The 133,028-nt window shown below is 33.1% G+C and overlaps 5 protein-coding genes across 6 annotated transcripts; all 5 read left to right on the top strand.

The window, feature by feature from the left end:
- Positions 1–18,670: 18,670 nt before the first annotated feature.
- LOC131935655 (uncharacterized) lies at positions 18,671–38,997 on the top strand. Its single transcript, XM_059292174.1, has 18 exons — positions 18,671–18,896; positions 19,193–19,338; positions 25,102–25,367; positions 31,660–31,751; positions 32,222–32,356; positions 32,665–32,760; positions 33,088–33,111; positions 33,390–33,551; positions 34,358–34,747; positions 35,047–35,123; positions 35,519–35,601; positions 35,997–36,178; positions 36,976–37,048; positions 37,303–37,316; positions 37,598–37,722; positions 38,066–38,230; positions 38,409–38,549; positions 38,791–38,997. The coding sequence occupies exons 3-18, from the start codon at positions 25,324–25,326 to the stop codon at positions 38,995–38,997; spliced, it is 2,010 nt and encodes a 669-aa protein (XP_059148157.1). The 5' UTR covers positions 18,671–18,896; positions 19,193–19,338; positions 25,102–25,323.
- A 202-nt stretch (positions 38,998–39,199) lies between these two features.
- Positions 39,200–59,795, top strand: LOC131935670 (fibrillin-1). Its single transcript, XM_059292189.1, has 37 exons — positions 39,200–39,294; positions 39,447–39,592; positions 39,845–40,070; positions 40,861–40,985; positions 41,175–41,298; positions 41,614–41,751; positions 41,872–42,066; positions 42,169–42,417; positions 43,186–43,414; positions 43,622–43,788; positions 44,361–44,522; positions 45,126–45,251; positions 46,016–46,144; positions 47,022–47,141; positions 47,328–47,447; positions 47,598–47,846; positions 48,569–48,691; positions 49,050–49,178; positions 49,395–49,517; positions 50,082–50,204; positions 50,522–50,782; positions 51,079–51,189; positions 51,362–51,490; positions 51,920–52,036; positions 52,546–52,665; positions 53,281–53,544; positions 53,896–54,162; positions 54,457–54,588; positions 54,887–55,008; positions 55,248–55,312; positions 55,665–55,831; positions 56,461–56,583; positions 56,743–56,881; positions 57,367–57,590; positions 58,039–58,130; positions 58,277–58,321; positions 59,092–59,795. Exons 1-37 carry the CDS (start codon positions 39,246–39,248, stop codon positions 59,128–59,130), a joined length of 5,469 nt encoding a protein of 1,822 aa, XP_059148172.1. The 5' UTR covers positions 39,200–39,245; the 3' UTR covers positions 59,131–59,795.
- Positions 59,796–63,252: 3,457 nt separating this feature from the next.
- On the top strand, positions 63,253–78,145 carry LOC131935654 (uncharacterized). The gene is made up of 8 exons (XM_059292173.1): positions 63,253–63,333; positions 71,899–72,068; positions 73,493–73,675; positions 74,501–74,959; positions 75,106–75,167; positions 75,696–75,778; positions 77,545–77,729; positions 78,054–78,145. The coding sequence occupies exons 2-8, from the start codon at positions 71,981–71,983 to the stop codon at positions 78,143–78,145; spliced, it is 1,152 nt and encodes a 383-aa protein (XP_059148156.1). The 5' UTR covers positions 63,253–63,333; positions 71,899–71,980.
- Positions 78,146–78,802: 657 nt separating this feature from the next.
- On the top strand, positions 78,803–110,254 carry LOC131935669 (uncharacterized). 2 transcript variants are annotated; one of them, XM_059292188.1, is made up of 41 exons: positions 78,803–78,922; positions 79,466–79,627; positions 79,857–80,018; positions 80,457–80,643; positions 80,942–81,037; positions 81,863–82,008; positions 82,366–82,591; positions 85,254–85,375; positions 86,702–86,825; positions 87,043–87,171; positions 88,407–88,601; positions 88,897–89,148; positions 90,422–90,629; positions 90,836–91,002; positions 93,731–93,901; positions 94,091–94,210; positions 94,532–94,666; positions 94,807–94,923; positions 95,112–95,231; positions 95,661–95,912; positions 96,108–96,230; positions 96,774–96,902; positions 97,401–97,520; positions 97,640–97,762; positions 98,509–98,772; positions 99,034–99,153; positions 99,376–99,504; positions 100,092–100,217; positions 101,249–101,368; positions 101,547–101,804; positions 102,040–102,300; positions 102,441–102,572; positions 104,301–104,419; positions 105,512–105,576; positions 106,114–106,280; positions 106,703–106,813; positions 107,198–107,339; positions 107,430–107,659; positions 108,198–108,271; positions 108,804–108,848; positions 109,093–110,254. In XM_059292188.1, the coding sequence occupies exons 1-41, from the start codon at positions 78,833–78,835 to the stop codon at positions 109,126–109,128; spliced, it is 6,075 nt and encodes a 2,024-aa protein (XP_059148171.1). In that variant the 5' UTR covers positions 78,803–78,832; the 3' UTR covers positions 109,129–110,254. The 2 variants fall into 2 exon arrangements, with proteins under 2 accessions (XP_059148171.1, XP_059148170.1); XM_059292187.1 differs by having other exon boundaries at positions 109,090–110,254.
- Positions 110,255–110,688: 434 nt separating this feature from the next.
- Positions 110,689–129,076, top strand: LOC131935653 (uncharacterized). The gene is made up of 12 exons (XM_059292172.1): positions 110,689–110,744; positions 111,549–112,168; positions 116,816–117,007; positions 117,178–117,279; positions 117,749–117,844; positions 119,399–119,485; positions 121,976–122,386; positions 127,247–127,344; positions 127,641–127,723; positions 127,963–128,147; positions 128,557–128,635; positions 129,019–129,076. The coding sequence occupies exons 1-12, from the start codon at positions 110,689–110,691 to the stop codon at positions 129,074–129,076; spliced, it is 2,067 nt and encodes a 688-aa protein (XP_059148155.1).
- The last annotated feature ends 3,952 nt before the right edge of the window (positions 129,077–133,028 follow it).

Genomic DNA, 133,028 nt, shown 5'->3' with positions numbered 1-133,028 from the left:
TAGGTTTTAAATCCCAAATATATGTAAATTTAGCTGAACCTGAAATGGAGAAAAAAGCTAGAAAGAAAACATTCAAGAGGATCAACATTGATTTTTCTTTCTCTCCTATTGGATATATCACCTAAATTATTGCATCCTTGCAAGAGCCGATACATTAAATATAACACGCTAAGAGAAACGCTTTCTCATGTAATCAGAGTTTCTTCCAGTTCCAGACATCTCTTCGGGTGGGGGGCACCGCCCCCCTCCCTCCCGAAGAAAGTCTACCGCCCACCCCCCCCCCCCCCCGTACGAAATGGAATTTTTATAGGAAATATATACTTTTGACAGTGTCCGCCCCGGAAATTTCAAGTGCGCACCCCTGGAGAAAAAAGTCTGGAAGAAACACTGCATGTAATGATATAGTAATCTTTATTTTAAAAAAAGCAATTATTATCTACTGGAATTGTAAGTAAAGTTTCCCTTTCAAACCTTACGGTCTATGGGGCAAGTGAAGTAGAGTTCACTTGTTTCTGTGACCTCGGCATATGAAGAGATAGTGTGGTCAGCACTATGCCCAGCCGCCTTTAATCTCCCTAACGTGAGTTAGGTACCCATCAGAGTTGGGTGGACTCAGGGACGGTCTACTGACTTGAACCCGGATTCGAACTCGAGACTTACGGGTTAGCAGTCCAGCTCTCTACCGCTTGACCACTCCGTCTAGTACTGGAATTGTGGACCAAGACAATGTAAATTCAGCATGTTATTGTGTGTAATTTTCATTTCCGTAAAAACCAGACGTTTAGTTAGAGATACAATTTCACACAACGAGATAGTTCGTGTTTGAGACGGTCTTAACAACGAAATAGTTAGTTCGAGTGGGACACCAATTTATAAATTAAGACTAATCGCTTTTTTTTTTTTTTTAAATTAGTTAAATAGAGAAATGACGAATATTGATGACATTAGTAGACTGTTATTAATGTTCTTATAACATTGATGTCATTTTTTTACAGAGTTACCTGTGACTGTCCGCTGCTATGTTCAAGTCTAGTTTCACTGATACCAAAATGTAGATTTTGTGATCGAATGGCTGCACCGATAGAGTAGGCTGTAAAGTGGGAGTATTCAGTATAAATATGGAGAACACAAGTGACTTATGAACATTTTAATAACAGCAATCGTTTAAAGATGTGCGTTTAACTCTGCGAGTTGTGTAGTAACCGTCTTTATATAAACTTTGTAATGATGTTTTAGCTATAGTGTAATGATAATTATCCCTAAGATGACAATTAAGGACTTCAATGAACAACACAGTATTCATCCTTCAGGGGAATATGAACTATTATTAATTTAATATTGCATTATGAGCATTTAAAAATATATTGATTATTCAAATGAATATTTGATGAAGATGGAGCAATATTATAAGGTTACACATCGTTGGAAAATAAAATTCGCAATGAATATTAAATGAGGATGTTAGTTTAATTTTTAAAAACTTTCAGAAGGAAGCAAAATTAAAGTGACTTTATTCAAGTGTATGTTTTTTTTTAAAACTCGTGTACGTTTTGATGTTACATGCCATCAACTGAAGACTAAATAATTCAATAAATTATTTGGGAGTAAACACCTAGCACTCTTCACGGACAATTTAAGAAAAGTAATCCAATTCAGTAGTTTTTTTTTTAAAAAAAAAAGGTTATTTATACATTAATAGTGTGCGAAAAGTGATTTACAATTGAAATAATGTAAATGTGAACACGTTTATTTTTGAATGAATATAAAGACTACAAAAATGTTTGGATTTACTCGTGAACAATTACTATAAATCGCTAATGTAGTGCTAACACCACGGTAAACTATTGATCAACATTGATTTAAGGGTGATAATAACTATATTATTTCAATTTGGAGATAAATGTGTAATCTCCCTTGGATATTTCTTCATCCTGCTGGCTCAAGCTATTGGAAATTGGAAATGTTACTTAAGCGACAGTTGGTAATAAGGTTTAAAGAACCCTGAATTACATTCTGAAATGTTCAATGGATCGTTGAAAAACAACATAACAATAACGAGTACATGTGTGTTAGACAAAGAAGTGAGTAATTTACTTTCTAAAATTACATTGATAACATTTTGTTTTGAACTATCATGATTTTCTTTTGTCTTACTATGACATCTAATAATATTGGTTTTATATTTTAACTGATTCAATAATATTAGGTAAGATCTATATATCTAGATCTAGTTTAGATTTATTTTGGTTTTCTAAAAGCACACAGTTGTTTTCTTATGTTTATTATAAATAACAATATTTAATGGAGATATTGTAATTAAAATAGTACTCAGTGAATGGTTTTCTGAGTATTGTTGAAATTTGTCTACTATATTCTATAATCTCAACAAAATAAATTTATAATTATAAATAACAATATTCAATTGATATATTGTACTCTTTAAATTGACTTAAACTAGTATTCAGTTCAAGGTTTTCTTAGTATTGTTTTACATTTTTTTAATGTCAGATCACTATCAATGCATTAGAAGGAAATTCAAATTCAAATTTATTCAAATTTATTCAAACAACGGTTACAATTGTAGGCACAAAGGCCTTTTTTCACATTGGCCGTTCAAACAAATAAAACAATTCGATAACACATAGCAGTAACAACATAGCACTAAAAATGTGGAATAAAGAAACAATGTTACATAGCTATCATACATAATGAGATAAAAAAAGAGAATATAATAGATGAATGAGAAATGTTACAATGAGTCAGTTAGGTCATTAAATAGTTTTAGTTTTAGTTTAGATTTGAATATATTTTCAGATCTAGATAGCTTTATTTTATTAGGAAGATTGTTCCACAAATTAGAACCAGAGTAGGCGAAGCTATGTTTTTGGAAAAAGGTTGAATAAGGGAATGGTAAATTAAGACGGCGATTTAATTTTATGTTAAAAGAAAATAGATTTGACAAGTAAGAGGGGGCTGTTTCGTGGAATATTTTATATAAGAAAATTGATTTAGTATATATTATCTTTTTATTTAATGGAAGTATTTTAGTTGTAAGAAAGGAATCCAGACTACTAGACAAGCCAGTAACCAGTTTTATAGCCCTTTTTTGTAAAGAAAGAAGAGGACGCTGCTTAGTTATAAAGCTGCCGCTCCACACTACAGAAGCATAATCCAACCTGGATTGAATAAAAGCTTCATAAAAAACCAGCCTGCTCCTATAGTTGAGAAAGTTTTTTATCCTTGCTAATTGAAAGGTTGTCTTTAATAAGGACATTCTTAGAAAATGAATATGGTCAGACCAAGTGAGGTTGTGATCTATAAACAATCCTAGGCATTTGTAACTTTCTACCTGTTCAATGTTTGAAGTGTCTATAGTAATGTTTAATGCGGTGGATGGAAGACGAAGGCGTTTTTGATGAGTTGTAATAAACATTGACTTGGTTTTATCGGGGTGAAGTTTCATTTTGTTCAATTTTGTCCAAGTAGCAAGCTGATTGGCACACGTTTGAAGTTTGTAACTGAGTGACTCAGCACTGTCTGCAAAGACATGTAAAGAAGTATCATCAGCGAACATCTCGCACTGACCAGCGTCAATGTGTAATGGAAGATCATTAATGTATAAAGAAAAAAGTAAAGGACCTAAGATTGAGCCCTGTGGAACCCCTATATTAACATATTTCTGTGAAGAGATGTTATTAAGGTGAAACACGCGTTGAGATCGGTTAGATAAAAAGGAGTGAAGTAACCTAACTGTAAAGTCGTGGAATTTGTATGGAATTAGTTTTTTAAGAAGAATGCTGTGATCAATAGAATCAAAGGCTTTTCTGAAATCGACAAACAGCGAGCCACAGAGTAGGTTATTGTTAATATTTTTAAGCCAGTTTTCATTCATCTTAATCAAAGCAGTGTGACAAGAATGAAACTTTCTAAACCCAGACTGATTACTATGGAAAAGTTTATGCTTTTCTAGGTAGTTTGACATGAATTTGTTTATATGTATTTCTAGTGGCTTGGAGAGGGATGAAAGTATAGAAATTGGCCTGTAGTTATTAGCATCTTGGATGTTACCTTTTTTGTGTAGTGGTATAACTTTAGCATGCTTAAAATGTGTCGGGTAATAATGCTTGGCAATACAGAGGTTATAGACATAGGTTAAAACTTCGGAAATTATTGGAGCTGAAATCTTCAATACATTATTAGAAATATCATCAAACGAAGTTGTTGAAGACGGTTTAAGAGATCTTAGGCTAACATATACTTCATGAACAGTGAGAAGCGGAATGATCAGCTCTGTCCTACCACGGTGAGCAGAATTACAAAATTTTTTAAGCTCCTCACTGATTGTGTAATCAGCATCTGTGTTGAGCGCTACAGATGATATAAAATGTTTATTAAAGTCATCAGCAGATATCTGGCAATGTCCAGCTGTATTACATGTGCGTTTTTTTCTAATTATTTGATTTATGGCAGTCCAGATAGATTTGGAATTAGGTTTGCCTGACAGCAGCTTATTAAAATACTCCTTCTTCGACCTACGCACGAGCAGTTTTACATAATTTCGTTGCCTACAAAAGTCTTCAGAAGTTCCATAACGTTTAAGCCAGTCTCTTTTATTAATTGCAGATTCGATATTGTTGTTAAACCAAGAAGGTTTGTATGTAGTCTTAACCCTTTTAGAGATTTTAGGAATATGTTTGTCATATATAGTATAGAAAATACGCAGCCATTCAGAAATGGCAAGATCGGGACAATTATAATTGTATACATTGCAGAAGGGGGCAGCCAATAAATCCGAAAGAAAAAGATTTTCATTAAATTTTCTAAAAGAGCGATAACTTATAGTTATGTGTTGCCGCGAAGGTACACATAATCTTTTTGTCGAAAAAGTACAACCAACAGGGAAGTGGTCACTAACACCACAAGAGGGGACACAGACCTCTATTAGGTTGCAGTCAGGTGATGCGTAGAATGATGATCAATTAGTGTACTTTATTTATCATTGACCCTGGTAGCCGTGTGCACAAATTGTTTTAGATTCAGAGAATCAATAATATCTTGCCAATATCCTTGAGGTTTTAATAAATTTATATTAAAATCTCCCAAAATGATATATTCATTGTTAGTAGATAAAACGGTATCCATCATGGAGCAAAAACGATCATACCAATCCATGTTTTCGCAGGGATTTCTATAAAGGAAGCAAATTAAAATTGCCGGATGGTGTTTGCTTTTTTCGAGTTCAATCCAAATACATTCTATATTGTCCGTTGACAGATCCTTCCTGTACTTGAAACAAATTGAGGAGTGGACATAGACACAAAGGCCAGTTTCTTTGTGTAAGGATGGGTCTCGGCGTATTAGGTTATAATCAGAGACGGAAATCTCAACATCATTTATAAAAGATTGTAATCGAGTTTCAGAGAAACCAAAGATATGGAAAGGATTGTTGGAATTGTTTAAAATTTTTAGAACTTCATGGTGTTTATTAAATATGTGGAAAATATTTAAATGGCCCAACTTTAGCCCTCTTTGTGAGGGCCAGGATGATGAAAATAAACAATGCATAAAGATAATAAAATATCAATGAATAAGAGATGTTATAAACAAAAATCAATATAATGAACTAATTAAACAGAATCAATATAATTGTCTTACAATTACACGCTTTGTCATCCAATAAACAAACACTCGCTGCTCGTCACACTGCCTTATTATCTTTCTTTCTCTCTCTCTCACTCTCTCTCTCTCTCAAAATAAATACCTATATATAAATATATATATAAATATATATAAATATATATAAACAAATATTGCTATATAAATGTACAATAGTATCAGTACGTATTATAATTAAAATAGTACCGTGAGCTCAACTAGTAAATAGTAAGTGAAAAAAAGTTAGGTTCCAGGAAGGCGCTTAAGCGACAACATTAGAGCTTGATGAAGCAACAAAGGGCTAAAGCCCATTAAGTGATGTAAGCCTGGGTTAGAGTTCAATTGATCTGAAGATATTGTTGGAAGCATATCAACAGTCGAAACAAAATCAGCCTTTGTACCTTTTACGTTTGAAAGTTGCACATGGTCTTTATCTGTTAAGCTGACGGCTCTTTGGGGATACTTGATATTTTTAGCGAGAATGCTGCTACCAATTTTTGTCAAATGAATACTGTCATTGTACAAGCGTTGTCTCGGGGCACCTGACTTCGCAGTGAAAAAAGGTGTATTGTTTATAAAACAGTATTTATAACTAATGCAGAAAGACTGTAAAAATCTATTATTTATTTCTATCAAGTGCCTACCCTTGCCACGACATGGGGGTACGATGGATGAGAATCGGATTGTAGCGTTGGGAAATTTGTGAATGATACTTCTAACAATTTCTAGCATACTAGCTAGTGACAGTCTGACGTTTGATAGACTGTCGTTGACACCACAATGTAAGGTTACAGTTGTGGTGCTTGAGTCACGTGAACGGCTACTAATAACGTCCCTAATTTTTTCAAAATTTGCCCCAGGCAGCCATATTACCGATACACGCTCGTAATGATCCGTGGCCATTATATCAGGATGGAGACCTTTAAGTGTAGAGTCACCAAGAATCAAATGGTGTTTCGTTGTTTGGTTGGTGTAGGGGGCGGCGACATGTTGTGTGCTATCTCTATTAGTGGCATAGTGAGTAGAGCGTTGGACAACAGGGACATGAACAGCCTTGACCGTTGGGACGCTGCAATGTGTGGAATCACTTATAGTGCGTTGTCGTTGCAGGGTGCTGGGACTCGAATGTTCCGATGGTTTGATTCGCGCTCTGTCATCACGTTGTGTAATTTTAACAGGGATTGGAAACGGAGCTTCTTGCATGATGCCTGCCGATGTGATTTTTGTTTCATTTATTAGTTGTTGTTGATTATCCTCACATGTTGAGGTGGATATTGTGCTGCAAGAGGGTTTCTTGGTTGTGAGGAGTTTCTTTAGTGACGCAGAAATATTTTCTTGATCAATCAAACGCTTCTTAAGGTTAACGTGTATATCCTTGCAGCTATGCACTTCATTAGATAGTCTCTTGACTTCGTCCCTTAAGACAGCGTTTTCGACTCGGAGTTGTTCTAGTTGACTGTTAAACTGTAATTTCTCCGCTTTAAAAGCTTTTTTAACACAGGTGATCTCGTTAAGAATAAACGATCTTAAGTTATTATCCAGTTGTGTGGTTTGAAGAAATGATATTTTTGGACTAAGCAGATCAGTTGGTTGGGATAGGTTTGATGAAAATGTATAGTTATTTATAGGAGTTACACAATCTAACGGATTGGTATTGATCGTAACCTCGCCACACTGATTGTCACTGTTGGAAGCGGACATAATCATTGGCGGTGAAATGGGTAGCTCCAATACTCTGGGTGGGGACAGTGAAGGTGGTGGTGACAGTGATAGTGGCGGCGACATGGGTAGAGGCATGTCGACAGCTTTGTCTGTTGTAATTAGGTTATTTAGAATACAGCAAAAATCCGAATCCATCCAAACAGACACAACGTTAGATTTTCCCTGTACCATGATTTTGTTTTTCGTGTGGTACAGATGGACTGACAGCCCTGGTAATTTATAATTATCTTCAACATTGGCGCCATCATCATCTCTTCTTTCCTCAACAACATCAGCATATTTTGTTTTAATGATTCTTTTTACCTTTTCATAGCTAATTGAGTTTCGAAAAGCAATGATAACGCATCGTCCTCCATCTTTCTTTTGAAAATGAATATCATCCGCTGCACAAATGTTGGCAATCTTTTTTGATATAGCTTTTTCTTTATTTAAACGATACTTCTTGGCTCTGACGCTTCTGGTGACAACACCAGTCCCTAACATTTTCACTCACCAGTAAAATTAAAATATCATGCTGACATCAGTAGAAATAGATGAAGTAGAAAACGAATCATCAGTAGATCTACAACAACTAAGAATATAGATATCCGGTTTACATTTTAACAATGGATGAGACAATAAAATAAAAGCATAAAATATTACAGTAAGAACCGGTTAGTAAATTAGTACTAAACTACATTCTCAACCCTAATGGATGAGTAGTACTTCCCTTAGATTTTTTGGATCAAATATAGAATAAAAACACTAAAAACTATGAAAGAAAGTTGACATCAATTCCGGAAGTAAACAAGTTGACGCCGTTCATCTTGTCTAGGGCCATTGGTATTTGAATAAATTGTGTAGGTAGTGCTATGTTCCACCTTCATGTATAACTTTAGCTCTATTCAGGTACCAAAAATATCTGGTTTGTCAAAGACTCAGAAACAAACTCAAAACATTTTGATTAGCCACACAGTCATTTTTATTAGACTTTTGTCTGTGTCTGTCATAAACTATTACGACTAATTAAGTTTTTATCTTTTTTTTTTCAAACTCCCTTAACATAACTTTTATTTCCTTGCTATTTGTAGACTCAAAAAAAAAATGGAATGCTTAGAGTTTTACACATCAACCAAGCTCATCTGAACTAGCTGCAACTTGCATCAAGATCATCAGAGAAGAGCTGCAAGAGACGATGGTTAAACCAAAACAGCAGGAGTGGAATCACCAAAACAAAACTCAAACAGAAGTTGTGTACCTAATTGTGAGTTTATTTCTTTAGTAAAGACATTATTTCACAAATGCTCACTTTTTCACTCATTAAACCAGCAAAAAGTAAATGCCAGACAAATGAGGGAGTTCAACAGATTTGAGACTTTTGGATATAGAGAGAATGTGCACAGCTTTTATTCAATAGCACAGGATTTTGTTATAAAATATAAAAATGTTAATATGATTTCAAAGCATATATTGAAAGGGAGCTTCATAAAAACTGGACAATATTCAGCCATAGAGAAATCAAAGAAAATCCTACAACAACTCTTATCAATATAACCTAATTTCTTTGAAAAAGTAGTCTCTACAGATCAGAGGTGTAGCGATGGGGGGGGGGGGGGCAGGGGGGTACATATGACCCCGGGCGCCATCCTTAGGGGGCGCCAACATGGTTTGTAAAAACAAATTAAAATGTCATTTTTGTCATTTTAGCTGCATTTTTGCAATATAAATAGTTAGAGGGGGGGGGGGTGCAAATCAAAAGTTTGAGGGGGGGCGCCAAATTGAAAATTTGTCCCCAGGCACTGGGAAGGGTCGCTACGTCTCTGCTACAGACAGGTGTTTTGCATTAGTGACCATATGAACTTTTTACGTATAGGCCTAGACACCTCTTGGATTGTTAGCCATAGAAAGATATGTGTTTGTCGTAGAAAAAAAATGGCTTTAGAAATGTATGAAATATTATGCATTGTTTTTCATTGACAAGTATGTTCTTTATGAATTTTTTCATCAGAAAGCAATGGGCAATTTTCATTGATTGCCATAAAAATATGGACTGGTTTTTTTTTTCAGCTTTTTAAATATTAAAATGTCTGTCATTAATAGCCATTCAACAATATGTCGGTAATTGTGAACATAGATATATATATACATATATATATATATACTTCTTGCATTATTGATTTATGAAATTTTATATAGACTTCTTGTATTGATGTCGAAATTATATTGATACTTCATTAATGAAGAAAATATAATTACATGTTACATATTTTGCCTTAGAAGTATAATAATATAATGCTTGTCAGTGTTGGGAATATAAATATACTGGTCATATATGGACTTTGTTAAACATAGAACAGTTATTATTGTTCTATTGTTGGCTATGGAAATATAAACATTTACTGCAATAGTTTTCTAAAAAAAAACATGTATGCTACATTAATTGCCATAAAATTATATATTTATTTCTTGAATTGTTAGTGACAAATATATATGGATTTTGTGCATTTTTTACCTCATCTTGCATTATAGGTCAATGAAGATTTATTAAGCCTATAGTTGCAATTCATAAATAATTATCTAAAATTCTTTCACTGACCCTAGAAATCAATGTCTGTCATTTTGGTCATGGAAAAAAAAAATTATCTGTCACTAAGGGCCATTTAAAAAAAATGGAAAAGAAATATAAATGGCCAAAATTAACAGTCATGGTAAAATAGCTTGTAAATAAAATATTTAGACTTTGCAATTTGGTCATAAAATATCATGATCACTATAGTTGGGTATATAAATATACTGACTATTGATGTCCATAATAATATATAATAAATGTCATTAATATTGATTATATAAGTATATGAACTTTTTTTATTGCTTGCTGTATAAATTTATAGCATTCCTTTATTTGATGGTGATAGCAATGTATAAGTATATGTCATTGGCCATGAAGATATACACATCTGTTGTATATTTGACCCTACAAATATACATGTCTGCACATTTGGCCTATAGAGACTTTTGTCATTATTGATCTTATAGGTGGATTAGCTTTTTACATTGATGGTTACAGTGCTTCAGGTTATCACAAAAGTTGGCAAACTTATAACAATCATGTAAATGAACTGTCTTATATGAGAGTTAGATTTAAAACATTGAAAATTGCTTGACATTTTGATGCTAGTATGTGGAAATAATTCTTTAACTTATTTATTCAAACACAATAGATGTATATTATCATCTTTGTCAACGCAGACATGTTTTTAAGTTAAATCCTTGAAACAAATTTAGAATTGTAAAATTAGTTCATTCTCTCAAAACATGCTTTATCAGACTAATCAGTAAAGTATGCTGGCTTAAGTTAAAGGAATAACATTCTTTTAACAATTTCATTTAGCTTTCATGTTTTTAAATTAAAAATTTCTCAGCTTTACATTGTTTTATATTTTTAATTCCTTTTGTGCTTCAATGTGAATTAAGTTTACTTATTTTAAAACTTTCTGATTCTTAAATGATAGGTAGCTCTAAATTATTTTAATTGCTTTTAACAAATGAATTAATGAAAGATAACTTCAGCATAAAGTGAAGACATGTGTGAGAGGATGGGAGTAAAATAGCTAAGTAATAAGTGTGTGTATGGTGGTATTAAGAGTGTATATCCTAATATGTATGGTGGTATTATGAGTGTATATCCTAATACATGTGGATTACAAATTAGAGTGTGTTTCATAATCATTTCATAATCATTGATGATATGAAAAAAAAGACACATATTACATTTTAAAAGTTGTATGAACTGGCTATAGAAAATAGCTAAATACTAAGCTGTATGTTACGGAGACAAAAAAATAAAGGTGTGTTTGTAAATGTGTTTGCATAAGGAGAAATAAACAACTGAACTTTTGATAGATGTGTAGGTGTGTGGGCAGATGTAAAATTAATAAACGAATAAATGAAAGATTGAAAAGATGCATTTTTAAATAAATTAGAAGTTCTGCAAGTAAATCTTGCTGACAACGCTGAATAGAAATAAGGCAGATAAGGAAGCTTTCATGTTACTTCTGTCATGATACATATCTGGCAAGTACAGGGAATAGCTACCTTTGATGTGTGCATGTGTGAGTTTGTTGACTTAATGTAGGTGGTGGAGAGGGGATAGGTAAAGAATTATTTTTGATTGTAAAGTAATTTAGGGAATAAATCTATTACTTGATAGAAGGATTTATTTAATAAAAATTAAATTATATACGTGTAGATTAAGGAAATTGTTTATAATATATTCCTTAGTAAACAAATGCACAAAAACATGATATAGTAATATTTCTAAATGATATAGGAATAGACCAATTATTACTTTATTACTGTTACATTTTTTAAAATATATTCAAACATTATTGACAAATAATAATTCTGTTTATTTTATTTTTAATAATTGTATGCTGCATGGTGTTTATTAACATGTCTATGTATTTACAACACTTGACATATTAATGTTGTTACAATCCAGCTATGTATGTAATATGTTTGTCTATTTTCATCTTAATATCTTACTTTTCATATGTGTAAATAATATATTGTAAAAATTACAAGTTTACCTGGGCACACATTACATTACATATTTCTATTGAATAGGCAGGGCAGGCTTTGATGTCATATTGTTATTAAGAATATCATTGAGTTCTTTAACTGTACACGATATTTTACAGTAATGTGAATTCTATTTTGTTAATTGTTGAAATGCTTTTTGGTACTTGCACTTCATATTTTAATAGCATTAATTGCATTTTTTCAACAAAAACTAAAACAAAAGGAAATATAAAAGTGACAGCAATACCTTCAGAAAAATAATCTACATTTGTTTCTAGCGTACAACTAAAAACATCATAAAAAAAAAATATTAAGCTATGTTTATGTAGGACAAGCATAAATCAACCTCTTTTTATATTATATATTTTTCTTAACAGCAAATATTATTTTTAAAACTTCATCCTATAATCTTTTAAAATTTAAATTATTTTTCTCTATTTTTATAAGCCTAAGAATAAAAGAACAAAAATATAACTAACAATAATATGACAATCAGTGGTGCTCTTCATGTTATAAAATGATCTCAGCATGTATAATTTATCATTTTATTTTCAACAGATGCTATGTTTGTTTTTGTACCTAGCAATTTTAAACAAGGAATGTATATAATTTTTTTTTATCTTTTAGTTGTTGTATTGCATTTATCTTTCACTAATTAGAAAAAAACCCTTTCAGAAAGTATATTCTTGTATTTTCATCAACCATTTTTATCAATAATTTCCTCTATATATATATTTACATATAGCTTAAAATTGTGCAATCAATATTATGATCTTAATCAAGTCTTAGCTGTGTTTATTACAACTTACTAGGTTTTAATAGAATATGAACATCCTTCAAGATCTTATCAATTTAACATCTTTGAAGAAATTATTAGTCATAATAGAAATTATGTATTCAAAGAAATTGTTTAAATGTTTCAATAATGTAAACAAATTCTATACTCATCTAAAATTTCAATTAAATGGGAAAGTGATTTACAACATGACTCTAAGTAAGAGAGCATTTGATTACTTCTTTTTAACATTAAAAGTTTAAAAAATATACATTCACAAATGAATAAAATTCTGAAAGTTATAAAATATCAAATGTAAATACAAACAATGCTAGAGCAGTACTATACTATAGTAGACAATTTAATAAATGGTGTGGCATTTTGCACCTATTCTATCATATTAATAAGATGTGTTTTTGAAATGAATATTACTTTAATGCTTTTAGTTTTTAAATGTCTTAGTGCTACAAAATGTAGCAATGTAAATATTGTAAATACTTAACTTCATGGGGATGTATCTCTGTGATTACACTCAATTAGCAATGAGTGTCATGTTGTATATATGCTAATATGTAAATATATATAAGCTCAATATAATTGTACTCCCTCATTTTCTTTATTTTCTCATTAACATATGACTTTTTCATTATTATTAAAATTTGTAGTTTTTGACAGCTAGTATTCTATTTCAGTTCAGCTGTGGCTGTTTTAGTATTTTATTTGATTATTTGCTGACTGGTAACATGTTGCTTTGACCTAAGAAGTGATGAAACTATTTTCATATGTATTCAAATACAAAATGAAGTATCCCACTAATGATGTCAAATAATTAATTAAGAGCAAAATTAAACCCTATCTCTGTGTGTGGTGTTAAAAATATCAGCACATGATATCAGTTAGTACTATCAGCTATTCCTTGATAAAAAAAATATATAATTTTCTATTGATCAGAAACTTGAATCATTGATGTGTAAACTATGTCTGCACAACATTTCGTGGATTTTAGTTGTTGATGTTGTAGTTTGTCCACACTAGTACAAAAATACACTGGGGCAGACTGTTTAAAAGCCTTGAGTGTACATTGAACACCCTCTATAAAAATTGAGGTAGATTATCATTTGAAGACTGCAGAAGATATACATTCAAATATTCATTGTATTAAATTATCTTTGGAAAATTAATAGAGTATTAACTCTAACTTATTATTGGTTTCTAAAGAGAAGAGTTGAACTGTATAGATATTATCCAACAGCACTTACTAAACATAATACAATAAAATATCTTAAACTTATCTCAATAATCTGTATTATCACTTTCTATGGAGAAAAAAAAATTGGTTTAGATTTTGTTTTTTAGAAAGCTTTATGAATTATTCAGCAAATTTTTTAATTGTTTAAGTTTGAAAGAAAGATATATTGTGTTTTATTTGTTATAAACGTTTTTTCCTAAAATTAGTTCTTTGTAAATATTTAGTTTTGTGTGTTGTAAAAGAATAATTTTGTGTGGGCTCATCTGAAGGCTGTGATTGTACAGACTCTCTTCTACTTTTTAATGTTGTGAGTATGTAAATGACTTGTAAATATTTAAGAGTTTCAATGCTGTTTTGTCAATTTTAAATCAGCACTCCATAAAGTAATTACAATTTTAATGTTAACTTTTTGTCTCAGACAGTTGAAGAGCAGTTTACCAGAAATGGTTAAAGATTTAATATTTTTAATAAACTATTAAATGCAGGTAATGGTGAATAGGCTTTAAGCAATCATTTTTCTTACATGTGTTATAATTCACTGTTTTAACTTTCACACTTTTGTAAGTGCTACAAAGTCACCCACAAGTTTTGTTGAAGTAAATTGTATTTAATTTGTTTTATACAGAACAAATAATACATAGTATCCTAAATTTTTAAAGTGATTTTTCTGACAATGATTAATAATTTAAGTGTTTTTTTTTTTCAAACTGCTTTTCAATTGAGATTTTAAGTAAGCATCTTTTCAACAAGTAAATAGTAGTTCACCCTATTAACACCCTTATGTATTTTCACGTCTTAAATTTTAAAAGAAAATATTACTAATGGTCTAGAGATCAGTCAAGATGTAATGTACACTTAACAAGAAACGTGTATGGTATTTAATTTTTCCAAAACACAAACTAAGTTTGCATGCTTCTTAAAATGGGTTGCTGATTCATAAAATGCAGTTTTGATGGTTGTTTGTGTTGTCATGTATGTACACCATCTTTTCATTTTAGTTAATATAAATAGGAAGTAAATTTCCTTTTTAGATCCGACATAGGGCAGATGAAGTAGAGTTGACTAGCTTTTAAATCTTATTGCAGCAAAAGTGTAGTCATCATTATAACAAGTGTAGATATTGCACTTTTGAGCATCAGAACTGAAAGGGAAAGATTATTTTGACAATGCCCAGCTGATTTCATTGACATAGGGCATGTACCTATCACAGCTGGGTGAAACTAGATATCATCTGTCAGAATTCAGTCCAATGTTATGTTTTCTATCATACAGTCACAGGGTTAAATTTGGCTGTCATTATTTTTATGTGTTTGAGTGCTAATGTTCAATGTTTTGGGAGTTAAGTCAATCTGTGTATATATCAAGTGTGTGGATGTTTTAACTTCAAGATTCCCAACCCATCAAGCATTCACACATACATACACACACAGTGGCGTAGCGAGGTCGGGTGTCACCCGGTGCGGCACTTAATGGTGTCACCCCCAAGAGGCGTAGCGACCCTTCCCGGGGACAAACTTTCAAATTTTCGATTTGCACCCCCCCCCGCTTTGAACTTTTAATTTGCCCCTACCCTCCCCCCCCCCCCCCCCGCCCGTCAAACTTCCGATTTGCACCCTACACTCAAACTTCCGATTTGCACCCCACCCCCTCAAGTTTTACTCTACATATTTTGCTTTTTTTGCCTTGGTGTCACCCCCCCCTAAATGGTGTCACCTGGTGCGGTCCGCACACCCCACCCCCCCCCCCCCCCCCCCCCCCCCCCCCCCCGCTACGCCTCTGCACACACACACACCTCAATAGTGGAATATTTCAAACAAAATTTAACTGAGTTCAGATTGTTTTCTTACATTTTAAAGATATCAACATTTTTAGTGACATTAAATGGCATACAATATAAGCAATACACAATAGATTTAATTTACACATGCTAGTAAAGTTGGCTCTTTTTTAAAATGTTAATTTGATCATTTCGTTTAATCATCTAACTACTGAATTAAATGTAAACACCTTGGAGAATTTTTTAACTCATTGTAGAAATATGATAGTGTATGTCTTTGTAAATTGCATTATTGTGTCATGTGTTGTTTAGCTGGAGGACTAGCCCTGATTGTAGTTGTAAGTAGTCGTAAAAATGTGTTCATGTATTAAATGTATATGACCACCATGTAGCATGCACTTTTTTTTTATCACCAGTATGTTGTAGAATTTTTCATTCTCTTCTCGTTTTTATTGTTAAAAATTTGTATTCATTTGCTTCTTAATTCGATTTTTTTAAATTTAATAATTAATAATTATATTACACTATATAACAAGTAAAAAAAACAATATGGGGCATATATGTAGTTCAACTCTTTAACTAACCATAAAGTTCCTTTCTTAAAAATATATAGAATGACAGCTGAGAGTGAAAGTATCATTTTTAAATCTATTTTTAAGACTTTTCCATTTTTAAATCCATTTCTTTTTAACTTGTTCAAAATGTAATTTATGCTTTTAACTTTTTCTAATGTTAAGTGCTTTCAATAATCATGTACTTTTATTGTTGAAATGGTTACGGGTTAACTTCTGAAATTTTAAATGTCTGTTTTATTTCTAGAACATTAAAACTTGTTGAAAACTGTTTTATTTTTTATTTCTTTGTGTGTTTGAACCATGTCTGTAATTAAATAACTGGCCTGTTTTTCTGTGTATAGTGTCTTGTGTATTCATCTAATACATATTTGGTAACTTACTTTCAATTTAAATATCAATTTTTAACAAAACAAGGAAATAGTTCTAAAAATTTGGTTTCAAAAGATTGTATTCAGTACCATTCCATTTACCAACTTGTTGCAAGGTAGACAATGCAAAGTCCCATGAGACACAATATATTAACAGGGTTACGTCCCCTAAAAACTGCTTTAAAAATGTGAACTATCAACTCTATTTAGTTGCCACAAATATTTTTTAAAGAATGTTTTCTTTATCTGAATTAAAAACTTAAAAACAAAATTTAAACAGCAAAAAAAAAAAAAAATTCTGAAAAAAAAAATTCCTTACAATTAATAGTCGTGGGGGGGAGTATGATTGTTAACTCCATAAGTCTTCGCTTCGGATCCCACGACAGATAAGGATAATGAACAAACAACCAGTCTAGAAAAGAAAACGCCAAAATCAAACAACTACTGCCTTGTAGACTGTTCTTGTATGGAGATGGGAAATAAAAGCAAATCAAGAAAGAAATCGTCTATTTTAAAAAGGAAAAATTACAACTAATAGAATTTTTGTATTCTGTATTGTAACAGAAAGGTTATTTAAATTACAAACAAAAAAAAATTAACAGAAATAAAAATTAAGGGGTTCAATGTCTAACAGTTCGGTAGATCATGGTATGTCACACGTAGGACTATACTTTAAAAAAATATACCTGAGGTTTGAAGAGATAAGTAGACGTCATGGTGTAAGATATAGATGTATGTTCAAAAGCAGTTGCGTAGCCAGGAATTGGTCATGGGAGGGGTTAAAAAATGTTTCAATACGTATATAATCATATATATATATATATATATATATATATATATATATATATATATATATATATATATATATATATATATATATATATATATACATATATATATATATATATAGGGGTCGGGGTCCATGGGAGTGATTATACCCCCTAACCCCCCCCCCCCTTGCCTACGCCACGGTTCGAAAGTGGTATTTAGCATACACCACCCTATCTCTATACACTTCTGACAGTGATATTTGTTTGTTTTTTAATAAATACAAACACACAAATCGAGTTATCTCGTCTGAGAGGATGATAATTTAATATTGAAATAGGGAAGATGTTTTAGATAACATTGTTTAAGAGGGACCGATGTTTTCGCCGGGGATCATGTTGATAAATGTATATGCTGAGATTCTCCGTGGACGTAATCTAAGTGTTATAAAGGTAAACTTGGCTCTTTAGAAGAAAGAGGGGTCGACAGTATATTATTTCTATTGTCGATATAGAGGGAAAGAGAAACATTCGTTTTACATGGTCTTGGATACCTTGCACTTATAGCTTGTGGACGTACGCGTGTATATGAATCAGTAGGCCTACAACCATCTTTGCAGCTAGTATGTATGCCTATAAACATATAATTACACACACACACACACATATATATATACATACATATATATATATATATATATATATATATATATATATATATATATATATATATATATATATATATATATATATATATAATTACTTATATATAGGCCGATATTATTATATATAGGCCTATATAAGATATATATTTAAATATATATATATATATATATATATATATATATATATATATATATATATATATATATATATATATATATATTAGCCGTTTACGTAAGTAAGCAGCTACGTAATTATAGACTACTCAATACAAGAATACATCTGTTTATTAACTACAATAATTACGTGCAATGTATTGAGTATACGTGTTAACGTGCTATTTGTTTGTCAAGCAATACAAAGCACCTTTGAATAATTACATATAGTGGTAGTTGTTAGCGGGTACGATCTTTAACTCGCTGCAATAATGTACACACCTAAATCACTTCCTGGTTACTTATACGTTTTACAACTTATATTCCGTTTGTCTGGAGGGGAGGTAAACCAAGGGGAATAAACCAATGACAAGTGGAGAATGGAATAGATAAAAGACGGCTGACGCTTGACAAAGTGACACTCTAATCTGGAGAATATAAGTAAATAAAAAAAGTGTTTGGCATTTTGTATAGTTTATCTGAGGATATCTTTATGATCTGCGCATAATGTTGCAAACTGTTTTATTCAGCTGATATAAAAGTGTGTTAAATATTTATATAGTGTTACGCTATACATCGATACGTGTTAGATGAAAGCATAAGGAGTAACAGACAGATGGATTATTGAAGGTAAGCAATACAATTATTGTTGTTCTAATTTTTCTAGTACATTTTCTTATTTTCATGATGATAATATCGAAAAATGTCTGTTGAAAACAAACGTGTTTAAAGGTAGGCAAAGTCTATAGAAATCCGTTTATCCGTGTGTGCATATGTGTACATCTTTAATTATACCTAGCTTACCGGTATATTATATATATATATATATATATATATATATATATATATATATATATATATATATATATATATATATATATATATATATATATATTTTAATTTATTTATATATATATGTGACCTAGGCTACTCGCAGCGCCAAATGTGACCCTGCTCGCAGCGCCAATTGTGACCTTCCCCGAGTCTATCCTGCCCGACAACGCCAATTGTAACGAGTTGAACCACTCATGCTACACAACATCGACTACAGTAGAAAGACTCGAAGATGCAGGTTCGCTATTGATCCTTTTATTACATGAATCAAGAAATGCTTCAATATAACACAATGAATCAACAGAAATGTTTCAATATAATAGTCTGAATCAACTGACCCCCTAACAGTCCTCACTAGGCTTCATATAACTGAATCCACATGTCTAATGTCCTTCTTAACACAATATAACCAACTTGATATGTCACACAGACTGACTGATCTAAAGCGAGCGATGAAGAGGGAAGAGAACGAGTTCAGCCGTCCCCTCCTATTTATCCCTTGTATTCGTACTCATCTTCGTACTTGTATTCCTCCGTAATCGATACTTGTACTCGATGTCTCCGACCACTAGTTGCGCAGTTCTAACGTACAGTCCGTGTCATAAACATCTGCATCCTATCAATCAAAGTTGACAGGCCGTCTGAATCCCCTCGTACCGTTTCCCAAAATAGCACGCGTTGGCTTTGAGATTGTTATCAGTCCGATCCAATAAGCCACCTGCTATCGGTTGCGTCAGACTGTAATACTGCGTCTCGGCTTAACGTTCGTTATCAGATTTGTGACTAGTAGCTAGGCCCACCCTAGCTACATCCACCCCTGCCTTTTTTTGTGTGTTTTCAACCACAAACAACGCCTGGCAGGTGCACTCCTCCAAAGTCAATCGCACAATCGTAAAAAAAATTCTATTGTTCCACTCACTGTCCACGACGTTCCATTCGTATACGATTGACAGTTATACCTATTTCACATATCAACTGTGTCTACATCGTCTTCCTGAGACACAAAACAGTTCTAGAATTCACATCCACCCTTCTCGTTTGGTGCCTTCACCAGTTCAGTTTTATAGGTTTTTGCACCGTCTGTTCTCATACCAGCGCGACCATGAAAGACTTGATGGTTGCTGACAAAAAATTTCGTCTTCCTTCTGTTCCTCAAACTTCTCCGCGGACCACTTATCTGATGGTCTACTGTCTCTCTGCTTCTGGAAGGAACGGGATCCTCTTTGTTGCCGTTATCCTCCACTTGTATATCGCGGTTGTTCTGTTGATGGTGATATGGTTCCGGGATGGGTATGTGAATTTCCGTTATAGTTTCCGGTTCCCTAATTGTCTTGGATTTCCTTGTGTGTAACTGCTCTTCTTGCCTATTCCAATATTTCTTTAATTGAGCAATATTCGCCCACCGATCCGGTTTGGCGTGATCGATGGGTCTTATCTTAAAGGGGCCACCTGCTACTTTAGGCATCTCCACGACTTGCCATATCTCCTGTCCCCAGAGATCGTGGATTTTGTTTCTGCCTAACGGGTGGCTACGCAGTAATACCCTGTCATTCAGTTTGAGTGGCGGGTCCTTCGTCTGTACCGGCGGTTCCCTTCGCCGTGCTTCATGTTCTAGTCTTTCCTGTACTACCCTGTACATTTCTCTAATTCTTCTCATATGTTCATTCACATATTCCAGTGCGGTGTATGAGCCAGTCATACTCTCCCTTTTTCCTAGGAACAAATCAAGAGGGAGTCGAGCCTCTCGTCCGAACAGCAACATGTGTGGCGAAAAGCCGGTTGTGGCATGGGGTGTGCAGTTGTATAGATATACCAACTCTGGGAGAAAATCAGGCCAACGTTTTTTCTGTTCAGGTTCTAGCGTACGCAGCAAATCATGCATGCTGCGGTTGAACCGTTCACACTGTCCGTTTCCTTTCGGATTAAATGTGGTTGTTCTAGATTTGTTGATCCCGTAGTGGCTGCACAGTTGGTTAATTACTTCTGACTCGAAAGCCCTTCCTTGGTCAGAGTGTAATTGTCTTGGTATTCCATATTTGATGAACCAATGTTCTATTAAGACCTTTGCCACTGTTTTGGCAGTCTGATCTCGCGTGGGCACCGCCACCGTCCATTTGGTGAATACATCAGTCATTACCAACACATGTTCCGTCCCATCCGATGATTGCTCCAACGACGTAAAGTCCATAGCCACAATCTCTAGTGGTTTTGTCGCTAGTAGGTGTCCTGATGGCTGTCTCATTTTGACAACTGGCATTTTCGCATGCTGACACCTCACACAAGCCTCACAATGGCGTTTGACCTCCATTTCCATATTGGGCCAGTAACACCTCCCTCGTAATATTTTGTGCGTCCTGTCCTGACCCTGGTGTCCTGCCCTGTCATGTGCCAACCTTAGCACTTCTTCTCGTAACTGTCCAGGCACCACCACCTGGTGTATTGTCCCATCAATTTGGTCATGAATTCTCCGCATGAGAACACCATCCTCTATACTGAGACGGTCCCACTGACTCAGTATTTTCTTTGTTTCTCGACCAAATTGTTCTCTTTCCCTTCTTCCTGGGAATTTTTGTTCCTGGACGTATTTCAATAGCGGTTGTAAGCCACTATCCGTTCTCTGGGCATCTCTTATCTTTTTGTGATTAAGGCAATTAAAATCACTACTGTCCATATGTCCGGGCTCTGTGGATATGTGCTCCACCCCGGTCTGCCCGTTTTGCATCACTTGTACCCCATGAGGGATATCTGTTGACGCTCTGACCTCACATATTCCTGTCAGCGTTTCTTCCTCATCACCCGGTTTCTCGTAAGGATTCCTTGATAAGGCGTCCGCATTGCCATTGGACCGCCCCGGGCGATACTTTATCTCTAGGTCAAAGAGTGCCAATTCTGCTGCCCATCGCTGTTCGATGGATCCCAACTTTGCTGTCTTTAGGTGACTCAAGGGGTTATTGTCAGTGTATACCACACATTTAGCCCCTAATAGATAGTCCCTGAATTTTTCAGTCACAGCCCATTTTAATGTCAAAAGTTCTAGTTTCATGGCGCTGTAATTTGTCATGTTCCTCTCTGATCCCTTCAGAGCTCGACTGGCATACGCAATAACCCTGAAACCTTGCTTTTGTTGTTGTGATAGCACAGCTCCCAGACCTTTAGAGCTGGCGTCAATTTCTAACCGAAATGGTTTATCAAAGTCCGCGTATCCCAATATCGGCGCCTCTGTCAAAGCCTTTTTCAAGAGCTTAAACGAGTTCAGGCATTCATCAGTCCATAATTCACCTATCAGTTGTGTTTTACCTTTCTTTTTCTCCTTACTGTGTTTCTTTGTCATTTTGTTTACCAAGTCATGCAATGGTGCGGCAATTTTTGCAAAACCAGGCACAAATTTTCTATAATAGGAAGCAAAGCCCAAGAATGATCTGACCTCTACTGTAGTTGTTGGCTGTTTCCATTCTTTAACAGCTGCAATTTTATCTGGGTCAGTGGCGATGCCATCCGACGAAATCACATAACCCAAAAAATGTACCGATTTCAGACCAAAACAGCATTTGTCTGGATTCAGCTTTACTCCTATCTCCCTGAGACGGAGAAACACTTGTTCTAATCTTTTTAGATGGTCCTCCCAAGTTTTTGAGTAAACTAGAATATCATCCAAATACACCAACATTATTTGAAATAGAAAGTCACTCATAGCACTCTGCATTACTCGCTGGAATGTAGCAGGTGCATTAGTTAGACCAAACGGCATACGGGTCCACTCGTACAGTCCCAGTGGAGAAATAAATGCAGTTTTATGTTGATCGTTGGGGTGCATGGCCACTTGGTGGTAGCCACTAGCCAAATCCAAGGTAGAAAAAAATCTTGCTCCCCCCAACGCATCAAGACATTCATCAATACGAGGCAAGGGGAATGCATCCCTTCTTGTGATATTGTTCAATTTCCGGTAATCACAACACAGTCTTATCTCCCCTGACTTCTTTTTTACCACTACTATCGGTGCCGCATACGGGCTTGTACTGGTTGTAATAATTCCCTTTTTTAGTAGATCATTCAGGTGTGCTTTCACCGCCGAGTAGTGACTCGGTGGTAATCTTCGATAAGGTTGCGCCACCGGCTTGTCTTGTAGTAAGGGTATCTGGTGTTTGATTACTTCCGTGTACCCCAAATCACCCTCATACGAGGCAAATATATCACTGTATTTATTCAGCAATTCATTTAGTTTTGGGTCCTCAGTTTCCGGGAATGTATATGATCGGCCATCCTCTTTCTTCACCTCGGCCGTCACATTGACCGACCTAATTGTTACTTCATTACTGCTGGTATTGCTCAGTTCGATGCACTGTGCCGACCTTAGTACCTCGACGTTCTGTGGTACTCCTACCAGAGTATTAGGCGGTATAAAAATTTCCTCATCCAAAACATTTGCCACTAATCCTTGAACTAGTCCATTTTCCGCTGATGTGTATGTCCGCAGTAACACGACACCTGCCCTCAGTGCGGCGCCACATGGTTCTATCATCACATCACCATTCACACTTCTATCACCAATTTGTAATGTGATTGCCTTGACCGTGTTTGCCGGGACTGCTGTCCTTCCTCTGGTCTTGGCAAACCTGGCCATCTTGGATCCCCGACCTGGTGTGGTCGATCCGACAATATTTGTAAGAAATTCTGGCAACTGGCCAAGAATATTCATGCCCAACAGGCAAGGTATATTTGACACATTTGTCTCTAGGTTGTGTTTCGTAACGAACACCCCAACCTGCTTCAACCTATGTCCTGCCACCACGACATCCGCCAGAAAATAACCACAGTATGGAATGGTTAGTCCATTAGCTGCCGTCAGGCGCATGCATGTGTCAGACCTCAACCTATGGTCTTTTCCTTTCATCCATTTGGTGTAAAAATTTTCCGTGATTGTCGTCACCTGGGAGCCTGTATCCACAATTGCCTTCACCGCGATGTCCCCAATCGTAATCACCATTTCGGGACAGACTCCCATCATTTTGCTTCTTGGGCCATAACCTCGCCCCTCTGTAGCCTGGCCCTGCCTTACAGAGGACGACCGTTTCCCTGGCAGTACCGTGCCATATGTCCGGGTTGTGAACAAGACAAACAAATTGGTCGGCCGTCGGCCGTCCATTGGAGTGATGGCTTGGCGGGACGCGGCCGTCCAACCCGTCCCTGTTTTGTCCCGTTCTTTTCCTGATTCTCAGCTGTTGACCTGCTTTCTAACCTCTCCAAACGTTGGTCAACCTTATCTAGGTGGGCCAACAGTTGAGCCATCATGGTCTCCATCGTGTCGGCCCCTGTGGGTGGGGATTGTCTCTGTTCAGGCACAGAGACTTTGTCCACCGAACAGTTCGATTGGTCCTCATCCTCGGACCTGCGGATCGCTGAGTTCCTGACCTGAAGGAAGGTCAACTGCGGGTCTTTGTGGACCTCCTCTTTCAACTCTCTTCTTAGGATCGGGGTTGCCAGCCCCTCGATGAAATGGTCCCTCAGTAGGCGCACATCAATGTCAGGTGTTTTGACCTTTACCGAATCAAAGGCCCTGTTCATCCGGTGTGAGTACTCCATCACACTCTCCGCCAATCTCTGCCTTAAGCCTACGAACCCTGCTAGCAGTTGCGATCCCGACCGTCTCTCCCCAAAGGTCTCCATAATCAGATCCAGCACCTTATCTGGATCTGATTGGATGGTTTTATCATGGCATTTGACCTCTGCCCTAACCGTCTCTCCTATACTGCCCATCAGCAGTCTTAATCTCTCCTCTGGTGACATGCTTCTCGAGGCCCAGGCCGCTTTGACCTCTTCACTGAACCTGTTGGTTAAAGTTGGATCCCCGTCCCCGTAAAATTTGTTAATGTGGGACTCTCTGGGTAGGACCACTATATGGGTCTGCTTCTCGTCCAGAGTAGACATTTTATTCCGTAAGTAAAACAAAAGAGTTCTTTCTTACCGTGTGTATATGAAAAAAAATTTTCCTCGATTTTCACAGTTCCTGAATGTCAGAATTCACACACACACTAAACACAGTTATGCACAAGGTTGACTATGGGTGCCTAACTCGGCAAGTCTAGTTGAATTCATCCTGTTCGCAGCGCCAATTGTGACCTAGGCTACTCGCAGCGCCAAATGTGACCCTGCTCGCAGCGCCAATTGTGACCTTCCCCGAGTCTATCCTGCCCGACAACGCCAATTGTAACGAGTTGAACCACTCATGCTACACAACATCGACTACAGTAGAAAGACTCGAAGATGCAGGTTCGCTATTGATCCTTTTATTACATGAATCAAGAAATGCTTCAATATAACACAATGAATCAACAGAAATGTTTCAATATAATAGTCTGAATCAACTGACCCCCTAACAGTCCTCACTAGGCTTCATATAACTGAATCCACATGTCTAATGTCCTTCTTAACACAATATAACCAACTTGATATGTCACACAGACTGACTGATCTAAAGCGAGCGATGAAGAGGGAAGAGAACGAGTTCAGCCGTCCCCTCCTATTTATCCCTTGTATTCGTACTCATCTTCGTACTTGTATTCCTCCGTAATCGATACTTGTACTCGATGTCTCCGACCACTAGTTGCGCAGTTCTAACGTACAGTCCGTGTCATAAACATCTGCATCCTATCAATCAAAGTTGACAGGCCGTCTGAATCCCCTCGTACCGTTTCCCAAAATAGCACGCGTTGGCTTTGAGATTGTTATCAGTCCGATCCAATAAGCCACCTGCTATCGGTTGCGTCAGACTGTAATACTGCGTCTCGGCTTAACGTTCGTTATCAGATTTGTGACTAGTAGCTAGGCCCACCCTAGCTACATATATATATATATATATATATATATATATATATATATATATATATATATATATATATATATATATATATATATATATATATATATATATATATATATGTATTTATTTATCAATAGGCTATGCGATTTAGTAAAGGTTTATCGAGTACAACCTATGTGTTTCAATTAAGAATGCATTTCTTAGCTTTAACACCTTGATTTCAGTCTTGAATTAATCTGTCTTACTATTCTTAACAAGCAACACTAAAACTTCTTTGTAGTGCATATATAAAGATTGCTAATATACACGTTTTTATAAAACAAATAGGCCTAGGCCTACTTAGTTGTTGTTTTTTATATAAAATTGAAAACTAATTAAAAGCACTTGCTAACCATATGAACGTATTCTGTTTTTGTATAATATTGCGATAAGATTAGTAATTTATTTAGCACTATTGCTTCACCTTTTTTAAAAAAAAGCATACTTAATTATCTGCTTATGTCATATTTTATCTCACATTGTATTATTATCAAGTCTAGACTGAGGGGTCGTCCATAAATGTCGTCACAATCGCAGGGGGGGAGGGGGGGGGTACCGTAATTTTGTGACGGTGTGTGATGAACGGAAGGGGGGGGGGGTCAGATGGTGTGACGTCACACTTTTGCATTATAAAAAGCAATGTTAGAAACGAATTTTAGTAATTATTTTGTGTTTTAGAAAACTGTTTTAATAAATTGTAAGAAGAATTGATTAAAATACTCTATGTTGACAGAGTTCAGACAAGATTTTGAAACAATTTCGTATTTTAAGAAAAATATTTAACTGCAACTTTGAGGGGGGGGGGGGGTTGTAGGCTGAGGTGTGACGTCATTTTAGGGGGGGGGTGTGACTTTTTGTGACGATGTGTGTAGGAGGGGAGTGGGGGCGGTAAAAATTGTCCAAAAAAAGCGTGACGTCATTTATGGATGACGCCTTAGTTGTTAAATTTGAAAGAAATCGGCTCAGTAAGAGTGACAGAAATTTCGTTCGTAAGTTTGGAGGAAAATGTTTTGCGTGACATAAGAATCACGTTAAATAAAATCTTTTAATAAAAGCTTATTAGCAAACCAACATTGAATTATACATATCTTTTCCCGACCAGTAGTTAAACGAATCGATTGAAAAGAAGCAATTAATGCCCTCCAGCTGCGAGTGTCGAGGTCTCCTATTCCACCAATTTATGCAATACCCTATTTACGTTCACCACGTACCTTTGTTAAGGGCCTTTGTATTTTTATTATCCCATTGAAACCTTGATCTAAAGCGGCACATATAATACACTACGTTGTAGAAAGCGGGAAGTATTCAAGCATGTCTCGATACGTATTCAACACTACTAGACGAACTTCTGATATAGAAAATCCGTAATAGGCCTAGACACGTAAAAGGGAAAAAAGCTCAAGGGAGTTACGAAAATTAAGCATCTACATCTATTCGCAGTTAAAACCAGCCTAGTACAAATATGTTTGTATTGCTCTAGAAGTTTTTATGATTATATTACTCATTCAAGAACACGTGATAATTTTATAGACGTCTGTAGATTATGAATTTATCTGTTTAGAAATGTAGGAACATACATTATCTGAGGCGTAGCGAGGGCGGGACTGGGGAGGGGGGGGGGAGAGGGGCAGGGGTACGGGTGACACCATTTAGAGTGGTTACACCAAGACAAAACATTGCAAAATGTACAGAAGAAAATGCTTTTTCGCCAGTTCCATTAGTAATGAATTCAAATTAAATAGTATTTTAAGTATAAATTAACACTTAATACAAGGAGGTGGAGGTGACACAATGACGTAAACCAGCTAACTTTAGAGAAAACAATGCTGCATCCAACTATGTTATTAACAGACTATAGATGAACATCGTTACTATTATGTTTGCGTATATTTATATATGTGGCATATACTTCAATTGTAGACCTATTTAAGCCGACACACACACACACACATATATATATATATATATATATATATATATATATATATATATATATATATATATATATATATATATATATATATATATATATATATATATATACATACATATATACTTTGCGACGCCACTGTAAACTATATATATATATATATATATATATATATATATATATATATATATATATATATATATATATATATACATTTTATATATATGTATGTATATATATATATATAAATATAAATATATATATATATATATATATATATATATATATATATATATATATATATATATATATATATTTATTTATTTATATTTATATTTGGGAAAGATAATGTATAAAGAAATGACAAGCTAAATACTGGAGTCGATTCAAATGTAAATGTTCTAAGTTGATGCTACAGCGCCTTTTCATTGTGACAAGAATAAACTCCATTAATGATCTAAAGTGCTTTCTTCAAGCCTCAGTGGTTTGGAAGAGGAGCTAAACCCGGAGGTTAAAAATTATCAAGTAAGCCATCTATACACACAAACACACACATCTCTCTCTCACTCTCTCACTCTCTCTCTCTCTCTCTCTCTCTCTCTCTCTCTCTCTCTCTCTATATATATATATATATATATATATATATATATATATATATATATTTATATATATATATATATATATATATATATATATATATATATATATATATATTTATATTTATATATATATATATATATATATATATATATATATATATATATATATATATATATATATATATATATATATATAAATATATTGCTGCTATAATTCGGCCCACTAGGGAAATTTTACCTACGTAATTCCTTTCCGGTCTACTTGTGTTGGCCTGGGTTCACTATGAAATGTGTTATCACAGCGGGTGGGAAAAACTTGCCTAGACATTGGGTTACATATAGGGCAATATAGGCCTAGTAGGTGTAACATTCCAGGACCACAGCTTTAAGGAAGAAAAAAAATCGACAGTCTTTTGAAGAAAAAAATGTTCTCATATCCCCACTAGTTCTACAGCATATTATATGCTATTACATACCTATGTATAGAATATAGCGACCCTTCCCGGGGACAAACTTTCCTTTTGCACCCCCCCCCCCTCAAGTTTTTCTCTATATATTTTACTATTTTTTGCCTTGGTGTCACCCCCCTAAATGGTGTCACCCGGTGCGGTCCGCAACCCCGCCCCCCCCCCCCCTCGCTACGCCTCTGCCAGTGACTGTAGTGCTAACAGGAGTCTTTTTGTCACGCAACATACTTATTTATTCACTGAGTGTTGTTGCTGTTTAGGCACTTCGTTCCCTCATCAAATATTATGGCGCCAAGGTGCTTGAATATGGGAGCAATCGAGAGCTTAACTACTAACCCGAAAGGGTTGAGATCGAATCCAGGTTCAAGTTAGTAGAATGTCCCTGTGTCCCTGGGTACCTAACTCATGTTAGAAAAGCGTAGTGCTGACCAAATTATCCCTTCATATGCCGATGTCTTTGAAACATATGAACTCTTCTTCATCTGCTTGATGTGTCTTGGACACGAAAGGGGAAAATATGATGGGTAAACATCCTTCGATCTTTGCCCATGTATCGATGTATCTGCCTTGTAGAAGTCTGTATTACAGTTTGTGTTTCCAGCGCTTATTTCAATGTCAGAAAACAATCTATCGGGCTCTGTTCATCTTATGTGACAGTTTTTCAACTTTATCTTGTTCTTAGCGAGAACACAGTCCAAGTAGCAATATAAGTTCCATTTTGGAATCTGACGGTCCATGGACAAGTGGTAGTACACTCGTTTCTAACTCGCCAGGTACATTCAACCCGGATTCGAACTCGAGACTTTCGGTTTAGCAGTCCAGCGCTCTACGGACAATACGATTGCAATTTTATTTTTCGCATTGATCTTACTTTTGAAAGACAAATAGGATAATTTCTAATGTCTACCTCCGTCTAGATCTGCAACGGTAGACGCCACCCTTATTAACTCTTTCGTTGGCCGAGCCGGTTTGGGTTAGGTTATGATCGTCATTTTGTGTTCTGTATCGCTTACGATGCGAAAATAAAACCTATCCGCTCAAACAAAAAAAAAATACGTTGTTACTACACCGACTTAGAAGAATGTGCTATAATCCGTCAATTAAAATAAAGATTTAAATATGAATAGAAATAACAGGCTTACAATACACCATTGAAATAACCGTTTTAGAACATTCCGTGTAGAAGAGTTATAGATATACAAGCAATATAAAAACCAGTTTGAGTTATTTTTTCTACACCGTTTACTGCTGCTTGCATGGTTGATACAGTTGTTAGGTTAGACATCCCGAGTAGAGTTACGCTAGCTTTGATGGTTGTAAATATGTTTATATTTAGGTTGTATGGGGGAGGGGTGGAGGTTGTAGTGGTCATTAGATACTTCTCTATGTGGCATGAGTGTATTCCGCTCTATGTGGCATACATGTATAGATAAGGATACCTTCAAGCAACCCGTTCTTGCACTAAACTCATTCTATTAACCTCATAAATAATATATCTTTATGACGCGAGAATCATAAAGCATTTTTTCCCCGGATTGTTTAGTAATTATTTTTTAAAAGTTATACTTTTGCAAAGCGCGCCTTGCTATTCAGATTTTTTTTTTTTTATAAAATACAATATAATCAGTTCAAGGAGGTCGTCCGTGAATGACGTCACGCATTTTAACGGTGTGTACCCTCCATCCCTCTACATCGTAACATCCTCACAAACTGACAGACCCGCCCTCCGCTAACATGACGTAGCACTTCAGCCATAAACTTTTCGCCCAATAGCAACTATTTTTTTTACATTGATTTCTTTCTTCAATAACCATTGAGCTGGGTCTAAATTGGATTATTTTTTTGTGTATTAATTATAAAAAAAAGTACATATACATAATACCTGAAATATTCAGTTTAAAGCATTTTAAATTACACTTCCTGGATATAATTACCGTCGACGGATATCTAATCTGAAGTCGACCTCCCCCCCCCCCTGTAGTATGATACATTCGTAATGGAATAACGCACCCTTAGAAAATACATCAGTGTTATTTCTATAACGTAGCTGACAGGAACCAAAGCAGAATATTTTCTACTTAACCCTACAAAATGCCTGGCGCATAGCTGCTATATCAGATAAGGGATTTTGATTGATCGCTGCTTTTGTGTAAAAAAAAATAGGATGACTCGTGATATCATTCACATACGGTTGAGAGAATGTTTAAAGAAACAATTCAAACTGAGTTTCTTTAACAGATCTTATTTGTATTAGAAAAAGGAGGTAGCTTAGTTATTTGGTAGTTGTGGTTTTTTTAAAAATAGTTTTGACATGTTGGGGACTGTACAGAGGCGTCGAGAGGCGGGGGTGGGGAGCGGACCGCACCGGGTGACACCATTTAGGAGGGGGGGGGGGTAGCACCAAGACAAAATAAAATATATAGAAGAAATTGCTTTATGTGTGTGTGTGTGGTGTGTGTGTCGACCTTAATAGGCCTATAATACCCTGCCTTTTTGCAATAATTGTTAATTTGTATTTAAAAAGAGTATTTAACCGTCACTAATGGATGTGAAAAAAAGTGATTTTTCTTCTGTAATTTTTGCAACTTTTTTTACCTGGTGTCATCCCCTCTAAATGGTGTCACCCGTTGCGGTCCGCACCCCCCGCCCCGCCCTCGCTACGCCTCTGGTCAGAGGCATATCATTTTGCTTTTGTATGTAATTACAGATATCTAAGTCCCAACAAAGAGAGGATGTCTTCATTTAACGTTTACGTAATAATTCTACTGAGTATTGTCAGCTTCTCTATTGGAAACGTAGGTAATATATCAATCAATTTATTTTTCTGGGCATTTTATAGTTCATTTCTGCACTCGTGTCTAAAAGACAACACCAGGAGTCACGCTGGTTTGCGTACAGTGTTTCTTCCAGACTTTTTTCTCCGGGGGGGGGGGGGGGGCAATTGAAATTTTCGGTGGGAAGTAGACTTTCTTCGGGGGGGGGGGGACACTGTTAAAAGTATAAATTTTCTATATAAATTTCATTTCGTTCGGGGGGTCGGCGGTAGACTTTCTTCGGGAGGGTGGGAGGGGGGGGGGGGCTCCGCCCCCCAGAAAAAATGCCTGGAAGAAACTCTTTGCGCACATTATGTTCGTACCTCCAATAGGTTAAGAACAACTTGACTAGAGTTAAGTGCTAGACCCAGAAGAGTTCAACTTTCGTAACATAAATAATAATATTATATGGATTGGAGTTGACGATCTTGACTTTCACGTGTGTCTGTCATTTAGATAACCAAAGTAATGAAATAAACTCGAGAACAAGCCGTGCTGGGCCCTCAGAAAGCGGTAAAGAATTCCACATACAGCCAGGGAATGAAACAAAAAGACAGCCACTATGGGCTGAAGATGATACAAAAGCAGCTGGTGAGGAACATTTTATGGCCCGCTTAGCTCGGTACATAGTACATAGATCTAGAAGATAAACTATAAATAAAAATCTAGATCTAGACAATACTATATATCTATTCTAAATCTACTTTCGGCTCTATAGTGAGTCAATAACTTATTAAGAAACACAATGTTACCTCAAAATGTGTAGTTTTTTTCTCTGTAAATTTTGCAGTTAGTGTCATCCCCCCACCCCTCCCCACATTAAACCTAATTAGTCATATAGACCCACAAAGATTTGTAATAGACTTGTTGCATTGATTTTATTAAAATTATTTTTGAAGAGTTGTTAGAAAAAGTCCAACATTATAGGCCTAGACCACAAAAGAATGAAATAGATAATATAATGGAAGCTGAGGAACTGTATGCAGTGACAACAGGTAATGTATAAACAAGAAAGTGGTTGCAGTTCATATTGTTACTGTTAGTGAAATATTTTAATGCCAATGTAGTATAACTGCTAGATTTGTTTTATCTTAGTTATAGTAATATAGCCTTTTCAATTGTAGAAGTATCTAATACTATAACATAATATCTATACTAAGCTATTGGTTTTTTCTTTGCTTTTTAGTATTAAACACATTATCCATTGTATTTTAAAAAATATAATCAGCTTATCTGTGATATGATCAGATGTGAAATGTTTCTCCCATATTCAGAAAATAAAACATCTCTATTAAATAAGACATTACTTTCTACCCATACAGTCAACATGAAGAAACAAACTGAAAGTAAGAAAATCTCTAGTTATGTTTCTCTTATATTACTAAATCATATTGATGCATTGGCTGGAATTAAAACACATTGGATTATTTATCATTAATGTTTTTGAGATTATTTTATATCAATTTTTGTTTTATTTAGGCCTACATGAAATAGGCTATATGAGTTTTCATTTGCTTAGCTTTTCAATTAGATATTAAAAATGTCTCTTTTTTTTGTTGTTGCTAACTCAGATCTTAAAAATCTATCAGATAAGATAAGAAATATTTTATTTTGCTCATCTTAGAGCCTAAAGCCACAAGTTTAGCTCCAAGTATTTCTATGAACATAAATACACCAGTTACTGAAATTGATGAAATTCCAAAAAAAGATGCTAAAAGACTCTCATGGGCAGAGCAAGAGGAGTATAAATCTGCTGAGGAAATATTTGAGGATCCTAATCCACATAGTAAGTTATTGCAAGTACATTGTATGTTGTAATCGAAACAGCATTACATGATATATTGAAGGCTATGCAATGTGATTTAAGTGGCATCATTTGAAGAAAATTTAGCCAACTAGTTGGTGAGTAAAACTACTAATATAAATAAATATGCCTCATTTATAAGCAAAGTAATGCAGCAGTGCCCAACAATTGCTAGTCAGCAATTAAAAATAAGCAAGTGAGAAACATTAGAACAGTATTATTCCTTCAGTCAATTTTTAAAAAATATTTTTAATAACAGTGGATAAATTTATACATTTAACAATGAGTTTAAGAATTGTAGATACATTTTAGTATCCATGCATTATTACTGCCATGTTTGATCATACAATATTAAGCAATTCAAGTGACAATTTGAGCTATTCTGATATAATATGATAATTGTAAGCCTACTGGATTAAGAGCTTTAATCTTGTTCTTCATTCTTAATTGTAATTTTAGATGGGGTTTCCTCTAATACAATAAGAATTATGTGTCAACCTGTTATGCACCATAACATGCATTATGCATGTTTTAGCCTGCTATTCTTTTCGGATTTGCTTTCTCAATCCCAGAACAAACTTCAAGTCAGCAGTTGTTTGATTCTGAACTAGGGTCTTGAACTTAGGACCTTTTTGTTTATCAACCATCATGTTACCAACCCAACCACGCTGACCCCTCTGAACTTTAATAAGTTTATATTTTCTTTTATATTTCTTCTTCAATTTTTAAAATTGTGTTTAATCAACAGTACTTAAAAGTAAAAAATTATTAATTATATTTTTTTTCAGATACTTCAAGTAACAAGGCTCATACAACTTTAAAGCCAACCAATAATAGTTCTACTGCTCCAATGTTTCATAACTTTACACAGACTACAGCATCCCTGCCCAACTCTTTAATTGAAAGCAATGCCTTACAAGTTACACCAAAAACCAATTTTATGGAAACAATAGAAAATCCATTTGTGGTTCCATTTTGGAACGACAGAAAAAAGTATGTAAGAGATCAGAAAATACAGCATAGGATGAAGAGAAGTGTAGAAAGAGTTGATTTAGATGATGCATCCAAATCCAGTAGTGAGACTGGTGGTATTTCTGAGGAATATTTGCTGTTTGAAGAAGATAGATCGCACCTCATGAAAAGATCACTCAAAGATTATGTATCAGGGGACTTAATAGGTAAAATTTAACCTAATCTTTTAATATTAAACATTTTATTTATTTTTTCAAAGTCAATATTTTTTAAAATAAATAACTTTTATAGCATTTTTCTTAAAGTTTGATAATAAATAGCGGTTTATAATTGTTATTGCAATACTTAATTATTGTATGTATAACTAGAACTGTAGACCTACTGAGTATATAAAAAATGTATTTGCTTCATAATTGTACTTATAAAATCTATCTTAAATTCCATTATGACTGCTTTTGTTTCAAGAATAATGCTTGAAATAATTCTTATACTTTTTTATAACAAGTGCGAGGTGAGATAAAAACTACACCAGTTGTGATGAGCAGTTCCTATAATACCTTAAAAAAAACAATCAATGATGATGTAAGTAAACTAAAATAAACTAATTTATCATTATTAATTAAATAGAAAAAAATCTAATCAGAAGAAATAAATGTTTGAATTATTCTGCTAGCTGCTGCTTTCTGATTGAAAATTCTATGACAAAAAAAAATATATTATAATATATATATATATATATATATATATATATATATATATATATATATATATATATATATATATATATATATATATTATTAATTATATTAATTAAAGCAATGAAATAATTAAAAGCAATTTCAATTATTTATAGAATAAATTGCTCAATATTGAATTAAATATTGATGGTTTGGGCTCAACATTTGCTGTAGTGATTTGAAACCTTGTTTTTACTTTTCATCTTTCAAATAATGTTAACTTATTTAAATTGTCAACAGCTGGTTCTTAAACTGGAAACCTTTCTAAATAAAAATAAAGATGGCACGTTTAGTAAATTCACATTTTTAATTTTGAACATTAGGTAAGCATATGGAGACTTATTTTACAGTAAAAATGGCATCAATTTATAAATTCATACACACAGGTTTATCTTGCTTCAAGGTAGTTCATTAACTGTAAATGTTTAAAGTTTGACTTATAAGTTACAAGAAGTTTGTATTATTTTGGGTTATAAATTCAGACTTACTTGCCTAAAGCTCCATTTATTCTAATAATAAAGGTGCAGTAGCATGTTCTTGTTATAAATTATTAAATGAAGCAACTTAAAAGTGTGTTATATTTTACATTTATATTTTATATTCCATTGCTTGCAAGAAAAGTATGCATGAAATAAATAACTATTCAAGTACAAAATTAAAATTATAGAACAATAACTAAACAGCTTTGCAGTAAAGAATTTGTTTTATTCTTTGTTAGCTCAGACAGTAACTACAATACTGTTCCATTTGAAGTCCACTTGACGGACTCAGATACCTTCTATGGAGCACAAGATGACTCACAAATCCGCAGAGATCTAGCTGAAGTCTTGTTGTCAATTCATCAAGTGGGTACATACTACATCAACATCTCACTAATAGAAGACATGAGCAATAAAATGGGTAAGTACATTTAACTTTGGTATTTTATTATAAACATGTTATGGGATATGAGATGGCATGGTTGTATGGTGGAACATGTGACTACTAACCTCAAGAGGCTTAGGTTTGGGTCCCAGGCCTGAAACTGCAGAATGTCCCTGAGTCCACTCAACTTTGATGTGTACCTAAATTACGTTAAGAGATGCTGTTGTATAGCTGTATATGAGGGGAGGGTTTTATTAACTGTTATATTATATATATATATATATATATATATATATATATATATATATATACACAATACACTGTAAAGTGTACTCTATATAATGGTTAGGGGATCAACCCTTCTGATGAGCTTGGCAGAAGCTCTAGTGGAATGAATAATAATGAACACACATCCAATTAACATGTTACCAACATGTAAATTAAGAGTTTCTTTATTTACACATGTCAACTCCTACACCTAACTCTACAGTACTATACACTACTTCTACTATCTTAACTATACCCTAATCTCCAAGTCCAACTCAACTATCTTAAACTAGAAAAGTGTCAAAGGATATTGTATATGGTCTATGATTGACTGGGAGTTGAAAGAAGCAATGAGGAAGAATGTCTTATACTAACTAAGTCAATGTTGCTAGCATATCAAATCTGTCAAATGTTGACTCTTATAGAATCATTAAGTAGATCATCTCTCATAACACATTGTTAGGGTGATGGATAAAATGTGTAAGGGTCTAAGATTGTTAGTGAAATATTTAACTCTTTTTATGGAAGAAAATTGTAATAAACTGTTTGACATTTGTTTGTTTCAGTACCAAGCATTTGTATATTATGTGAATCATATGAGACCTGCATTAATGTAACTAGCAATAATTGGGAATGCAGGTGAGCAAAGAAAAAATACCTGTTTAGTTATATAAGACCTGCATTGAAATAACTAGCAATTAATGGGAATGTAGATGAGCAAACAAAAAGCTTGTTTAAATAGCAGGCTCTAGGCAATTTCTATAATTCACATACATTAATGGTAGAATAATCTAAATAAAAGCTTTTTGTTCATGTGTGTGTCTGCATGTGCATGCATTTGTGGTGTGTGTCTATGTGAGAAAATACATTTTTTTTTCCTTTTTTTTTCTCAGCTTGGCAGAACAAAGTGAGTGCATTAATCGGTTTGAATAAGAGATCAAGTTTTAGACTGCAAGGAATGTTAGATTTCTAGCACGCACTCAGCGGATATATAATTATACACAATTAAATAGACTTAAAATATAAATAAATTTAATAGACTGTATATGGGCATAATTGTAAAATATGTATTGAAAAAATTGTTAAGAGTGTATTAAATGAAAAAATACAAATACTCTGTTACAGTGCATTTGCATATTAAAAAAATAATATTTTAGCTCTATCAACATAAGACATTCATCTTTTCAGGAACTTACCCCTATGGTATTCTACACATGGATAATCATCTTTCTAGAAATAATGAATTTGCCACTCAAAAACTCTACATTGAGGATTACATTCCTTTTCAACAAACATTACATAATGAAATATGGGTAAGTTAGTGGATTTCAAGTTTATATGATGTAACTGTACATAATCTAATATAACAATAGAATTATATTACTTATTCAATTTTTATTTAAAAACCTGTTTTAAAAATTGTTAATGAAACTGTACAACAATAGGGCTTAGTCTATATTTAATTCTGAACTAATATATTTGTAATCTATATTTTGGTTAAACCTACATATAATATATGAATGTAATATGTCTTAAAACTACATATACAAACATATTTAATGTTTTTGTATCTGTTAAGAATGGAACTTGTACTTACCACTGTTAATTTTTAATATATATTTAGCTTAAATAAGCCATACCATACAACTTTTGCAGATATCAGTGAATGGCATAATCAGCTTTGGTGAAGAGTTTGCAAGCTTCTCACCTCAACGTCTACCAGTAATGGACAGCAGCAATAAAACTTACAGGCACTTGCTGGCTCCATACTGGACTGATTTGGATCTTGTTGAGGGAGATGAAGGGAATGTCTTTTATCATGTAAGTATTTACCTTAGGATATAGTATTTCCTCACTTATTCCAGAGTACATTTTCTTCTGTACTTGAGGAAACAACAAATCTCATTATTTTACATTCTTGCACATTAATTCATTTATTTTAATCAAGTACAAGCTTATTTATACTAAATTAATGTACTTTGTCCATTTTTATTTTCAGATGTATGATTGTAAAAAAAGTGATATTTGTATTAGAGCTAATGATGATGTTCATAAATATGCTAATATTTCATTGTACAATGCCACCACTGTTATTGTTATCACATGGGTCAAAGTTCCTGCCCATGGAAATTCAAATGAGGTTTGATATTTTTCTTTCTTTTGTATTTACAAAACAAATAGTTTTTATATACAACAGCTACTATCCCATAAATAAAAAATATTGCTAAATATAAAGTTGAAGTATAAGCATAATGACAGCATTGTTTATTTAATGTACCTTTAAATATTGATATCTGTATCTATTCTTTTTTAAATGTGTTAAAATGCAATTTTATTTAATAGCACAATGGTTTATTTTATATGTTGTTTCTTTGTTTCAGCGGGTTTCATTTCAGTGTGCAATAATTTCCAATAGCTACACAACATATGCTATATATTTTTATATGCAAGGTGCAATGCAGCTCAAACCTGCATCAGCAAGGAATGTGGAAGCAGGATGGGGAAGTATTAATTTGGACAGCTCCAAATCAGCTTACTATGTTTTTGATACAGTCATGGGCAACACAGGCAAGATTACTATTTTTTAAAATTAAAAAGGTTTTATTTCTTATTATTCACTGTTTACCTGTATTCATTTTTTAAAAACCATTATGCTATCCCACAAAAATTTATATCCGATAAAAATTTATGGTTAATGTAAACCAGTATATTTTATTATTATTTTATACTAAACTTGAAAAAACTAAAAAAAAAAATTGCATAAGGCGTTAAATCTTTTATTTTAGGAAATGTTAGTGTGTGGTTTTTTAAAGTGGGAGAACAAGAGAACTACAATATGAAATGCAAATCTTGGTACTTGTCAACACCCATCAATGAAGTTATTGGTATGTAATAGTTTTTGGAAGACTTCATGAAAGCTACTAATTTAAGTCATCATAACAATTAATTATCATATATAAATAAACAACCAACAAACTAAACATTTCTAGACTGTTTAATTAAACATTACAATTTTTGTAACATTTCTGTTTCACAGCTATTGATAAAAATAATTTAAATCTGCCTGCCTGCCCTTGTAATGAGTTAGCAGCAAGAAATAGCCCAATTTGGATCACATATAGTTCTGCTCAACAAGATGGCCACTGTTATGATTTGTTGCCAAATTATGGGGAATTTGGACGGGTGAGTCACTTATCTTCTCATGTAAATCAATATCATATTTTTTATCAATACTAGATTACTTGTATGTTGTCATTCAGTATTTTAATATGCATTATGTAAATGATAAATAGTAATAATTATAAAATTAACTGTAGTTTAAAAAGAAAAGTGTTATAAACATAGAGTCAAAATAAAATTATATCAGAGTATTATAACCTGTGAAAGAGATGTATACTATTAAACTTAATAACATTATAAGTTTTGAACTTACAGAGATGTTGTTATCGTTTGAGTGGAATTTACATCTTTGAGACAACAAAACCACAGGCAGGAAGTCTTCAGAGATATAATGCTTTTGATTCTTTCATGTTCAAGTCGAAATCTCACCAAATTAATGATCTAGATCCAAAACAATGGTGCTGTAGCCAGTCAAATCTGTGTGAACTCTACTACAAGTTGAGACCTGCTGGTTCATGCATTGCAAGCAACTGGGTTAGAGGTAAAGTGTAAGAATTGAAAACTTGTAGTTTATTAAAGGAAAATGATGTTTAAGTAAAAATGGAGAACTTGAAATTTAATAAGGAAAAATTATGTTTTAAAAAATTAATTGAAAACTAACTTAAATAACAAATTTTACATACATAATCCAAGTTAATTTACATGTCTTTAACACATGCTTTGCTTATACTAAAAGTTATCCTTTTTACCATTACGAGCTGACCCACAGCGTAGCATACGCCACTATTTAGTTGTTTTATTTTCTACTTTTTAGTACTTAATAGTGAATTTGACACTACCCTCCCTTCCATCTCCCCCCCTCCCCCACCACTGTGAAAGTAGCCGTCCTTGATGACAGTTTATGGACAACAATGAAAAAATCAAGCAGATTTCTTACCTCTCCTTAGTTTCACATAGTTTAAAAGCTAAATTATCTGCCCCTAATAGCCGTTACTAATTTGACCAGGCTCTGCGATTGTAAACATTTGGGGTGAACCTTAGCTCACCAGTAGGTGGGGTGGTAACTACATGCCTTGAGAGCACGGGAGTAATGGCGTGCATTTACATTGTGTCTCGCTTGGTCCCCATGAAGAGAATTATATATATAGATTTTTATTACAACCTACAAAATAATCTCTAATATAAGGTTTAATAAACATTGAACCAAAATTTTTTTTTAAATTCTAAATGCTTAAAGTTATGTAATACCTATAGATTTCCAAAATTATTTTTAATAGCTTTTTTTTGCAATGGTGTTGTTCTTTGTAAAACTAGTTTAAGAAATATTTCAGGATTTTTATTTGGAGACCCACACATTGTAACGTTGGACCAGAAACCATACATTTTTAATGGGCTTGGAGAATATAAAATATTGGAGATAAAAAGTAACACAAATGTTGCCAATTTTATAATGCAGGTAAAAATGTTCTTAAATAATTCAATAGTGTTGTATTAAAATGTATTCTCGGGCTTGATGAATGTAAAATGCTATCTTCTGATTATTGATCTTGATTGTTAGAATGAATAGTTTCCATGTATTTTTAAAAATTAATTAAAAAAATATTTTGTATCACTGGTCAAACAAACATATTGTATCCAATATTAGGGTCGCACTTGCAAAGCAATAAACAACAACGGAACAGAAATAAATGCTACTGCCTGGTGTGCCTTTGCTGTCAAGAATGGAAATAATAATATTTTAAGAGTAGAAATCAGTTCATCAGGAAAGAGTATGTTTTTTTCTAACTTCTCATACTTGATCTCCACCGTGTTATAATATCATAACTGCATAGTTCTTGTATAATTCATAAATTTAGTTGAAGGTCTTACTATCTTTTTGAGAATCCATGTTTACTTTAGTTTTGATTATTTTTCATTAGTTTATTGAATTTGTTGCCTTTATTAAAGGCATTTGAATTTAAAGGAATACATAAGATTCTATTTATTTTGTGCAACACATTACATATTCAACAATATTGATTTTGATTTTTATATTTTGTTACAAATGCATGCTGATTTGAAAAACATTATTTTGATTGTTTCAGTCATGATTATATATGCCAGTTATGAGAATAAATCTCGAGACTATTCGGCACAATATCAAGAACCTGATTTTATTGCTATAGAAAATGGAATGGTTTTAAGAAAACAAAATAATTCTTTAGAAGTTGCTTTTCCTGATAGTAAGCAATTGTATCTATAATATTTAATGATTATGTTTTTAAGTAGATATGTAAGGCCTATATATAAAGAGATAAGTATGATTTAAAATGTTTTAATGATTTTAATCTTCTTTGTCGTAGGTATTGGGTTGTCAGTTTCCCTGAATTTAGGAATGCTTGAATTTTCTGTAACCTTGGATAAAAAATATCAAAATTCAACAAGAGGACTCTTAGGCAACTTCAATAACATCCAAACAGATGATTTTATTTGCCAAAATGGCACTAGACTTCCAGATAATTCTACAGAAAGAGTATTGTACCAGTTTGGGCAATCATGTAAGATATATTTTAAAACTATACATTAAAAACAAAATTGTAATTAATTATTTATCTTTATATAATTTTATTAACAATAAATATTTTGCACTATCCTTTCAGGGGCTATAACTCAAAATGAGAGCTTATTTTTATACGGCTATGGACAAAATACTTTCACCTTTTCTGACCCAAGCTTTATTCCTATGTTTTTCGATGAACAAAGTACTGAAGCTAAATCAGCTGCTGAAGCAGCTTGTGGGGCTTATAATATTCCTTGTCTGTTTGACTTTATTGCCACAAGAAATCAGGAGATTGCCAAAAAAAGTTTAAATTCTGCAGATACATTTAAAAATGAGTCCACTAGTACAGGTAAATAAAAGTTTAAAATGAATACCAGTTCACTTGATTGTGATAAAATGTTTAATTTATTTATATATTATAAAAGTATTATGTTAAAATTAATATTTACATACATATATAGGGGATGCAGAAAAAAAACCTATTTGCAACACAATATCTTGTTATGCATCAAACTGTTATCTATACTTTATCTATACTATAATATCAAGTAATGCATTAATTACTGCAGTTTTTTCTATAGTATCTTCATTAATACAAAAATATTTTAATTTTAAGCAATTAAGTATTTCTTTAAAAACAAGATTACCATATTTCATTTCATTGGATTTTAAAAATGAGTAAAAGCCTGTACTATCACTCTTAAAATGCATGGCGTCTGCATTTTAATGGGGTCAGCATGGATGACTCAGTAAAGCTCGTGGTTGATACACCGAAAAGTCTCGAGTGCAAACCCCCGGTTAGATGAGGCTCGATAGCTGAAGACAGAGACTCTTCTAGTAGAGACAACTCCAAAATCAAACAACTGCTGCCTCTTAGTTTGTTCTTGGGTGGACAAAATTGGTGGAAACAAATCCAAACAGAAAAGCAGTCTGAAATTAGAGTCAACTACCTATATGTCACATCAAATTGACACATAATACTTTCTTGTGTTGGAGTAAATCTAGATCAACATTACAATTTTAAGAACAAAGAAGAAGAAGAAGGCATTGTTAACTTTATAACATTTAATTATTTATGTATTTATATACTTATTTGATTATGTGTATCTGTTTACAGCGAATCAAGCTCCGACAGTGACACTTATCACACAACAGATCAGAATAATATACAATCAGTCTTTTAGCATAACTATAAATGGTTCTGATATTGATGGGCAGATAGCAGAGTTTAAAGTTTTTTCTGATGTTAGTTACAAAGAAAAACAAAGATACACTAGGGAAGCAGCATTGAGTACTTTAACAACTTTTGAGTTTTTCGCAAATACTATGGGGCTGATACAAATAGGGTAAGAATATAGGATGGTGAATTAACTGGAGAAAAAATTGATGAATTTAAAAATTAAAATAAAATAAAATAAATTTTAGTTGTTTTTCTTAATTTCTTTTTGAATATAGTTTAAAAAAGCTAGAGTTTAACTGTTGCTTTGTTTACAATACAGTAATGTTAAAATAAGAGCAGTACAATAATGTTATAGAAAATTATTTTTAAACAGATTTTCTGGAGTTGATGATAAAAGCTTATGTTCAGAAGTAGCTCAAGTTAACATCACTTGCTGCACAAATTGCAATTTTAATGGAAAGTGCTTAGAAAATGTTCTAAGAAAAACTAACAATCCATATTTTAGTTATGAAGTTTGCAATTGTGATCTTGGATACACAGGTATATAAATTGAATGATTATTATGATTATTATTATTTTAAAATTACAGTATACTTAGATAGTTCTTAATTAATAATTCATTTTTAATAAGAGCCCTGTTGAAAGATAAATTATCTGCATAGAATTTTTGAAATAGGTCTACTCTTGAAACTTGGGAATTAAACAACAAACCAGCGTTCTTAATGTTCTTGATATGATATATTTTTGTAGGTGATTCAGTTTGGATACTTTCTCTGATACATTTTTAATGCTGATTCTCATAAAAGAGAATATTAAATGATCATTTGCTGTTTAATAACATTTCATTTATTTTAAAATAAAAATATATTTTAATATTTTTATTTGATACTATGTTATGTTTCTGGATCTATGTACATTGATGTCTACTTTTAATGAAAACTGTGACATTTAGCCATTTGAAATTTAGGTTAAGGCATGTTTCTCTATTTTCATTATACAGAAACAATTGCCTATTTCATTAAAAATTCATGTATAAATGATAATTTTTTAAGCACATTCTAAAACTCTTCTCTTAAGAACTAATACATAAAAACTTGTAACACAATCAAAAGGTGTTGACTGTGATCAGGATGTTGATGGCTGTGTGGGTAACCCATGCCCTACAGCTTGCATTGATGCACCAGCTAGTCAGCAACAAGTGACTGGAACGGCATACACTTGCACAAACTGCCCAGCTGGATATCTCCTAAATCAAAATAAAACCAAATGTGAAGGTAAAATATGTTGCTGAAGTGGTTTAACATGCATTAATTGTTATATATTGTGAATGGGGGATAAAAATAAAATTCACAAAAACAAACGCAATTTTATTTCTAAATAATGTCCTTAACATATTCTTGGGTTATGAATGATGTTTTGTAATGGATATTTGTGTTGGAGGTTGATAGTTGTAATGGATTTTTAAAAATTAAAATATCAGTTGATATTTATCCTAAATTTTAAAGCTAGCTTAACAAGCCATCTCAAATCTGGTAAAAACCTTGAATTGTAAAATGTCCCCTGTTTCATTTATAAGTCTGGTAAATTTATGCCACTGACCATACAATGTCAAGCAGTACTGTGACCACAAACACCATTAATCACAACTTCCTGATCCTGTAAGACACCAACCATCACATATCTAATTCATTAGCTTCAAACATGGGATTGATTTAGTGGTGTTTTACCTGAGTCAAAGCATGGACACTTCTAAAATAGGTCATTAAATATTCCATTGATCCTTAAAGCGCCCCAAGCCACTGTTACATAACTTATAACATGTAAGGCCAAGTGGTGCATGCTTTAAGAGTTAAAAAAAATTCAATTTACTTCTACAGATGTTGATGAGTGTAAAAATATATCCAGTTGTGATAGTAACATGTCTGTCTGTGAAAATGTAATCGGAAGCTTCAAATGTAACTGCAAACCAGGTTACAGAAACTTCAATGCAACTAGATGTCTAGGTAAGCAATCATATATTTGTTCTATCAATTTTATTTAGAACTTTATCTCCTTAAAAATATCCTAGTGATATTTATAACTTTCTTATGTAATTTTACTTTTCCAACTCTGACTGAAAACTGGTATTTTTAAATCTTTATTGCTGTTGACATTTTTACTTTATTCATAAACATCAAGAAACATGTTCTTATGTTAAAAAATCTAACATATTTGTTATTAAATTTGACATGTAAATTAGAGGAAAGTATATGAATTATTCAAAATTAAAGTAAAATTAAAATGTTGGAAATTATGCACAAACAGAATGACATCTCTGATCACAAAAGTATCCGCTTTATTAATGAAAAGTATATGTATAAATAGACAAACAGACAAACCGCACTAATATAGAACCACAAACCAAAACAAAAATAATAGAAATAGAGTCTAATGAATTTATTTTAACAGTACAAATGAAATAATCCTATATGCTTAAGGTTAGGGTTAATACTGTTAAAGATAGGGATAGTTTTAGAAGGTTCAGGGTCAGGTCTAGATTCAGGTTTTCAGGTTTATATTCATTTTCAGAAGTTCAGGTTCAGGTTATGATAGGGTTTAGTTTGAGGTTTGTGTTCAGGTTCATGTTCATGTTGATATTCTAATTAAAGTTCATGTTGAAGTTCTGATTCAAGGTGGGGTTCAGGTGAAGGTTTAAATATTTATAGTGTTTTATTATTTTAAAAAATTCATTTTGAAATTTAAATCTATCTTTCTCATGTTTTTTTAGATATCAATGAATGCACAGAAAGGCTACACAACTGTGATCAAATTTGTGTTAATACTTTAGGCAGTTTCAATTGTACATGTCTGCCTGGTTTTAATAGAAAAAGTGGAAAATGTGAAAGAACTGAGACAGGTTAGCTAAATTTATAATATTTCTTATTGTAAAAATAAAACGTTTTAAATTATTTAAAATAATAAAGTGTTTTTTGGTTGTATAGGAAGCAGGATTTGTTTCTAATTTTGGTAGCGTTATAATATATTAACTTTCTTTGTTTGAATTAAAAATATAGTGAGGTATGATATTTTTGTTGTTAGGACATTGTGACATTAATTTTATTAGTGAATGATTTGTATAATAAAAAACACATAAGACCGTACAGACTATTACATCTATGCTAAGTCATGAAAGTTTGCTATTTCAAAGTAAAAGAGGGACTTATAGTATATTTACAATTTGTTACATTATAAACAATTCTTTCTTGCTGTTTTTTTGTTTACTATAGCGTTTTGAATTCCCATGAAATTTCATTAGAGTGTTCACAATACCTCAGACCTAATTATGCTTAAAGATCATTTAAACAAGTGATCAAATACAATGGAATTTTTTCTCAATCACTTGGTTTTGATTTTTAAAAAATACCCAGAACTGATAAAAAGAAATGTATATTTAGCTTTCCATACATTTAACATTGACTCACCTTTTTACATGGCTTGCTGAATAGAGTAGTTCAACATAGTGTTGTCAGTTATGATGTCATTATGTTTTAACAAACTGAATTTCTCATCCATCAGGTTTTTCCCTCATTTTTAAAACTGCATCAAATTTTCTGAAAAGCGCTCATCATGATAAATTACATAAGTCTTTACTAAACGAACCTTAGGTGTTGACATGATGTATTACAAACACTTAGACAAATGACAGCTGTTTATTTATTTGCTAAAAAAATGTAAATCTAAAAACAATCAATTTGTTTTTAATTAGCTCTTCATTTTATCTATATTTCCTTCAGACCCATGTAAACTAATGAACAAGAATTGCAGCTTCAACTGTAGAAATAGCACTAATGGTCCAGAATGTTTTTGTCCTTCTGGATTCCAACTTAAGAAAACTGATAATGTTTCTTGTGAAGGTAAAATAATGTCAAAAAAAACATCCATAACTTTATTAAACTAATCTTCTCTATCATCAATGTTTAGTAAAAAATTGTTTTTAATATTATATTTAAAAATGAAAATAATATTTTGATGAATATTTATTTAAACCTAAATCTAAATTGAAAATCTATTAACATTTTTTTTATTTTTTCAAACTTTAGATATCGATGAGTGTAAAGAAAACTACTGCTCTCAGATATGTCATAACAGTATTGGAACTTTTAATTGTTCCTGTTTTAATGGGTACAGTTTGAATTCAAATGACAACCGTTCTTGTGATGGTATGTATGGATTGTTATTTTTTTATATATAGAGTCATTTTTTTTAGACATTACTATTTTACTTATTTTTTTTTTATATAATTGGAACTTTGTTTTTAGAGGAACCATTCAGGTTTTTGTTGTAATGTTGAAATTTCTAACTTGTACAAGCATGTGTTGGGAACAAATATGGAGAGAACTGCAAGAGCACTTGTCAGTGTAAAGGACGAGCTATAGGATGTGATAATGTGAAAGGATGCATTTGTCAGAACAACTGGAAAGGGACAGAATGTGATGTTGACGTGAATGAATGTTTAAAGCCTAACATGTGCTTACCTGACCACTATTGTACTAATACAATTGGAAGTTATTCTTGTGATTGCCCAGCCGGGTATGAAGATATTAACGGAACTTGTGTCAGTAAGTCAAATATAATTAGATACATGTTTTCAATGTGTCAGTAAGTCAAATATAATTAGATACATTTTTGCCATAGTCTAAATACAATTTTTTAACATGGAATCAATTTGAGAATATATTGTCATATTTTGTTGCTTTGGCAACATATATTAATTGTCTTTGTCTAAGTAGCTAATACTTATAATTGTGTAGCATAATCCTTAATGTTTTTGAAGTAGATTACACACATAAAGGTCCCAAATTCAGGAGTTTGGTTAGCAAAAACTATATGATTACCCTCTGTCAATCCTTTTTTAATGGGTACTTTAAAGGTTCAGGGGATTATAGATTGCTTCGCATTGAGCTGATAATCATCATTCTTTTCCTGTTTATGACCAAGACACAATTGGCAGATTAAGTAGAGTTCATCTGTTTCAATGACATTAGCATACAGGGGGATATTGTGTTAAGGACTATGCCCAGCCACCAATACTTTCCCTAACGTGAGTCTGGTACCCATCAGAGACGTCCTACAGACACTATACCTGGATCCGAACTCAAGAATTTTAACTTAGTAGTCTAGTACTCTGCCACATGGTCCTGGTGCTAACATTAGTCAGAGAAAAGATGAAGTATGATTTCGTTTCTCAATAGAATGTACTTTCAATAACTTAGTCTGTGTTTATTGAATCAGGAAATTGGTCGTGTTTAATTATGTGAAATTTCCCAATACCTATTCACAGATATTAATGAATGTAGCAATCCTTTGCTGAATAACTGTACTCAATTGTGCTTTGATACATTGGGCTCTTTTGTTTGTGAGTGTGACAATGGCTATACAAAGTTATCTAATGGGACTTGTCAAGGTAAAGTTTTTCTTTATAAGCAAAATGAAATTTTTTTTTTATTTCTGCAGTTGTATTACTCCTAAATTGTAACCGAACAATGTATAAAAGGCCTATGAAGGTGTAATATATATTTTCCTAATTGTATACATTTTGAAAAATCCTGTTGTCCATGTTATGGGATAAAAGTAGGGTTTCTAAAATCAAGATTATGTTTGCTATGGAATAGTGTGCATTTGAAGAATAATCCAGATGTAGTTGGTTTTTGTGTGTTGGTTACATTACTTGTATTGGACTATTAAACCTATAACAGCTGGCTGAGAACAACAGAACATGTCACTTTGACAGTAACTATATCTAATTACTAATTCATCAACAGATGTTAATGAATGTGCAAATGATGCATCTGGCTGCCAACAGATCTGTGTTAATGTTGTAGGCAGCAGCTTCTGTGAATGTGCTGTGGGATACAAACTTGAAGACAACAGGAAAACATGTGTCAAAGAAGGTTATTTTAATAAAATACTTCTAAGAGAAGTTATAAAACATAAATTGTTTGTATACAATGAAAGCAAGCTTTTAAAAACAAATTTACTGTACTTGCAATCAATCGTCCTTAATATTATATTATGATATTATATTATATTATTCCTTTCATTATATGTTAATTGTTATGTTCTGCATTATAATTACAATTTAAATTTTTCAAAATAAATTTGTCAAGTTTTGGATCCCTGCATCAACTTTTACCTAAACTGTTCTTTTGGATGTACTATTGTGGATGATGAAGCTCAGTGTTTTTGTGGAAACGGATATGTACTCAGTACTAATAAGTATGATTGTATTGGTAAGTTTATAAATTATGAAAAAATGCTGAAAGGTAATTCAGCAATTTAAAAAATGGTATTAATATAAGTATGATTTTATTGAAAACTGCATGATTGAGAAAAAAATATCATGATAAAAAAGAGGTATCATTCTTATTCATGCTCCAAGCATACAACTTTAAGTTAAATATGCTGGGTTAAAAATAAATTTGATATTTGTTTATAAACTCTAAGGAATTTCAATGCCTATAAAAATTTTCATATTTTAAACTTTTTGTGTACACATTTTTTCCATTTTTGAAATATATTATAAAAATATCTATGAATGTAATATATATATATATATATATATATATATATATATATATATATATATATATATATATATATATATATATATATATATATATTATTATTATTATTAAAGGATTATAGGTCTATAAAGTATGCTAGTTATTGCATGAGTTTTGTATGAAAAATTGTTCTTTCTTAATTTACTAGGTGATTTTGGTGATTTGATGTATTACCTTGTTCTTATGCTGCATTTAAAATGGTTTTATTTTACTTTTTAATGCTTATGTTAGATGTTGATGAATGTAATGCAAATATAAGCCAATGTTCACAATCTTGTGAAAATGCACCTGGGACTTACAAGTGTTCCTGTCAAATTGGATTCAAATTACAGAATGATAAAACAACTTGCTTACGTAAGCATCTTCTTCTTATTAAAATAATAATAAAGTCACATGCTTTATTTTACCTTTTTATTTTTTAAATTATGAAACTAGAATTTATATTGTTTTTGAAATATAAATGATTTTTTGGTAAGGAAATTAGTCTTCTGTTTTTAATGAATCATTTGATTATCAGATATTTTAAATGTTTCTTTTTTCCTAATCAGTTTATATAATAAAGAATAAATTTATTAACTGGCAATAGCAACAAGTTTTTTAAATTTTCTGATTAGGGAAGAAAATCTAAATTATACAATAGCAATAATATGAATTATTTTACATGATATAAGAATGTGATGGCTACCACTGGGGAGAGAACTGTGCCACAACTTGTAACTGTAGCACCATGGGCACAGAGAGATGTGATAGTATTGAAGGATGTAAATGTAAAAATGGCTGGTCAGGAAAATGGTGTGAGAAGGATCAAGATGAATGCTCGTATTTAAATTTTCCCTGCCCTTCAAATTCTAAGTGTACCAACACGCCTGGTTCATATGACTGTCAGTGCTTTGATGGATTTGTTCAAAATAAAACTAACAACTCGTGCACAGGTATCAAATAGCCTACATAAGAAAGTATCAATTTTAATTAATTAATCAAAAGTGTTAAAAAAACAATAAATTATCCAATGATCTAGTTTTATGAATAGAATGTTGCAAAACCTATTAAAACTATGCAGCATGATGGGTTGTGCAAGTCTAGTATATGGAAAAATCAATTTTAAGACATAGTGTAGTGAAAAAAATGATGCATACAATTTATATACGTGCTACATTCACAAATTTAACCACAGTCTTGTATAATGCTTAAGATGTAAAAAATATAATTATCAACTTTTATTTTCCAGACATAAATGAGTGTGATGGTTTTCCTTGTGATCATATTTGCACAAATACAATTGGTAGCTTTTTATGTTCTTGTGATAAAGGTTTCAAACCAAAAGGAACCAAATGTTATGGTACGTTTAAAAAAGTATAAAACCATATGTTCTGTGTAGACACATTTTTTTGTGTTAAATTTGTATAAACCAATTATGTAATAGATTAAACTTTTAAAATTTTTGAAAATCAAAATATTTTAAAAACAAAATGTTTTTTTGAAAGTTAATTTAATTTATACTATAATTTCAGACATTAACGAATGTGAAGTAAAAGACTTGAATAATTGTGACCAGAAATGTAGAAACACTGAAGGAAGTTTTGCTTGTGAATGTTATGATGGTTATGAACTAAACGATACAACACGAAATACATGTTATTGTAAGAAAAAAAAATTATTTATTTAATTGATATTTTATTTTAGATTTAAGAATTATTATAGTGTTGAAAATAATTTTATGAGTATATTTGCATCAAATTTCTCTGTTAGAATGCTTTGTTTGGCTAATACAACACACACTCTTCTACTCTCTTGCTGAGTGGTTTGATTTATACATTATATAGTCTTCAGTTGAAATACATCTTTTGAGCAGTTTGTTTAATTAGCTTAAATGTGTATATTTATTTATATATGTAAGTATATGTGTAGATCTAAATATAAATATACCTACATAAATATATATATATATATATATATATATATATATATATATATATATATATATATATATATATATATATATATATATATATATATAATTCTATATTTTTTTGTTTAAAACTTTTAAAATTAATAATTGTGTTTGACAGCTTTACCCACCAGTGTAAACTGTACAAATGTGTGTAATCAGCTATGCATAGTTGAAGATAACAAAGCAGTGTGCTCTTGCTTCCAGGGATATTACCTAAATGATACGGATTGTATAGGTGTGTATAGTTTATGTGCTGTTCTTATGTGTTCATTAATTGATAAAAGATTAATATAGATCAATTAATAAATTTAAAACAGAAATAAAGAAAATGGATAATTAATTATAGAATTACAATTAAAACATACTTTCAGTACCATAACAAATCAAATTTCCATTTATTGGTAGACAGTATCACAAATCTACTCTGTTACTATTTCTTGCTGCCTGAAGTATATAGGTGTAGTTTCATAATTTTACTCTGGGATAATAAGGTGTACTATTTTAATTAGTTCTCTTGAAAATTTCCCCTTGAAACTCAAGAATATTTTACTGTTAGTTCCTTAGATGTGTTTTAACACATTTGCTGTACACAAACATACATCTTTCTAATGTAATAAGTGGGGAAATGTAAATATTAAATTTGAACTTAAGTTTAGTAGGTATAAACTTTTCAAATCAGAAAGGAGAGAACTTGCAGTTTGTAATAGAAAGACAGTTTTTAATTGGCCTTCTTTTTTTTTTTAGATATAGATGAATGTGAGAGTAACCCATGTGTTAATGGAAACTGTACCAATAAAAATGGCACATTCTCATGTTCATGCAGAAAAGGGACAAAACTTCTGGAAGACAAACTAACCTGTGAAGGTAAAATACTAATAGTGCACACATTTATTCAGTAGATAAAATTGCTGTTTGCATATAGTTACTGTACTGGGCAAATCACAAAATGACAAAACCTTAAAAGATGTTACACATTTCTTGTAAATTATAATTATATTCCCCACGCTCTCTCCCCGCACACAGTAACCATGCATGAGCATTAACAATCCACATGACCCATACTACCAAGTTGCCATAATAGTAATAAAAAGTAACTTCTTTTAAATCACCTGTCTTTTTAAATACAAAATATATGCTAAATCTTCATCCCTTAATTAGTTCATTGTTTCAAATCTTTTCACATATGTGATGTAACGTATAGATGCTCACAAATTGTTCTTTATAATGATCAGCATATATTTTGTATAACTGACTGGCTACATAAAGATCAGCTTTTTTTCTTTTTTTATTGATTTGGAAACCAGTGACTTTTCTAATATTGTGTGTAGGAAAAATGAAAAATGTAAATGTTATAAAGCTTAAAACAAAGTACCGATGTTAAAAATGGTAATGGTAACTGCAAAATTCTTTAAGATTGGAGTGTATCATTTATTTGTGTTATTACTTAATTGAATAATGTCTAAAAACTAAACATTTCAGAATGTATAAGTGGGAAATATGGCTATGACTGTGCTGCTAACTGTTCCTGTAACACTACCAACACCAAGCCTCAAATCTGTTTTGCTGAGAATGGAACCTGTGATTGTTTAACTGGTTGGACTGGTAGTGACTGCAGTACTGATGTTGATGAATGTAACCAATCAACAAACAGTTGCCCTGCTAACTCCAAATGTGTTAACTCCCCTGGTTCATTCCGATGTGTTTGTGAAGTTGGTTACTTTAAATCAGCTAACTTTTGTTTGTGTAAGTTTTTTCTCTCTTGTATTATGAAATCATTTTTAGTTTATTTTTATGTGTATAATTTAAATTGTTTGTCATTTTATTGTGTATATTGATAATCATCCTTCACGAGCTGCTGATAGTGTTTTAAAACAAAATAATTTCAGTTGAAGCATTGGTAGTGTCGAATTCATAAATTATGAATTACTGAAAATTCGAAAAAAAAAAACTAAATAGCGGTGTATGCAACGTCGCAGGTCGGCTTGTATACTTTATTTTACAATAAATGTATTGATTTTTATTACATAGTAATTTTTTAAATAACACTATTCAATATTAGCAAACACATTTAATGATTTCTTTTTCTCCACAAAGCATGTGAAAACAACCATTATGGTCAAGACTGTAATCAAAAATGCAAGTGTCTACAGTTTGGCATAAACACTGACAGCTGTGATAATGTGAATGGTCAGTGTAGATGTAAACCAGGATGGACTGGCTCTAGCTGTGAAACAGATATAGACGAGTGTTTGAACACCAGCTACTGCCCAGATATACATGAGAGCTGTTTTAATTTAAATGGATCTGTAGAGTGTAGATGTATTGTAGGATACCATAGAATAAACGGCTCTTTGTGTAAAGGTAAGTTCAAAAAAATGTTTTCCTTTTTATAACACAGTATTGTTAGTAATCTTACTGTTGCACTTAGTAAAATATTACAATAATAGCTTGTTATAAGACTAAATAATTTTTTGAAACAAAACTGAATAATGTAATGTGGATTGTACATTACAATTATAAAAAAGCTGAGAGCAGTAATTTGTTTTTCTGGCTTTGTTTGATAAATAATAAGAGGAAATATCATAATTGGCTATAAAAAACAAATCTGATATGTATTTTTACATTTTGATAACTGTATGCATCATGTCTTGTCAGATATTGATGAGTGCCTTGATCCATTAAATCGATGCAACTTTTCCACAACAATATGTAACAATACTGATGGGTCCTACGTGTGTGACTGTAGACCTGGACATATTGACATCAATGATACAGCCACCTGCAAGGGTAACTAGGCTGGCGCAGTTACAAATATTTATCAAATAAGTAGATTCAATCTTAATGAAAGAGCTTTATGTATTAAAGGGACATTCTTACGAAAAATTGTTTTTAATTTCTTTGTTCAACATATACAACACATTTATTTTGATAGTGCAAAATAACATGATAAAGAGGAGAGGAATGTGATGTTAGATAACACCTATTTAAATATAGACCATCAGGTCTTTATATGTTCTTCACATTTTCTTTACCTATTAAATCTACTTAGTTTTTGATGTTATTTATATTGGTATTTTCATTGCAGTGAATTACAAGAAATTTCCTTTGGAGATTGAATTTGATTTTTCACAACAAAATCTTAGTTCATTAATTTTTATAATAACTACAACTGAATCTAAAGACTTACAAAGAAAAATTGCAAGAAGTGTGAGTAGCTGTTCAGCCTTTTTATTATTTTAAAAAAAATAACCTTAAACATACACACAAAAATACAGTTCTAATAGAATTATATTCAATCATTAGCAGTTGTTTTATTTATTTTATTATTTATTTTAATAATGCTAGATTCTTGTTAATAACTATCAGTTTGGTTAATAATTATAAATAATCTATACATGTTATGCTATTTACATTTTAGTGTTGTTATTTTAAAAAATATGTTTCAGCTAACAAAATTTAGTAAAGAAAAGTATGGAGATGCTGTGTTGTCTTTTGAAATATATAATTTAACGTAAGTTTTTAAGTGAATATTAAATTACATATGTGGCAAGGGTGATTGTGCTGGTGATTTATTGTGCTAATATAAGTACATTTAGAAAACATTTTTAAAATATTAATCTTAACCAATTTATCTTATCTATCAATATAGATTAACTTATTTATGAAAAAGAATTTACTATACAAAATAGATTTCAATTTTCTTCACAAACTATAGGCTGGTAGCAATTTCAACTTAAAAACATTAATTTTACCTCTTCTTCTGGAGCAAAATTTAACAAGTAGTAAAAGCTCATCAATTAATTTAGAATTGTTTTCATAAATTAATAATCTTTCATTATATTATTTTAACAAAATTTTAACAGTAATGGTTCAGTCATAGCCCACACAAATCTTCAAATAGATCTGCTGAATACCAATATATCAGATTATGTTGCATCTTCATTTGCTTTTGAGCTATCTAAAGCAAAAAATTTTACTATTGGTGATGATATAGTTACAATCATGGATGTTAAAGTTCAGAATGTTTCAAGTAAGTTTCCTTGTGTTTATTGACAGATGCATTTTAATTTAAATAGTAAACAATTGTATGTAGATGTTCATTACTTTAAGTGTCTTTAATAAATAACATCACACTTCATGAGAGGAAGGGACAATTTATTTATTTTTTCATTTAAATATAAGCAGTTATTTTTTAAAATTAATTTTTGCTGAGATTAGACATTGTATCAAAGACTTTTTGCAAATTGTAATAATAATTGTGCAATTTAACTAATTTTAAGATTCTTTTGATAAAATTAACATCTTGTAAATAGTAATTATTTTTTATATCCAAAAATAAAAATGTAATTGGCGGAGGATAATAAAATGTAATATTTCCCCCATGGAGTGGTCTAGCTTTTTGAGACAATTTTTTTAAATTTGTTACCCCTTAAGTCAAACAAAATTTACTAATTACCCATTTTAGCACACGGCTCATATCCAATATGTGCATGATATTACATGCACTAAGTATAACTAGGCATAACTAAGTATTGACCAAACCTAGGAATAAATAAACGTTTGTTTCTAGCATTAAAATAAAGAAGAAACCTAAAAATAGGCTGTTTTTTTTTTTATTTTACACTCTATCCTGAAACTTTTTAACTCTTTAAAAACCAGCAAGGTCAATCAAAGATCAATGTGAATTGTACCAAAAACTCTCAACATGTCAACCTGGTCAAGTTTGCCAAACCAGTTCAGTGCCTGAATGCACTGTTGTTACTTCAAAGCCTCAAGCAAATGGTAAATTTTAGTAGGCTCATAAGCTATCAACTTAAAAATGACAAAAATGATGCACTTTATTTTCAATTTAATTTTAATCTAATGTTCACTAATAAAAATTGAATCAAGAATGCTGAAGAGAAAACAATGGTGTGTTATTAAAATCTCTTTATGTTTCAGAAAATGATTTAATAATTGGCCTTTCTGTTGGTTTTGGACTCTTTGTGATTCTAGTGATAGCCATAGCAATAATCATAGTACTACACATCAAGAGAAAACGCATGCAAAGAGATCAGTCTAGTGTGCCATCTAATGATCGGTAAGAATTAATAAAATAAAATGTTCTAATGATATGCAAATGAATTTAACTGAATGGGATGGTGTGATTGTATGTTAGAGCACATGATTATTAACCTTAAAGTCTTGAGTTCAAACCTTAGACTAGAATATGTGAATAAAGCTGACCACATTATCCCTTTTAGGCATACATGCTGAGGTTAATAAAATAGATGAACTCTACTTCATCTGTTATATTGACCAGGAGGTCAAAGTGAGTAAAGCAAAGTTCCCTTTTTGAACCTGATGGACAATGGGGGCAAGGGAAGAAGAGTTCAACTGTATCTGTGACTTCATATGAATGGATAGTGTGGTCAGCATTATGCCCAGATCAGATTAAATAGAGAAACTAATATGCCATCTTATTATCCATAAGAATCGATAAGTCAAAATATTAATACAATAAGCAAATTCAGCTTTATATTCTATGCGAGTATGGTTTGATTACTGTTATTTTATTCATTAAAGTGAAAGTATAAGTGAAATACTCTCTAAGAGTATTGCAACAAGGAAACCACTTGGATACCAATCCTTGTACTCCCCCGAGGCTTATCTACAGCCTGGTGGCTACAATCAACAGAGAGAGGGTCAGTATAATTATGCTGGAGTTTTAGATCAATCTGGTTTTTCAAGTGATGAGCCAGGGCCCACAGGCCACTCACACAGAAGAAGGAGCAGAGGAAGTGATTTGGGTGAGTGTTAATTAGCAGTAAACAGTAATGTGCTCTTCTTAATTGGTTTTCTATACTTCATTAATCTTTTACAATTATATCTTCCTCAAACATTTGCTTTTTTTTAGTAAAAGTAATCATAATATTATTGGGAAGAAATGAAATCTTAAAAAGTATTTTTAAAAAACAAAAATAAAAAAATTTAGATATATTGAAATTCTTTTCTTTTATGTGCCTTCCTTAAAATATTTCCCAGTTTTTAAACATTATATTATTTTTAAAATTAAAAAAAAAAACAAATCTCAACTAAAATAGGTTGCTATAAATATATTTTGGTACCAGTGTAAAAATAAGTACTTAAAAGTCAAAATGATCTTTGTAGAAATATTTAAAATGTATTTATTATAAATAAATGTTTTCAAAGGCTCATCCAAATATTTCTTTTATTATTATCGTTATTCCCACATAGGTTTATCAGAAGAAACAGAGCAAGTTCCTGATAGAAGCACATCAAGATTTTCATGGTCTCATATGATCAATCTTTTAGACCAGCATAAAGGGGTAAGTTGTTATACATTTGCTAATGCCATTTTTTTAAAGACAATTTAATGTATACCATTCAATTGAAATTGTGTTTTGAAATTAGTGCTTTTTAATTAGTATATTCAGCCAGCCTATTTTGTAATGTTCTGAATTTTTTCTTTTAGTTTACAATTAAAAGACCAACAATTGACAGCATTCCAGAATTGAGGGTAAGAATACACAATACCATTTCTCTTGCATAAGTATATTTAACCTAGTTTAATGCTACCTTTGAAAATGTGCAAATTATAATAATAATCAAACACAAATTGGATAGTAGGCCTACTTCCGAAGAGCCTGGTACGTCGGACTCCCAAGTCCCCTACATAATAGCATGGGGGAGGAGAGGTGCAAGACTGCCGGGAACCAAGAAGGGTTTGCTCTTGACCCTAACCAGATATCTTGACTTTAAGCTGCGGCCTTCACGAGGCTTTGGAAGAGTGCCACTAGTCGGACCAAGCTCATGACCCCCCCCCCCCCAATGGGTGCGGAATGGCTAGTGGTAGCCAACAGCAGCTAGAGGTTTTTTATCTGGCCGAGTAGAACTGCTGTATGCGCTAGGTTCAAAGAATGGCCGAACGCCCCCCACGATCAAGCTGGGTACCAGGCGGTAGGACGACGTCCCACGTCTGGTGGGTGGGGAAGGAAAGCCCGGTGAGAGCCGACTGATGTAGCGCGCGATGTGTGGGAAACTCTAGTGGTCGGAGTTCGCTACACTGAGGCCTGCCTGGCTAATGGAAGTCAACCTTCTGAGCTGGTTTCCGTATAAGGAAGGAAGGAAGTAGGCCTACTTTGAGGAAAAAATCAAGTATATGAATTTGATGTAAAATATAATCCCTTTTGAGGTTAAATATTTTTTACTGTTTATATACAGAACTGATTTCATATGTGATAAGTGTTTTAATTGTGACTTACTAATCTCGTAAAAAAATATTTTCAGGCTGATTCTCCAAAAGCAGAAAGAAATAAACCCAGCTGAGTTTAAAATGAAATGTGTGTTACTAAATGCAATAAATTAAATAAATGTCAGTAACTGATTGCAGTGTTAAACTAATAAGCTCCATACATGATGCGTAAATTATTAAAATGATGAATACATTGTAAATACAATGAAAATGTGAGTTTGTATACTATTTATGTAAGAAAAAGCTATTATTTATTATACCCATGTTAAGTTATTATCAATCTTTATGTATTAAATATTATTCATATTTTTGTATGTGTTCAGATTAAAAATTACTTTGTACTAATTATATTTTTGATTTAATGTGATTCACATAAATACCATATAATTGATTGTTGTGGTACGTCTGACATTAAAAAGCTCCCTGCTAATGCAAATTTTGCATAAATTTTGCATGTTATGTAGAGTTATAATCTCCTGTAAAAAGTAACCTTTAAGGCCAGATGGTTCATGTTTCAGATGAAGTAGATTTCATATATTTTTACAACAGGTAATCAGAAGGTTGTTCATAATAAAACTGCCTCTTTTATAGTTATTGTTCAACTTTCTTGTTTTTAAATAACCAATGTCTTCTTTTACCAAATTCATTCCAAATATATTTTAATCTAATCATTATTATTTCTTTCATTTTTTTTCTTTTATGTGATACATACATTCTTTTTGCAATATTTTTTATACTTAAAATTGTTTATCACTGTGATTAAATTCATCCATTTAACTAACTTGAATGTAATAAACATATCTTTTCTGCACATTTTTGTACCCCACAATAAACTAAAATTAAGTTATATTTTGAATTTTTGTATCCTAAAATGTTTTCCCCAAGTATCCCCAATATCTTTATGAGATAATTGATTTACGACTGGAGTATACAATGGTAGATGAATGAAGTCTAAAGTTTACAATTAAGGGGCCAAACAAAAACACAATGTAAAGAGTAACAGAATTAGAGAAGAAAAAATGAATTTTCAATTTACATTTTTTTATTGGACTACCTGTATTTTTTTGAGAATGTCGTTATTATGATTAATGCCTCTTTAGTGTTTATCTGGTTTTTGCAGCTTTGCAATATCACGTAATAAACTACACGCACCTTGGATAAACAATACACACAGTTGACCAACAACCCACACAGTTGACCAACAATACACAGTTGACCAACAACACACACAGTTGACCAACAACACACAGTTGACCAACAACACACACAGTTGACCAACAACACACAGTTGACCAACAACACACAGTTGGCCAACAACACAGAGTTGGCCAACAACACACACCGTTGGCCAACAACACACAGTTGACCAACAACACACACAGTTGACCAACAACACACAGTTGACCAACAACACACACAGTTGACAAACAACACACAGTTGACCAACACACAATTGACCAACAACACACACAGTTGACCAACAACACACACAGTTGACCAACACATAATTGACAACCAACACACACAGTTGACAAACAACACACACACATGTGACCAACAACACACACAGTTCACCAACAACACACACAGTTGACCAACAACACACACAGTTCACCAACAACACACACAGTTCACCAACAACACACACATGTGACCAACAACACACACAGTTCACCAACAACACACACAGTTGACCAACAACATACAGTTGACCAACAACACACACAGTTCACCAACAACACACACAGTTGACCAACAAAACACACAGTTGACCAACAACACACACAGTTGACCAACAACACACAGGTGACCAACAACACACAGTTGACCAACAATACACACAGTTAACCATCAACACACTGTTGAGTAACAACACACACATGTGACCAACAACACACACAGTTCACCAACAACACACACAGTTGACCAACAACATACACAGATGACCAACAACACACACAGAATTGACCAACAACACATACACAGTTGACCAACAACACACACAGTTGACCAACAACACACACAGTTGACCAACAACACACACAATTGACCAACAACACACAGTTGACCAACAACACACACAGTTACCCAACAACACACAGTTGGCCAACAACACACACCGTTGGCCAACAACACACAGTTGACCAACAACACACAGTTGACCAACAACACACACAGTTGACCAACAACACACAGTTGACCAACACACAATTGACCAACAACACACACAGTTGACCAACAACACACACAGTTGACCAACAACACACACAGTTGACCAACACACAATTGACCAACAACACACACAGTTGACAAACAACACACACACATGTGACCAACAACACACACAGTTCACCAACAACACACACAGTTCACCAACAACACACAGTTGACCAACAACACACACAGTTGACCAACAACACACAGTTGACCAACAACACACAGTTGACCAACAACACACACAGTTGACCAACAACACACAGTTGACCAACAACACACAGTTGACCAACAACACACACAGTTGACCAACAACACACACAGTTGACCAACAACACACAGGTGACCAACAACACACAATTGACCAACAATACACACAGTTGGCCAACAACACACACAGTTGACCAACAACACACAGTTGACCAACAACACACACAGGTGACCAACAACATACACAGATGACCAACAACACACACAGAATTGACCAACAACACACACACAGTTGACCAACAACACACAGTTCACCAACAACACACAGTTCACCAACAACACACAGTTGACCAACAATACACAGTTGACCTACAACACACACAGTTGACCAACAACACACAGTTGACCAACAACACACATAGTTGACCAACAACACACATAGTTGACCAACAACACACACAGTTGATTAACCGCTCCATTTTTAAGATGTGTTGGAATTCATCGGAACTACGATAGACATAACATAGAAATAACTTACACAACATAACCAAATAATATTTTAACGGAACACAACAAGACACCAAAGACATACATCCTAGCACTTAAACAAGCAAAACGTGACTACCATAATTTCCCATTCTACATCAGCGACACCACTACTGCCTTTACTGCTTAAAAGCCCTTCACAAATACGTCGTACCCCCTTTCACGTCAATCTCACACTTGATCGGTCCTTCCGAGATCAGCAAACATGCAGGCAGTTTCTTTCACGTTTACCCCCCCCCCCCCCCTTCCCCACCAACTCCCGGGACGAAGTATATAAAATATATAACTTGTATATAAAATATTTGTTTAACTTAACCACTGGCCCACCATCGTCATTCAAGGAAATTTTAAGTGTCACTTTTGAAAAAAGCAGAAGAAATATCTGAAAGAAACCTGCACAATTGATTCATATATATATATATATATATATATATATATATATATATATATATATATATATATATATATATATATATATTTATATTTATTTATTTATTTATTTATTTATTATTATGTATTTATTTATTTATTTATTTATTTATTTATTCATAAGAGCAGGACAATACCGCCCAGTCAATTAATCCACTGACATTACCCCCCAGCAATTACCCCTCCCCCGCCCAGTTACGGTTAGAGCAAGTGTTAGAGTCAAGGCTAGTGTTAGATGTAGGTTTAAAATCGGTGTTAGTATTGATGCTGTGGTTAGGGTCATGCTTCTTCAGGACTGGGTGGGGGGTTTTGACAGGGGGGGGGGGTAATGTCCGGTGTGCAATTGACGGGCGTAATGTCCTAGACCCATATAATATATATATATATATATATATATATATATATATATATATATATATACATTAATATATATATATATATGAATCAATTGTGCAGGTTTCTTTCAGATATTTCTTCTGCTTTTTTCAAAAGTGACACTTAAAATCACGTACCCCTTCAGTAAACCTATTGAGAAACGTTCGGCGACTCGAATTAACTACCCCCTGCAGAAGTAATGCCCCATGTTTTACTAGTACTAGTATACAACGTGTAAAAATAGCTTCCTGGTGTTTTCCCTAACCGTAAAATATCGGTGGGAAAAAAAAGATTACGTTAAAACACGTCGGGTGAATGGCAGGAAAGGTATAGAATAATAATCTTTGAGCGTATTGACTAGAGCGAGGAACACGCGCTATATAAGCAAAGAAATATACTCCCTAAATGTATTACAAGTAGGTTGCTTTCAAGACGTGGGGTATCGTCTAGCGTGTTGGGGATTATTAAGTTCATAGTTGGAGTTATCTACACCCTGTAGTAAGGTATAGTGTTGTGTAGCGTTGACTTGTATAAAGTATGCTTGGTGTAAATTGGTGTATTGATCGTTGAATATTTTTGCGGTTTAATTAATAAAGATAAACACATATTATTTTTTAAAATTAAATAGCTATTCCATTTCTTGAAAAACAAATATTGTGTCGTCTTTAAAAAAAAAAAATCTCGGTGTATATTAAATTATTTTCATCAATATCAGTAGAATTAAATAACTAGTAGTCACGAAGATAACTGTGGTCTATGTTTTTGTTGTATCGCAACTTCTTAATTTAAAATCATCATGTTTGATCATTTCGATTTTTTTTTCAAAGTTAGTTTAATCAAAATAGTTTAGTCCTTAACTCATTTTAATTGTATCCAGTAAATATGAAATACACAAAAATATAAAAACATGTTTACTACACATTAGTTTGAAGAGCTGCTATAAATTTGTGTGGAAATACTTGCGTTTCAGAGTTATTACAACAATTTGATGCTAATTGTAAGCACTTGTAGTACGTTGTTTTGAGCAATTCGTCGGTTGTGGTCGTCGGATAAAACAGGAGATTTTGTGTAAATATACCGAGGTTAAGGCTTTCTGAACGGCATAGTGAAAATTGAATACACAATTTGTGTAGGGCTTTAACGCGTACAAAATACGGATACTCTGGGACTAGGCTGAATTTTTATACATTAACTGTTTACACATGAACAAGAGCGATTTGAATCTGGCTCGTCCGTCTACCGGATTTAAAAAAAAAAAAAAAACGTGTATTTACGTTATAAAAATAAGTAAAACAACGTTAAACTCATATACATCAATTTAAAAAAATGGTTAGCAGTATTCTTATAAGCCCAAAGATTATTACATAAACATTGAAAATGGATTTACAAAAATATTTACATGTCACAAAACAAAACAAAAAAATGTTTAAACCATTCTTTAACAACATTTATTTACAATGTGTAGGCTATACAGGGAGGTAATAAATAGTAAGTGCGTGCTACTGAAAAACTTCAAAGTCGAGCGAGAGTAGGTATTATGGGACCAAAACATTGAAATGAGGAGGGGGGGTTGTGATGGTTCGGGTTGATAGATTTGTGTCTTTACAATTTTTATAGGTTGTGTGATAGTTGAGTATGGGGTAGGAGTGGGTAGACGTGAAGCATATCTGGGTGAGTTCCCACGAACATTGTTTTATATGTACTATTAGTGTTGATTTTTAAAAAGTGTTGATGTTTTACAATTCCTTCATTCCAAGGCGTAAAATTCAGGTTTTGATGGAGAAAAAAAAAGCACAATGAATAATTTCATTCTGGGGTTGCTGGCCCCTTTTAAAATGTCACGAGCCTCTTGGGTGCAACAAGTCAACCCATGCTTAGTGCCACGACTTTTTTTACGTTCCTGCTTTTAACTACATTACGACATGCAGCTCAGGGTGATTGCCCCTTATCTTGCGTATATAACCTGCCCCTGAGACAGTTCACTTCACACCTGAGTTATTGCTTCATATCAAATAAGGGGGATCACTACGTAGCTAGACGTAGGGGGGATCACTCCGTAGCTAGACGTAGGGGGGATCACCCCGTGGCTTGACACAAAAATTGATACAATTGAATAAATTACGCGATTCAACGAGAATGGCTTTAACGATCACTGGCCCCTTCCTTGCCTTTACCCGCCCCCTCTCACACTCAGACTACCTGCGGGTCTGGGTAACGTACGTCTTTGAATTAATAATACTGGATTTTTTTCTTTTGACTTTAGATTTTTTATTTCGATTAAAATTGAAGCAAAACTAAATATAAAACATGTCCTAACCTAGATATCTGGTTATAAAGTAGCTACAAAGACCTAAACGGTCAGTTCCTTACAAACGGTCTAAACGAAAAAAAAAGTGATCATATAGTTTATATTATATTTGGCTCAAAAATTATTACAGCAGTTAAGGCTCACGCGTTTCACCCCCCCCCCCCCTCATCCTCACCACGTCACCAAAGTCAGATCCCAGGTAAATGCAAATGTGTGACATACTTACTGAGCTCCCCCCCCCCCCCTCCTTTTACAGATTATCACAACATTCCGACACCCCCCTGCTCTCCCTAATAATATGACAGGGGGCTGCACTCGAAACACTTCTGATATTCGTACCTAAAATTTCCGGGGGGGGGGGGGGGGGATTGATACTAAGGGTGGAATGTTTGTTGCTTTTCGTTATGATTGTGTTTAATTTAGAGATGGTTATCTGTTTTTTCTCTTAACAAATTAGTTATGATTATAAGTAAATTATGTGTGCAAGTCCGCTAAAATCATTTTTAAACTAAACCAAAAGCCTATGAGTAGGAATGGCTAAGCCTTTACGTGGCCCCCACGTAGAGAATTATATATATAGATGATTACAAGTCCAATAATAATAATAAAATAATAATATTCTACTTCTTTTTAAAAATTGTAAGTTGAACATCGCCAGCCCACACCCACCATTAAATCTTTATACGAGGATTATAAGCACACAGACACCCATATTTATATGCCCCCCCCCCTCCCCCCAGTCGTGCCCCCGAAACAAGACAGCACAAGTGCAACAGATATTTGTCTACTCGTTATTGTCTATTCATGCGTGAAAAGTCTCAGGTTTTTTTTAAATCTACCCCACGTTCGTATGGAGCTCGTATTCGCGATACAAACTTCGACCTAGATATAACCTTTCATACCGTATTATATGTTAGTCGTTTTCTTAACTACAGTCGGCCTTAACTTAAAAAAATTATTTTATATACAAAACTATCTGAAGCTTAGAATGCATTTTGTTTTATCTAACTGGTATAACCTTAAGGAACATAATATATATAAAATAAAAATAAGCCCTATAAGTAAAAGCAATGAGATTTTCAATTTAAAAAAAAAATTAATATTTTTTGTTTTGATTGCGTGCTGGCCTCATAAGACGTGTTTTTATCTTGCAATACAAAGCGACCTGCTATATTGGAACGTGGCTGTGAGAACCCAATAGAAGAGTTTTAGGGCAAAGCTTGCCAATCTTTCCTCATTCCTCTGGCTACGGTTGCTCCTATGTAAAGATCTACATTGAAATATATTTTATTTTCAACTTTGAAACTAAATCAAAACAATTAGTAAATCTAGGCCGTAGATTTTTTTTCACGCCTTTTATCGCAAGTCGACATAGGGCCTATTGGGGTCATCCATAAATGACGTCACGCTTTTCTTGACGATTTTTACCTCCCCCCTGCCCATGTCACACGTCGTCACAAAAAGCCAGACCACCCCCCTAAAATGACGTCACACCTCAGCCTACTACCCCCCTCAAAATTGCTGTTGAATTTCCAAAATGTTGTCAGAACTCTGTCAACATAGAGTATTTTGATCAATTCGTTTTCTAAAACGCGAAATAACGGCTAAAACTCGTTTCTAACATTGCTTTTTTATAATGCAAAAAAGGTTACGTCACACCATTTGAACCCACCCCTCCCCTTCATCACACACCGTCACAAAATTACGGACCCCCTCCCCCCTACGACTGTGACGTCATTTAAGGACGACCCCATTTCTTTTTAGCCCGTTCCCAAATGAAAAAAAAAACCATAAATGGCTTCCGACCTGTATGTTATCGCCCGCTTCACTAGACAAAAAATGAATATAATTTTTTTTTGACAGTCCAACCACTTAAAATACCTGGTGTCAATGCCGTCTCAGCATTGGCTATATAAAAGAATTTGAATAGATGGCTACGATCGGTTTTTGAAAGAGAAATTTCCGCCAGGCTATTTTTAACGTATTTTTAACGTAACCTTTTCCACAGTTATTTATCGCGTTGCTTGTGTTTTCAAATGCATGCATTGACTGTATTCAAAATATGTAAATTATGTTTTTTTTTTTTAATCATGTTCATGCGTGTAGGAATGTGTTTAAAATTAATTCGATCGATAGTGAATAGCCTACTTCTAATGAATGTAATATTTCTTTTGACTGGGTTCCAGACGTCATTTAACAAAAACGTACGCATATTGCCATAACTTACTTATGCTAGATACCCTTATATTGGCAAATTCAATTTAACGCAAATTGCGCTGTAAATGCGATGTTATAAACCGATTGAGCACGCAGATAAAATTAACTGAGGTGGAGACCAACCAAAGCATAAATAAAAACAAACAGGAAGAAAGTATTTTATGAAAAGGGGTTTTATTTTCATGGCGTGAGAATGACAACAGGGGTAGTGGGGGGGGGGGGGGGGGGAGGGGAGGAATGGGTCGAGTGATAAACAGGCTGTATTGATTGATTTTTCTCTTCAACCATTTTCTTTTTAATTTTCTATATTTACCGGAAATAGACAGTAACTACTTATCATAGGGTGTAACAAAAGGGATACTGTACTACTTATCATGAGCTGTCACAAAGATGATACTGTACTAATTATCATGAGGTGTCACAAAGATGATACTGTACTACTTATCATGAGGTGTCACAAAGATGATACTGTACTACTTATATGGGTGTCCTACTTATCATGGGGTGTGACGAAGATGATACTGTACTACTTATGGGGTGTCACAAAGATGATACTGTACTACTTATCATGAGGTGTCACAAAAATGATACGGTACTACTTATCATGAGGTGTCACGAAGATGATACTGTACTACTTATCATGGGGTGTGACAAAGAGGATACTGTACTACTTATCATGGGGTATGGCAAAGAGGATACTGTACTACTTATCATGGGGTATGGCAAAGAGGATACTGTACTACTTATTTTGGGGTGTAACAAAGAGGATACTGTACTACTTATCATGGGGTGTAACAAAGAGGATACTGTACTACTTATTTTGGGGTGTAACAAAGAGGATACTGTACTACTTATCATGGGGTATGGCAAAGAGGATACTGTACTACTTATCATAGTGTGTGACAAAGGATAATGTGACTACTTATCATGGGGTGTCACAAAGAGGAAACTGTACTACGTACTTTGGGGTGGGACAACAAAAATATCGTGACTACGTGTCACGGAATCGATTGATAGCCAGCGTCGACGAAACACGATACCGTTCTGCTAGAAAAGAACCCATGCAGGTCGACGTTTTCATTGCACTCGACATTTCTCGCATCACTGCTGTTTCTTTAATAGCCTTCATGAAAGTTTAATGTCCCCGATTATGTGTTTTTATATCCATGTTTGTTTTATATTTCTATATATGCCATGTTACATATCCGTGATATCCGATGCGTGTCATAATATACAATGCGTGTTAAGTAAACGTTACGCAAAAAAAAAATAATTACAAATAAATATCAGATGATCTGTTGTAACATAACGATTGTATACGATACAAATACAGTAGGCGACACTTTCCAAATTAAAAATCTTTGGCAAATGGATTTCTATCACACAAATTTCATTAAAATGCAGTTTATATAGTTACATTATAATACTAACTTCAAAATAATTTACTTTTTTGATTTTTGGTCATTTTAAAATTGTGAATTGGAGCATCAACCATCCAATGTAAAAACCTCTTTCATCTAATATACAACCCTGTACCATCTAATATACAACCCTCTACCATCCAATGCACAACCATGTACCATTAAAAATACAACTCTCTACCATCCTATAAACACCTATTTACCAACTTGTAGACAACATTCTACCATCCAGTTGACAACCCTCTTCAATTCTGTAGATTTCACTTTAGAAACCTGCCTACCAGGTATATCAAACATGTAGTGCAGATTTCAAGTAACACACAACCAAACTAAAATATATATATAATAATCATTTTATTTTTACACGTGTGAAGCTTCGACATCTTCAATCTTCACTTTGTACAGTTGTTCTTGTAATTACACACGTTCTACCCCATTGAATTATTTTTACATATATATAGGCCTATATATATACATATATATATACATATATATATATATATATATATATATATATATATATATATATATATATATATATATATATATATATATATATATATATATATACATATATATACACACACACACACTATATATATATATATATATATATATATATATATATATATATATATATATATATATATATATATATATATATATATATATATATTGTTACTTCTATAATAAACAGAGTAAGGCGCGGTTTAGATAGGCCTATATTTCTAGACACGAAAATGAAAACACGTTTGTGCTGTAGCATCATAATAACGAAAGATTAAAATCAGCACGACGTCCTCCCCTGAAGATTCGACACAAGATTTGAGAGTCAACCAAGGCGATTAAAAAGGGTGTGGTGCAAAAGTTAACTAAATAAATAAACACGTCAACTTTATGTAAGTTTACATATTACATGTGTATCCGGGAAATGAATGTTTTACTTCCCGATCTCAAAGAAAAAAAGTAGTAGGCCTACACAAATTTTATTTTGCTTACTGCCATGCACACACACAGACACACAGCCACACACACACAATTATTATTTTCATATAGGGGCTTATATATATATATATATATATATATATATATATATATATATATATATATATATATATGTGTGTGTGTGTGTGTGTGTGTGTGTGTGTGTGAACCTACATATGTCTATAATTTAAATATTTGCCTCATACGCGTACGCATATGTGTATACGCTTTAATCACTGAAGACTTAATTGTAACGATGTTTATCGATTGTCAGTTAATTATACAGTTGGGTGTAGCATTGCCTTCTCTACAGTGAGCTCGTTTACGTCATGGTGTCACCTCCACCCTCTTGTAATAATTGTCGATTTGTACTTAAAAACTATTTAACTTTAATTAATCATCAGTGGAAATGGCAAAAAGCATTTTTTCTCTGAACATTTTAGTTTTTTTTGCCATGTTGTCAACCCCCCCCCCCCCCCCCCCCCTGAATGGTGTCACCCGGTGCGGTCCGCAACACCCGCCCTCGCTACGCCTCTGATTTTGAACACATTTAAATAAAACGGCAATATAGAAAATAAAAAAATAAAAAAAGTAAAATGACACCCTAGTCTAGAAACAAGCTATCCTATTATACCTTGCGATCAACTGGGCTAGAGAAAACAATACAATACAAAAGTGACACCTTCAGAAATTTAGAAAAAAAAATAAAAATAAAATAACGCCCAAAGAAAGAGAGATTGGACAAAGGCTAACCCTTAACACAACACCAATCTAATGCAACATAAATGCAAACAAAAACATAAGCTACGACTGTTTACGTGCAATCGTTTGCTGGCGGTTCTATCAATGCCCAGCACATACAGTCAGTTTCTTCCAGACATCTCTTCGGGGAGGGGGGGGTGCTTTACCCTCTCCTCCCAAGAAAGTAAGTCTACCGCACCCACCCAACCCCCCCCCCCCCTCGGACGAAATGGAATTTATATAGAAAATATATACTTTTATTAGTGTCCCCCCCCCCCCCCCACGGGAAAATTTAGTCCGCTTCCCGAAAATATCAAGTAACACACAAGTCTGTAAGAAACACTGCATACAGTTCCTACAATATGCTGTACATGTAAATAATTATCATTAAAAAAGTTTTTAAAAACCCACGTTTTCTGATTGAACTAAAAAGTATAAAATAAATGCTATACATCTCAATAATGCAAGCGATCACTCTATTATAAGCGATGAAAAACGTGGGGCGCCGAAGTAAAAGTTTTTTATCGGTCATTGTTAATATAAGATGTAAAAGTTATATTACTATTGATTAGATAATACTATTGAGTTTTATTAGGGAGCTTGTAGAGAGTCAAAAGTATTAGAAACTGTAAGAAAATCACGGTGCCCCACGTTTTTCATCGCTTATAGTAGAGTGATCGCTTGCATTATTGTGATGTATAGCATTTATTTTATACTTTATAGTTCAATCAGAAAACGTGGGTTTTTAAAAACTTTTTTAATGATAATTATTTTCTACTTTTTAGTCTTTGTCTGTTTGTTTGCATTCAAATCTTGCTATCGATTTTATCTTCTCGCATTCACTTTTTTTTGGGGGGTAAACGAAGACAACTCGTAAAGAACACGTGCCTTTTCCAATCGACGTTTCTTCTGTGTTGCCGTTTCTTTCACCATTTTGCCCTCGCGTGCAAACCATTCGACCATCAACATCCTGATCAGTCAGATTTGCATAGGTTTGTACACAAACACCGCGTGACTACTACTCAGCCAATTGCGTGCTCGCTCCTTCAGTAAGCCACAAGAGGGAAAGTACCTAACCTTGTTTTCATCAAATTACAATTACTAGGTTATGTCCCTTTTTTGTACAAATATATAGGGGTCTAAAATGATCAATAAAATTTTTCCATGGATCAATTTACTAATAATAATAATTGAATATTGTATTGTCATCGGAAACAAAGCTTCCCTGAAAATTTCAGCGCGCTAGCTAACTGGGAAGTGCCCGAAATTTCGCTCGCAAAGCAAGTTAAAGAAAACGTGGGAAAAAAAAACATTCAGTGAATATAAAACTTACTATTCTTCTTTATGTTTATTATATCTTTCTCACAAACTTTTTTTTTCATTCCCGTTTATTTCAGGTATTTAAATCAAAGCCAGATTTATCCTTCGTGAAATTCTCAACAACTAAACTCTAGAACAGAGACATTAGGAGCTAAAGGAATGTTTACTACATGGGCAGTGTGCATTTTATTTGTTCTACCGCTCATAGATATTGGGAATGGAGCCTTTGATGATCATTTAGCAATGGGTAAACAATTATTTACGACATGAATGTTTATAACATGCAAAACACGTGTTTTGGATATATCAAATAGACTAGATGCTAATATATTATAAAAAAATAAATGTTTATCTGCAAGGTTTCGAGTCACCATGGTCATGCTTTTATTAAAAAGAGATCAAATTTCCTTGTAGTTAATGTGTATGTATAAAAATACCATTTTGAACCTGACGGCCCATGAACAGATGAAGTAGAGTTCTTTAGTCACAGTGACCTCCGGAGAATGTGCTTTCCCTAACATGAGTCTGATGCCCATTATAGATGGGTGAACTCAGTGACGCATTACGGACACGCACCATTAACGTTAAAGTAAGCCCATGTAAAAAATTGTAAATTAAAAAAAAACAACGGAATACACTTTTAAACAGGATGTAAACGATGCAGTTGTATCAACAACGTTGTGCCGAGTGGTTACCATAGTCGTCTTGTTTACTTCCTCAATGTTAGACCGTGAAATTCCCAACACCTACACATGTGGTGCAAGGTTTACCCCCATGGGCTTACGTAGAGATGTAGCCTTAATGTGAATTGGTGTAAATCGGAAGGTTACATGCACACATGCATGTGTACGTGTACGGCAACAGATTTATACACTCATGACATAAAAGGGCCGTCGTGCTACTTTTTAACACGTTCAATCCTACAACAAAACGAAATAAATCACACACGGTGCAGTGATGTGTATACATTCAATCTCTTACATATACGTTTACTTGTATGTGTAAGTGTACTCGTATGAGTACATGTAGTGTATATATATATATATATATATATATATATATATATATATATATATATATATGTTTATATATAGGCCTATATATATCTATATATTTATGTGTGTGTGTGTATAAATAGCATGTGTATATAAATATATTAATGAGTATGCGTACATATATTACATCACCAAGAGTTAGACGGCGAAATGAGTCATTTGACTTTAAGTTGTATGACTTGTGTTTCATATAGATAAAGGCCTGTATGTAAACACGTTACTGCACAGTGTGTGATTTTCTTGTTTTGTTTGAGGATTCAACGTGTTAAAAATTAGCACCACAATTTATTATGTCACTAGTTGCTGTCATTATTTGATAAGTTATTGCCCCAATGAATTTCGGGACCATATTATTGTTGCTATTGCTACTATGGCATTAGTCCCAGTACTGTTTCTTTCAGATTTTTTCTCCGGGGGGGGGGGGGGGGGGGGCTGTAACTCTTGAGTGTTTAGGGGAGGGGGGGGGGGGCGGACACTGGTTGAAGTAGATATTTTCTATATAAATTCTATTTGTGGCGGGGGGGGGGGGGCGGTAAACTGTTGAAATGTTGAAATGCCTAAAAGAAACACTCCTGATTCAACTTTAAAGAAGTACGAAATTAACTTTCATTCACAGATTTTAATATCAATCAAAACTACTCAGCTAATTTTAGTGAAGTATCGCAAAAGGAGAGACACAAATCTGAACGATTGAACGAAAGTGTAGACGAAACGAAAACTGAAGGGACAGGAATCATGTGGGCAGAACAAACTGGTGATAAGTCTGCAGAGGAAATATATGTGGACCCTAATCCTACAGGTAAGTTAAATGTTACAGATTGAGAGGACGGTGTGGAGTCGGGTGCAAATTCTTGACTGTTAACACAAAAGATCGGTTAACTGCGCAGTTAAAACTCCTAGTTAAGGGAAAGCAAAGTGAAAAAAAAAGACCGATAACTGTTACCAGATTTTCTTGACTACGGAAAAGCAGAAAGGCTATGCAGGCTGACGTCATCGTGCTATTTATTAACATGTTCGGACTTAACATTGAATTACGTTCTAGAAAAAAAAAACAACAGAGATGTTGGACTTATTGTTGGACTTTGCAGTTAGATCCCTTCCAATGTTATTATGTCAATGGAATTTCAGTTTTTTTTCTTTCTTAAATATTAATGGCTACGTCCCTTTAATAAAGGGACACAACCAATAAATTACGAAAAAAAACAAGGTTAACTTCCTCAAGTTAAGGAGAAGTGATCAAAAACATTACCGGTCACTAGATCTAGATTATTCTAGATCATTGAAGTATTTACTAAATAATATAGTACTGTCATTTTTTTTAAAGTGAGGTGATTTATTATAAATACTAGATAGATCTAGTTGTATTGATTAGGGCTGTGGTTAGATTTTAAGTTGTAAAAAAATCATACTCAATAATTTCAGACCTTTTGACAATTTTTGTTAACTGTTTTAATATTTTTAGGCCTATAGAATATAGATCTAGATCTAATCTAGATTTTAGTCAAATACAAAATTTATATTACCGATACTGTACTATTTTTTCTTCCGTTGTATATGTTTCAGATAAGTTTCTTCATATAAAAAAATTACTGATACTGTACACTTTTTTCTTCTGTTGACCTAGTACAACCAAAATACAACAGCCTTCCAAACACAAAGCCCAACCGAAACAGATTTGTAACGCCTAATCTCCAAAACCAACAGCAGCATCCTACAGCATTTCCACAGCCAAATACAGCTCAAATTAACGATCTACAAGTTACCCCTTACGCAAGTCTAATTCAAGCACAGGAAGGTCCTGACTTGCTACATAAACGCAGTAGAAACATAAAAATATCTGATAAAATTGTAGGAGGCGTTACAAACATACATTCAGAAGAAACAGTTACCAGGCCTAATTTTATACAAAGTAATGAGATTGAGCCTCCGATATTGATGGATGATTCTTCAGCATCCAGCAGTGAAATGGGTGGTGTTTCAAAGAATGTGTATCTTGAGATGAAAGATGAAGTATTACTTGATCGTGATAGAAGATCTTATGCTGACTTCTCAAAAAATCAGTATGGATCTGGGGTGTTGCAAGGTAAACATTTAACTTCTTGTACATTGTATGTTATTCAAGAAGACTCTACCTGCTTAATTGCTAATTACACAATTAACTACTAAATTATCATGTTAATTTAAAGTTTAACATGTGATTTATATCATGTTGTATATTTCTATTCACAGTCAGGGCTGAGTTTAGGCTTACTCCAGTTTATAAAAATACAACAAAAAGTATAACAGATTTTGTAAGTTTTCTAGTTTGAGATCATGAAATTTTAATTCATTAAAAATTATTTTATGTGTCTAATCAATGTTTGTTCAGGTATAAAGTAGTTGAAATATTACTGTGCTTTTTTTATAGCCCTTTGTATTGTAAAAATTTAAATTTAAAACCAAAGAAGTAAATAAACAATTATTGTTCAAATAATTATAGCCACATTAAATGACATGAACACGGAACTGTCTTTAACTTAATTTGTACTTTTTCTGATATTATGAGGTAACAAAAAAATAACCATTCCACTAAATGTTAATTAAAAGTTTAAATATATTTTAGCTGTTTTAATATATTTTTTCTAGCATTCCACTAAATGATAATCAAGAGTTTAGATGCATTTTTAGCTGTTTTTATTTATTTACCATTCCAATAAACATTATTTAAAAGTTTGAATGAATTTTTAGCTGTTTTAATTTATTTATTGACCATACCACTAAACATTAATTAAGAGTTTAAATGTATTTTTAGCTATTTTAATTAATTCTTTCACACACAGCTGACGAATCATATAATCCCCTTTATAAAGAATATGTCTAATCAGCCGTTCACAGATGTAGAAAGTTTTTCTTCAAACTTAATGTAGGTATATTTTATTTCTGAAAAGGCCTTTAAGTATTAGGACCTAATAGAAAAATAATAGCCTTGATGTACTAGGAAAAGATAATGAAATACCTCTTGACTTATTTTATGTTTTGGTAAATAGCACAGTTTCTTTCTCTGAGGGATTCACTGTCCCCCACTCCCACTAGCCCCCTATCTAGTCATACCGCACATAAATGTATAGCTGCAGCTACAGAATTACTTGTTTGGCCTAGGGTTTGTCTCATTGGACAAGATGTCCCTTAGTACTTGACAGTGTGTTTTATTTATGTTATACTATTATTATTGACTGGTTGTCAATATTTAATTCAGTGAAAAGGTTTAACTTATTTAACTTTTAATGCATGTAAGTTGGCATAACGTAATTAACATAAGAGCAAAGTTTTTAACTCAGATTAGCCTGAAATGGACAACTGGTCTTCAGGGCGGTGTGGTGACACTAGCTCACATACAGACATCTGTAGTGTCTCTTTAGCCCCAAGCTGGCCGGCTGTAAAATACATTTGACAAACTTCCTAACATCTGTGTGATATACACATTCATTCAGACATCAGACACACACAATATTACTATTTTTACATTTACTATATTACATTAGCCTGACATAGGGCCTTCCATAAAACATTACTAAAATAGCCTTTTCATTAATTCATTGTTTTATATACGTTCCTTACCTATGGATTAAAATATAACTATACAGTTAATAAAAGTAAGTTTTCAATTACCTTCAAATGAAGCCACACAATCCTCTACACTTGTTGCCAAAAAGTAAGATACATTTCTCTGTGGAGAACAAGTAACGTAGCACGATAATAAGTATAATTTTATGATGGCTAGTGCCTTAGCATCAAAAAACATGTATCTCCATAGAGGGGAGAAGGTAGAGTGGCCGGACTGTAGCGTCCCTACCCTACAGGTCACATGACTCAGGCTCCACCCTCAAGACGGCAGTCAAAAGTCGATGCTGGGTCAGCCTTACGATACCACTGGACTCAGGTCTAGGTGTGTACCGTAACCTGTGGGGTAGCAAGAAGTGGGGAGAAGTGGAGACACCATGATAGATATTTATAATCTATCAAAACACCCCCTCCCTCAGAGGAAATACAAAATATATATATTTGCCCACCTCCGTTAATAAATGCCCCTCTCCCCCCTCCCAAAAAAATACCTCCCCCAGAAAATAAACTGAAAAAAAAACTATGGTCAATATCCTGTGGAGTTCTAAATCTGGACTGAGACACAAGGGCTAACACACTTTCTGGCCATGGGGTTTTTCAGTGAAGTTTAATGAATCTTTTTATGACTAACAACATGCTAGTTTTTAAAGATAAACCATAATTACTGTTTTGTGCAACATGTCAGAAATGTTGTTTGCAATAAAAGTTATTGAAATATATATATTTTATTAAGATATAAGAATATCTTTTTCATAAGATAATGGTATAAATATTTTGGAAACTTAAGATTCCACATACATTACCATGTGGAAGTAATGTCTGAATCCAATTGTTTTCATGCTTTAGATAAAGTCCTCTAGATTAACCAAATGACCAACTTTCGGTTTTTAATTAGTAAAAAGTATAAGTTTGGATACTGTGTATTTAAAAGGGAGTTCATTCACATTTATGATACATAATGATTTTTTTTTAGTTAAAATTTTAGAATAATGATTTTTCTATGCTTCAAACAGGTGATTAATTGAATATATACATTTTAAGTAGCTGATGTCTTACAAAATTTTACAGTAATGTAATTGAGAGCTACACAGAAGTAGAAGTAGATATTCAACTTAGGTCTAAAGAAGATGGCTATTTATCTGAAGATGATAGGCTGGTTCGCCTTGCTCTAGCCACAGCATTCAAAAACTTAACCACATTATTGAATTACAGTGTCAGTCATAAAAGCATAGCAAATATAACTGATGTAATGGGTAAGCACTTGTAAATTAAATTGAATTTGATTGTATTATAATTTAATATATCTTGATTGAAATTACAGTTTATTTCTTATAAACTTAAGCAAGTGAATATAAAAAAAATTGAGTGCAAAAATCTAACAAAATATATACATGACTTAATAATTTGATGTCTTGTCAAAAACATCTAAATTTAAATATTGAATTAATGTTTAATAAACATTGAATTAATGTTTACAATTAACCTTTTTAGTAGCTGCGTTTTTAGAAAACAATGTATATTTCTCAATATAATTTGTTCAAAGAATTTTTTTTAAATTAACTCTTTTTATTTTTCAGTTTCATATTCTTGCATATCTTGTAAATCAAATGAGGTCTGCATTCAAAATAGCCCCACCGATGATGTATGGAATTGCATGTATGAGAAATGAAATTATTAGAAATCTTTCACTTATATTTTATTTCTATTTCATTTTAAAACATTATTTTCTTGTATAATAACATCTATTAAAGACAACATTATAATTATTATAAATCATTTTAACAAAACACTATTCTCTTTAGAGGACAAAATAAAGAATACTTAATAAATTTGTGTTATGTACTGTCATTGATGATGTTACCAAAAATAAATTATTATTCTTTTTTACAGAGTATCACAAGATGGTGAGTAAATAACGCCCATGCTTAGAATGCAATATAAATCACATCCAGTGTGTAATGCCTTGCCATGACATATTTAAAATACTCAGGCAGAAAATTCTATTAACTGGTTGATTTAGGAGTGCATCCATTTTATGCATCTACATTTTGAAACATATGTTAATATAATTAGTGCTTTTATTTAAGGGCTATGTAACATCTTTTGCTTGTCTGGGTATTTCTTATTAATTAATTTATTAAAATGGGAAAAAAGAAAAAAAATACTTTTACCAGCTAGTTGTATTAATAGGTTTCCTTGATATCTGAATACACTTTCTAACAAATATTGTGATCAGTTATATTTCTTAACTCTTATTAGAGCAGATTGGGTTACGGATAAAACAGGCATTATGAAATGTAAAATGCAGTCCTTTTTTTCAGAGGCTTTCCCTTTTGGAGTCTTGGTTGGAGATAAAATGTTGCCAAGAGACAATGAATTAGCCACTGTAAAGATTGTAATCAAAGATTTTATTCCTTTTCAGACAACACTACATGATAGTTTATGGGTAGGTATTTAGTAAGTAGCAAGTTACACAATGATGTTTAAGAACTTTGCAAAATTTGAAATGACTTTGGAAGCAAATAAAGATGAAGCTAGAAGAAAAATGTCGAAAAAGATATCATACTATTAATGTTATATTCAATTCAAAGTCAATATATAAGTCAAAATAAAGTCAATATAAAATTTTATGTCTCATATCTATAAAGCTGCGCTCACATAAATCAGTATTGTATTAATATAATTTTCATCCAAAAAAGTAATAGCAGGAAAAAAACATATTATTGTGTTAATTGTGTAATTTTCATCATATGAAAATGTTATCTCCAAGTCCCACTTAAGGTAAAAGAGGCAATCTGCAAGTTAATTACTCATTCTCTTAGTCATTCTCGGAAAGATTCTATATTAGATTAGTTCAGGCTGTTTAAAGAAGGTCACAAACTTCAACATTTGTATATGAAACGTATGCATATTTGAATATGTATTAGTACACTCATATATTCACATATATCTACACATACCTTTTTTTATGTGTGTATATTACTTTCAGCTTTCAGTAAATGGTCTTATTAGTTTTGGAGTAGAGTTTGCAAGCTTCAGTCCTCAACGCCTGCCTGCAAAAAATTCACAAAATGTTTCTTTGCAAGTGCTTGCCCCTTACTGGACAGACCTTGATTTTAAGACAAATGATGATAATGAAATCTCCTATCAGGTAAAGCACTCATTCAATTTTGAGTTTATCAAGAGGGGCAAAGGGCTACAGCCACACCACTCCACTGGAGTTTGTTTTGGAATGCTCTGTCTCTTTTTGAGATCATACAAGCCAGACTGCAATTTTAATTTATACTATAATTAGAATCCTTTTTTATATTTATGGTAAATTATAGTCAAATATGTTTTATATCTTGTTAGAAATTAACTTCGAAATTTTCAAATTTCAGTTGTATCAATGCAGTCCTGATCAACCATCTGATGTTTGCCGTAAGGCCAATAGCGAAGTAGTTAAAAATTCAAAAAACAACCCAGATTCTTACACCGCTACATCAGTTTTAGTTGTAACATGGATTAAAGTCCCTGCAAAAAATAAAACATCTGACAATGAGGTAATCTTATAACCATAATTATTTTGAATTATAAGTTTTACTATCCAAACTTTTAAAATGTGTCTATACGTATAAAGGCAAACAATTGTTACATTAAAACTGTGGAATTTGTTTGAAATATCCCTTCTTGTAATATGTACACATGATTTCCATATTAACATAAATGTGTAGACACAAACCAAAACAATATGTAAATCTAATTATTTAAAAGCATTAAAAATGTCTATAACTATATATATATATATATATATATATATATATATATATATATATATATATATATATATATATATATATATATATATATATATATATATATATATATATATATATATATATATATATATATATATATATATATAAGCACATACCATGGGTTACCAGTCAGGGGCGATAATTTACAATTTATTTGTAATTTTCCATTTTGTATTTTTGCAGCGAGTTTCATTCCAGTGTGTTATAATATCAGATGGCCAGACAAGCTATGTTATTTATTTGTATGTGCAAGGAGCAATGAATCTTAACCCAACCTATGCCAGGAGTGTTGAAGTTGGATGGGGAAATGTTAACTTTGACACCACAAGATATTCCTATTACACCTTTGACCGCATTTTGGGCAACACAGGTAGATTGCAGTTCTGATCATGGGAATTATGAAAATAGAACAATGTTAAACAACTAGATATGATATAGCTCACATTCTCACAGTTTATGTATTGGCTATTTGAAACTGTCTAATGACTATTTTACTCTATTGGAGCTGGGAAAGGCTCTAATGTTTTCTTTAAAACAACCCTAGTCTCAAATTAAGAAAACAAAAACAATTAACTTCACAATGTTTGCTATATCTGTATTGTAAATGGTCGGGCTATTTTTGTTTATTAAAGTACAAATTGTTTAAATAATGTGTATTCACTGTACAGGAAAACCTGGAATTTGGTTTTTTAAGCTTGGAGAGACAACTAATTACAATGCAAAATGTTTGTCTTGGTTTCAATCAGCATCTAAAGAAATCATAGGTAAATATTTTAAAATTTTTTATGATGTAGGCCTAATAATTGATACATTATTAATCGGCATCCATAAGTGATGTCATACTCATGGCGGGGGAGGGGGTTCTGTCATTTTGTGAGGTGTGTGTTGAGGGGGAGGGAGGAAGGGTTCAGATGGTGTGATGTCACACTTTTGCATTATAAAAAAGCAATGTTAGAAAACAAATTTTAGCCATTTTTTTTAGATAACTGTTTTAATTAAATGTTTTAGAAATTGATTAAAATACTTATGTTGACAGAGTTCAGTCAAGATTTTGGAATAATATCTAAAAATTCTACTGCAATTTTGTGTGTGTGTGTGGGGGGGGGGGGGGGGGGGTTTAGGCTGAGGTGTGATGTTATTTTAGGGGGGAGTTCTGGCTTTTTATGACGATGTGTGATGGAAGGGAGGTAGGGGGGATAAAAGTTGTCAAAATAAGCTTGACATAATCTATGGATGACCCCTTAAGCCTGTTAGGGTAAAAGTTAAGTCAATAACGTTTCAATTAAAATACATTTTTTTTCTTTATTCCATTGTAAGTAAGTAAGTAGTAAAGTTCCCTTTCAAACCTGATGGTCTATAGGGCTAGTGAAGTAGAGTTCTTTTGTTTCTGTGACCTCGTCACATGAAGAGATAGTGTGGTCAGCAATATGCCCAGCTGCCTTTACTTGCCCTAATGTGAATTAGGTACCCATCAGAGTTAGGTGGACTCTGGGACGGTCTACTGACTTGAACCCGGATTTTAACTCGTTATTCCATTGTACCAGCATTAAAATTTGTTGTTTTTTTTTTTAATTTTAATTTGTCTTCAGAAATTACAGCACAAAATAATGATCTACCAGCTTGTCCCTGTAATGAGCTTGCAGCAAAAAATAGTCCAACATGGATCTCAAACAGCCTTTCACAGACTGAGGGCAACTGTTATGATTTGTTACCTAATTATGGTGAATTTGGGAGGGTAATAACAGTTGCATTTTTATTTTATGAATCCCTTATTTTATATTCAAATCAACTTTACTAGTAGCTTCAGTATCAAAGAATTTCTTGTAAATTATGACTAAAAAACTTATTAATATAAAGCTTTTAAAAACTGAAAACAGTGTGTTGTTGAGCAGCCCTAACTTAGTAGTTTAATCAGTTTGGTTTATTAAAGTGTAATTCATTTAAATAAGTTTAATAAGTATTATGAAGTTTCTTTTTAAATTCTATTTATATATAAAACCTTAGGAAGAAATTATCCTTAAATTAAAATTAAAATCAACCCAGTTCCTCAGATCTGCCTACAACTTTTAAAAAAATTATTTTCAATTTGCAGAGATGTTGTTATAGATCTGATGGCAGCTCCAGCTTTGAAAGCAGAAAACCATTGTCAGGAAGCCTTCAGAGATACAATGCTTTTTATTATATTAAAACCAAGTCCAGAGATCATGAAGTGAATGATAGAGACCCAAAACGTTGGTGCTGTGACCTTTCGAATCAATGTGAACTTTACTACACTCTTAGGCCAACTAAACCGTGTATTTCAAGTAACTGGGTTAGAGGTAAATTTACAAATATATTTACTGTCCATTTGTTAAAGATTTTTTATATTAACATTTTTTCTTAAATTCATGATTTTAAAACTTTTTATTTTTTATCATGAAACTGTTCAGGTAGGTCTCATTCAAAATATATGAAGTAGTTTTATTATTGACTTTTAACCCTTTCAGGACCAAGGGACACCGGTGTCCCAAATTTTCAAATTATCACTAAATGAAATTGGAATAACATAGAGTTGTTGAATTTGCTTTAAAACATTTATTACATGATAGACTTAATATAAATAAAGTTGCTTTCAGTATATATGAGATAGTTTTGTTGTCATAATTATGGGAACTTTGCTTTTTTAGACCACTCACAAAGCTACAGTTTACATTTTTATATAAAAAATACTAACTGTAACAGAAAGAAATAACTGGCGGTTTTTCAAAGGTTTACTATTTAGGTATTGTATTTACATTTGTTTTTCCTAATAGCTTTGCTTGTTTTTTTTTAAAAGTAGTTTTTTTTGCTTGGGACATATATGTCCCTACGGTCCGGAAGGGAGCTAACTTTTTTTACAATGTTGCCAAGCATGAGTTTTGGCATTAGAATACAAATAGTTGCAAAGCTTTTATTTACTATAACTGAACAAAATGCTGTGCAAATACTGTTTATTTACAATAAAGACGATGAAAACAACTTGATTCTGTATGAAAAAGATGTGAATTTTCTGTAAAAATATGCCGACAGAGTAAGTGTAGAAGCTATAATCAAACGACTTGTTCAAGTCCCAGAGCAGATTGTCGCTACTACGATAAGGCCTACACCTTATTCTAGTCAATCTGCTTTGCATACATTGCATACATCGTCAATGTCACATGCTTTAGTGACTAATATTCCCTCAAATCTGCATGGTCCGCGCAGTATTTGTGAACATGCCGCGCTGTCATTTCGTAAAATACATGTTACCTTGTATGAGATTTTTAGAACACCGCGCACAAAAAATATACGATGTACACTAGAGGTTTCCCCTCAAAGGGAGCGTTAATAGTTACAATTACCTCTCCGACACCCCCCACCCGATATTACCACCTCCGAGCAATTACCCCTCGTCCAGTTATGGATAAGTTAGGACTATGGTTAGGTTAGGGTTAGGGCTAGTTTTAGAGTTAAATGTTGATTTAGAGTTGTAGTTAGGGGTTTTGTTAGGTTTAGCTATAGGCTTGGAGTTTGGGGATAAGATCAGGGGTCTTCAGCATCGGTGGGGGGGGGGAGGGGAATTGGACAGGGTGGTAATGTCCTAGACCCGAAGCTGACACATATCATTATCATCAATAGAACTAGACTTGCCAAAACATGAACAACCAAACGTTTTTGTGATAATTAAAAATGGAGAATGGAGCAAGATATTATTTTTAACTATAGGCTTCTGAAAACACAGTTTCCAATAAAAGTTATTGACTATGGTTATAGGAAATTGACAATAGATGTTGATTGAAATGAAGATCCTAATGATTTTAGGCAATTAAATCCATGTTTCATACATTGATAATTTGTTTTCAAGATAATGATTTGGATTAAAAAAGCCATTGATACCTATATTTGGCTACAATGCAAAACCAAGCTTGAATATAGGCAAAAGATAGCGGGAGCTCAGATTTAGGGATTACATCAAAGAGATATCACCTCAAGACCTGTTCATAGAGGCAAGAATTTCACTTCAACCCCACCAGAAGTTGATAATTCAAAGGAAGAGAAACGCAGGAGTTATGCACAATGTGTAACAGAAAAGACTGAGAACAGAGCGGACATTATGTATTATATCTGCCATGATCGTGTATTTTATATAACATCACGTAACTGCTTCCATAAGCTCCATTCATTGAAGAGAAAGGACATAAATGTGTTCTCGATACTGATATTTTCAATTTCTAATGTACCAGAGCAACTAACACACGTTAGATCACTTTTAGGATAAACATATTGACATAACTCACAACATAACCTATTTTCGATAATTTTCCTTTGAGGACCGTAGGGACACATATGTCCCATGCTGTATCTCAAAAACTATTTAAGATAGCGGAAAACCGTTAACATTTTTGAAATCTACGTGTCATTTTACTACTAAATGTGTGCACAGATATTTGGAATTATGCCTGTAATCCTTGTGGTCCTGAAAGGGTTAACCAATTTTAACAGTGGATTTTGATCCATTATTGATGAAAACTGCCCTAGATTGTATTTTAATGACAGGAGTAATATTAGTGAACTTATTTAGAGTTGTGTATGAAACATATTTTTATTTTCCTACTGACTGTGCTATTTTTTTAAATACAGCATAGTATAATTTTTTTAATGCCATAGCATTAAACACAAGCTATCATATACAATAAACTGCATGGCCTAGTACATTGTTACATTTAATTTATCCAGTTAATCTATGTTGTACAATAAGCTTAAAAGACATAGCTGATCTTAGGTTGAGGGTTGAAGCTCATGAAAGGGGGAGAATAAAGAAATATAATAAAATAAACTGTTTTTGACAAACTTTTAAATCCAATTTTTATTAGTTTTCAGATGAGCCTATATGTTAGCCCATGTTAGCCCCAGTTCAACATTAACTATAGAATTATAAAATGTTATTTAAACTATTTAGGCCGAGGTCATATTTTTTTTCAGCATTTTTATTTGGTGACCCTCACATTGTCACTTTGGACCAAAGGCCTTATATATTTAATGGGCTTGGAGAATACAAAATACTTCAAATTAAAGACAATGAAAAATATCTCTTCATGATGCAGGTTGGTAAAATCTTATATGAAAAAAATGTGTTTATTCAAAGAATAATTAAACGTATAGTATTATTTTAGATTTTTTTTTCTATTAATAAAATCTATTGGTGCAACTGTTGAGTGAACAATATTTAGACTAAATATTTTCAAGAATCAATGAGAATATACAACATTTAATCTTTTATTTACAAGGCTGTACACAGAGAGAAATTTTACTTTTCATATATGCATACTATATCCTTAGTATTACTTAACTATTACTTTAAAACTAAACATTCTGATTCTGTTCAAAAATTGGAGTCATGTATATTCATTGTTTCTGTTTAATTATTATTTTTAACAGATTACTGAAATAAGGTTTATTTTTCTATAACATTTCAATTTATTAAAATATTAGATTATTAGAGGAAATGTATGCAATATACATTTGGTTAAGACTTTTTAAACATTTATGTTTTGGGCTATGTTTAAATTGATTACTTACTTTACTTTATGCAATGAAACAGTTGCTAACAGTTGCTGGTACATCTCATTAGTAGACTCTGTTTAGGGAAGCTCTCTCAATTCCCCTTTTCAAACCTGATGGTCCAAATGGTAGGTGAGGTAGAGTTTACCTGCTTTTGCATGGTCAGCCCTATGCCCAGTCACCTTTACTTTCTTAAATGTGAATCAGGTACCCATCAGGCACGTTCTGAAGCGAAACTGGATTTGAACTTGAGAATTTTGGGTTAGCAGTCTAATGCTCTACCACTAGGCCGCACCATCCCATCAGCTCATTTCACAGTCCTAGTATATCTACCACACACGTGGTTGAAATATAGACAAATACATAATTTATATAGAAGATATATACCATTGTCCACTTTCCATGCCCAGAAATTTTAAGTGTCTCACTAAAGTTCCAACTGCTCCCACTGAAACTAAATCTGAAAGAACCCTGTCTCTTTCTATCTGGGCCATATAGAAACACTGCCATAGCCTTTAAATTGTAGATTCTTATCTAGCTTCGGATGGACAAGGCTTTGGCATTCCATATAAAAAATAAATAGTTAAAGGCACATAAGCCTAATATATATAGCTTTTTATGTCATTGTCTGCTTACTTTCTTTGTTGATCAAGCCAGCCAGTTATATGAATATGTTTATCATATTTATTGTCTTCTCCATTTAGCTGTATAGCCAGGTCCTGGTTGTCATTTAATCTGATTACCTCTGTTTTACTTCTAGTGATTTTAAGCCTAATTTAGAGGCTTTTTTATATATTATTATTACGGAATATTATATATATATATATATATATTATATAATTTATATATTGGCTAGATTTATATCTTAGGGTCGCACCTGCATTGCCAGAAATGCCAACGGAACAGATACTAAAGCCACTGTATGGTGTGCTTTTGCTATTTATGTACAGGATAATACTACTGTAAGGATTGAAATCAGTCCATCTAAAAAAGGTAATGTTGATTTGAATAGAGCTAACACATTACTTATATAATTAGTATAATATTGAAATAGTTTTTGATTTTTAGTAAGTATAATGTTTTTTTTTGTTATCAACTTGTGTCATTTTGTCTAATATTTATTATTGCTAATTACACTTTTAATATAAGAGATGGTGCATACATTTTAGCGAGTAAAATAACCAGGTTTTTTTTTACTTTTTATTGTCAGTCATGATCATTTACGCAAACAATCAAGATTATACAAACAAGTTTCAAGATGCTCCTAATTTCACTGCATTTGAAAAACAAACTTTATTAAGAAGAGTAAATGATTCTTTGGAAATTAGTTTTCCAAATAGTAAGGAATATTTTTATTACTCATTTCAATAATAACATTTATTATCAGTAGAGTATATGAATGACTAAATGAGGATGACTGGTTATGTTTTAGAATAATTGTGGGCATGTGTATACATATTTTCATTTATTATTATATATTATATATATATACAATATTAGTCTATGGATAAGTCTATGCCCTGGATTCAGTTTAGTGAATGACTATAGTAACCCTTTTTATCTACAGCTTATCACACTCTTTAAAACTATGCACTATATAGCTCACATGATAGATCCCCCCCCCCCCCCTGATGTAATGTTTTTTTTGTGTAATTTAACATCAATTTAAATTGTAGTACAAAAATGAACACTTTAAAAATATTACACAATGGTGATTAAGTCGAGTTTTTTACTATATGCTTGTTTTCCACAAATATACATACAGAGGCAAAGAGCTTCATATATTAGGCAAGCCATCTGGGCCAGGCTATGCACTGGCCTCTGTAAAGGACATTGACCATGTTTGAGCAGCATATACCTGGCATTACTCGGGTTTAGGAAATATACAAGTTTTCCAATTAAAAATCTATATGCAAATATGGACGTTTAAAATTATGTAACTCTAAATTTAACCCTTACCACAGCTAAATAGAACCCAACCCAAACACAAACAGAAATGCAAACGCAAGCACAAATGCAAACCTAAACCCAAACCCAAACAATAAATAATAAGCGTTTAATGTTTTGATATTTGGATTTATTTTATAACAATTGTCTTGTTTATACCTACTTATTTTCATAACTTAAAAACTTATATATCCAGCATCTGCATTATTATGTTATTCTTATTAGCCATTAGGTTCTTATACAATTTTAATATTACAATAATAAGTTCAGCGGCAATGTTAGTGTCCATATCATCCATTATCAATGACGTCATTTTTTTGTGTATCCTTTTTTTGACTTCATAAGTTTTGTTTCTTCTGATTTGAAGTGAGTTTTGAGTTTTTTCTATGTGTATGTCTTCCACAAACATGCATGCAGAGACACAGAGTCAATTTCATCTCTATAGATTATATATATATATATATATATATATATATATATATATATATATATATATATATATATATATATATATATATATATATATATATATATATATATATATATATATATATATATATATATATATATATATATAATAAAATGTACACTTTTCTAGAGCAAGACTGTTATATGTATTTTCTCTAGGCATTGGAATCACAGTAAGTTTAACTTATGAACTGCTTGAATTTTCTGTAACATTGGATAAGAAGTATCAGAACAAGACGAGTGGTCTTTTAGGCAATTTTAACAATATATCCACTGATGATTTCATTTTTCCAAATGGAACAAGTTTTCCAGATTCTTCAAAAGAAAGGGAAATATACAGCTATGTTGAAACTTGTGAGTCATTATGGATATTCTAAATTTATTCACTTGAATTATATCGTAGTAGCTATTAACGTTATAGTTTTTACTTTTTAAATAATTTACATGTAGTAACGTGAAATCTGTCAAAGATTCAAATTTGATGGCAACAGTTATTAACATGATATTTTTAGTTCCAGATTTATAATATAAATGAAATATTATATAGCCTAGTCTGCCAAAGACAGTTGCAAATGTATCACATTAATATATTTTTGACACTTTCACAAATTTCACAATTATTCAGTTTTTTTATTTAAAATCAATGCAGGGTCTATAACACAGGAGGAAAGTCTGTTTCAGTATATTTTGGGACAAAATACAAGTACTTTTTCAAATAACAGCTTTGATCCATTAATGATGGATGAACAAAGTAATGACACAAAGTCACAGGCTTTGCAAGTTTGCAAGGACATCAAAAATATACCATGTATTTATGACTTCATTATTACAAGAAATAAAAACATAGCTTCTGGTACATTAAATTCTGATGCTAAATTCAAATCAGAATCAAAGAGTACAGGTAAATATAGTCTTTTTGACCGTTTTATTTATATATATATATATATATATATAAATATATATATATATATATATATATATATATATATATATATATATATATATATATATATATATATATATATATATAATTATATTATTCCATATTATACCTGATTTTTAAACAATTTTTCTGAGTTAGTCAACAAATTGACTCATAACAAATATTAACACATGCTATTGTTTTTAATTTTTTAGCGCAATTTCCATTCTGGAGAATTGCGTTTATTAACTCGTCATTTCTGGGAATGGATGGATGAATGAATGAATGAATGTATGGATGAATGTGTGTTTGGGCTTTAAGTCGTATCTCCTCCTCAACGAAGCAATATCGATGACTAGTTCCAAAAGCAATTATGTTAAGCAAGTTACGAGAATGAGCATAGGCCATAAAAATTCCGGGTTTCTTTCATGTATTTCCCGGAAAAGCCAAAAAACCTCAAAAAAATTCAGTTTTTGGCCCATATCTCGGCAACCAGACCACTTAACGACTTGAAACATGTACCAATTGATTCCTGCCATAATTTAGAACAATATTGCCGAAGAAAGTTTTCAAAAATATCCTTTCGTTTGGTCACAAAAAATTGTTTGAATTAATTAAAATTTGGACCGAATTAGTAGGCATTTTTATCCAACCACACCACACGCGTCATCACGTTCAATAGCTGCGCCATCACGTTCAATGGCTGCGACATCACGTTCGGTAGCTAGGCGCGCAATGGTTTTTAGACATGTAACTCTATTGTAAATAAAACATGTATTTTAACCAATGGTTTTACTAACCCTGCTATTGATTTACGCTACGACAGAGCTATTTTTAGATAAAATAAGGAAATTGCGCTAAAATTGTCACTAGACTTTTTGATTACCTTGTTTATTTTAATAATAGCTTCACTCAATTTTTTTTTAAAATGGTTTTGTTGATAAAATAGCTAATAATTGACTATTTGAGAAATTTTTTAATTTGTTGAATAGACACCCAAAAAATGAAAAAAAAAGTGCCATTAATATTTGCCTCTTACTGCTTTATAAATTTTAAGGAATAAATATTTCTAAGGCTAAAACTTGTAAAATTATTCAAAATATAAATGTTATAATATTAATAGCATGCATGTACTTTTTAAAAGCATAAATTAGTTTCTGTGACATAGGCCTACATATTTTTTTAAAAGCTTGATAGTTTGTATAGATTGTTACATTTTTTTCTAATTCTTTACCTTTATTTGGCTCCCCAGCTAATATAGCACCTAGTACATACCTTTCTAACTCAAAAATAAATACAAAAATAAATGAGACCATCAGTTTCAATGTGACAGGTGTTGACCCAGATGGAGTAATTAATGGCTGTGAAGTATTATCTAATAATAAATTTCTCCTTCAAAATATTCAAAATGGCTACAGTGTTTCGATTGCTGTTTCCAATAACGAACCCATAAATATAGCGTGAGTATTTCTAACAAATTTTGTTTAAAAATATTTGAATTATTGCATTATAAACTTGGTTTCAATTATAAGATAAAACAGACTTGTGTACACAATCTTAACCACTAAGTCCTATTTTCAAATATTCTCTATCATATATCATTTACAAAATAAAATTACTTGTAACATTTTTATAATAAGACTTTTATGTATTTTGGTAAGAACAGAGTATCTACTATTGATAATAGAGGCCTACATTCAGAACCAGCTTCAATTACTACTACTGTCTGCTTAGGTTGTAGTGAGCATGGAGTATGTAATTATGAAATAACAAGAAATACTTCCAATCCATACTATTATTATTCAACTTGTGACTGTGACATTGGATATACAGGTATACGTAATGTTTATGATTCTAGTACATTCTAATATCAGCATAAATTCTACTGTTTTTTATCAATCTATATATTTCTTTTAAAATAATCTGATAAATCTATAAGCTTCCCTAAAACTCTACTAAACTTTTAGTAAAATATTACCTCTTATGAATGAAAGAATGTCCTTGAGTTCATCCACTTTTGATTGGTACCTGACTAATGAGAGGGAAAAAAAGTCTACTGGAAACAAAATCAACCATGCAATCCCTTTTTGTGTGGCGATTACTGGAAGAGAGAACTCTACTTTATCTTCCTTATTACCCACCCTGTCTGGAAGATATTTTGGAAATTTTTAAAGAAATAATTTAAACGTTTATAATGAGCTTAGGTTTTAAAAATTGAAAATAGTACTATTAAAATGATCAGCCCTGTGAATTTAGCAATTGATTGTTACCCACTGAAGTTGGATAGTCTCAGGGTCAACTGTGACTGAACTTCAGACTTTTGGGATCAGCAGTTGTGCAGTCCACCACCTGACCACACCATCATATCTGACCACACCATCCCACCTGACCACACCATCCCACCTGACCACACCATCCCACCTGACCTCACCATCCCACCATCCCACCTGACCTTACCATCCCACCATACCACACCATCCCACCTGACCTCACCATCCCACCTGACCACACCATCCCACCTGACCACACCATCCCACCTGACCACACCATCCCACCTGACCACACCATCCCACCTGACCTCACCATCCCACCTGACCTCACCATCCCACCTGACCACACCATCCCACCTGACCACACCATCCCACCTGACCACACCATCCCACCTGACCTCACCATCCCACCTGACCACACCATCCCACCTGACCACACCATCCCACCTGACCACACCATCCCACCTGACCTCACCATCCCACCTGACCACACCATCCCACCTGACCTCACCATCCCACCTGACCACACCATCCCACCTGACCACACCATCCCACCTGACCACACCATCCCACCTGACCACACCATCCCACCTGACCACACCATCCCACCATCCCACCTGACCACACCATCCCACCTGACCACACCATCCCACCTGACCACACCATCCCACCTGACCACACCATCCCGCCTGACCACACCATCCCACCTGACCACACCATCCCACCTGACCTCACCATCCCACCTGACCACACCATCCCACCTGACCACACCATCCCACCTGACCTCACCATCCCACCTGACCACACCATCCCACCTGACCTCACCATCCCACCTGACCACACCATCCCACCTGACCACACCATCCCACCTGACCACACCATCCCACCTGACCACACCATCCCACCTGACCACACCATCCCACCTGACCACACCATCCCGCCTGACCACACCATCCCACCTGACCACACCATCCCACCTGACCACACCATCCCACCTGACCACACCATCCCACCTGACCACACCATCCCACCTGACCACACCATCCCACCTGACCACACCATCCCACCATCCCACCTGACCACACCATCCCACCTGACCACCTGACCACTCCATCCCACCATCCCACCTGACCTCACCATCCCACCTGACCACACCATCCCACCTGACCATACCATCCCACCTGACCACACCATCCCACCATCCAACCTGACCACACCATCCCACCTGACCACACTATCCCACCATCCCACCTGACCACACCATCCCACCTGACCACACCATCCCACCTGACCACACCATCCCACCATCCCACCTGACCACACCATCCCACCTGACCACACCATCCCACCTGACCACACCATCCCACCTGACCACACCATCCCGCCTGACCACACCATCCCACCTGACCACACCATCCCACCTGACCTCACCATCCCACCTGACCACACCATCCCACCTGACCACACCATCCCACCTGACCTCACCATCCCACCTGACCACACCATCCCACCTGACCTCACCATCCCACCTGACCACACCATCCCACCTGACCACACCATCCCACCTGACCACACCATCCCACCTGACCACACCATCCCACCTGACCACACCATCCCACCTGACCACACCATCCCACCTGACCACACCATCCCACCTGACCACACCATCCCACCTGACCACACCATCCCACCTGACCACACCATCCCACCTGACCACACCATCCCATCTGACCTAAACTTCATCTCCCATTTCCAAACCAGGTGTGGGGATACACCTGGGAAAAAGTAAACACCTGGCAGAAACCCACTGGTCTAGATGTTGGCAACATTCAATCAGAAAATGGTCTACCTTATGTTATATTCTGCCTCACATAAGATCATAGCTTGAGTTGGTTAGGTCTGTAAAGCTAAGAGATATGGCTTCATTTTGCTTTGAGAGACAGAAGAATTCGGTTGCATTTCAGAGTATTTAATAAAGTAACACTGGGTTTCTATAAATTGTGGTCCATCTCTCAACCATGACCTGTTCATTCCAAATGAATGTTAAGCAAAACATTTAGTGCTAAATTTGGTTGCTGAAGTTGCTAAACAGAAACCAAAGGTGGTAATCCAATTTTCAATGGGGCTCCTCTCATCTTTGATTTTGGAGATTTCTCTTCCAAATGAGATGTTTCCAATTATTGAGCCTCATCGGCTCAGTGGTTCAAACTTGGGACTATTGGTTAGCAGCCATGAACTTCCCTCCCAATAAGTCTTTATATAATTATAGTATTATTTTAATTTAAAACAAGGTGAAAACTGTGAAACTGACAAAGATGGATGTACTGGAAATCCTTGCTATCCTGGTAATTGTATTGACATACTGGCATCTGTGGAACAAATTACAGGCAAACAATATACATGTAAAACTTGTCCTGATGGGTTTGAGCTGTTTGAATCTAACACAACATTGTCATGTAAAGGTATTCAAACAATGTGTTATATAGTAAAAGACATAAAATGAATTGATATTAACATACATAAAAGTTGTATTATTTTTTACTTCAAAAGACTAACTTGAAATGTTATAGCAATCATTATTATTTTGTTATGATAACTGTAAGAAATAAACTCACATATCCTTATTACTCTAAATTTTGATTTACTTTAAGATATTGATGAATGCAAGGCAAATAAATGTGGTGATAATGGACAATGTGTAAATACCTATGGAAGCTTTTTCTGCAACTGCAATAGAGGTTTCAGGTTATTTAATAAAACCATTTGTATAGGTAAATACAACATTTAATTACAATCTTTTTAAATGAACCTATCAGAAATGCATCTTTTTCTTTTAAATGTAATCAGTTGGTATACATAGCTCCAGCGGGTACCTGACTCACATTAAGGAAAATAGGGTGGCTGACCATATTATCCCCTTGTATGGCAAAGTCAGTGAAATAGATAAACTCTACTTTATCTACCTGATTTGTCTTGGGCGTAAATGGGAAAAGAAAATAATATCATTTTATATTGAATAATTTTAAAAATATAGATATATTAAATAACTTTAACAATATGTAAATGAAGTATTTTTAAAACTTCTTTTAAAGATATAAATGAATGCACAGAAAAATTAAATAACTGTGATCAACTTTGCATAAACACTAATGGAAACTACACTTGTTCATGCTTTCCTGGCTTCATTTTTAAGGCTAATAATAATTTGTGTGAAAAAGTGGAAACCGGTAAGTGATTTCCTATTTCTTTTTCAAATTATTATCAAACTGACATTGCTGGATTGTTTAAGTCTGCATTTGTTAATAATACATTCCTATATATTTATATAAAGTTAAGATATATTTAGCTTATACTTTCTAATACGCAGATCCCTGTGAAATAAAAAGTAATAAATGTGAATACAGCTGTCGCAGTGGAAGTAATGGATCAGAATGTTTTTGCAAAAATGGTTTTCAGTTGAATGAAAATGGCTATTCTTGTGAAGGTGATGCTTTGTCATTATACTATGCACTCATGTATTACACTTACATACTAATTTATTAATATGTAATAACTATTTTAGGGAATCAAAAGCAATTATTTTAATAAAAATACAATAAAAAGGAATAGTAATTATTGATTCTGTTTAAATTCAGTAATGCAGACTATAGCTAAAATATTTTTATATTTCAGATATTGATGAGTGTAAAAGCAGACTTTGCCCTCAAAACTGTTTAAACACTATTGGTGGCTACAAGTGTTCTTGTTTTGTTGGCTACAAGATGAGCAAAAATGATGAGAGATCTTGTGAAGGTAAGTGGAGAATATATTTTGGTACTCATTGTATTATCCAATCTCAGTTTAATATGTATAGGTTCTGGCTATTTTAGCAGTACAATTTTTCAAATCAAAGCCTAACAATATGCAAAAAATTAAATGGGATTTGTCTTTTGTCATGATAAGCTACATTCAGGAAAGGAGTAAGGAAGATGAATTGCTTAATAGCATATTTTTTTTTAATTTTATAAAAATAAAACAGATGGAAAACATGTTAGCTTGTGTAAGGATTAAGGTTATATGTGTAAAAATAGTTAAATAAAACAGTATGAAATTGCTTATGAACATCCCTAAGCTGGTTTATCTAAATCAATGTATTTCACCAATCTAATTATAAGTACTTTTATAGTATACATGCTAAGTTTATTTTAAAACCATTTAACTTTGTTATTCTGTTTTTATTAGCTTGTACTGGAAACTCATATGGCACCAACTGCACAAAACATTGTAACTGTCATGGGAATGCTGTAAGTTGTGACAACATCAGAGGCTGCATCTGTCAAGACAATTGGAAGGGAGAGAACTGTGACACAGATGTAAATGAGTGTGAAGAAACTCCAAACATTTGTCCACCAGACTACTACTGTACTAATACACTGGGATCCTACACATGTGACTGTGCTACAGGATTTGAAGATATAAATGGGACGTGCATTAGTAAGAAATTATATTGTAATGATCTAAAATTTTACAAAGTTTCATTCTAAATTATGAAACTGAAATGCAATATGTGATAGTAAGTTATATAAGCACAAAACCGTTAATAATCATGCTACATCTAAAATAGAGAATTCATAAGCAAACAATTGTTGTTCCTCATATACTTACAAATGCTTTATTGTCTATTGACAGATATTAATGAATGTGATAGTCTTTTTCTGAACACTTGTCCTCAAGAATGTATTGATACCACTGGTTCCTTTGTCTGTGAATGTTATGCAGGATATTCTAAATCTCGAAATGGAAGCTGTTTAGGTATGGAATTATTTTATTTCTTATAAATTGATTATTTCATTGTTTTGTAATCAATTCAAAATAGAGAGGTGGACATGTATGCTGGCTGACTAATACAATTTTTCTCTGTATAATAACTTTTTTGCAAAAAATTTTGAATTAAAACATTATGTCTCCAGTTGCTATTACTAATATCCTAAAAAGCTTGGAAATATGAAATGTACATGTATTTGTACAACATCTTTTAAAAGATTATAATACTATTTTTTGGTGAACTGAATAAACAAGACCCTATAATTTAAATTATGTTTTCAGTTTGGATTATATATGGATTATATAGAAGTAAAATATGATGGCATGCATTATATTTTTTAAAATATAAATATAAATTACTACAACAAACATTAATATTGACAAGGCAATATTCTTAATTCATGATATCATTTATGAATTATAAAAATGTTACATTGTTTAATATTTGATAATCATAAATTGCATTTACTTTCCACATTAGAAATAATTGCTTAATGATCTAATTGTCAATATGTAATTCATATTTTATAGACATTGAAGAATGTAAGACTGGATTATCTGACTGTGAACAAAAATGTGTTAACGTTCAAGGAGGCTACAACTGTGATTGCTATGCTGGATACATACTGAAAGATGACAGGAAATCTTGTGAAAAAGAGGGTAATTTATTCTTACACAAGAAATAATATTTTAAATTCAGGACAATTTGTTTTGATCCTAGATCACAGACTAACCTTCTTATTCAGAAATACCTGCTAACTTTACCCTGAGATACTGACCTTAGACTAATGTACTAACTTAAACCTTATTTGCTGACCTTAGCTATATGCAGTTTTAACTTATTTAAGTTGGTACTTTCTTTATTCTCATATCTTGGTATTATCACACTATTCTAATTTAATCTAAATCCATTATATAAAATAAATTTTAAAAATTATACTTTATGAAAAAATGCTGTTCTAAAAATATACTTTAAATCATTTAACAGTATTACTGACTGACTATTTAAACTTTTATTTAAGTCTGTTTTAACAGCTGATAGGGTTTTAAAATTTGTCCACAGCATACAAGTTAAAAAATACTTAAGTTAAGCTTGATATTTTAAGTGAAGATAACACAATTGATTGTAATGTGCTTGTGTATTTTACATTTTTATAGTGGATCCTTGCATCAATTTTTATCTGAACTGCAGTGTTGGATGTTCGATTATAAATTCAACTGCACAATGTTTTTGTGGTCTTGGTTACAATCTTGGCACTAACGGTTATGATTGTATTGGTATGCTTCATTTAAATTATTCTAATTTAATTTATAAACTACAATTTTAAAAAGTAACTAAAATTACCGTTAAGTTGTTTTTTTTACCATTGTTAATTACAAATTATTTGATACTCCAGATATAGATGAATGCTCATTAGCTGAGAATCCCTGCAACGGAACATGTAGAAACACTCCAGGCTCATATTTTTGTTCATGTCCAATAGGAAAGGAATTACAAAATGATAAAACAACATGTCTTGGTAATGATAACTTGTTTAAATATATAATTTGGTATAATATCACTTTGTATACATGTATCTTTTTGCAACTGGACATAAAAAAATGTCGTATGTTAATTATTTCATAATTGCTCAAGAAAGTCAATAAGATGTGTTTAAAATATATTTGTGATATGTTAGCCCTTAGCATTGTAGGAGTTGAGTATGGTCATAAAATATTTATAACATGATCTAATCTTTGGACTGTTTATCACTCTCTTTTGATTTTTAAAATATAAACCTCTAAAATGTATATTTCTCATTTAAGTTCACAGTAAAAATATATATATTTTTATCCAAACATTTTGTCATATATAAAACAAAATGATTATCTCAAATATTGGCATAACATTTTAAATAGTTAAAGTAATTTTTAAAAATATTTTTATCATTTCATTAGTTTTTAATGAGTGGTATGTCCTGAGTTTCCCAATATATTAATTCCAGTAATTTGTTTTAAACTCTAAGCTATTAGATCAATCAACACCTTATTAAAAATCTTATTTTTGAGTTTTGCTGTAATTTTATTATTGTGTTTTTACTAAAATATTCAAACAAAGAAGTTGATATATTTTTAATACTATCATGATATAAAAAAAGTATAACAGTACATATTTAATAAAAAAAAAGCATTATCTGATACTGCCATACAAATACATTACATGATACTGCTATACAAATTTTAGACCAAAAAAGATTTTGCATAAATTTTCTTGTTTCCTCAACAGTGTGTGATGCCTATCACTGGGGAGAGAACTGTAATACCACATGTGACTGTAGCCCAAAAGGTACAACACTTTGTGATCCAACACTTGGCTGTCAATGTAAAGAAGGCTGGGCTGGTGACAAGTGTCAGTTTGATCTGGATGAGTGCAGTAATGGAACTATTTTGTGCTCAAATTTTTCAACTTGTATCAACACAGTGGGATCATTTATTTGTCCATGCAATAATGGATATATAAAAAACAATAGTTCAAACGGTACATGTGCAGGTACATGTTTTTACTCAAATTCCACAATTTATTTAATATTCCGTAAGTTTACTTCAAAATTATTTGATGCAGATAGCACTTGTTAGTAGTGTCATATAAAATAATTACCAATAATTAGTTTAAAAATATTTCAAAACTGATAATTGTTTAAATTTGTTGTTATAAATATTTTGAACCAAATATATTAAATATGGCCCAACTATAATTAGTTTTTAAAATTTTATTAATTTTAACATAATAAGCAATTAATTTTCAACCCAGATATTGATGAGTGTGCTGGTAGTAGCTCCTCCCCCTGTGATCACATTTGTACAAATACATTTGGCAGTTTCCAATGCTCTTGTCATGAAGGATTCAAATTAAACGACACTAAATGTTTTGGTATGTAAGTTATGGCAAACGCACACATTATGTCATGTATGCTTCATAATGTTAGAAACTTAGTAAAATATTTTTTATAACATTATAAATTAAATTATTTTAAAATAAAAAGTAAATGAAAAATTAATGGTTCAATCAAAATGCTATGCTTCTTGAGATCATAATTTTTTGCTATAGATTTTTTCAGGTTAATTATTTTGTCATGATTTATCTTTTCCCCAGATATAAATGAATGCATTGTACCTAAGTTGAACAAATGTGACCAGAAATGTAGAAACACAGAAGGAAGTTTTGCTTGTGAATGTTTGGATGGCTATGAACTCAATGTTACTACAAGCAATACTTGTTACTGTAAGAATAATTATTAAGCCCCAATTGTGCTCTATAAATTATATTTTTCAAAGGGAGAATGTATAAATATGTTTTTTCACTTTTTGTATTCTATAGCAGAGACTATTTAATAATTTGTATGCAAGAATACAGTACAGAATATTTCAGTGTTGTTAATTACCACGAGCCGACCCGCAGCGTATCATAAGCCGATATTTAGTTGTTTTATTTTTTTACTTTTCAGTAATTCATAATTAGTGAATTCGACAGTACCAATGCTGCCACTGAAAATATTTGCTTTAAAACTCTATCAGATGGTTGTTAAGGACAATACCCCCTCCTTTCCCCCAACCCCTTGAAAGCAAACTCCTCTTAGTTACCTCCCCTAAGTTTAAAATCATTTCAAACTAAATTATCTGCCCCTAATAGCCGTCACTAAACCCGGCTCAACGATTGTAAACATTTAGCATGAACCACAGTTCACCAGACCATGTAGGGGTGGGGGTGGTAGGGAGCACGCTTACAGCTTGGTGTTTTCGATTGTCTCCAAGAAGAGAATTATATATAGATAGTTTACATGGATCTAATAGTAATTATTTATTCACCAGTATCAAATAGTAGTGCCAAATGTGAGACTGGAGTTTGTGATCAGTTTTGCCACCTTGAAAATGGGAGTCCTGTATGTTCTTGCAGAGAGGGATTTCTGCTGAATGCAGATAACAAAACATGCTTAGGTTTGTGTATCCTATATCACCTTTACTCTTAAATGAAAAATTAGTTAAAATTTCTAACAAACCCCCAAGGAAAGTGTTACAATGGTGTCAAAATGTGTAAGTTGTATTTTTTTGTGTGTACCACACAAAGTCTGCTTTTATAAATAAGTAGCCTATAGGCGTGTGCGATAATGTTATATTTTTGTTTATTTTACAATTCAAACTCCTGTGGCTTTAAATCTGATATTGCACCAATTACTACTTCATAAAGTTAACTTCATACTTTTTACTTTTTATAATCATTTAAAATCAATTTTATAATGAATACCTTTTATTATAAAAGCATAGGACCAATATACTCTTAAAAATTTGCTGTTAGCATGAAACCATAGCCTACATTATTTTATCTTCTTACTTTGTAGTTTATTTAAACTAAAACAGTTCAACCACTTCTCATAAATTCTTCTGTATGTTTTGTATTTTTTAAAAAAAAACATCTGTTTAAATATGTAAAATTATATAATAAGGAAGCACAATAAAAAATCCTAATTAAAAATGTTTCTTTTTTTGGCACATTCCTGTTATTATTAGGGGAATTTAAATAATGGGTCAGTTCCTTAATTTTAAGTAGGTCCACCTAGCTTAAATGGGCATCCGACTTATGCCATAGAAAGCACAGAACAATTGCTTTATATGTTGAGATCAAAGAAATGAATTCTACTTCATTTACTATACTGTACATAAAGTTTTATATTTTAGCCTCTATTACATTAATATGTTTTTAAATAAATGCACTCAATCAAAAAAAATTATTAGAGCAATAGGCTATTAAATGCACTGAATTAGTAAAATAAAGCGTATTTGCTATTTAGTAAAAGGTTTGGTCGCTCACGAGATCTTATACATATTTTAGCTACAAAATCTATTACTAAAAAGCAAATATGCTTTATTTTCTTATTTTCATTGCATTTTAAAGCTTGTTACTATAGTTTTCTTTTTATATTTGTTTTATATAAAACTAATATGGAAATAATAATTTTTAATATTTTTAGACATTGATGAATGTGCTGAAAATATATGCATTGAAGGGCATTGTTATAACCTGAATGGTAGTTTCTCATGTTCATGTGATAATGGCACTATGCTGTTAGAAGACAAGCTCACATGTCAAGGTAGGAAATAAATATTTTATATAAATTTATATAAAAACTTATAGAAATAGTAAAAATTGGCTAGTCAACTTTGAAATAGTAACGGATAGATAAGTTTTAACAAATTGACAAATTTTTTTTAATCATGTCTTCAATACTTCTAGTTCAAACTGAATACATTATTTTGTTTAATTTTTAGTTTGTCCATCCGGATTTTATGGCTATGATTGTGCTGCTAACTGTTCCTGTAACACTACCAACACCAAGCCTCAGATCTGTTTTGCTGAGAATGGAACCTGTGATTGTTTACATGGTTGGACTGGCAGTGACTGCAGTACTGATGTTGATGAATGTAATACATCACCGTGCCAAGAAAACTCAATTTGTTATAACTACCCTGGTACATATAAATGCCCTTGCAATAAAGGGTACTTTGAATCATCAAATGGGTGTGAAGGTAAGCTTTTCATTTTGAATTTTATTTTAAGCTTTGAGTTTCTTGCAAAAAAGTAAATATATATTTTTTTAAAATGCTTTCATCTATTGATAAAATATCGATTCTGATTGAAATATATAATTACTTTGCATTTAATATTTATACACCTATAACTATTATAAATGAACTAAATTGAATTAATTACACAAAACTACAAAAACATCTTCCAAAATAATTATTTCTTTTATATTTTCAGCATGTGATAGCACTCATTATGGTAACAATTGTAAAGAAAAATGCCAGTGCATACAGCTCAACACAAACCTATGTAATAGTATAAATGGATCTTGTACATGTGAGCCAGGCTGGACTGGAGTTCATTGTGAGACAGATATTGATGAATGTTTAAACACTAGCTACTGCCCAGATGAACATGACCATTGTTTTAATATAAATGGATCAGCAGAATGTAGATGTGATGAAGGATATGGAAAATTTAACAACTCACTATGTATAGGTAATTTTATAATAATGAAGAAAGATTATTTCACAATTTCAAAACCGAAACTTTAAAAAAGAGTTTTAATACCCTATATCTTTGTTCAACAATGCCAATTTGTTTGTTCTATTAACAATTCTATTAACTGGTTACAACAGATGTGGATGAATGTCTGGATTCATCTAACAGATGCAATGTTTCCACAACAATATGCAACAACATTGAAGGCTCTTATAATTGTGCTTGTAAACCAGGACATATAGATGTCAATGATTCCAGCACTTGTAAAGGTAAACAAAATAACTTCTTTTTTTCTGTTAAAGATTCTGCTCTATACAAAAAACCTAAAGTGCAATTTTATATTGACTATTTTAAATTAAAAATAAATAAAATATTTAAATTCATTTGAATGAACAGTCTAATATGATATTATAAAGCTAATATTAAGATAACTAATTAGTAAAATAATGTAATTATTACATTTTATACATGTGCATATTTCTAAATGGTCAAAACATAATTATTTTTCCTTAACCCTTTATCTACTGAGGTACTTATAAGTACCACTTTAATTAAGTGACTGTGTTATTTTTAATCTAAGTTGATTTTTTTAAATTTATTGATATAATAAATAGTTTTATCTCCCCTGAGTATCCGGTAGTTGGACGGATCGATGTTATTTGAAAATTACCGGTGCGATGTTATTTGAAAATTACCGGTGCGGCGCTATTTTCAATCTCGTCCTGTATCGGTAGTTCACAATTGTGCTGTACAGATCTCACATGTGTTCTTAATTTTGCTTTGTTTTACCTTAATGTTTAACATTTCAAGCCCAAATATTTTTTATTGGCATCTTCAGTAGTCAGGTAAGTGTGTTTAACTTCTATTTATTCAATTTTAGTAACATTTTCTTTGTATTAGATCATTGTATACACAAGGACTTTTGAGTACCATCAGGGCACACCTTCATAATTTTAGGATTTCTTGAAAATAATTTTTTTTAGATGTGGAGTGACATACTAATTATTTTGATAACCAATTATCAAAGTTTACTTAAAAAAACTATATTTATACATTTAGAAGATGTTTTGCATGTTTTACCTAACAAACATAGTAATTAAATTTAGATTTCTTTTAGTAAAAGAATAACAAGAATGAAGATTGTAGTTGTAGGCTAGTTTACTAGGTTTAGTAAAGTTAACTTGTATGACTAAGTCCAGTTCTAGTCTAAAGATTTGTTTTTTATATGTAATGTACGTAGACTAGTAATAGTCCATACTTCAGCATATAATATAGATCTTTTGGTAAATTTTAATCAGCAGATATAAAACAGTAAGCCACTAAGCCCATTCTAAACACATGGAGCTCACTTCTATTTATGAATGTTACACTGAAGGGTAGGCCTGTCATAACATTCTAGCAGGCTACAATCATATACTAGTAGTAGGGTACTACTAGTAATATTTTCAGAATATTTTTTTATGCGACTCATTGAAACTTCTATTGGAAGCTTCCAGCAAAAACAGGCTCATTCCAGTGACTGTTACTACACCAGACAGACCACATACAAGAATGTGTCACTAAGGAATAAGGAAGTAGGACATGTCGGCATCTTTTTCTGTGTTTGGTACATTCAGATGAAAGGTCTAAGTTGTGTTCCCATAGGAAATCTGGTCTAAAACAATACTCAAAATATATCTTGAGTTGTGTTTATGTCTGAAATTTATAAAAATGATTGTTATAATGATTGCCATGTTATTAGTTAATAAATTTTACAATTTATTCATGATTCTGAAAAAATTGTCCTACGTTCCTGACGGTACTTTTAAGTACCAATATCTATTTTGACCATTAAAAATTAATTAAACTAAATTTCCTTCGACTTACTTATGCTTTAAGTGTGCCAAAAGCATTAGAGTAACACATTGGTTAAGACAAAATATCATTCAGAACTTAATTTAGTAAATTAAAGGTTAAATATCTACATTTTTAAATATATTATTCTTTGTCTTAAATAGTGAACTACAGCTCCTATTCACTCAAGGTGGCATTACAGTTTCCAACAGTTTCCAACCCATTAATATTTATAATGACTACAATAGAATCTAAAAAGTTGACAAGGGAAATTGAAGAAAGTGTAAGTTTCTAAAATCCAAATTTCAAACTATATTTTAATTAATTATATACTTTAAAATTTATGATTGATCACTCTAGTCATCCCTTAGTTACACAAATTTCATTCAATCGCCTGTGTTTCCTTCCATTTATGTCATGCTCTATAAAAAGCAAAATATACTATTTTTAATACAAAATTTAATTTACATTTGCATCATATTAGAATAAAATTACCCAATACATTCTAAGTAGTTATTTGAAGCCCAGCACTGAACATAAGAGACTTGTTACAAATCAGTCATCTTTCAGCCAATCACTGTGAGATGAAATCTCTACCAATACTTTGCCACTAACAGAACTCATTGAACATTATAAAAGTGTGCAGCATATCAGATTATGCATTTAATAGTTCCTACAAAAGTAAAATGACAATGATGCAACACGTTTTTCTTCTAATCAGACAGACATTTTACTTAAGTACTGGCATATCCATACAACAAGTATTTGGATGAGCACAACAGAAACAAATACAACCTACCACATAGATCAACTAGACCAGATGTCACATGAATAAACAAGTCAAAACTTCCACAGAGATAAACAAAAGAAGCTTTGGATACAAAAAAAAAATACAAGACTTCTATTTAAAATTAAAAAAACAAGACAAGCCTTCTAATTTAGTAAACAAGACCAGCTTCTTCTATTTAAAAAAATAATATGAGCTTTCCATACAAATAAAATTTCTATTAAAATAAAAGACAAGGTTTATTTTTAAATAAACAAAACAAGACTTAATCTTAAACTTAGCTAAACAAGACTAGACTTAGTCAGCAGAGAATGGATCAGGAAATACAAAACAGATTTGTTCTTCCAACGATACCAAAATGATTCTGGGTGCATTATTAAGTGTTTAAGTGTTTAACTATGTTCAGTAATGTTATAAACAGTCTATTATTTAAGGGATGTTGGATTAACTGGTGAGTTATTTTAACAAAACTTGTTTCAAGCATTTTTCAGTGTCTGACAGCTAGATCATGTCAAATTAAAACATTGCTCATTATTAGTTTCCATTTCAACACACCTTGCATCAATTGTAATTTTGCTATTTTTTTAGCTGACACAGTTTGGAAGAAAACTCTATGGAAATGCAATATTGCCTTTTGTTGTATACAATTTAACGTAAGTAAACATCCATTGTAGTTTACATTAAAAACAATGTGGTGCAAAATATTCAAATTAAACATAATAAAAATACATTTTATAAAATATAACTTTCGTATTTATTTCAATATTTATTGGATCAATATAAGTTAATATAATATTAAGGCATGCAGATTAATAAAATGTAATAGTTTGACATTAAAATACTATACATTTATTATATGTGTATTATGATTAAGAATTTTTACATCATGGTTCCATATTCAGCTGCTGTCTGGTTATTGAAATAGTTGTGAAAAAAAAAAAATCACTTTGTCGGCCTATCATAGCCATCTATAACACTTAACATGAAAAATTGACCAAAAAAGGTTAACTTTTGTTCAATATGTGTTAATGAACAACATCTTATTCAACAAAATTATGTGAAGCATTAAAATTGGAAAGATCATGTTAAAAAATCACCACAATGAAGAACTGAAAATGGTGAAAATTATAACTACAATTATACTTCATTTAAATATTAGATAAATAAGCCAATTTTTTTTTAAATTTCAGGCCAGGATCAATTATTGTCCATACATATCTTCAAGTTGATTTAATGTATTCAAAATCACCTTCTTATTCTGTTTCCTCATTTGCCTTTGAATTAAAGCAAGCAAAAAATTTGACAGTAGGTTCTATAACCACTGTAGTAGAGGATGTTACAGTAAATAATATTTCAGGTAGGTCATATTTGATATATTTGAATAGTATTTTCCACATGTGCCTCACATATAAATAGAACAGGGGTGTAGCGAGGGGGGGGGGGGGCGGGGGGTGCGGACCGCACCGGGTGACACCATTTAGGGGGGTGACACCAAGGCAAAAAATATCAAAATATATAGAGAAAAACTTGAGGGGGTGCAAAGTTTGAGGGGGGGGGGGGTGCAAATCGAAAATTTGAAAGTTTGGGTGACACCATTAAGTGCCGCACCGGGTGACACCCGACCTCGCTACGACACTGAAATATAATACACATATTTCCCATGTCCACTAATTTTTGTAAAACTTAAATTTGTTGTCTTAAATTGTTTTATAAATTTGAAATGTTAGAACAGTTGTTTTGTTCATTTTTTTATTTACAAATTGCACTATTGTTCACCAGTGGGACCTATCTCAAACATCTGTTCTCTTTATGGAATGCTAAAAACATGTCCAGAAAATGAAAAATGCATGGAAGTTTCTGTGCCAGATGAATGTAAAAATGATGAAAAAGGTATTAAAAATTTCTGATTTACATTTAAAAGTTATCTTGTTTTTTTCTATGTAAACATTTTAATCCAATAATTAAAAATGGAGCAAATCTAGGTAATGGAAAATTGTATTAGATAAAAAAAAATTTTATAATTTATTTATTCAATGTGATGTTCTAATTTTAAAGAATACCTTTTGCATATTGATAATTATTAAAACAGATATTAAATTCTTATATTGCCTTCTTCAATAATTTACTGCTAATTGGTGATGTATATAAATTGATCATAACAATTTTTGTTATATTATTTTTTTATTAATAAAATAAGTATGCAAATTTGAATTTCTACCTTGTTTTTAAAACAGAAAACATATACAATTTACCTGAATATTAATGTATTTTCAGAAACTTATGAGATGATAATTGGGCTCTCTGTGGGTCTTGGATTATTTGTGATCTTAGTAATATCTATTGCAATCTTAATTGTGCTATACTTCAAAAGACGTTCAGTACAAAAACACCACTCTAGCTTGCATTCAAATGATCGGTAAATATTTATTTTTTAAAAACTATAGTGCAGAAACATAGAATAATATCAAATTTAATGAAAAATAATAAATTTGGAAAATATTTTCAGTGACAGTATAAGTGAAGCAATGTTCAGGTCTATAGTGATGAGGAGACCACTTGGATACCCATCAATGTACTCACCTGAGTCATACATAGCGCCTGTTGATTACCCAGACAGGAGGGAGGATCAGTACCTACGTACCCTCCACCAGCAAGCTGGGATTTCTAATTCATCAGAATGTTTAGATGAAGAGCCTGGACCTTTAAGGAGTACAGACAGATCAAAGAGCACAGAAGGTTGGTTTCATAAAATTAATATGTTACAATAAAATCACTCTTACTTATTTATTTTAAAACAAACTTACCTAGTTATTTAGTTCTTTTTAAATTGTATTTGTCACAATCTACTCATCGTTGTAAACAAATTCTAGTACACAGGTTCTATCAATGGTGATTCCTGGCTTTAGTCTACGTTTTTATGTTTAGGATTGTTATACAATGGTGTATACATGCAACATTTTATGAGTCTGAGTGGTTGAAGATATGGTCAAGCAATAGATTGTACAAGGTCACACCCAGGAGTCTAGATATCTGTTACTCGTACATGTTTTTTAAGTAGTATCTTTGGCCTACTCAAACTTAAATGCAACCTGAGATAAAAATAATGGAAACTAAAACTTACTGGACAGTCACCAAAAATAGAGATCAACTCTACATTTCCATGTTGGCCATCAAGTTTAAGAAAAGTATGGGCTAATTTTGTGAATAAGAAAAAATATATGAATTTTTAATCAAAACAATTTTTAAAATATTTTTGTTGTGTGTATCCTCTCAGATATAACAGCAGATAAAAATACAGCCAGATTCTCCTGGACACACATGTTTGATCTTTTAAATCAACATAAAGGAGTAAGTAGATATAACATTCCAGTTGTAATTTTTTATGTGTTTAGTTGCTAATGATAATGTATGGTGTAGCCTAGCGGTAAAGAGCTAGACTGCTAACCTGAGAGTCTTGAGTTCGAATCCAGGTTCAAATCAGTGGAAAGTTCCTGAGTCCTCCCAGTTTGCTGAAACATCAATAGACAGGCACGTAATCTAATTGCAGAACCCTTTAAGCAAAATGGATTAGCCAGAACAAAAATAAGTTGGATTACATTAATTGTGAAGAAAATTAATGTTGCTGATATGATATGTTTTATTTTTATCCATAAACTATGTTTTCATGATCTTAGTGATAAATCATATAGAAATTTATAACTTATACAGTGCTAAAAAAATGGTAAGATTTGAATTATAAAATATGTTGGATCTTTTTCACTTGATTAAGTTTAAAGAGTTTAGAGTTTTTAATCTTTGTGTATCTTTTATTTGTTAACTTAAATATTAGCATAGTTTGCTATAAATGAAGAAAATATCATTTGAATTTTATTTCTTTTAGTTTGCTATTAAAAGGCCAACATTTGAAGGTAGTTCAGACCTAAAGGTATGTAAAATAATTTTAATTTTCTGGTATTATTTTGTTTTATCAGTTGTTTTTTCCCCTAAATATTTGTTATTGGAAATGTTGTTTCAAATGTAATTGAAATTGTCCAATATACCTACATTTAAAATTTGTTTATTTACCTTAAAACTGGATAATGTTGAGTAAATTTAGATTTTTTAAGGTGGTAGTTTCTTGCTACGTCAATCAATATAATTTGTTTTTTTATTGATTTTTTTTTCAGCAGGAATCACCTACGTCGATAAAAACTATAGAAAACTAGATTTATATTGAAGTTTGTATGAAGTGTTCACACTTTTGAAAGAATATGTGAATTAAATATAAAAAGTTAAACAGGAAAAAATTTTTTTTAGTGAAAAGTTTATTTGGAAAATATTAAATTAAGAAAAACAAATAATTTTTACATTTTGTGAAAAGCAAAGTCTAAATTAAATAGAACTAAATCTAGTTAATTATTTTCATCATGAAAAATAAATGTTTACATTCATTATAAGCTGTAATAAAGACCTTGATTGGTAATTGATAATTTTAGTTAATAAGCATTAAATCGGAAACCAAAGTACTCTATTCATATGTTTTTAAAATACTAACATTAAATTCCAATGATTGGTCAATAAATTAATCGTAATTAAAACATTTTATCATAGTGATGTGTATCAAATTCATAAAATTGAAAATAAAAGTATGAAAATGAAACTATTACCCAATTTTTTTTTGTAGCCATTTAATGATAAATAGTATATTCATGTTTGATCTTAGACCAAATGTGCATTTAAGTAGAATTATGAATAGAGTCTTGTGAAGCAAAGGAAAATGTGTATATAAGTTTAAGCAATGCAATTGTATATATAAGTAATTTATATTGTTAAAAAATATATATTTTTAAAATTTTGATTAAAATTTAAACATAAGCATTTTATGTGATGTGAAATATCTTTTATTTCTGTTGTGAATTCTTTAAGATTCAAGTGTACATATTGTAAATTATTGCTTGATAATATAAAACTATTTTCTTTTCTTATGTTTACCAAAACTATTTATTAAAAAATCTCAATTGTAAAAAAGAATTATGTAATTTATGTATGCAAATGTTGATAGTGTTCAAAGCTCTTTTTTCTAAATTAATATTTGTTTTTGTAATTTTGTTTTTTATAATGTATTCTGTTACGGGTCATTTTGAATATTTTTAATAACATTACAAGGTTTACTGTGAAGAATGCAAGATGATCTAATATTCTAAAAATGTAATTGAAAATGTAAAGCAAGAATTTGTATTTTGAAATAGAATAAGTTATTACATATTCAGTTACAAGTTAAAACGAAAAAAATATAATTAGCTATAGTAATACACTTTGTATCAGAAATAAAACGTAATCACAACGATTATTGATGAGAAAATGAGGGGTTGCTACCTTGTGATAAAGCTGTTCAATCTCTGTTCATAGAAATCAATAAACTAATTAATACTATAACTGCTGGTGTAGTTATTTCTTTCTATACAATCTATTATTATCAAACTTAAACTAGCAGTCCCGACTTTATATATATATATATATATATATATATATATATATATATATATATATATATATATATATATATATATATATATATATATATATGTATGTATGTATGTAAATATATATATAGGCTATATGTAAAACCTTAAACCTAAGTGTATTACAATAATGAACATTGAACACGAAAACGAACAGAAACATCAGCATATAAAAATATAAACTCTACTTCATCTGCCTCATATGTCTTCTGCTAAAACGGAAAAAGAAAATGATTTTTAAAGAAAAAAATTCCTGTTTGAGGAATGTATCTTCTACTAGTAATTGGTCTACAACTTGTTAAAAATATTTTTGTGACAAAGTAAAGAAAGAACTAAATAGCTAAAAATCAGTGTGTTCGGACAAAGTATCAAGATAATTTATTTCCACTCAACCGAAACCAGTATGAATCCATCAACTTAAATCTAAACAAATTAACTGGAAATGAAATCTATGTGAATTCAAAATTTTACCCGAAACAAAATATGCATGTGGAACTCAATCCAGAACCGCCATTTTAACCGGCTCCTGAAATTAAACCAGAAACGAAATCTCTTGGAAACGAAACTTTACATGGAACTGGATATTTTAATTAACCTAAAACCTTAATCTTAACTTTTTATGGCATTTTAGCATGATCCGGAATTTCAAACTTAAATAAAAAATCAACCGGAAATGATATTTCAACTGAATACAAAATTTCAAAACGGAAATCGAAATTTATCCGGGCACGGAAATTTATCCGGAAACGGTATTTCATCTGGAACGGAAATTTATTTTAAATGAACGAAATTTAACAGTAAACGGAAAGTGAACTGGAAACGGGAATTTAACCGAAGTTAACTGCAATCGGAACTTTATTCAGAACCCGCGTTTTAACCTGCTCCGGAAATATAACTGGAAATAAAACCCTAGTAATAATTTTAACAAACTTAACCCTAACAACCATTGCTACTGAATTACAGTAGCTCAGACAGAACTTGAGGGCCAAAAACTCTTCTAAGCTCTTCTAATTGCATCTTCTGTAAGTGTTTTTATTACATAAATGCAGAATAAACTTTTTAAAATGTTTTTAAGTGATATTATTAAAGCTAAGATAAAAATGGTATAAATAAAATAATTTCAGCTATTATCAAACTTCTACCATATCCCATCACAACTACCACATCCCTTCACAACCACCACCTACCATCACAACTACCATATCCCGTCACAACTTCTACATCCAACCACCACTACCACATCCCATCACAACCACAACCTACCATCACAACTACCATATCCCGTCACAATTACCACAACCCATCGCAACAACTACATCTCATCACAACTACCACAACCTATGCTTACTACCACATCCCATCACAACCACAACCTACCATCACAACTACCATATTCAGTCACAATTACCACATCCCATCATAACTACCACATCCCATTGCAACTTCTACATCCCACCACAACTACCACAACAACATCCCATCATAACTACAACATCCCATCACAACATCCCATCACACTTCTACACCCCATCACAACTTCTACATCCAACCACCACTACAACATCCCATCACAACTACCACATCCCATCACAACATCCCATCACAACTACCACATCCCATCATAACTACCACATCCCATCACAACAACTACATCCCATCACAACTTCTACACCCCATCACAACAACCACATCCCATCACAACTACCACGTCCCATTAATATCCCATCATGTCATCCCAAATTAAGTTGACATTTCGTAATCTGTACTTTATGACCGAGATAATGCTTCATAAATAAGCATCGACGCATGGCGTGAGAACCGGAGTCATCAAAATGTGGGGCTAAGTTTTAACATAAAACATCACATGAACTAATGTGGGGACACAGGATATGGACTAATACAGCGTTGTGCCCTTGTCTACGCACTTCCAGAGGCGTAGCGGGGAGGGGGCGGGGGGGGGGGGGGTGCGGACCGCACCGGGTGACACCATTTAGGGGGCTGACACCAAGGCAAAATATAGCAAAATATATAGAGAAAAATGATAATTCCACTTAATTAAGTGATTAATTCGAGTGTTAAATAGTCTTTTAAGTTTTAAGAGGTGCAAATGGAAAGTTTGAGGGGGGTGGGGGGGGGAGGTAAGAGTGCAAATCGAAAAATGAAAGTTTGTCCCCGGGAAGGGTCGCTACGCCTCTGGGGGGGGGGGGGGGGGGGGTGACACCATTAAGTGCCACACAGGGTGATACCCGACCTCGCTACGCCACTGCGCACTTCCTGTTTCTTGCCCTTATCTTCAAATGTGTTGATACGAATTGAATGTATTATTTTGCGTAATAAATTATTGCTTCTTTCAAGGAACCGTAACACTTCCTAGAAGGAAAGCAGTATAATTCATACCGAAAAAAGGCCCTACGTTGTCCCTTGCCCGCACCTCCCCCCTTCCTGAAAGTTTTAAGCGTCTCTGAAAGAAACTTTGCGTTGAACAAGTTTGTATTTATTTAAAGCATATATATATATATATATATATATATATATATATATATATATATATATATATATATATATATATATATATATATATATATATATATATATATATATATATATATATATAAAAATACATGTGTGCTTATGTGTGTGTAATACAGAGGCGTAGCGAGGGGGGGGGCGGGGGGTACAATTGGCTTGGAACAAAATTTTTACCAGTAACCGCTACCCACACTCCCCGTAAAAGTTAGTCCGTCCCACTCTCCAAAAATATCAAGTACCCCCCACCCCCGGAGAAAAAAGAGATTAAAAAAGTCTGAAAGAAACACTGTTTCAGATCGACCATATATACTAGCTAAAACGATTCTGGTAACGAATGTATTAAAAACTTTTTTAAAATAGCTTTTTACAAGTCGATTATTTGTTAGTAGTGTCAGTGGCGTAGCCAGGATCGTCTCAAGGGTGGGGGGGGGGGGGTCCAATTTTTACCCGGGGACAAACTTTCAATTTGCACCCCCCCCCCCCCCTAAAACTTTCGATTTGCACCCCCCTCACTTTTTCTATATACCGAGGGGTCTATGAGGGGGGGTTATGACCCCCCCCCCCCCTAACCCCCCCCCCCATGCCTACGCCACTGAGTAGTGTTTTTATTCGCATAATAACATTGTAACATGTCTATAATTGATATCTTCCTGGGGGTCGGCGTGGTCGAGTCGGTAAAGCTCATGGTTGCTAAACCGAAAAATCTCGTGTTCGAACCCTCGGGCAGATGAGGCTCGTTAGCTGGGGACAGCCACTCTTCTAGGAGAGACAACTCCAAAATTAAACAACTGCTGCCTTGTAGTTTGTTCTTGGTTGGACAAAGGCTATGGAAGCAAATCCAAAAAGAAAAGCAGGCTGAAATCGGAGTCAATGGCCTCAATGGCGCATAACCAGTTGACACGTAACGCTTAATTGTGTTGGAGGCGTGGTCGAGTCGGCAAAAAGCTCATGGTTGATAAATTCGAACAAAGTCTCGAGTTCAAACCCACTGGCAGATAAATCTCGATCCCCTTCAACACTAATAATTAAGAACGAAGAAGAAGAAAAAAAAGATATCTTCCTGGTCTCTGACATACGGTCAGGTTACGCTTGGCTAAATACTTGTAATGAATGTACTTTTTTTATGCTCGTAATATATCTGTTAAACAGGTCATAGTTTTAATTCTCGTAATGTATCTGTTACAAAGGTCATAATTTTAATGCTCGTAATGTATCTGTTAAACAGGTCATAATTTTAATTATCGTAATGTATCTGTTAAAAAGGTCATAATTTTAATTCTCGTAATGTATCTGTTAAAAAGGTCATAATTTTAATGGTCGTAATGTATATGTTAAAATGTCATAATTTTAATGCTCGTAATGGATCTGTTAAAAATGTCATAATTTTAATGCTCGTAATGTATCTGTTAAAAAGGTCATGATTGTATTATTTTTATATTTGTTATATAAAAAGTAACATGTAACGAATACTTATTCGACCAGAGATCCATTGGTTTGATGAAGTAGAGTTAATAAAGGAAAGGTGCGTGATCAGCACTTTGCCCAGCCGCCTTTACTTTGGTAATCGAGACTTTCGGGGTTGCAGACTTTCGCTCTACCGGCCACGCCGTCCGGTATATTTGTTATATAGCAAATGTTATTCTCTCAACTCAAAGCAAAGTCTTAAAGGGCTCGTTTAAAACAAGGGAAAGAACTACCATTTATTTTACTCTACATCAGGGGTTCCCAACCCCGTGCCCGCGGGCGCCACGGCGCCCGCTTAAAGATTTGTATGTGCCCGCCTCTCACTATTCGACAGAGACAGAATTTTTTTTCATAAACATAATTGAAAGGTTGAAGGGGATGGAAATCGAAAGTTTGAAGGGGGGGGGGGGTGCAAACCGAAAGTTTGAGGGGGGTGCAAATCGAAAGTTTGAGGGGGGGGGGGTTGCAAATCGAAAGTTTTGTCCCCGAGTGACGCAAAGTGTCGTTACGCCTCTGGAAGGAGTTTGCCGATTTAAAATAGGTGGTGCCCGCCACCCTACCGATATTTTAGAATGTGCTCTAGAGTAAAAAAAAGGTTGGGAACCCCTGCTCTACATAGTTTATTCTTCTAAAATGTAATATTGAAGGGGATTTCCCGCGTGACAATTAAGTATTAAGTGTCAACATGTTTATCTTTCTGGATTTGCATCCATAGCCTTCCTCTATCCAAGAACAAAATACAAGGCAGCAGTTGTTTGATTTTGAAGTTTTGGCTTCTAGATGGGTTGGACTCCCCATCAGTGTTTCGTTTAGACTTTTTTCTCCGGGGGGGGGGGGGGGACTAAATTATTTTCCTGGGGTGGGACATTGGCAAAAGTATATATTTTTTAAAAAAAATAATATTTGCTGGGAATCGGTAGACACTTTTTTTGGGCGAGGGGGGAGGGGTCTTCCCCAAAGAGATGCCTGAAAGAAACTCTGCCCCCCATCCATTGAGCCTCATCTGCCCAAGGGTTTGAACTCGAGATTTTTTTGGCTTAGCAGCAAAGAGCATCACCGGCCCGACAACCAGTGTTTCTTCCAGTTCCAGACTTTTTTTTTCTGTGTGGGGGGGGGGGGGGGGGGGCGACACTGTTAAAAGTATATATTTTCTAAATAAATTCCATTTCGTTCCGGGAGCCGATCCACCCGAAGAGATGCCTGGAAAAAACACTGCCGACAAAGCCGAACCCACACTACATTAACATAATCAAATTAAATTTGATTAAAAATATGTTATTCCCTTCCCCCCTCTGATAATTCAACCGTGTAATAAATTTAACAGGGCGTGTTACATTAACCTCTAGCACACGCGTATTTCTTATATCCTGCGCTTCATATTACTTCTTAAATTATTTCTTATGTCATGTGGCCCATATCTTTTCAGTTGTACGACTTTTTGTTACTGTTACTGTAACACTTATTTCTTATATCATGCGCTTCATATAACTTCTTAAATTATTTCTTATGTCATGTGGCCCACATCTTTTCATTTGTACGACTTTTTGTTCTTACTGTTACACTTATTTCTTATATCATGCGCTTCATATTACTTCATGCATACAATTATTTCTTGTGTCATGTGCCCCACATCACTTCTGTTGTAAGACTTTTTTGTTCTTAATGTTACGCACGGTTGACTGTCGAAAACTATATCACGCATGATTCCATTTTTTTCAAAGATATATTATTTGTATTATGTCTAACCTTTATTACAAGTAAAAACGGATATAAATAAAATAAGTTACATTAATGATAAAACAACTTTTTCTTGCATCCTGTTACAAAGTAGTAAAAATCCTAGTTCCGATTGGCTAGGCTTGAAGTATTCAACGACAAGGTAGGCGGGGGATAACCCAATGTTTTTTAAATGTTGTCTTTATCATGTAAATTACGTGTCTGCGCTGGCATAATATATGCGCACGGCCTGTAGTAGTGTCTGTACTTGATTAAAAATCTCTCAATGGGGTTGGCAGTTGATAATGTATTCATGTTGATTTTTTAAAGGTAAATTAAACATATTTAGTATAAAATAATTTGTTTTTGGTGTAGGCTTAAGTTATATTAGAATCACGCCTATATATTAAAGACTATTTAAGATCTTAGAATAATGTTTAATCAACTTTATTTTCTTAGACATTAGATGCTTGTGACATAAATAGCTTTCCTCGAAATCGCAAAATAATGAAGTTCATAACCATTCTGAGTGTTTCAATGTTTATATATATATATATATATATATATATATATATATATATATATATATATATATATATATATATATATATATATAATTCGTGCTAAATAGTTTACTGTTTAAAAACACTTATGTACCTTAAACATATAATTTTCTTTCTAGAACATAATGGTGAATTGGACCAAAAGAATATTGCAGAACATAGTAATGAAGAGCTAAAGGATTTCCTTGTGAGAGATATAGTAGAAGAATTTAAAGACGATTTTTTCATTCAAACAAAAACAGACATCAGCGACCTCATTGGCGAAGATAATTGGGACATGGACATAGGTGAAACAACTTTAAACGCTACAGGTGATTAAAAAAAACTGCTTTAGCTTTAGAAACTTCTTTTGCTAAAGAGTAGAATATGTTAAACCGCGAACACACATATATACACACACACAAACACACACACAACCACAGTCCACACTCACGCAAGCATACATGTATTTTTAAATAGACTTAGTATTCCTTGTTTTCAGATTTTATGCAGAATGAAAGCATAAGCAATACAAGCACAGAACTCTACGGGAACTTGTCAGTAGTAATACAAGAGGCAACGAGCACCATAGAAGAGAAATCAGGTTTACTAAAAAAAAGCTTTTTTATATTATTTGTATTTAACTCGGTCAAGTATGCTTTGAAAAGGTATTTTTCTTTCAATATTGGAACCCTTTGCGTGCTAATGACACAATAAAAAGTAGTAGCGATTTGAATTACATGTTAAGTTAATTATATAGGGATGAAATATTTTAGGGTAAGACCTATTTTATCCCTGTCCTCATGGCAAAGCTAAACATCTACGTATTATAGGATTACATAATGTGTATTGTGTATTTATCTATATACGTCTATGGGCCTACACACATAAACACACATACACACATATATATATATATATAAGCATATATATAAGCATATATATATATATATATATATATATATATATATATATATATATATATATATAGGCCTATATGCTTATATATTGTAGCAATTTTAAATGAAAATTATTTCACAATTATTCAATAAGATGGTAACTGTTTCTAACAGTTGTAAATGAAAGTATTACGATAGAGAACCAACAACTGCTTGAGAATTTTACAAATCCAACCTATGAAACAAGTGACACCGCTGGAAACAATACAGGTAAGATCATATCAAGTTTTCCTTGCATTTTGTATGTATTCGTTTTGTTACCATATTTACATTATTGTATGCGTCGTTTAAAAAAAAATAGCAGCACCAACTTAAAGACGTACACATGATGAGGTATGTTACTTATATTCACACTTATTTTCACATGATACATAGAATTTCTGTTCTTTTAATGACATTGATACATAAACACTATAGCTGAGATAATTTATTCTAAACTTTAAAGACAACTCAATTCATATCTAGACTAATATCTGACAAGCTAAGATTTTAGGAATACATTTAATACGTGACCTGGGGAATAGCGGATGTGCTAGAATTGTGTTTTTATCGTCACGCGCCAGATACAGTACATGTGGTGTATAACATGTCGTTACGTGCTGTGGCCTGGCCCTAAAACTAATCCAATGTCAGTTAAACAGCTTAAATGACAATACCAAGGTTGTTTAGTCACGAAGCAATACACACGGAAAAAAAAACACACAGAGATAGAAATAAAATGTGGGAGCGTGTGTAGCGTGGACGATCGTCTAATAAAGTATGCAGTATTTTTTTTTTAAAACGTACTTTTTTCGCTATTTTTGTGTGCGTGTGTGTGGATGTGTGTGTTTGCGATCGTGCGTGTGTGTGTGTGTGTGCGTGTATGTGTGCGTGTGTGTGTGTGGCTCCGCAAATCTTGGAATATTAATTTAACCAACTTCCCATTGTCCGATTGAGCTGAAATCTGGCACAGTGGCAGATCTTGGATAACGATTCAACAATATTGACTTTTTAAATCTAATTAGACAATTAGTCATTAAAATTTAATTTAATGATGCTCAATTGGCCATATTTAGTTCTTACGTTCATAAGGGCAGTTAAAGTAAGAGCTTATCTGTCTCTTTTGTCACGACATATAAGAAGAGTGATGCTCTCCACTGTCTGCCTGTCTGCAGTCGCCTTTGCTTTTAATTACCTAAGTCAGGCTTTCATTAGAGTTAAGGGGGGAGGCTCCGTTAAAAAAACTTTTTTAATACTCGTTAGAAAACAGTTATTTCTTTACAGCTTTATTAAGATACAACCGCATATGTATTTCCACTAAAAAAATTTTTTATAAAAATCTTGGTAACTATGACAACGGCGGCCATCTTGAAAAATTAACCCCTTCGTAGGTTTTCCACCATTCACAAAATATTACATTTTAAGTCCAATAAACAATCAATTCATAATCTTCTTCCATATTTTGGGGTAATCAGCTAAAAATTTTAAATGCATATCTTCAAATTAATTTTTTATGAATTTTCAAAATTTGTGTCCGTTCAAAACACTTAACTTTGGGGAATTTTGGGGCATTAAAACTATTCTTAGAATATGTTTCTTTTGTCGTTAGAAAAGCTAAACAGGAAAGTGTAGTAGTATATATTCGACAGAATAAATAGAGAGCGTTTTATTAAAACATCAGATTAGTTAAAGATGTAACTAGTCATTTGTTACTTTAAGTAAACAAATATGTTTTTTTTTCTTCTTGGCAATGTATAAACTAGTAGCCTATATTTGTTTCCACAGCTAAACCACAGCCTTCAAGTAAAACAACTACAGAAACAAACCAGAGGGTAACAGAGATGGACATAGACTTTAACCAATACATCAAAGGTGGGTGGTATTGTAGCAGAGGCGTAGCGATGGCGAGGCGGGGGGGGGGTGCGGGCCGCACCGGGTGACACCATTTAGGGGAATGACACCAAGGAAAAAAAAATGAAAAATATACAGAAGAAAAAATACTTTATTAATTTATTAAAGTTAAATAGTTTTTAAATAAAAACCGACAATTGTTACAAGGGAGTTGGGGTGACACCATGACGTAAACGATCTAACTTTAGAGAATACAATGCCACATCCAATTGTATTATTAACAGACTATAGATAAACATCGTTACTATAAGTCTGCAGTACTTACAGCTTATAAAAATACATGTACGCGTATACACACACGTATATATATATATATATATATATATATATATATATATATATATATATACTTTGTTTCTAGGGAGGGTCGACGAAGTGCCGCACCGGTTACACCCGACTTAGCGACGCCACTGCTACGAAGCCTAGCCTCTAAACATCGATATTAAGGCGATCATGTTTTTAAGACTCTACCCAGTGGATAGAGTTGTTTAAACACCATTGTTGTCATACAGTTTATAGCTGTGTGTAGGGGCCCATATGGTGTCAGTCTGCTTACAACTAACACATAGCTATAATCCTACACAACAAAATGACGAAACTTTATACGAGGACTTTAGCAACGCGTTACCAATAGATAATCTTAGACGTGACGTTTTGTTTTTCTAGAACCGATGTCGGAACTATATTACTTGGCTCTAGTTTTTTTTTTTTTTTTACACGGGTTTGTTTACTTTACAGACTAGACGCCAAATAGCGTTCCTGCGCCGTTGCTGAACTATCCATTTTTCACCCCATCCCTAGTCATATAAAGTTCACGACAGCGAAAAGCGCACCCCCTCCTTAAAAAAATTGAAAGGCTGTGGGCGCTTTTTACCAGTCAATTACCAGTTGTTTAATTTTGTTGCCACACAATTGGTTTAAAACACCGTTAAATAAGTTCCTTCAAGCTGAGTATTATTTTCTTATTTTAGCAATGCAGATCAGAAGGAACTTTCTATTTTTGTTCTCCCCTTATTGCCCCCTCCACCCACGTAGCGAGGGAGAACGCCCCTTAATATGTTAGGCATTGTATCCCTAGTGTATGATAGTTTTAAAATGATTACTGGCGCCATAGTCCGGATGGGGGAGAACTATATAATGCATCTAGTAACAACGTAGCCAGGGCGCCGGAAGTCGCAACTGGTTCAGTTTAAAAGTTGAATCAGATTTTGCACCTGATCCTTTATGCAGAACGCTGAAACCAGCCGACCCTAGGTGGTAAAATAGCCGTCGGTGAACGCAAGGTGCCAATCGCACACTGCCGCTGTGGCGCCGTCCTCCGGTGTTTTATTATTTTATGGCAGAAACCTTCCCTGCAGGGTATTCAACAGATTGAAAGGTGTTATGATGTGTGAGACAAACAGACGGACGAATGGAATGATTGGCGGACAGACAGACAGACAGACAGACAGACAGACAGACAGACAGACAGACAGACAGACAGACAGACAGACAGACAGACAGACAGACAGACAGACAGACAGACAGACAGACAGACAGACAGACAGACAGACAGACAGACAGACAGACAGACAGACAGACAGACAGACAGACAGACAGACAGACAGACAGACAGACAGACAGACAGACAGACAGACAGACAGACAGACAGACAGACAGACAGACAGAATGACAGACAGACAGACAGACAGACAGACAGACAGACAGACAGACAGACAGACAGACAGACAGACAGACAGACAGACAGACAGACAGACAGACAGACAGACAGACAGACAGACAGACAGACAGACAGACAGACAGACAGACAGACAGACAGACAGACAGACAGACAGACAGACAGACAGACAGACAGACAGACAGACAGACAGACAGACAGACAGACAGACAGACAGACAGACAGACAGACAGACAGACAGACAGACAGACAGACAGACAGACAGACAGACAGAAAGACAGACAGACAGACAGACAGACAGACAGACAGCCAAACAGACAGCCTGCCAGACAGCCAGACAGCCAGACAGCCAGACAGACAGACAGACAGCCAGCCAGCCAGACAGACAGACAGACAGACAGACAGACAGACAGACAGACAGACAGACAGACAGACAGACAGACAGACAGACAGACAGACAGACAGACAGACAGACAGACAGACAGACAGACAGACAGACAGACAGACAGACAGACAGACAGACAGACAGACAGACAGACAGACAGACAGACAGACAGACAGACAGACAGACAGCCAAACAGACAGACGGACGGACGGACGGACGGACGGACGGACGGACGGACGGACGGACGGACAGACGGACGGACGGACGGACGGACGGACGGACGGACGAACGGAGGGACACATACACACACATGAATATATACATATATACATGTTTACAAAATAGATACTGAATGATAAAAACGAATAGGCCTATATAATTATTGCAGATAACTCAAAACAAGGAACTCACACAACAAGTAAACCAAGCAACGACCAAAGCTATATAACAGAGTACTTTAAAGGCAATCTCCAATCAACAACCGCATATCCTAGACCAAATAACCATTGGGAAGATAAATTGCAGTTTGTACCTGTTGCTAAAGAGTTAACCACACAGAACCCAAAAGCACGTACCAAGTCCGATAACCATCGAAATATCAAGGGAGGTAAATCAGGATCAAGAAACGTTTATGTCTACGAGACAGACAAAGACGATGATTTGATGGTGGCTAACAAGGAAGAAGATGAATATATTCTTGTGAAGTATAACAGTGGGACTGTACGGGTGAAACGGTCAATTGAGGACTACATTAGTGGTTCAGGTTCAGGATCAGGATCGGGGTCAGGAGCTTTAGCAGGTAAGCAATGAGTATATTACCTAGTGTGGTATTTAATAAAACCGGGTGGGCATTTTGTTCTGTTGGCATTTGCCCAGTGAATAATATTTTTAATTGACAAAATGTAAACAGCGAGATGGTTTATGTTAATCATCATCATCACGATTCCCGTGGAACTTTATGGAGCATAGGGACACATCCAGACCAGAGGCGGAGTGACCCTTCCTTGCGCCCGGGGACAAATTTTCAATTTGGCGCCCCCCTCAACTTTTCGATTGGCACCCCCCCCCCCTCAAACTTTCAATTTGCACCACCCCCCCCCCCCCCACAAACTCCAAAAAATGCATCTAAAATGACATTTTAATTTGTTTTTACCAGAGTTTCTTCCAGGCATTTCTTCGGGGGGCTCTGCCCCCCTCCCCGTAGAAAGTCTACCGTCCCCCGAACGAAATGGAATTTATATAGAAAATATATACATTTAACAGTGTCCTCCCCCCACGAAGAAAGTCTACCCCCCCCCCCCCCGAAAATTTCAAGTCCCCCCTCCGCCCCCCCCCCCTCCCCCGCCGGAGAGAAAAGTCTGGAAGAAACACTGGTTTTTACAACCCATTTTGGCGCCCCCTAAGGTCAGCGCCCGGGGACCTATGTCCCCCCCCCCCTTGCCCCCCCCCCCCCCCATCGCTACGCCTCTGATCCAGACCTTTCCATCGTACTCGGTTCTGAGCAGATCTTCCAAGTTAGGCCCACTACATTCCAGCTGTTTCTACTTCACATACAGCTGGGCTTCTCCATGTTTGTTTTGGCCTACCTACTTTCCTCTTTTCTTGGTGACTTCAATCTACAGCCTGTCTGGTGATTTTACAGGGTGTTTCCAATCCATCCCCATTGCGTTTTTGCATGTCTCATAATGGCATATACATCGCATTTTTAACGTGTTATATCGTTTGAATAATCAGTAAGATTAGTTTTAAAAATAAACCTGGAGTGATCTCCCTTAAACTTTCTCGAATATTCTCATATAACACTACACGGAATGGCAACTCAGGATAAAGACAAGATTTTTAATTCATTTTTAATTACTTAAGCTTTTTAAAATAGAAGAGAATCTCTTAGCAAAAAAAAAATTGCACACCAAATGAACGCCAAACAAAATGTGCATAATAGTGCGGAATATTATTAGTACTTTTGAGAAATCGGAAATAGCGTAAATTCCTACTTCCGGTCAACGGAAATTACTCAGAATTTGAAAGATGGCAGATAATTAGATCTTTTACTTACATGTGGAATTTCATTAATCTATCTGAAACAGTACTTTTGGCTTTTGAAAAATTGAAAGTAGAAAAAGTTCCACTTCCGGGTATCGGAAATCGCCGAAAATTTGATACTGATCTACAAATTTGATATTGTCACAGACTGTATTATTATGTATCTTTATTATATTGTGTTTTGCATGAATGAAGAGTACCTGGCTAGCGGAAGGACTGTCTGAGCGATCGTCATGTGTTTTTCCGTGTTTTGGGTGAGATCGCTCATTGACGTAAGGGGAGAGAAAGTGGTGAATAAAAGAGAGAGCGAAAGGTGAACGGGTGTTGTGTGCTAGGACTTGGGACTGGAACGATGGCAGTGAATGTAAGATGTCTCCATGACTTGGAGTCGTGATTATTATTTGTACCTATATCAGTTGATCTTCAAATATGGATGTACCACGGATTTATCTGTACATAGTGTAAATAAAGTTGTCATTTGAAGTTGCCACTGTTGCTCGTGTTCCTGTATGAAAGCTAACCCACAACAACAAAGAATTCATGTTGTTACATATGGTGTCAGAAGTGGGATATGAACCCACGCCTACAAAAGTAGACTGTATAATATTAATGAACTGTCAATTGATAATTTAATCTTAGCATCCTCTATAGCATGAGTAATCGTTCTCGTGCAGTTGACGATGACCTGTTTGCCATCTCTCCCTGAAATTGTATGTGTAGCTTTTAGCTTTGCTACCATAATGATTTCCTATATTTCGTGTAACTTGTGTTACTTCATTTGTTTTAATATTCTTCTCTGGTTTCTGAACAACGTCAGTAGTTATCTTGCTTTGTGTACGTTCGTTTGGTTCATCAACCAACTCAATATAAATATTATGGCATTGCTTTGGCCTTTCATAATACATCTTGCTTCGGTATCTTTCATTAGAACATGATATATTCTTTCTTAAATTACTATATTTCCCACATGACTTTCTTTGTACATAATTGTTTCTTCTCTGATTTGCCAACCTATGCCAACATTGATTTTGGTAATGACCTGTTTTTCCGCAGTAAAAACATCTAGATTTTGGCTTCTTATAAACATGGTGACTGTATTCATAGTTTGCTAAATTTCTTTTTCTTTCATTCTGTGCATTAATGACATTAATGACATTCTTATTAACATGTTGACTGTATTCATAGTTTGCTAAATTTCTTTTACTTTCATTCTGTGCATCAATGACATTGTAGTTTCTAGTTACTGTTTCATCTTTCTTAACTTGCTTGTGCTTCTTTATTGATTCTAATTCACACATAAATTTCTGTGTTAATTTCTCCATTTCTTTGTTAAATTTATTCTTGAGTTCTAGTATATCTTCTTTATAGTTTGACTCCAATTTTCGAAGTAAATCTTCAATAGGTACGTTCTCTTCATTGTGGCTTATTAAGTTCACTGATTCATTAATCATCATTAGTTTATCATGATTCCTGCCATTCTCCGATGGACTTATTAAATCATCACTGCCATTGACTGATGGGCTCATTAAATCATTTTGACTACCATTCTCTGATGGACTTGTTTCTTGTTGACTGCCATTCTCTGATGGACTTACGATACAACTTTCAATAATATTCTCGTGTACTTGCGTTTGAGTCAATAAAGAGTCAATCTTAAGACATTCTAATGTATCTGTCACCTTTAAATCATTAAGTTTAACCTCTGTTTTATCCTTGGGTTTCAATTCTTTCTGGACTATGTTACTCTGTTCTTCATTCCAAAGGTTGCCAATATTTACTTCTTCAAGTTCTGCCTGTTGACTTTCTAATTTTGGTTCATTTGTGTCTGTTATAGCTTTCATTTCTAATAGTTCTTGTTTATATGCTAGTTCATGTAGGCCAACTTGTTTTTCCAAAGTTTCAGCCCTTTTATCTGCTCTCTGTTTTCTGTTTCTTTTTTTTCTCTTTCCTTTTGGTTGTAAAGTCTCTTCTACTTTATCTCCATCTGACATTTTTTCTTCTTCTTGCATTTCTGTAATACCTCTTGATTTATTACGCTCTATTTCTATCTCATCATCTAATTCTCTAATTGCTTTTCCATGAGCTAGTCGGGGTCGTCCTGTTTCTTCGTCCCATGCTTCTAATGCTTTTTCTATGTCTCTGTCAAATCGAGTGTTTGCCCAGGCTATCTGCTTCTTCATCTTCTTAATGCCCTGCGCCCTCGCTAGTGCTAGATATTCTTCAAAACATAACATTTTGATATATTTTCTATGACATAAAATATAAATTCATTAGTTGACAATAGATAAATGTTAATTAATTTACAATACCCTTTCTTGGTTTCTGGCTTGTTTTAGTTGGTATCAGACATCTGGTAATCCAAGAAAAGTTCATAGTACATATATACGTCCAAAATAGTTCACTTTGTTGATTCCAAAAAGTTGAAAAAATTCAAAATAGTTCTAGTAGCCTGTTACAGAGTAGAAATTTGTCCAGTTTTAGATAAGACATCTTTAGGAACAGTTTAGGAACAGTTACAAAAATAAACTTGATCTGCTAAATCCAAACAGTAGAAAAGAAACACTAAGACTTGATCGGCTAAATCCAAACAGAAAAAACACACAGACGATATTTACTCGACATTGGTGAGACAATATCGAATTAAGGTGATAAAAATTATCACGTTGATGACTTGACTTGAACAAAACGTCTGACTTGACTACAGCAACCCTTCTGACTTGAGTGTAGATAGATGACTTTCAAGAACTTGACGTACTTGGTAAACAGTGGAAGACCACAGACTATAATATCTCCATTTCTGACATATGTAGCACCAATTCTTCAACCACTTGTGACATCATAAGTAACAGTAATACAATGTAGCAACATCACTTTATTGCCTCCACTTCTGACACCATATGTAACAACATGAATTCTTTGTTGTTGTGGGTTAGCTTTCATACAGGAACACGAGCAACAGTGGCAACTTCAAATGACAACTTTATTTACACTATGTACAGATAAATCCGTGGTACATCCATATTTGAAGATCAACTGATATAGGTACAAATAATAATCACGACTCCAAGTCATGGAGACATCTTACATTCACTGCCATCGTTCCAGTCCCAAGTCCTAGCACACAACACCCGTTCACCTTTCGCTCTCTCTTTTATTCACCACTTTCTCTCCCCTTACGTCAATGAGCGATCTCACCCAAAACACGGAAAAACACATGACGATCGCTCAGACAGTCCTTCCGCTAGCCAGGTACTCTTCATTCATGCAAAACACAATATAATAAAGATACATAATAATACAGTCTGTGACAGATATAATACTTGTATATGAAATTTCATCAACCGAGCTGTAACGTTACTCACGTTATCGTGTTCACAGAAACACTCACACATACACACACAGACATACGGACAAGATTGCAAAACTATGTTTCTTCTGACTCAGGGAGGTGTAAAACATCGAGATTTGCAAAAAGCTCTTTTTTTTTTTTTGCACGATTACAATACTTTCTCTATACTTCGTATGTGAGAAAGTAAAAAGTATAGGCCTATATATATTTTAACTAAAAACTTTTAAAAAATATTAATACAATTATAATTTACTTCAATATAAACAGTACGTGGTGAATTATGGATTTCTCCTGTTGTCAGCGGGAATGAATCGATAAACGGAACGTCAGAGAACAATAAATTCAAGCAACGTTTGGCTTCATCGGTGGGTTCAAACTATTTGATTGGCGCTCTTGTGTTTTTTTCTCTTCTGAAATAGTTTATTTAAAAACTAAATAGAAGAGGATAAGTTTGATACTATCTGTAATACATCTATATTTGTTTGGTCTGTATTACTAGTAAATGCTTCTTAACTGTTCTAAATGTACTGTTATCTGTGGTATTAAGTCATGTGACAATTATGTGTTAGTTTACCAGGCCTAGAGATCTAGAAAATGTATAGTATTTACTTGCATATAATTACTTACATATTCGATAAAATGATAACACTATTTTACACAGCTCAAGGGGTATCTGCGCACATATATTAAAAGAATGTCATACACACCTTTAAAATTTTCGTATTTTGACGTATATATGCTAAAGTAAGTGTGGTTAGTCATTTAGTCGTTTTTAAAAGTGTTTTTAATCTGTATTCAAGATCTGTACTAAAGTTTTAGGATTCACAAAAACGTTCACACGCTTTCTCTCTCTCTCTCTCTCTCTCTCTCTCTATCTCTCACACACAGACATATATATATATATATATATATATATATATATATATATATATATATATATATATATATATATATATAATGTAAAAAAATCATTTATTCATCAGGACAAGAAGAAATTACACAATAGTAGAGTTTGAAATATTTATATATGATTCTGTAAACGAATACGACAACACATTCGACTCCGACGTCCGTATGGTAATAGCTAAAGCCTTGGTCAACATGAAAGCTATCGTGCCAAATTATGATGTCGTATTATCACAGTTAGAAAATGTCACGGATGTCATGCGTGAGTAGTCCAGTACATGTTTATTTTTTTATTCTTTAATTTTTTACTTTGAAAATATTATTTTGCCGCCTTTAAATAACTTTTGGCATTCGCTACATTTATTGTGTATACTAAGAAATGATGTAGGAGGATTAGGTCTAGTATTATTTTTACCCTAGCTCAAATATTTTTCACATTATGATTTTTATTATTTTATGTTAGGAGGAATACAATACTTTAATAATTATGTAAATGATTTAATAACATAATTACATATCACTCAATTCATTTAACAAAAATAAGCTTGATTCACATACTATATATATATATATATATATATATATATATATATATATATATATATACATATATATATATATATATATATATATATATATATATATATATATATATATATATATATATACAGAAGCAGCCATATGCATAACATGTAAGAGTTATGAAATCTGTGAACCAATAAACAGCTATCTATATGAGTGGTACTGCAAGTAAGTTATTTTTTTACTTCAACAGGAAGAAACGACTTTTTATAATAGCTTTTATCATAATTTTTATCATTACTTTTATCATATCTTATATCGAATTTTGAAGGTTGTTGAGAAACAGGAAATATAATAATGTACCACTTCCGGCTACCATAAATAGCTAAAAATGTATATAAACCTAACTTTTTAAATACATATAAATGAAATTTCGTCCACCTAATGGAAACGATACTCAAGTTTCAGTTCTTGAAGAAATGAACTCGCTCAAAAATTACCGCTCTATTTCCCTCTGCAAATTACGTGGGATGATGTTTTGAAATAGAAATCAAGTGTTAATACGTCAATATTTATTTAATATTAATACTGTTTTTTTTATTTCTGTGCAGGCCATTGGAATCACGTAAGCTGCTAATAAATTTAAATATATCCCTTGTTATTTATTAATTATAAACTTGTATAATGACATTATGATGCCTTTTGCATCTGATGCTTTGGATCATTAGGAATCCGTGTTTGACTTTTGGTAATATTATTTAAATTATTATAATCGCTTTTATTTAAATGATTTACTTACAATCATCAATTAATATTGACAGCTTTTAAAAAAAAATTGTTTCTTACACTGTAATAGATTGAGTTAATTGTGAGGTCAAGGGAACTCACTCTCTGTATTAGTATTATATTTATATTGTTATCTTGAGTGATGTCCCTTACATGTTGTTATCTATAAATAGCTCTCTCTCGCCATTTCTCCCTCTCTTTGCATGATGGCGTCTGTACATAATAAAGACTGTTAACAACCAACGCGGCTTCTCGTCAGTCATTACAATCTACGTCATTTGGCGACGAAGGATAAACATCCACTAGAAAGAGCACCTACTTACGCAAAAAAGAGGTTTGCTAGAGCTTATTAGCTAATTATTTCTAGAATTATGGCGCTGTATGGCCAAATAAAACAATTTGATGCGAATGATGAAATCATTCAAGATTACCTAGAGAGGTTAAGCTTTTACCTAGAAGCAAACAACGTGACGATAGAAGCCAAAAAGAGAGCTGTTTTGTTAACAGTCATAGGGCCTCAACAATTCAGGCTACTAAAGGACTTATGCGCACCAGCTAGTCCAGATACCAAGAGCTTTAACGAGCTGAGCAAATTGCTAACAGACCACCATGCGCCTACCCCATCAAAGTTTCTATGTCGAGCTAGATTTGACAGTGGGACTCGTCAACCAAACGAGTCAATATCAGAATATGTTGCTGCTTTACGTCATTTAAGTGAATTTTGTGAATTCGGAGAAACGCTGTCTGACAGATTATGTGAAAAGTTTGTGACAGGTGTAAACAGCCCTGATATTCAAAGAAAGTTGCTGCTCGAGTCAGATCTAAAATTGGAAAAAGCAATACAACTTGCAATGTCATTCCAGCAGTCATCAGATGCGGCGAGATCTTTAGCACCTTCAGAGATCCATGCAGTAAACAGCAGGTTAGTCAATAAACATCAACCCCATCAGAGCATTCCAACTTATGCTAAACAGCCTGCTCGTTCAAATCCTAGATCTAAATCTAGTAATAATTATCAAATATGTCATCGATGCAAAGGTCCCCATGCATCTCATCGGTGCAAGTTCAAGTTAGCAACTTGTTATAAGTGCAGTAGGCAAGGTCACATTGCCAAGGTCTGCTTTGCAAAGTCTTCGTCTGTTGCTAGATCTAGCCAGTCAGGACAGTACCGCAACCAAAAGCAGCACTATGTTAACTCTCACCAAGACTACCTAACCCAACCAATGAACCACTCTACCTGTGAAAATGCTCAAATTGATTTGCAGCCGGATTTCAACCTATTCTCTGTGAAATCAATAAGTCATGCTCCCATCAATGTACTAGTTAATATCAACGGTAAGAGCATCAGCTTCCAACTTGACACTGGAGCATCTCTAACAGTCATAACAAAGAAAGATTTTGACGCTGTCACAGGAGGATCAGTGTCTCTACAGCCGTGTCACAAGTGTCTAACAACATACACTGGTGACAATGTTCCGGTAATAGGAGAGTGTATGGTTCATGTAAGTTATAATGGTCAAAGTGTTAAACTTCCTCTTCTTGTGGTTGAAGGAAATGGACCGCCATTACTAGGTAGGAACTGGTTAAGTGATCTTAAGTTAAATTGGGAGAGTATTTGTTCATTGAAGAATGTAAAAGTATCTAGTCTTACTTCACTAGATAAAGTTATATCTGAAAATAAATGTGTTTTTGGTAACTCTGGATTACTAAATGATAGAACAGTGAAGTTAAGCATTAAAGATACAAATCCAAGATACTGCAAAGCTAGAGTTCCACCTTATGCAATGAGGAATAAAATTGAAAATGAGCTAAGCAGATTAGAATCTAATGGCATTATAAAGAAGGTAGACTATTCCGATTGGGCGACACCCATTGTGCCAGTGTTAAAGAAGGATGGTTCTATAAGAATTTGTGGAGATTATAAAACTACACTGAATAAGCAAATAGAGCTAAATAGGTACCCTATACCTAACATTGAGGAAATTTCTTTGAATTTGGCAGGAGGAGACAAATTCACTGAATTAGACTTTAGTCATGCTTACACTCAACTAGAACTGCATCCAGATTCAAAAGTCTATACGACAATAAACACACATAAAGGACTCTACCAATATGAAAGACTATGTTTTGGCATATCATCTAGCCCTGGAATTTACCAAGCTGTCATGGACAGTATTTTTAAGGATATTCCAAATGTTTGTGTGTACTTTGACAATGTGTACATAACTGGTAAGAATGACACTGAACATCTTAAAACACTTGATAAAGTCTTGAAAATTGTTGGTGAAAAAGGTTTAAAGATAAACAAAGATAAATGTCAATTCATGCTGACAGAAATTAGTTTTCTTGGTTATATATTGAGCAAACAAGGCATCAGACCTCAACCTGAGAAAACAAAAGCCATTAAAGAAGCACCCAAACCTGAAAATACCCAACAACTAAGAGCTTTTTTGGGCTTGATAAATTACTATGCAAAGTTCATAGGGAATCTACAGAAAAATGCAACTTGGCACTGGGGTAAACAACAAGATACTGCTTTTAATACAGCAAAAGAAGCTTTGTCTTCTGACACCTTACTAACTCACTATGACCTAGGGAAAAGACTTGTATTGACATGTGATGCTTCACCAGATGGTGTAGGAGCAGTCTTGTCCCACATGGATGAGAAGGGTGACAGACCCATTGCTTTTGCCAGTAGATCTTTGAATCAGGCTGAGAAAAATTATTCTCAGTTAGATAGGGAAGGCTTAGGCATCATTTTTGGTGTTAAGAAATTTCATAAGTTTCTGTTTGGTAGGAAGTTCACCATCTTTACAGATCATAAACCATTGCTAGGTTTATTTGGAGAAAACAAAACCCTACCTGAGCATGCCTCACCAAGGATTCAAAGATGGGCTATCACACTAACTGCATACAATTATGAATTGAGATACAAACCTGGATCTGAGAATAGTGCAGATAGTCTTAGTAGATTACCTTTAAAAAACCAAAGCCTGAGCTATGTACCAGAAGATGTATTTGTTCTCTTCACTATCATGGATAACTCCAATATAAATGTGAATGATATTAAAAGAGAAACACAAAAAGATGAGTGCTTAATAAAAATATATGAGTACTGTAAGAATGGTTGGCCTGAAGAGTCTGTGAATGATGACTTAAGGCCATATTAAATAAGAAATAAAAACCTTTGTGAAGATAATATAAAAGATGGAGAAGATGCAGTCCATTATCAGTCAGAGTTACCGAAACAAAGTATTTGTAACTTAATAAATGATTATGGTGATATGGCAATTTCAAATGCTTTTAAAGAGAATACATTAGTAAGAAGGAATGTGATCATCAAACAACTTTGCTAACATCATTAGCACTTACAGAAACTAAAAGGGTAACATCAAAAAAAAAAAGATTTTTGCCATTTAATACTTTCAGATGCCAATTCAAAAATAGTTCCATTAAATCATGACAAACATTCATTGAAAGAGAATTTGGTGTTAATGAGAATGTGTATCTAAGAAATTATGGGAAAAAGGAAAAATGGATACCAGGTCAAATTGTTCAATGTACAGGACCTGTGCCTTATAAAGTTAAAAATAACTTGTGCAGATAATAAGTGTGAATCTGTCAATCCCACCAAATCTGAACAGTTCACACCAACTCAGTTGTTCCACAACCAAGTTCTGTTGATATGAGTGAACCAAGTTGTCTGGAGTCAGAAAATGTAAATTCTGGAGTTAATGATTTAAATCCTAGACCTCCTGAGATAGAGAATCCAGATGGTCAGAATCTTGAGTCACCAAATCAGAAGCCACTGAGAAGGTCAAGCAGGACAATCAAA

Source organism: Physella acuta, unplaced genomic scaffold (assembly GCF_028476545.2).
Source record: "Physella acuta isolate Inbredline_101_S28 unplaced genomic scaffold, ASM2847654v3 ptg000151l, whole genome shotgun sequence".
NCBI classification, from domain to species: Eukaryota; Metazoa; Mollusca; class Gastropoda; family Physidae; genus Physella; species Physella acuta.
The sequence above is the reverse complement of the archived record's forward strand: the minus strand, read 5'-3'. Positions and strand labels throughout refer to the sequence as shown.

Bases quoted from the DNA above. Each gene is read 5' to 3' on its own strand.
- LOC131935654 (XM_059292173.1), top strand. From the start codon at position 71,981: ATGTTTACTACATGGGCAGTGTGCATTTTATTTGTTCTACCGCTCATA. The intron at 75,168-75,695 runs GTAAGTTTTCTA...TTTCACACACAG, and splicing joins CAAAAAGTATAACAGATTTT to CTGACGAATCATATAATCCC. The intron at 77,730-78,053 runs GTAAGCACTTGT...TTTATTTTTCAG, and splicing joins AAATATAACTGATGTAATGG to TTTCATATTCTTGCATATCT.
- LOC131935669 (XM_059292187.1), top strand. From the start codon at position 78,833: ATGTTGCCAAGAGACAATGAATTAGCCACTGTAAAGATTGTAATCAAA. The intron at 79,628-79,856 runs GTAAAGCACTCA...TTCAAATTTCAG, and splicing joins ATAATGAAATCTCCTATCAG to TTGTATCAATGCAGTCCTGA. The intron at 99,154-99,375 runs GTATGTAAGTTA...TCTTTTCCCCAG, and splicing joins AAACGACACTAAATGTTTTG to ATATAAATGAATGCATTGTA.
- LOC131935655 (XM_059292174.1), top strand. From the start codon at position 25,324: ATGCTACACAACATCGACTACAGTAGAAAGACTCGAAGATGCAG. The intron at 25,368-31,659 runs GTTCGCTATTGA...ATGTAATTACAG, and splicing joins AGAAAGACTCGAAGATGCAG to ATATCTAAGTCCCAACAAAG. The intron at 37,723-38,065 runs GTAAGTTAGTGG...CAACTTTTGCAG, and splicing joins CATTACATAATGAAATATGG to ATATCAGTGAATGGCATAAT.
- LOC131935670 (XM_059292189.1), top strand. From the start codon at position 39,246: ATGAAATGCAAATCTTGGTACTTGTCAACACCCATCAATGAAGTTATT. The intron at 40,071-40,860 runs GTAAAGTGTAAG...GAAATATTTCAG, and splicing joins TGCAAGCAACTGGGTTAGAG to GATTTTTATTTGGAGACCCA. The intron at 58,131-58,276 runs GTAAGTTGTTAT...TTTTTCTTTTAG, and splicing joins TTTTAGACCAGCATAAAGGG to TTTACAATTAAAAGACCAAC.
- LOC131935653 (XM_059292172.1), top strand. From the start codon at position 110,689: ATGTATCTTCTACTAGTAATTGGTCTACAACTTGTTAAAAATATTTTT. The intron at 117,280-117,748 runs GTTTACTAAAAA...TGTTTCTAACAG, and splicing joins CACCATAGAAGAGAAATCAG to TTGTAAATGAAAGTATTACG. The intron at 128,636-129,018 runs GTAAGTTATTTT...ATTTCTGTGCAG, and splicing joins CTATATGAGTGGTACTGCAA to GCCATTGGAATCACGTAAGC.